At 37.1% G+C, this 127,149-nt stretch overlaps 8 protein-coding genes and 1 long non-coding RNA gene across 12 annotated transcripts; 4 read left to right on the top strand and 5 right to left on the bottom strand.

Annotated features, from left to right (window-relative positions):
- Positions 1 to 7,137: 7,137 nt before the first annotated feature.
- On the bottom strand, positions 7,138 to 12,017 carry LOC139145349 (derlin-2-like). The gene is made up of 6 exons (XM_070716456.1): positions 11,869 to 12,017; positions 11,120 to 11,185; positions 10,238 to 10,405; positions 9,177 to 9,372; positions 8,793 to 8,883; positions 7,138 to 8,211 (listed from the first exon to the last, which is right to left on the bottom strand). Exons 1-6 carry the CDS (start codon positions 11,959 to 11,961, stop codon positions 8,070 to 8,072), a joined length of 756 nt encoding a protein of 251 aa, XP_070572557.1. The 5' UTR covers positions 11,962 to 12,017; the 3' UTR covers positions 7,138 to 8,069.
- Positions 12,018 to 12,232: 215 nt separating this feature from the next.
- Positions 12,233 to 27,983, top strand: LOC139145348 (sin3 histone deacetylase corepressor complex component SDS3-like). Of its 2 annotated transcripts, none has more exons than XM_070716454.1 (11): positions 12,233 to 12,470; positions 13,288 to 13,354; positions 13,785 to 13,932; positions 14,463 to 14,522; positions 15,706 to 15,802; positions 21,361 to 21,456; positions 21,883 to 21,944; positions 22,551 to 22,598; positions 23,562 to 23,589; positions 24,204 to 24,400; positions 25,537 to 27,983. In XM_070716454.1, exons 1-11 carry the CDS (start codon positions 12,359 to 12,361, stop codon positions 25,630 to 25,632), a joined length of 1,011 nt encoding a protein of 336 aa, XP_070572555.1. In that variant the 5' UTR covers positions 12,233 to 12,358; the 3' UTR covers positions 25,633 to 27,983. The 2 variants fall into 2 exon arrangements, with proteins under 2 accessions (XP_070572555.1, XP_070572556.1); XM_070716455.1 differs by having other exon boundaries at positions 12,302 to 12,470; positions 22,551 to 22,589.
- Positions 27,984 to 30,351: 2,368 nt separating this feature from the next.
- LOC139145347 (THO complex subunit 5 homolog) lies at positions 30,352 to 48,444 on the bottom strand. 2 transcript variants are annotated; one of them, XM_070716452.1, is made up of 16 exons: positions 48,235 to 48,444; positions 46,715 to 46,855; positions 42,744 to 42,955; positions 41,943 to 42,089; positions 38,865 to 38,979; positions 38,337 to 38,466; positions 37,615 to 37,730; positions 36,777 to 36,876; positions 35,867 to 35,978; positions 34,942 to 35,043; positions 34,074 to 34,288; positions 32,876 to 32,979; positions 32,582 to 32,669; positions 31,872 to 31,987; positions 31,217 to 31,407; positions 30,352 to 30,809 (listed from the first exon to the last, which is right to left on the bottom strand). In XM_070716452.1, exons 1-16 carry the CDS (start codon positions 48,349 to 48,351, stop codon positions 30,746 to 30,748), a joined length of 2,070 nt encoding a protein of 689 aa, XP_070572553.1. In that variant the 5' UTR covers positions 48,352 to 48,444; the 3' UTR covers positions 30,352 to 30,745. The 2 variants fall into 2 exon arrangements, with proteins under 2 accessions (XP_070572553.1, XP_070572552.1); XM_070716451.1 differs by having other exon boundaries at positions 42,744 to 42,958; positions 48,235 to 48,428.
- Positions 48,445 to 48,591: 147 nt separating this feature from the next.
- LOC139145343 (ankyrin repeat domain-containing protein 27-like) lies at positions 48,592 to 65,822 on the top strand. Its single transcript, XM_070716449.1, has 16 exons — positions 48,592 to 48,702; positions 50,037 to 50,142; positions 50,680 to 50,716; positions 50,926 to 51,055; positions 51,420 to 51,476; positions 51,992 to 52,053; positions 52,902 to 53,058; positions 54,439 to 54,518; positions 55,189 to 55,348; positions 55,962 to 56,033; positions 56,502 to 56,600; positions 57,043 to 57,140; positions 57,825 to 57,918; positions 60,854 to 61,061; positions 61,513 to 61,612; positions 63,256 to 65,822. Exons 1-16 carry the CDS (start codon positions 48,652 to 48,654, stop codon positions 63,314 to 63,316), a joined length of 1,572 nt encoding a protein of 523 aa, XP_070572550.1. The 5' UTR covers positions 48,592 to 48,651; the 3' UTR covers positions 63,317 to 65,822.
- Positions 65,823 to 66,709: 887 nt separating this feature from the next.
- LOC139145344 (nuclear speckle splicing regulatory protein 1-like) lies at positions 66,710 to 78,509 on the bottom strand. Its single transcript, XM_070716450.1, has 7 exons — positions 78,356 to 78,509; positions 76,999 to 77,074; positions 76,145 to 76,213; positions 69,699 to 69,827; positions 69,212 to 69,419; positions 68,570 to 68,690; positions 66,710 to 68,048 (listed from the first exon to the last, which is right to left on the bottom strand). Exons 1-7 carry the CDS (start codon positions 78,391 to 78,393, stop codon positions 67,229 to 67,231), a joined length of 1,461 nt encoding a protein of 486 aa, XP_070572551.1. The 5' UTR covers positions 78,394 to 78,509; the 3' UTR covers positions 66,710 to 67,228.
- Positions 78,510 to 78,631: 122 nt separating this feature from the next.
- LOC139145346 (uncharacterized) lies at positions 78,632 to 85,310 on the top strand. The gene is made up of 4 exons (XR_011554908.1): positions 78,632 to 78,784; positions 80,108 to 80,259; positions 80,913 to 81,706; positions 81,752 to 85,310. It is a non-coding gene; the product is annotated as an uncharacterized lncRNA (long non-coding RNA).
- Positions 85,311 to 85,678: 368 nt separating this feature from the next.
- Positions 85,679 to 90,519, bottom strand: LOC139145342 (squidulin-like). Of its 2 annotated transcripts, none has more exons than XM_070716448.1 (3): positions 90,144 to 90,519; positions 87,525 to 87,761; positions 85,679 to 86,512 (listed from the first exon to the last, which is right to left on the bottom strand). In XM_070716448.1, exons 1-3 carry the CDS (start codon positions 90,172 to 90,174, stop codon positions 86,295 to 86,297), a joined length of 486 nt encoding a protein of 161 aa, XP_070572549.1. In that variant the 5' UTR covers positions 90,175 to 90,519; the 3' UTR covers positions 85,679 to 86,294. The 2 variants fall into 2 exon arrangements, with proteins under 2 accessions (XP_070572549.1, XP_070572548.1); XM_070716447.1 differs by having other exon boundaries at positions 85,684 to 86,512; positions 87,525 to 87,764; positions 90,144 to 90,515.
- Positions 90,520 to 92,712: 2,193 nt separating this feature from the next.
- LOC139145338 (telomerase-binding protein EST1A-like) lies at positions 92,713 to 116,042 on the bottom strand. The gene is made up of 20 exons (XM_070716443.1): positions 115,891 to 116,042; positions 112,563 to 114,795; positions 109,986 to 110,175; positions 109,255 to 109,368; positions 105,993 to 106,099; positions 105,009 to 105,087; positions 104,107 to 104,217; positions 103,458 to 103,661; positions 102,996 to 103,057; positions 102,283 to 102,428; positions 101,623 to 101,727; positions 100,877 to 101,024; positions 100,329 to 100,426; positions 99,595 to 99,698; positions 98,615 to 98,797; positions 98,139 to 98,288; positions 97,233 to 97,386; positions 96,270 to 96,484; positions 95,659 to 95,740; positions 92,713 to 94,285 (listed from the first exon to the last, which is right to left on the bottom strand). Exons 1-20 carry the CDS (start codon positions 115,985 to 115,987, stop codon positions 94,149 to 94,151), a joined length of 4,719 nt encoding a protein of 1,572 aa, XP_070572544.1. The 5' UTR covers positions 115,988 to 116,042; the 3' UTR covers positions 92,713 to 94,148.
- Positions 116,043 to 116,058: 16 nt separating this feature from the next.
- Positions 116,059 to 123,580, top strand: LOC139145339 (serine racemase-like). Its single transcript, XM_070716444.1, is given in 9 exon segments — positions 116,059 to 116,156; positions 116,410 to 116,528; positions 117,221 to 117,590; positions 118,723 to 118,953; positions 119,384 to 119,503; positions 119,965 to 120,039; positions 121,010 to 121,108; positions 121,110 to 121,220; positions 122,219 to 123,580. Coding segments are annotated over 9 exon segments (1,308 nt in total). The 5' UTR covers positions 116,059 to 116,150; the 3' UTR covers positions 122,396 to 123,580.
- Positions 123,581 to 127,149: the final 3,569 nt, after the last annotated feature.

Below are 127,149 nucleotides of genomic sequence, written 5' to 3'. Positions count from 1 at the left end.
CCATAATGTCTATTTGTCTTCGGACTTTGTTTCTGGACCTGTGACTTTAGGTATTAGGCCTTTTTTGCCTTTTGAAGGGATTCACCTTCTTCTTGGAAACGACCTTGCTGGGGACAAGGTCATTACTAATCCACTTGTGACTGATAATCCTAGTTTAGATCAGGATCCAGAGCCAATTGAACAAGAGATACCCGATTTATTTCCTTCATGTGCCATTACTCGAGCCATGTCAAAGAAAACTTCCGAGAATCAAAATACTCTCAAAAATAATGTCACAGATGTTGACTTAAATGACACCTTTCTCAGTCAGGTGTTTGACACGGATCATTCCGTTATCCCTCGTGGATGTGAAACTTCCAGTAAAACTTCTGCTGACCAAAGTCAGACATTTTCTAGATCAAATCTCATTGCAGAACAACACAAAGACCCAGATATTTGTCTTTGTTTGACAGGGTAGATGATGAAGGTAAAACTTCAGATAGCTCTGTTTCCTATTATACAAAATCTGGTATTCTCATGCGTAAATGGAGACCTCCAGATGTTTTGGTTGATGACGATTGGGCTATAAAACATCAAATTGTGGTTCCAAAGCCCTACCATGCTGAAATATTGCGCCTGGCCCATGAAACCCCCTGGGCTGGTCACTTAGGAGTCAGGAAAACTTATCATAAAATTCTCAGTCACTTTTATTGGCCTAATCTCAGGCAGGATGTAGCACATTTCTGTAAAACTTGTCACACATGTCAAATGGTAGGAAAGCCAAATCAGACCATTCCAAAGGCCCCTTTACAGCCAATTCCTGCATTTCAAGAACCATTTAGTAGGATACTAATAGACTGTGTTGGGCCCCTACCAAAAACAAGATCAGGAAATGAGTACATGCTGACAATAATGTGTACATCAACTCGGTTCCCAGAAGCCATACCACTGAGAAATATAAAGACAAAGACTATAGTGAAAGCTTTAGTCAAATTTTTCACTTTATTTGGCCTCCCTAAATGTGTCCAGTCCGATCAAGGCTCCAACTTTATGTCTGGTATTTTTCAACAAGTAATGGATCAGCTAGGCATTAAACAGTACAGGTCATCCGCCTATCATCCAGAAAGCCAGGGTGCTCTTGAGCGATTTCATCAAACTTTGAAAAACATGATTAGGACCTACTGTTTTGACACAGAGAAGCAGTGGGATGAAGGAATTCATTATCTGCTCTTTGCTGTTAGAGAGTCAATTCAGGAGTCTCTTGGTTTTAGCCCATTTGAGCTTGTATTTGGACATACAGTCCGTGGCCCACTTAAGCTCGTTAAAGAGAAATTCCTATCAGACGATGATGATTGTCTGAATATTTTGCAATATGTGTCAGATTTTCGTACAAAACTCTCTAAAGCATGTGAATTAGCCAGAGAAAATCTTGAGTCATCTCAGCAGTCAATGAAAACCAAATATGATAAAAACACCTCAAAACGGAAGTTTGAACCAGGTCAAAAAGTTCTTGTTCTACTTCCGGTTCCTGGCAAACCACTCCATGCTCGTTACTTTGGGCCATACCTAATTGATAAGAAATTGAGTGATTTAAATTACATCATAATAACACCTGACAGGCGAAAACAAAAACAGCTATGTCACATAAATATGCTTAAGCCATATTTGGATAGGGATAATCCTACTATAACTCAGCCTGTCAGTGCAGTCAGTTCAAACCATTATGAAGATAGTGATACTGAAACTGACTTGAGTGAAAATACTCTAAACTCAAAGCTGGGCTCGGTCAAGCTTCAGAACTCAGAAATCCTGGAGAAGCTGGAGTCTACAAAGTTGGCACACCTCCAGCCAGAACAACAACAACAGGTGAAAGAACTGCTCCATGAATATAAACACCTGTTTCAAGATGTTCCAACGAGGACAAACGTCATCTATCACGACGTTGATGTTGGGGACAGTAAGCCTGTAAAACAACATCCATACAGACTGAATCCAACAAAAGCGAAATATCTCCAGGAAGAAGTCAAATACCTGCTGGACAATGACTTTATTGAATCCAGTAAAAGTAACTGGAGTTCGCCGTGCATACTTGTTCCCAAATCAGATCACAGTTATCGTATGTGCACGGACTTTAGGAAGGTCAACACTTAACAAAGACAGACACTTTCCCAATCCCGAGGATTGATGACTGCATCGACCGAGTGGGAAAAGCCAAGTATGTGACAAAATTTGACCTACTGAAGGGATTTTGGCAAGTCCCTCTGACGGATCGTGCTCGTGAAATATCCGCCTTTGTTACACCAGACGGATTGTTCCAGTACAAGGTGATGCCATTCGGAATGAAGAACTCTCCGGCAACGTTCCAACGGATGATCAACGACGTCATATCCGGGCTAGACGGGTGTGCAGCCTACGTTGACGACGTCGTCCTGTATAGTGACACCTGGGAGGAACACATCAAGCTCATGCGGAAGTTCTTTGAGAGACTGAGCAAAGCAATGTTGACTGTCAACCTTGCCAAATCTGAGTTTGGTTGGGCGAGGGTAACTTACCTCGGACATACTGTAGGACAGGGTGAAGTAAAACCTGTTGATGCCAAAATCAGTGCCATTTCAAGTTTTCCCACACCAAACTGCAAACGACAACTGATGCGCTTTCTCGGTATGGCTGGTTACTACAGAAAATTCTGTCCAAATTTCTCCACAATTACTGAGCCTTTGACTAACTTACTTAAAAAGAAAGTAAAGTTTGTTTGGTCAGAGCAATGCCAACAGGCATTTGATACACTTAAAGCCATACTGCAAAGTGCTCCAGTGTTGTCTGCACCAGATTTCACTTTGCCATTCAAATTAGCTGTGGATGCTAGTGATACGGCTGCTGGTGCTGTTTTATTGCAAGAGGATAGTCATGGGGTAGATCATCCTGTTTGCTATTTTTCACGCAAATTTAACAAATCCCAGAGAAACTACTCTACAATTGAAAAAGAGTGTTTATCTTTGATATTAGCTTTACAGCATTTTGAAGTTTATGTTACTTCTTCAAATCAGCCAATAGTGGTTTATATTGATCACAACCCTCTTGTTTTTCTGCAGAAATTTAAAGGCAAAAATCAGAGATTGCTAAGATGGAGTTTAATGTTACAGGAGTTTAATCTTGACATTAGACATATCAAAGGCAGAGACAATTTAATTGCAGACTGTCTCTCTCGTATTTAGAGTTTATTGTTGTTCACTTTCAAGAAATTTTACTTTAGAGTAAACAAAATTTGAGTACTTAAATCCTTTTCAAGATTACATTTCTAAAAGAAAGATTTTTCTTTGAAAAATTTTCTTTTTTTGAAGAGGGGGTGTGTTATGTAGGTCATTTACCCCACACTCATCATGACCTGAGTTCAATTAGTCTAGAACATTCTCAAGGTCACTGCCCTTAATGACCTCACAACCTTGAATTCAATTAGTCATGTTTGGAATGTTCTGGAAAGTTGATTAGTTGTGTAAGAGAGATAATTTTAGAACAGTAATTAGCATGTCAATAAAAGTTCTAGATTGTTCTTATATGCCTTTATAAAAGGGACGTGCACAGCTTCCAGTCAGACTTTTGGGATCGTGTCTCTTGTGTGTTACTAAACTCCAGCAGTAGTCATTCTCAAGACTTTTCAAGACCTTCACTGTCAACGCTGGATTTATACTGTGGACTTTGTGCAAATTCAAGCCTGCAAGCCAAAGGACTGTTCATTCATCCGACTGACTGTTACAACTCTGAGACTGGAGCTTTGCCGTCCCAGCTGAGATAAGTAGTCTGTACACTTTAAAGCTTGTATCCTATCCTTAACTTAGCAATTAGTTTTATTTTCGTAATAAATTTTGTTTAAACGTTAACTGCTGAGTTCACCCTTTTGTTCGTATCCTCTGCACGTAACACCATTCATAGGCATATACGGAAGAGGACGTCGGAACGTAGCATAAACTACACTTATAGAAACCATAGACCTTAAAAACGGACGCCTGTGGATCTGAGTGCGGTCGGAGGCACGGAGGCCGTAAGTGAAGTATAGGGTCTAGGCACGTAGGATGGAAAATGAGCTAAGGATTCCTCCTAAGGTCAGAGTATTAGCAAAATCGTTGGTGATCGACATTGATCTGATTGATGATTCTCTTGGCCCACGCAAATCCCCTTCACGAGATGAAAGGGTGTGAAAGAAGAGACATTTAAATTTTCGCACTTTAGGCCTACATGTAATAAAGTCGAGCGAGAATATTTAACATCAGTTGCAGTTTTCTGTTTTTCGCTCGCTTCAAATTGATTTGGTTTATTTTCGCAAGAACATGCTAGGTAGCTTGGTCACAGGTAAGAAATCCTATTATTTTGCCTTAGTGACAAATACAAGCAGTTTTCGACATTTCATAAGATACAAGCATTATGGTAGGTCGACAAATTTAAAGAGGCGATACCTGTAACTGTTGATGATATTTTACTGGTTTTGTTCTACAAACCAAATATAGTCCTGATGTTATACGTTCCCGATGTCTTCTCATTCTCCCGATAATGCCCATACGCGTAGTGCAAGCCTCGCCAACACAGCCCGTTGTATACAACGTGCGATGTTATGCCTGAGTGAATTCTTGTCCGGACTAACAGTCAGTTTAGTTGCCAAAGTTACGCTGGAAACAAACGGTTTCTTGAACTATCTTTTTTTATCACTCAAATCAAGTAGCTGTGGGTCCATAGCTGTGGTGTTTTCAGACGGGATTCATGCCTTTTACGGGCTGGTTTTGACTTTTACGATTTTAACCCCGCCACCACAGCTATGGGATATTCCATAGACTAGCGTCCAAATCCGCCGCAAGCACCCTTTGCGCAAGTTTGCTCGACGATATTTCGAAAAATTTTCCATCCAAATTACAAATTGCCAACACTCATCGACAGCTTGGTTATTAGGGACTCACCAGACCAGGGATCCTCGACCAACAGTTTTACGCTAGCAAAATGGCGGTCTACGTGTAGTCATGTCGCGCAAACTTAGAAAAAAGGCGATATTTCAGTGAATTTTGAGCGGATTTCTGGTCTGGTGAGTCCCTAATAACCAAGCTGTCGATGAGTGTTGGCAATTTGTAATTTGGATGGAAAATTTTTCGAAATATCGTCGAGCAAACTTGCGCAAAGGGTGCTTGCGGCGGATTTGGACGCTAGTCTATGGAATATCCCATAGCTGTGGTGGCGGGGTTAAAAATCGGAAAAGTCAAAACCGGCCCGTAAAAGGCATGAATCCCGTCTGAAAACACCACAGCTATGGACCCACAGCTAAAATCAAGTAGGCTTATTATACACTGAAGGTCGCGAGCTATACGAAGCAGTTCAATATAATTACCATTTTTAAACTCAATTTTGGACCTAGTCAAACACGAGTTTTATGCCTTGCGATTTAAACTCGTGTTTGAGTCGCCAACTAACATGTATTAATTTGGTGGTGAGTAACTGGACGTTTTTCTTTTTTATTAAACCTGTATTTGAAATGTGAGGATCGACAAAAGTTATAGTACAGTTGGCTCGGAAATACAACTTGATCGACATTTGGTTTCAAGGTTCATATCTTTCATTTCAGTTCACCGTTCCTTTCAAATGTCTGTTGTTCACTCTACTCTTGCAAGTCTTCTCAGTATAAAAACATCGTCTGAGAAACTAGGATAACGTTTCATACCTTCTAATCTTAGGTGCCGCAGATTGCAGCGATGGAATCGGTAGGCAAGGAAGAACACATTCCTACTGAGAAACCCTTGAAGCACGCTCTCTAATACTCGTCCTTGTCTTTCTGTCGTCATGGTTACCACTATGTATCCTCTATGACGCGCAAGGTCTTACCAATTTTACGTCTCATAACCTTGACATATTCATATGCGTATAATATGCGTCCATTCACCAGCTCCTTTTTGTATCTTCCTTCTGCGTGATTTCCGAAGAATCTCGTTGAGGTTTTTGGGCAAATTGTGCACTAAAGTTTAACCGGAAGAAGGCTATGGACTAGACGAAGTTGATGTCTGAGTGTAGCACACCAGTAAATAGGCTTTTCGACGGTTTTAAATTCTCACCAATTTTTCTGTTTCTGTCATTTTGTTACATCAGCATGGTGCACGGTATACTTATAGCAGCTTTGCAGGATAGGCTAACTGGGGATGCGTTTCGGGCGACTCGGTATACCACTTGAGTTTTACGGTAGTAAATTGCACTCTCTTTGTTTATATACTACAAGAACCCTTCCCTTACAAATCAGCCAAGGGTGGAAAGATAAGCTGCTTGAGACCACAGTTGTAGATTAACATGGTTGATTAAACTTCAGTCTTTTTCGTCATTTTGTCTTCAACTCCACTGTACATGACCATCGTTTTTCTTTGAACCTCTCATTTATTTAAACATTCTTTGATATGCACTTCTGCTAAAAAAAAACTCAGAAAAATTCTTTTACATTTGAATAAAGGTACATCAATTGTCCAATTTGCCACCAGATTATTTCACATTTTGTTTTGCTTTCTGTAGTGTTGGTGGAGGGGCTTACAGCTCCATTAGCTGTCATTTTGATTTTTTTTATCTGTCGATTTTAAATTAAATGAACTTATGTTATATTGCTTACCAAAACGTGACCACAGAACATGTTTCAAAAATTGATGATGAATGCACAACTTAGATTTTATCAACTGAATAATTCTAGAGTTGCAACTGAAATATGACTACTGCAAATATATGTGTACATACTCCAAATCAATCGCATAGGATTGAAATAGTGCAGACAGTTTCAAAGACAATATGATTAATAAACAGGAATCCAAAACATCTCTTTGAAGATTGGATGGTATTTTTGTGGCAAATGTAAAAAGATACAGCTAATGGGGATTTAAATAGTCACATGTTTACACAATCAATGGACTTACAGGGTTAATGAATAATCTTTTCTGTATTAGTAAATAATTATACATGCTCAAAATTATTTAAACATGACTCTGATTTTAGTGTTATATTGATTTTCACAGTTACCAGCAATTATTATATCATTTGCTATTTTATGATGGCTGCAGTCTTTTCCTCAAAATGTGGAGAATGTGTGACATTGCCATCCTATGAAATGACATCATACACTCGGACTCCCACAACAGAAAACTTATAATATCAAGGACATATTTTTTTATCTTTATTGAAAAGCAAGGCATTCACAGGTTACAAAGTCTGGTACGGTGAGAACTTACAAAAAGATACCATTCAAGTCTGGTATTGCTACAGGATAAGCACAGTCACTAGATATTTTATATTGCAATGAAAAAAGCTGCAGTTTTGTAGACATATTATCAGGATAACACTGAGTTATGAAAATTCTGATTTGCTCATGATTGTGACAATGTAAGATATCAAAGTAACATTATCAGATGGGCATATGAATGCTAAATACACAAGCTAATATCATCCAGATGTGGCAAGCTTTTGATATTTACAAATCTGGCATTAGCATTGCAGCTGATTGCTTGCCAAGGTCTATAAACCTATAGATACTTGGCCCTTGCACTATAGAACACAGTGTTGATATAATCATAGGTAACGATGCTCTCATGTTATGTTATGCCTGGTATTCAATATGTCCAGTGAACTAAAGCACGGGAACGGGGATACGTTATTATAGCAGGAATCAGTTCACAGCGACAGATGTGAGTATGTGACTACACACAGGTGACTTTATTATTTGGTGACACTGATTGAAACTATCTGGTCAACAAAGCGCACATACCTGTAACACTTTATGGTTAACTATCTGAAAAGCAATTTCTGCTCTATAAAGGTGTGATTGAACTTACTAGCAAATCAAATATTTCTGAAAGTCAGATATATGGCAAGTTACAGTGACAGCGACAGAGAAAGCGTTTCACCAGCAAGAATTGTCAGTTACAGAATAGATTGAAGGAGTCATTTGCACACTGGAGAGAGTTTCAATATCCGAGGTGAAATCGAGGAGAAACGCTGAACTGCCTTGACGACTTGACGAAGGGGAACTGGACAATAATTTCATAAATATATGTACTTCTCTTTATATATTTCTGAGAAACCCTGAGTCACTGCTCATCCCCCTGACCATCTTCTCTGTTCTGAGCCCCTAACATTTGACCCTGACCCCATTGGAATCCCCCCGGCCTGTCGTCTTCTGGAAGTGGTTGATAATCTGGGTCTTCGAGTGGAGAGTCAAATATGTATTTCCTGAAAGGTGAGCAACAGATAATGGATCATTAGTGACTCGACAGGGAATATACCATGCTACTGCAACAGCCCACGACAAGCTTACCACCAAATTACCAGTAAAGCTATCAGCTGATGCATAGATAATCTTGAACACCACAACAATAAAATAGTAATTATTGCTTATACGGTTACAAAACACAATTTTCTTTGCTAAATGCTGCCACATTGTACACACGCTCATCACAGAAATTATTAATACATGAAAAGGACTGCCGCACAAATAATTTTGAGTTTGATGGCGCAAAATCAACATTCTCATCACTTCAATGGTTATACAATTTTAGTAACGTAGATCTGTCCTACCGATGCTGCAGCTTTGGAGATTTAAAAATTCTGAGAAACCAGTCAACACTGTCTTCTACACTAACGAGAAACTCTGACAGTACTCAACACTTTTCAAAACACACTGCCAGAGAGTAAGTTGAAAAAGCTAACAACCTGTACAACCATGCTGTTCATAAATGCAAATTAATTATTTCTCATTGTCAATATTCAGTTCAAATACGCATTTACAGTGTAGACGGATCACGAAAACTTACAGAAATCCTGGTGTTTTGAGGAGTTTGAAACCACCAGGCTGCTGAGGAAACACATCTTCAAGGAAGTAATACACATGACCAACTGCTATACCTGACGAAAAACAAAACATGCAAATATGAGTATGATAGCACATTCAAAGCAGCAGAGTAGTATTGGAATTTTTTTCTTTTCATAGTGAAGCAGAGCTAGGTGAGTATGGCACGCCATTACTCATGTATATTCTCTGTGGCTCAAGGAAATTCTCAGTTGAATAGGAAATTATACATTGTGACTCAAAAAAATTTCACAAATTTTTCAGTTGATTCAAAAGTTTCCTGAAATCCTGTTTGTTAGAGGGCACACTGGTGAGTATGAAGCCAAGGAATATCGTGTTCAAAACTTACCTATAACATCAACGATGATGGAGTTTCCAAGTAACAGTGAGAATGCTAGAAGAACCCAAGGTAGGTAGGGAGCCTGAAAATTCATCAGGCCAAAGAAATTTAACCTGACGTAAGGATTGCGCCGACTCCAGATGTACACCAACATCAACGTGAAGGCCTGGCCCAGGAACACAAGGTTGACAAAAAATGCAATAAGCTGAATTTATGTCAAGGATATCATTGTAAGAATGAAACCACCGCTGATAATACTTTCACACTTCTATCACAAAAGTAAATATTTGTCTGAAATTTTTGACGACTTTCGAAAGTTACACTTACGAGATTGAATGAAATGTTACACAATCTGACCATTAACTGAAAACAGGCACAAAAAAGACATTTCTCCAAATTTCTATCAGAGGCAGCTAATGTCCATCATTCAAATACGATATTTTGAAACAAATCAAAAATTGCTAGATTTCTGCATTCCAAGCTGGGAAAAGTTCTAACGTACTTTAATTCCAATTCAAGATTTACCTTTAAAGAAATCAATCCCTTACCCCATCCCCAAAAAGTAATAAAAAGTTATTCCCAGATGCATGTTTTCTAGAATATATGTATATATATCAACCTTTTCTCCCCCATTTACCTCTGCAGAGGTCCAACTTTACCATAGAAAACAGCAGAAGTTGGATCAAACCATGGCAGTGAAAGGGTTAGATGGTCAACAGCTGTATCAATTTTTAACATTTTCATTACTTTTGTTCTGGACAACAAGTATATTTAACTATTCTTCTGACTAAAGTAAATTGAAATATGTGTTAGACCTGCAAACACAATGGATTGCGTTCATGATATAATGTAATTGTTGACAAATGAATTCTATTCATGACTAGGGTTAAGTTGTAAAAATAACACTGGAGACTCGATGCACACATAAAGTTGCATTGTTCAGCTGAACAATGAGCACTGTAACAGGATTTTAGAAGTTGACTACATAAACATTTCAATAATTAGAACAGAGGAAAATACATCAAAAGCTACAGCTAATGTAGCTTTTACTTCATTCTGATAAAGGATACAGTCATGATGGTTCCACCGAAGAGAAACATAAAGAAAAAGTCTGCTGTGCGGCCGCGAAATGATCCTTCCTCCAACATTCGGCAATATCTATACGTAAATATCATGTTGAATAAAAAGTTGAAGCCTATCGTTCCAAAAAATAGGAAATTTGTCACCAGCCTCCATAACTGCAAGACAGAAGAAAAAAGTATTAAAGTGAAACAAATGTAAACATTTTGGAACTTTTATATCACAGCAATACAAATATTCATCATTAAATGATTACAATTGTGAGGTTTATTTATCATATTATTGTAACTTAGGTCTGATTTCAAGTCTTTCTAATCTAATTATTTTCCATATCAATATCCAGGTCCTGTTTGTTGGCACTGTCCTTTTAAAAAACTCATAAAATAAATACACATACAATATATGTGTGAGTAAACATCCTTCTGATATGATTCATATACATTGTATACTGACAAAATATCAATAGATTATCAGTCGATATAAACACATGCATCTTTTATTGTGAAAGACCTTATTTGCTCAAATTGCTTTTCTGAAGGTATAACACGCCTCAGGGACAGATAGTTGGACTCTCAAATTTCTACAATACTTTTTTGATCTACCACTTGTGGGAGCTCATTTTAAAGCTCTCGAAGAAAAAAAACTTCCACAGTCTTAGTTTTTTCGAAAATCAAAAATTTAATTTTTCCCCTATAGATTTAACAAAGGAATGTGTTGCATTTTGAATTTCAAATACTGCAAAATGTTCGGTAATTTATTTCGGTAGTTCCAAACTTTGCATGGTGACTCCAATCTTTATTGTTGATTTGGTAAGAGAATGGTTGAAAGTTTCATTCAGGAAAGTTTGTGCGTATGAAACCAAAAATCTATACCTGGTACTTGCTGAATATAAGATCTGGATTGAAGTACAGTTGAAATGGGGTAATGATGTCCAATTGCTAAAAGAAAAGAGAAGAATAACATGATGAGAATCATATATGATAGTGCTTGCAACTTAATTTTCAATCTATTCACATACATGTGCAATATAGAACTAGATAAATCAGTAAAGGATTGCAGTTTCAAATTGGCAGGACTCAAAAACCCCACTATTCAATTTTACTAAGAAGTTTTGGCAAAAAATTCAGTATGTACGAATTGTTTAATGTGCAACGGTGTATGTCTGAACTGTATGGTAGAACGATATGAATGCTTATATCACAATATTCCCATGCACTGCAGTGTCTGTGAGATCCTATGTGTTATTCTAGTACAGAGCACTGGGCCCAAACTGCAATAATTATGACAACACTGGGGCTTCTCTTTGGCTTAGGGGCCTTGAGCTTGCAAGACTCCTAGGATAATGTTGATTAGAAACATTGAGCACTTTGGGTCCAGCCTTCTGCTGTCGGCGCCAGCATGCTGCTGTGATGTTGAACACACATGCAATATATACCAGGCCACGGTCCCGTGATAGAGGGACCGTGACCAGGCCTTCCAGCATAAACAAACACATATGTCATTTTGGGCATGCATGGCTTCCGGGTTCTGGAATCACAAAAATAAACGCGGCACTGTAAATGGAAAATGCCAAACGGAAAAGTAAAATTCCACAAAATACATTGTCATTGCTTATACTTACCACTGCAAGTGTAGTTAAAACACATGCTGTTGTATATGCCCTCGTTATCGGAGGGGTTTGCATGTACTCCTGCTGGAACGATTGGAAAGCCATTTTGCCACGTCAGTGTTATACGCATGCGCCAAAAAATATTCGAAAGGAATCCTGGGAAAGATCTTCTTGCATCCGTTTACTTCGCGGAGTACCTAGTATTTCCGGTATTGTGGCCCAGCTAACTTAATTCCAAAATACGCTCCGTAACTTTTTGTTGATACATGTCCCGAGAGATTTTTTTCAATAACAGTGATTTATTTGACAAGAATATAAGATATCGTTCAGGACAAGATCATTTCTCATTTTTAGCATCATTGCAAGCATTTACTTTCTTTGAATATCGAATACAAGAATAACAACAACCTGTCATTTAACAACAAATAAATGAGTTAGGCAGTCCGTCGGGCCAGCTTTGTTGTCATTGAAAATCAGTTTTTCTACAGAGGTAGATTCAGCTATGGCGGCGTCGCCGTATTACTCACCTGGCGCGAGCAGCAGCAATTTCAACGAAGAGGTTTCCGAAGATGAAGGCAGTAGGAGCTACGGTAGTCCTAGGCAGTCTGACGAAGGTAATCTTAACTGTTGTTGTTCACTGCACAGGATTGGAATTGTCTGTCCGAAGTCAGCAACCCCATGAAGCCCACGAGCGCTGCATTCACTATTCGGGGTATTCCATGGTCGATAGTATGAAGTGTGCACAAATCAAGTTTACGATATTTGCTGTGTGAATTTGTCGACATTTTATCTACTGTCATGCGAAATGGCCGTTCCTGTAAACAAGGAATGCTCCGTGGTCTTTTGAAAGTTTGCAGGTCAGGTTTGATTTTAGTGGCCACAGATTGCAGTGTACCGCGTTGTCTTTTCGTGCGAACATGTTCAACACGTTCATGTAGCAGTATTGTACACATTGTACGTGCAGTGTACGGGGTATGCATGATTTCAAGTTAATAATACTGTTTTAACATTTTAAAGCAGTCCTACAGCCATATCAGCTCAAAGCAGATCGAACTCCTCGGAAAACTACAAGAGTGTGTGGATTTTCATTTTGAATGACACAATTGCCATTGGGGCAATTTGAAATCTTGCAAATTTTAAAATTTTCGTCAATTTGGGAAAAAAGCCCTCAACGTTTCTGAAATTTCGAAAGGTTTGATTTCAAACATATATTCCCTATTAGAAAAAATAATCACACAGAAATGAAATACAGTGAAAATATTGAGCAATATCAATGTGTTACAATGCAACACCAGATTGTTGCTGTAATTTTGTAATTTAAAATCAAAAGCTTCCCCTTCTGTGTTCCATATCCATGTATAACCAAGAATTAGATTCATAACAATTCTAACATGTAATTATTTTGACAATTACATTCTAATTATTCAACAGATACAGAAGATGCAAGTGAAACTGATGTGGCAAAATTAGAGGAAGAGTTTACCGTCATGAAAGAGCAGTAAGTATTTGGATGTTCTGTTTACCAACCATCATCATCGCTTTTGTTAAGGGTGATATGTTGGTAAATGTTTTGGGGCTCCCCTGTCAATTTTACCAGGTTCCCCCATTGTATGTCAATGCAATCAGATTAGGGGACATCAGAGATGTTACCGGGGTATCCAAGTCATTTACTAATGTTCCCCAACCTTAGCAAAAACATTAATCATTACTATCCTGAGATGGCAGGTAACTACAAAAAAGGTGTGATACACAGTGGTACAGGTCAAAGTTCCCAGGACTATAGTAGAGCCAAGATTGACTAGCATACATAGACAGCCAATCACCTTTAGGCCATGTATTCCAAGTTTAGTTTTCATCAGTAAATTTTGAAGGATCACTGAGGAATGTACTATGATCACCATCAACTCCTGAATAATTTATCTTTTAAGAGCCTACCAAGAAAAGTTGGGACAGCTGAAGAGGCAGCTGCAACAGCTACAGGACGGTTCTCATGTAGAACTCAACAAAAAACTGAAGAAATTAGAACAGCAGTACAAGGACAGGATACGCATATGTGAGGCAGCTAGAATGTTTGAGGTAAGATCAATTTTATTTACAAGTTCCTCTTTCTGAGGACTTTACAGTCTTTTTTAAATGTGGTAAAATATCAGACTCCATTAACTAGTAGTACTAGTTTAATAAAATCTTTGTGAATTGTGTTTGATCTATTCTCCAGCTTTGACATTGATATTGTATGTACTGTAATAAAATGAAAACATCATTGAGATTGACTTCAATAGTCACTGCATTACCAGTCACTGTAGATTATTGATTCAAAATGACAGACAGGGTTGACTCTACCCACCTGTTGTCAATTACATAACATGTCAATTAAAAGATGTTGCCTGCCTTGTACAGTATTAAAATTACAGCATCTGAAATTCAGTGACTGTTTCAAGATATTTCACCTTCCACTATGTTATGTTCTAATTGTAGGGCCAACCTTTATCCCATATTAGGTATAGTAGTGAGTGCACAATATAGAATGGAGTCTGGCCGGTAGATAGAACCATTTATGGTAAAATGTTTTTGAAAGCTTTTTCACTTTGTCTGATTTTTATTTTCAGTTGGAATTTGTTGAACGGGAGTACATCAAAGAAAAAAAGATGTCTGTCAAAGATTTTGAGGTATGATAGAAGCTGTGTCACTTGTTGTTTTTGATCGAAAAACAAGAATTTTCAATTCAATGATGATTTGCTCAGTGTTACATGTTTCATCATCAAATTTGGATTTAAGCATATTGAAGTATATTTCATGTATCTATAATGGTAATGATTTGAATTATGAAGGGATGAATTCTGAAAGGTAGATAGACTTCAGGATTTAAGGCCACATTGTTGTTTGTGGTGATGTTTTACCTTTTGAACTCTGATCACCAGGTGACCTATGACATCATGCAGGGATTATTAGCCATCTTTACCCCTTGAATGTTTAAAGACTTAAACAGATATAGTTAGCTCATTCTCTCTTCTGTACATAGCTCTACAGACTTTGTAATGGCCCGGAAAAATGTGACTCAATTGTTAGAATTGTTAATATGATTGTCCCAGCATATTCCAAATTTCTAATTTAAGGTAGTATGCACCTCGAAAGTGAAAGACTTAAACTTTTGCTCTAACTTTCCTCAACTGATCTTTCAATTCATTCTCTTTCAAAATCAAGAATAAAAATAAGGGGTCACCGTGCAAATTTTGGTACCAGAGAAACAAATTACCCAAGATTTACCGATATTAGGAATTCAAAATGGCCACCATCCTTATGGAGAAAAATAAAAAAATTCGAATTTCGAAAAGCTAAGCAGTTGAAAAGTTTTCTTTCACCAAGAGCTCTAAAATGAACCCCCACATGTGGTATATCAGAAGAGAATTGTAAAAGTTTGAGAGTCCGAATGTCTGTCCCCAAGGTGCATTCTACCTTAAGTGAAATTCAAGGTAGAATGTGCCTTACAGACACATTCTCTGCCTCTCAAACTTTTACATTACTGTTTGGGTCCAACATTTGTAGGGCTCTTGTAGAAGCTCATGAAGTAACTAAAATTTTCACCCTCTTATTTCGTGAAATTCAAAAATTTAATTTTCCCCATAGAGTTAACACTGGGATGTCGGCCATCTTGAATTTCAAGAGTCAATAAATATTTGGTTATATGTTTCACTAATACCAAATTTTTGCATGGTGATTCGTGATTTTATTCTTGATTCTATTCTTGATTCCAAAGGGAATTGTTTCTATACAGAAAGTTTGAGCAAAAGTTAAAGTATTTCAATTTCAAGGCACGTACTACCTTAAACTGATTGCTCTTCCTGATTTCAGGATAAGAAAGTTGAATTGAAGGAAAACCTGATTGCTGAATTGGAAGAAAAGAAACGAGCCATCGAGAGTGAAAGGCACACAATGGAACTCACTGGAGGTATAGTACTTACTGCATTCAAATCAATTTTCTTTTAGATATCTTACTTCATTCCTGATAGCTTTGTAATTCATTTATTATCACAACTGGAAGTTGTGATATAGTGGTAGTTTCAACCGGTGAAAGATGTCGTCCATTTCCGTAAACGACAAAAAGTCAAAAACCGCTGAACAGACTGCGTTGATATTTGGTACAGATATTCAGACTGGTTTCAAGGTTCCAATTCGGAAAAATGGAGCCAAACGGAGTGGCGGTTAGATAGTTTTGCGAAATTTCTAACCCCCCTTTTTAACTAATTGATTTTAGGGGTCTTTCATATATGTAGTTTTGGAATGTACAACCAATCCTGCATTGTGGACTGTTTTATGAGTTGTGGAACAGAAATGAGGGTTTGATGAATGTTAGAAATATGCAGGATGGCTGATTCAGAGTATCAGAGATTTTCATGAACTTTTGGTGATAAAATTGATAAAAAACAACATATTTAATGTTTTAGATTTCTCACTTTTGTTAAGACCCTTAACATTTATTACCCGACTTGATGACATAACTAGCTGCTGGACCTGTTTACTGGCGCATTGATTTAAAGACAAAGATAGTTTTATTTTGTGATAAGAACGTGTGATTTCGTAAAACATAGTCTATTAGCCTGGAAATGTGATTGTTGCGAATATTGTTTACCCCACTGACAACAGTGTGGTTTGAAAATGGCCGGAATGGGCTATTACGGAACTTCTTTTTGTGTGTGCATGTGGATCAAAACGTGTATGGTGTGATCAACCCGTTCAGTGAGAGAACAAAGGACTCTTGGCTTTGATATCGAAATCAAGAACAAAGACACTACCGTAGGTCAAGACAAAGGTATGGTATAAATTATCATTATTTATATTGGAAAGAAGCTTGGTGACATTTTGTTCGTGTATTGTGCGATAGAGAAGACTGTGGGGCATGATTGTTGTTATATATATGACGTCACGATAGGATGAGAGCGATAGGTGAGGTTGTGGTCGTGAATAGTTTTAAGTTTATTTGCATAAATCACTGAGGGACCGTGCGTAAATGTTGCGTTGAGTGTAACCATTCTCTCAAAGGGCTGTTTTCAGTGAAATGCTGCATGCTGAAGTCTCCTTCTGCAGGCCGCCTCATCAAAATGATATTGATACTATGCAAGAGAAACTTATCACTTTGAGTTGCGGCTTGATAGGGACCGTGGGTGACGTGTAGACAACGTATACACTTTAATTACAAATGGCAAAATATTGACGTCTTTGCATACTATATGTTTTTTCTTCTCATGAAATCATGTCACGATGCCTCCCCAACAGAAAACTATAGCTATAATAAAATGTTGTAAGGTGTTGAAACAATTTACCCTCCTTCCTACAAAGTTGCTATGTATTGAAACACTTTACTCTCCTTTCTACAAAGTTACAAATTCCCTGGTACGTGAAGCAAACATTGTTGCTGTTCGATACTGTGCTACAATAAATCATGGACGTACTAGTAACGACCATGGAATACACTGACTGAGCTGGGCTTGGCTTTGCCTCTAGTCCCGCGTACCGGTCGTCCTTTTAGTCCAAGTTTTACCTACCTTGCTTTTATCAAAATTTGGCCTGCAATTAGTCAGTTTGATAGTAAAAACCATTATTTCAAAGGAAACTTTCACAAACAGAGTCATAATACAAGGAAAAAGGAGAAAAACTTGAGGTTTTCTGAAAGGTCAAATCTGGGTCATCTTATGTGACCCTTAAGTACCAATTATGGTTCAAAAGAAACCACCTAGGGAGGTCCAATAGGTACAATCTTATGGTAATAGGTATAATTTCTTGGTGCTTTCCAACTAAATGGCATTTAGCTTGACTGACAGTTTTAAATTAAATTTTATTAACAGTTATGGCAAAGGGAAATTGTCAACAGTAGTTGCAGTAAGCATATCCATTTCAAATCTTTTTTTAGAGCTGCAATTTTTGCATGGTTACTTAACATCAAAGCAACAATTCAAAAGTAAAACAATTAAAATTATCCATTTGGACTATTTCAAACTGCTTTAACTTTTGCAAGAAATGATGTGATTCTGAATGATTTTAATATTTCAGCAGATTCCTCCATTTTAATGATGTAATAGTGAACATCACCAGACATTTCTTGATCATATCAAAATATCAAATGAAAATGTTCCTGGGCTACAATGTTATCATTATCATTAAAACTATTATTACTCTTAAAACATTTGAATTGAACAATATCATTGTGTCTTGTTTTAAAGGATTTTGGCCTAACCCTTTTTGTCTCAAGAAAAATACTTATGCTGAAGATGTTATTGAGCCTGCTTGATCACAACTATGACACAACACCACAATACTTGTATCTACCGGTACACTGCCACTATGCTACCGAATGCTTTCTTCTGCAAGGAAAATTTGTATTTGTGTGGCTAACAAAATTTGACTTCATGACTTAAAGACTGCATAAATGTGGCACATAATTTGAGGAGCTTGTAGTGTATATGTATGATAAGTTGTCATACTGTGAACACTGACTGAATGCTGCAGAAGTATTCTGTATCTGTGGTAATATATTCATATTGCTACCAGTAATAATTCATATTGCTACCAGATTTTTAGAATTGCCACCTAATTATTTCTTGTGGCAAAAGTTTACCACCAGAAATGAAAATATTTCTATCCCTTTAATGTCATAAAAATACAGATAATTAATGTAATAAAAACTAAACAATATTTCTAAAAACTATGTAAAACTATCATGAACAACATACAAAACATTGTGATCCGTAAAATTAGGAACTCCTGAATGCCGAGAAAGCTCTTGCTACACTTGAGATCATAAGTGTTTGAAAAATTTTTGAATTTGAAAGGATATTCATCATTGTGGTTTAACTTTTCATTTGATAAGTGTAAATGTCAAGCACTTTAATGGTCATGTTTTGCTGATATATATTTCTTTAGATGTTTTTTCCATAATTTTTCACTTTTGTACATTTATAGATGTAATGTCTATTTAATGATTACAAGTATAATTGTAAACTTTCATTGTTGAATGCTTATTGATTATTATAAACTGAATAATTTTTTTCTTGTCTCTCTACAGGATAGTGCTCAAGCTACAAAGTTTGCTACATCAAAAGACCATGAATGGACCTTGTGCAATGAAACCAATGAAAATACAAGTAACATTGTGGCTCAACATACTACTCATGATATGACAAATAAAAGTACAGTCAAGAAAGCAAACATAGTAACCTGTATCATGTAAATCAAAGTAACCTATGTCATAATTTAAATGTAACCAAAGAAAGTACACTTGAAAGTGACACCTGTAACAACCAACAAAGTAATAGTACCAACAAACATGTAACTGATGTAACCAACAAGGGTGAACAAAGTAACTTGTACCATGTTAACCAACAAAGTAATTTGTGTCCAGATAAAAATGGAGACAATAGAAGTACATATGTTAGCAGTATTAAATAATAATAACAGCAAAGTGTAGTTGATAGCAGCAACAAACATTTTAAACTATATTAAATTCTGGTACGTGGTAGTACACATCAAGGAAGTACACAATTTAGTATTGGATCCAGAGGCAAACAGTGCACATGCAATGCATTAATTTCCCTTTGTATGTCATTACAGAGGCACCTTATGACAAGAGCAGATTTAGATAAATTCTGCACCCGGGAGATGAACTATATATTTCCATCATTACAGATTTAAAACTGAATGATAAATTTGTTAATGACCTGCTCATGTTCGATGACCTACCACACACTGTCTTCATAAATCCATGGCATTATGGCATCAAAAGGGTCAAATATATACCTTTGTGATCAGTCACCTCGCAAAAGCTATTTTTGCCATTTATAACTCACACAAGTTTTTACAAAACCAATAAATAATACAGTAACTTCGGTTTTAGGGCTTCATCAACTCCATGTAATTTGAATCATGGCAAAAAGCTCCAGGCTTGGAGCTTCCATCACATAATATGGAAGAGCCATCTTCCGATTGGTATGGCATTGTCCACTCACCTATGATCAACCAGGCTGTGGATATTTACATAACTATTGTTGAGACTGAGTATCCTTTGCAAACAATGAATCACTTATGATGAACTGTCCACTGTCAGATTCTGTGCTGCTGTTTACTACTAACAAGTGAGAAATTTGACAGTGGACAATTTATTATATGGGATTCATCGTTTATGCAAGGATACTCAGTATCAACAATAGTTATGTAAATACGCACAGCCTGGTTTGAGCCTGGGTGACTGGACAATGCCATACACACCAGAAGATGTCCTTTCCATATCATATGTTGCAAGCTCCCAAGCTTGAAGCTTTTTTTCCATGCTTCAAATTACATGGACTTGATGAAGCCCTAAAATGAAACTTCCTGAACATATGTAAAATCATCCTTGGTGAACTTCCCCTTTCAATGTATCTACAGTTTGTAACTTTATCATCATTTGCATATCCTTACATTTGCCGCAAGTTTGCTTAGCGTGATGACTTTAGCCGCTTAGATTACTTAACCCTTGGATTACTCTACAATTTTTATAATCATTTTCCATTACAATCAGAGTACATTTGCATTTTTGTTAGTATTTTATTTAGCTTCGATATTTACTTTACACTTACTACCATTACAGTATATTTTATTTACTCATTACATTTCTACCATCAACAACCATTTACAATATATTGCCTGCTTGATTGTTCAGTGTTTATATATTGAATAAAATTTGTTTACAGTTAAAATCATACTTGTCCATGTCACTTTTCCCCAGCTGTCAGCTACAAATACCAGGTGGCTATTCTTTAACATTTGAAGTGCAGGCACAATCAACAACCTCTCCTCTATGTCAGTATGTAGAGCTAACCCATTCAAACTCCCATATGGCCAAGAGTATATGCGCCTGTGAAAACTCTTCTTATAGGTTTGAGATTGCCTGTCTTTGAGTTTGTCTGTATGTATATGATATGATTGTGCGGGTGTGTGTGCTGCAAAAACTCCACAGCCGCAGCACCTACCCATTTAGTATTTAATGTACAGGTGCACCCAGAGATAGAGTAGTTTTACAATGTGCCAGTTGTGATCAAGTGCCATTGGCGCTATTTTTATGAAATCAACATGACGATGGTGAAATAAGGAAAATTACTCAATGGAATGTTTTCATAGTTGAAAATGTTGATTCTATTGGAGGCTGAGGAGACAATTTCAACATTAATTTCTGATAATTTGTACAATTTCATCCTAGGTATTTGATACATGAAAAATTGATTTGACTAATTTCTTTCATATACTTTATCTTTGAAGATCAAATGTTTCAGCAAAGAGGAAATTTTTAGTTTCCACCGGTTCTTTACTATTACATATCATCAGATTATTCATGAAATTTTCCATATATTTCCCATTCATTCAGACATGGAAAGTTGCACACTTTCATCAGTACTTTTCTGGAAGGTTGCACATTTTCACTAGTGCTTTTCTTTCAAGCAATTATAAGTACAAATGTATTGTACATGTGTTTTTCAGATTCCATGGAAGTAAAGCCAGTAGCAACTCGGAAACTTAGGCGGAGACCAAATGAGCCGATACCCTTGCCGGAGAAGAGGCGGAAACCCTCTCCAGATATCCTTTTAAACCTGGAATTTGAAAAAAAAATGTTTACTTTGCACAATTTTATAGTGAAATCAGTTTGTCTTTTTTCCATCTAAATAATAAAGACTGTGGCTAGAGTTTGTATTTTCATCTGGCTATATAGTGAAATCAGTTTGTCTTTTTTCCATCTAAATAAAAAAGACTGTGGCTAGAGTTTGTATTTTCATCTGGCTATTGATATGTATATGGTGACCGTTGTGAAACGTTTACTGGTTGTAGAATCTTTGGAATATTTTGTTCTACATTTATGCCATTTTCTTCTCACAGAAGCCATGGAACTCAATAATTTATTGAATATTTCTGAACCTGTATAAGTTGATCATACATGTCACAGTTTCACTGCATTACTTTGAAATTTTTTTAATTGCGCTGGCAGTATTTCCTTAAAAGTCTCACCTCATCTAAACTTCCTCCTAACTGAAGATGAAATCATGGATGATTTGAAAGTGTTGAACAAGGTTAGTTGATTTTCGTATACTTAACACAATGCTCATGAAACCCATACATTGCTTCTTATTATTGAGATGTGAGTTAAACAAAGGTTCATGACTCTTATCCAAACTGCATCTCAGCAAGAAAGGTTTCAAACATTTCTGATGCTCTAGTATTATTTTTAGGAAATTTGTGTGATTTCAGTAGGATGTTTGTAGAAATCTCTTCTGTGATGTCTTTGGCCGCTTACCAATCACAGATACACACTAAGTGTTGGTCAAGCAGTGCTGGATATCTAGAAAAGCTAAAAAAAAAGAATCTGTGAAATTGCTTTGAACTTTCCAAAAGGAATACAAAAATGGTCACATCAGTGCTACAGCTCAGTATTTTTGAAGACCAATATAATACCATAGAACTGGCAGATTTTTAATGCCTAGTTTTTGCCCTGCATTTAGAGAATTTTTACGAGTTACGAAATCTGGTATATGCGAATCAACAGAACTGGTTATCTCATTTGTCAGTCAGCCTATCAGTTCAAAACAGATGCAGTGTCCAGTTGCTTCTCATTGCTGTATAGTTAGGAAATCATCCAATGTTGCAAGTTTTTCACAAACTCCCTCATTTCATTCTAGAAAATTTTGAAGAGCCTGAAGAACATGAAGGACGCACAGGTGAGAATTGTAAGTTTTGGTCCAGAGGAAAAGGACCGCCAAACTGCAGGGTGATTTTTAACCATTTTTAAAAACCATGTGCATGTATGGAGGTTTGTCAGACATCTACAGTTTTCACTCATGTGTCTTCATTGCTGTTAGTTTACTGTAGGACTTGATTCATATGTCTGCAAAAATAATTGAGTGTGGTGCTGACAGATCATTTGAGATTAAACATTTGCATCATCATGATTTTCAGATGAAGACAGCCAACATATGAACAGGGTATTTTTTTTACACTTTATTCAAAGTTGAAATATTTATTTGTGAGAAATACTTTGTAAAGTGGACATACAAAGGAGTATTGATGTCATTTGGTACTGTGGTCTCTCTTTTCCTTGTCTTGCATGCAAACAAGAGTCCTTGTACAAATGTTTGATTTTATGTTGTTGCGTTGTACCTGTTGACGGAAGGCTCGGTTTAATGTGTATACTTTACACCAACATATGTATGTAAAGTTCCAACCATAAGTTGCTGTAACTGTAAAAATATTTTGCAGAACATATGGGTAGCCAATAGTTTGTGCCATGAACATCTTGGCAACCTGTCTTTGTCAAGAACATTGTTTGGTGTAATATTCTATGTTTGTATCTTTCCCTGTAAGCTTTGAGTTCAAGTTTATGCTCAAAAATAAATATTCCACAAGTTAAAATGGATATGGAAATGCTTGCTTACCCCTCCCTCCAACTTACGGGATAGTAGAGTACGTGTAAAATTAAACTGTTGAATCTGAAACATAGGCTGTTTGTACTTAGTCGCGTCGTTTGTTTGAGTGCCGAGAAATTCCTTGACATAGCAGTGAGTTGTGGCCATGTTTAACCCTTTCCTCACTATTTGGTTTGACCCAACCCAATTGGTATCAATGGTGTGTGTGGACCTGTTTACAGGGAATTTGGGTGGACAAGTTAAATAGTGCTCTTTTCTATCTTACAGGGAAAACATGTCTCTACCAGAAGAGCAAGTAAGATTTTATAACCTTGTTTGTCATTTTTCGTTCAATATTGGATTTCATTCAAAATTATGTAAAATAATGTTGAATTGACTTGAAATATGCATTTTTATTCATAGATTAAAATATCTCTATATAGACATGGTATCGATAGATTATGATGGTTACTGAAGTGAATTTCAATAGCAGGAAAATGTGGAGAAAATTGAGTCGAGCAATTCAAATATTTGTGTTTTGACCCCAGGCTTTTTACTGCTATGAGTAATTAGAGCAAGGCTTTAGCAGTTTTCATGCAGTATAGTCAAAGAACGTCAATGAAATTGCAGTTTTACAGACAGTTGTTAGAATGTTTCAGTAATGCCTCAGTGTGAATATTTCACTTCAGACAAAAGCTATTAGACTCGCACCAATAGCACTTTTTAAAATGGTTTATGTGAACTTTTGTTGCCATGCTGAAAAAAATTTATCCCCATGCTACCAGGCACTTTATCTTGAAAAAATGGAATTTTAGCGATTGTACAAATTATAAAGATTATGCAACAGTTTATTTGATAAGACTTGCATAGATGCTATGTACAATGCTGTATAGTATTTGAAAAGTGTCCATTCTGGATTCTATCTTTCAGACCATTCTGCAAATGACCAGAATTTGCAACCTGGCAACAGCACAAACCATAATTCTAATCATTCCTACGAATGCCGAATAGAGGATGGCAAGTTGTTCTTTGATAAGCGATGGTATCACAGGGGACAGCCAATCTATTACGAGAATAAAGATGGCCACAAAGTCAGCGGTACTATTGCGTCTGTCGGACAATCAGAGGTGAGTGACTTTTAATATGTTTACCTAGGGCTGCTGTCTGTCTGTCTCTGTGTCAGGCTGAATATGATGTTTTGGCTTCCAAATCATATCATTTTGTACACTGTGTGTATGCTTTGTGTAAACAGAGAAGATATTCTGTGTACATGCATTTATATCATTACAATAATCTCAATCACAGTACAGTGTTGGCTACAGAGTTGCCTCACTCTTCTTAGCCCACTTGAATTGTAAATGCCTTTGGAGATGTCCCAGCTCTGTCAGTATTGGTTTGTTTTACCCAATCGTTGAGGGCGCACTGGTGTATAACAGAGAACCTGAGGGTTGTAAAGAAAGGGCTCTAAAAGTCTGTTTTGTACCTTGCTTTGTGGAAATATCAGAAGTTTATGTAAGATATAGCAGATATCAAAACTAGACAAAACTTTACAAGAATGGTCATGTAATCTAAAGCTGAATGGGTGCAGCAAGGCCACTGTATTAGAATTAAAATTTAACTCTGAATCTGATCATGATAGTGGTGATAGTAGTCAACATCTTGTCTGGCACTGTCCCATTCAAACTGATATACACAGGACACTATAGATATAGTCTCATGTAAAAATTCTTGTCCTGCCACATTTCATATGTCAATCCTTATCCTGCAAAGTTCATGTATCAAGTTGGTTAAAACTGGGGAAGCATAACATGTCCCATATGGTGCATTTTAACAAAAAATTGAACATTTGAAGGCTCCTAACAATATAGAGATTGTAAACATGATTTTTACGGATTAAAGTTGCTATAACACACCAGGCCAAGTGGGTGAAAATATATATGTTTTTTTGCTCAATATGGCTTTTTACTGTCATGGCTGATGGGGAAGTGATACTGTATGGCAGAATTAGGGTTAAAGTACAGAGATGGACTACTTTGCTCATGTATAAATTGACATTATCTGAACAATTTATTGACTTTCAATTTCACTCCCTTTGGCCATAATTTTTACCCATCCAGCATGGAATACTGGTACATTAAATGTCTGTCAATTGCAATTTTTATCCCTAATTTCAATAAATCAGACCATAAAACTGTGCAAAGGGATACCCTTCAGAAGAAGTGTTGCCATACTTTTACATCAAATGTGCTTCTTCTCATTGTAGGTATCAATAAGAAAAACCTGTGACAATTCAAAGATAAGAATATACGTCTCACAGTTACAGAAGGGAAAATATGTGATAAAACGAAGAACCACGTGACCATTTCAAGTACTCCCAGTGTATGTCATTTTTACTGCCAATTTCAACTGTACAAAAGTATTTCTGTAAGATTTTGTTTTTGCCAAGAACGTTTTTTTTTTTATGAAGGATTTTTTTTTATTTTCAGTAGTTTATGTCTAAAGTGTTGACTGGATGTTGTATACAAGCTTTTTTCCGACTTCAAATTGTATATGAAAACAGATCTCTTTATCACAAACTCGCATGTAACTTATCAAAAGGTATTATGTCTTCAGATTTCTTTTTTTAATGAGTTCACATCAGTTGTTGCCTTTTTTGCCTGGAGAAAATTTCAAAATCAAAAGATGATGATGAGGAGACCGCAGTGTCGGATGTAAAATTTAGACATTTAATATCCATTGTAACTTTTACACAGTGTTTTAAATACTGTAGCAACAAAACAGCTGATTCTAATAACTGCATGTTCAAACATTGTCTTTTAGTGAAATACACCAATTGTATCCCGGTTTGTTTGTAAGATGTGTTCAGATCACTGTCATCCTTGGTCAATCTCATCCAAAAATTCATTGTAGTTACAGAGGAAAAGAGAAAGGGGAATGCAATGGTGTGCTATTCATATCAATCAGAGATTGTTATTGAATTCACTTCAAGCTGGATGTTTTTCATGAAAATACATGACCAATATGGCCTTGCAATGTCAGAGAAAATTTCAAGGCAGAAATGTTGCAGGAAGAAATGCAAATCAAATGCAAGCAAAGGAAAAGGAATAGTCGAGTTGGGAATTATAATGTGAACATGTTCTGTGCAGCAGCTTACCCAAAGAAATAGCATACATGTTAAAATTGTCAGTTATTTTTTGTGAAAAGAAACCGGACAGACTGGGGCATAGAAGTATTCAACTGAAATAATTTGAATCTCTCTACATACCTTTGGCATAAGACAAAATTTGGTTTATATTGTTTCAAATATTAAAGGATAGTAGCTGTAGTTCCAGTATTTTTGTGTTTAGTGTTTTTGGAATCACATGAATCTCCATATGCAAAAGCACAATTGTTCAAATTTGCCTGAATGTTCTCTACAACTGGTAAATTCATTATCTGTTTGTTATGGTATTAGGACAACAGGCCACTTGTGATCCCCCATATGACCTCACATCCTGATGTTTTTGGTGCTGAGTGGTTTTCAAGGTGCTACATCTTGTTGAAGAAAAATGTAAAATTTTGCTCCTAAAATTTGTCCCTTTGGCAATTCGATCCAAAATTTATCAAATATGATAAGTTGCCACAGCAAACGTTTAATTCAACTGGCAGGTCCGTACTGATGAAAATCTGAGGATGAAAGGTCATGCAGAGGTTGTGAAGATGGCCAATTGAATTGTACCATAGACCCTAAAATAAGATGTAATGCAATGGTTCAGTGAAATTTACCAGTCAGCATACACATTGTATACAATAGACATGCTGTGTTTTCACAAGCTGAATACATAACATTTCAATAGTTTTAAGGAGCAGAACAAGGTATTGTTATTAGTACACAGAACAGAAATACTGAAAAAGATATTAAAATCAGATGACAATAGCCATCCATTTCTGAAAAAGATAAATCAGATGACAAAATCCATCCATTCCATAAGTTGACAAGTTTCACCATATGGTAATTCTGCAGGTCTGCAAAAGGTCAAAAAGTCAAAGAAGAACCGTAACTCTTCTGCTTTACTGGTTGTAGAATGTGCTTTTGGGACAGTTTTTTAGACACTCAAATTTTGTACAATATTTTTTTAGTCTGCTGTTTTTTGTGGACTCATTTGGAAGTGTGTCAATTGTATGTTGATGTTAAAATCAAAAAAAAATTTTGGGTTTTCCCTCATAGTAGTACTCCAGGTATAGCGGCCATTTTGAATTTCAATATTCCAAAAAGTAAATTTTAGGCAATCCTCTCCAGTCCCAAATCTTTGCATGGTGACCCATGATAACAGGTCTTGATTATGAAAGAGAATTGGTTAAAGTTTCCACGGGCAAAAAAATTGAAAACTCAGTATCGTGGTACCCCTTTGCCTCAGATACTGTCACTACTTGTACAATCATGTCAAGTGTAAATTCTATTGAAAAACACAATTGTGCTAAAAAGTAACACAGGAGATCTTGCCGTTCTGACCAGGGAAGAGACTTGAACTAATTTAATTTGCTCCCAGTATGTATACTTTCATTGCAATTCAATCTCAGTATTGTTGTTATCCATCATCTGATGATTGTTTTTTGTTTTTTTTCTGTAAATGGAGTCAAAGTACTAGACTGCTAGTGTTGGATGCACATTTCTATGTTGTACACCTAGTTTAAACATATTAAAGTGTAAATTAGTAAAGAAGCCAAGAATCTGCCTTTGTTCTTGTGTGTTGTGTTCCTACACTTCCTACTTTTCTTCAAGTTGAAGGCCAATCTTACAATACCAAGTATACAGAAGTGACAACTCTGCCCTTCCATCTCACTGACTTCAGTTCAACTACATATACTACCCCACAGGTGAAGCCATAATATCATTAACCAGTGTCAGGTCATTGTATTACACAGATCATAGTATTTTCGCCAGCTTCTCCCAAAGTCATTCATAATGACTGCAACAGTGTTCAGGAAAATGTGTTAGTTTTCTGTGTTGTTAAAAGAGACCAAGAACTGACACTGTTCTGCAAGTGATGTAAGTACTGGTAGTACATTATCCATACATGTCTATTCATGGACACTCTTCAAGCAAAAGGAATGAATTAGCTGTTACCCTTGCACACTGCTTCCCTGAAAACAAATCTCTGGAGACTGCAATCCTTGAAAGTGAAGAAAAGTTCATCAACTCAAGGTGGTTTAAAAGTCAATGGGATCAATGCAAATGTCATCATGTTCTAGGTACATTAAGATTCAGGTACAGAATGAGGTGTTCTTCCATCTTCCTCTGAAGAGTTATAGACTGATAGTTGAAGTTGGACTGACTCTCCTCTTCGAACCACACATTGATTAAGTTTGATAGAGTGTGTAACCTACAAAACGGATTATGTTAAACTATTTTTGGACCAGCAAGTCTCAGTCATCCCTGCTCCACCACTTGTCACCAACAAATTACATTCTGACATATAGGGTTGCATTTCAAAAAATCTGTAAGGGCTTGAGAGAGCGCAAAATAAGTGTTTAAAACAATATCCATCACCACTTTACAGACACTCTGAAGAACTCATTTTGGTCAGCTGTAGACAATACAAATCCTTTTGTGTTTTATTCTAGAATGCACTTCAGATGTACCTGAGCACTGGGCTCAATATTGCATTGTGTAAGCAATGAGTTCTCTTGGGGCGGCATCCATAGCTTTGTGAAACAACTGGACAACCTAGGATTATGGTGATTCGTAAATTGCTCGGCATGACAGTCATGCTGCACTCCCTTTTAGAGCATTCTCCATTTAAATAATACCTGTTAGAGGCAGCAGATTTGGTGTTTCTTTAGAATATTTTCTTATAGCAGCAAAACAGTGATGAAACCCCACATACCAGAAATAGGGGCCTTTCAAACTCTGCATAATTTGGAGGCAAACAACATCAAAGCACATCTTGTCAATTAGAATGCCCTGTATGTTAGTTTGGTTCATCACTGATTCAAGTGTTGTCCTTCACAACTTTTTGAGTTTCAGCTGTAAAATTCAATGCATTTGTGTAGAGCTTCATAACAGGAATTTCAAAGAATTACAGGAAAGACTCAAAAACTGAAATTTTTAGAAGTTTGAAAATATACTGGTGTCAATGAAATGACTTTACAATAGTTTTGAGGTTTAAATATCGTTGAACATGTACATGCTTTCCATCATTAAACTAAACTGATTGAAAACCGAGAACTAGAAAATATTTTAAAATCTAATGACAATCATCTGACATATTTTTGTCATATGTCTCTGCCTGTTTGACTGATTCCTATTGATGATACTGGCTTGGATATGAACAGTAGGACATAACTTCACTACTTTGCGTGGCAGCTTTGGCAGAAACCCCTTGCATCAATGACATCATTGTAGTTTTCTGCAGTTATATGACTAAAACAGTGTTGTCCTGGTATTTCAAAGTATGTTAATTAGCAGATTATGATCTCATGCAGTAACACACTCTGCTATCATATTCCAACTGCCATAGAGTTACATGCAGCTAGAAAAGCCTTGAAAATATTGTGCACCAGTGAAAGGAAGTCTTCATTTCACAGCATATGATTCCATTGATAATTAAACTGGTAATAATTCTGACAGATTAAAGCAGAGTTCAATGTACTTTCTACCCTGTGGACGCAAAGGGATTGGCCAGCACAGAAAAAACCAAAGACGTGCCCAGTAATTAGCAGGTGTCTGTTCATCAGAATATGTAGATCATGTAGTCTGCAGATTCCTAGCTCATAGGGGCACTATGGAATTCTCCACTTGTGTATGGGATGGGATGTTGACAAGATTTTGGAATATTCAACCGGGTGTCCGATACCCCTTTTGAGGTAAATTAAACATTGCTCATGTTTATAATCATTTCTTGATTTGAATTTTGCTTCAGATACAGATAAGATATATTGCCAAAGACACTGGTCGAAGGAGGCTCTGTTCACTTGAAGCAAACACGAAGAATGGTGACAAATTCTATAATTCTTCACTTTGCTACGGATATGCTAGATGTGCAGGGTTGTATAGTTCCAATTGTCTGAAATAAATATGACACATACACATATGAACTGATTTACGATAGAAATACTTTTATTATCAAAAGCTTCTTAAGGATGTTGAATTTGGTACGTACGTTCTCTCTGCCGGCTGTTGGGCAGCACTGACAAATCATAAGCATTGATATTTTACACATATCAAAATATTTGATACTTAGCTGTGTGAAATGTCATAAAAAAGTTGCTGGAAAAGCTGTGAGAAGTTGCATGTGTTTTCTCAAAATGGCAGGTACAAAATAACAATAACACAATTTGTATAAAAGAAGAAACATCACTGACATTTCAAATTATTTTCACGATTGATCTCATTATACGTCAATATGAGGGAAAGTAGATGACAATATCAAGTGTTTGAGTGCAGTAACACACAATCTACACTGTTGCTTCAAGTTTAACATCCAACATTTTTATCTGTGACTGAAGAAACCATGGTTTGGATTGTACTTATATGGCTTGGCTCGGTGTGGTCCCCTGAAAGATGACAAAATGATTGAATTTGTTAGACGGATGATAGTCAATAACACAAGGTCCATACATTTAAAGTTAATTAAAATAAATATGGTATTTTAGAAGAGAAAGAAACAAATTCTGAGTCCTTTTTGATGGTACAAAAATAGTACTTATGGCACATTTGCTGCTACCAAGAGAAATTTGAGAAAGTTTGTCTTTTTTTGTTCTGTTATTGTTTACTACTGCAAGATGTGGTCAGATCCTGTGACATTCAATCGTTTACTTCATGACAATTGTTAATCTAGTTTGTGTACACAAGTTCTAAGTGTTTTGTCCAAAATGTCAGACAAATATTAATTTTTGCATATTAATGACAGAACTCTGACATCATTTAGAATCTGTCCAATCAGAAACTCAGGAATACTGACCTTGCCATTCTGGGCATCACCTTCTCCTTGGCAAACTCTAGAGGTGCAGCAAGACTGGCTGTGGCAGACTGAGCCTCTAGGTAAACGTCAAAACACATCAACAACCTCTGCAGCTGATTGGTCAGGAGGAAGTCAGGTGATCCAGTCTCCATAAGTTCTTGGTAATGGACATTGACTTCACTTTCCATCATCTGCATGGTAAATCAAAAGGTCAGAAACAGTCACTCATCATTAATATGCAGCTTTTCATTCTGCAAGTGTGTACTCTAACATCCAAGGAGCTTGTCTTTTTGAAGCACCTATTCAGGGAATATGTGTTCATAAGGCTGATGCTATCAGCACTATACTTGGGTAAATACAGCTTTTGGCAGATTGATATTCCAAGTGCAAAAACAGATAGGAAAGGGTTGAGGAAAGTCATAGCATTTAATTACAGCACTAAGGGTGATATTTTATCCAATGAGATGGTAACACTGAAAAGTCAAAAACTCATATGAATGTGTCTCCTACCACCAAACACATGTGAAAGAAAATCTCAGCAATGTTTTTGCCTTCTTTCATGAACAGACATTTTATTTCTTATTAAATCATATGATTAGTACTTGACGAAATTTGTCCAATCATGTTCAGTGACTCATTAATACATTACACTAACCCTGATGGCTTCATTGTTTCTTGCATGGTGTTCCCCTCGCCATGACAGAAGCAGACTGAATAATGGTGATGAAGCTGGGTAGTCTGGATGAACCACTATGGCTGCATTTAGTTTGGCTGAAATCAAAAGATGAAATTTTTATTTTCATTACTATTCATCCAGTATTTTCATGCATTCCTGCAAATATTTCATCCCAGTTGTCTGATTTTGAAAAAGAAATTCAAGGTCATATGCATCATCATGGGCAATTGTGTCATTCTTTTCAAACTTGATGCAGAGGGTGAGCTCACACATTTGACATACCCACATACGTATACAATGACAAGATCAAATGACACAGCTTAGTAACATTAAAGATAGAATACTGTAATATTTTCAGAGAAGAACCTAAATTTCACTTTTCTAATTTTCAAAAGTCTGGGAAAGCTCAGAATTGAAAATTTCAACATCTGACTATTCAGGTCAAAGTGAAGAATGAAAAAACATCATGGCTTTCCACATGTAAGTCCTACGGCATGGGCATTCTTTTAGAAAAAGTTGCAGTCAATACATGGATTAAGCTGCAGGTTGAAGGCTTAGTGTACAGGGCGTCTTTTGTTGTGATTATAATAGAAACATTCAAGGACTTGGACACTCTAGCACTTTTGTAATTTCTCAAAACAAACATCTAGTATCACGTTCATCAACACAAAGAAAAGCATTCAACTTGCCTGATTTTCTTTCAAATGTGGAAAGGAAAAACATGTCTGCCTCACTGATTAGTTCTGCTTCCTGGATGTCTTCTGTGTATGGCAGTGCCTACATGAAAATTGTAAATCGGAAAAAAATCTTAGTGTTAGACCTTTTCACATTGATTTTCATGTCAACATCTTTGTAAAGGTATGTACTTCTGATAAACATTGATACAGAAAAATATGGGTGCTTTTATTCAACGACTAGTGTACTGACTATTCAAGCAATTATGAGATACAAAGTTGTATAAAGTTGTTGCATGGAGTACTTACAGTATAATCATCAAAAGGCAATGATGTCCAGCTTGTAAATCTTGCATCCAGCTTAGCTGGAAACAGACGCTGACTATCACTGGGTACTGGTATTGTATTCCTCTCTGAAATCAATACAAAGCCAATAAACAAATTTATCAGCTTGGGTGTAAGGGACAGTTTTTGATTCAAGATTGTACTCAAGAGGACAGTGATAAAGTTGTATTAAAATTAGCTTCCCTCTTGTCAACCTTTGTGAAGACCTTGCTGTAACCTGAGACATCACTGAAATTGTTTACAAAAAATCAGGTTAAAAACAGATGAACTGTTTTGATTGAAATATATACGATGGGAAAGAACCAAATACGACTCAAAAAGAGTGGAACTTGAACTCAGAATCAAGTATGCTGAGAAATTGAACAGAAATTCACACAGAACCGGTTCCTATCCCAAACTATGGTCTTATACTGCATCTCACTTGCTTCTTTGATATTGTGGATACCAAGACTTCTGCATTAACCCCGTGAAAGTGTTTTCACAAGGGTTCAATCCTTATTTGGGACAGGGGGTGATGAGAAGACGCACATCATATTTTCAACTGACATAACATAATTCAAACTGCTTGACACCATTTAAGCCATTTACCATATACACATAAGTTTAATCATACCATCTTCATAGTCTGGCTCTAGTCCATTGTTTCTAATGGAAAGGACTGGGTATGCCGAGAGAATAGTGATGGAAAGGTTAAAGTGTCCTAACCAAGACTATTACTGTTATTTGGCATATTAAAGCTCCATAAGCTGTATCTTTTGGCTACTTTTTCAGAACTTTTGTTTAATTTGTGGTTTCCCTACACTTTCTGCATTGAACCCTAAACTGTAATCTAATGCCAAGTATTTAGCATATCAACACAACCTACATGAGTATAATCTACATTGTTATTGTTGAAAATTGTATTCAAGTCCGGACTAGAATTCATTTGTAAACTTTAAACAATGATCACTACACACATACAAGCTGTGTTGACAAAAAGAATGCTCAAAATTTAAGCATGACAAACTGTTTAGGGTCAGACACAGTAGTTGATATACAGAAACAGAATACTGAAAAAGTTGCCACAAGTTACAGCTTATGTCCCTTTAAAATGAAGTGTTATGACACAAAAGGTTCATTTTGATATCTCATTACTGATTCATTATCTCAGACAATTAATTACCTAATGATGCTAACTGTTTCTGAAGTGCCAGCCTTGACACCACTCTCCTACGCAGTGCTGTGGTGGTAGCCTCCATGTGTGTGGCACTGGTGGCTGACTTGGCTTTGGGAGTCTCTTGCTCCTCGTCATGCTCCAGAAATTCCAGCCCTGCTAACCTTTGAACCCAGATGTACGGATGGCCTACTTTGGAGATGTAAGCACTGAAAGTGTCCATGCTGCAAGTAATGATGGTGTAAAAATCAAACGCCTTATTATGATAGAATTTATAATGCAAATACACATGTACGGTTTGTATTGTTCTGTAACATGGTTGTTCTTGAAGTCACATCAAAGTCTCTGAGGATTTACTTAACATTTGGACTTTAATTCAGACAGTGATATGAATTGCAGTCCGAGACTTTTAATGGAAAGACCAATGTAGAGGTAGTCTTTTGCTAACTATGAGGATATCCACCAATATAAATGGCTGTATACTCTAGCTGTAGTCATGGTGTGTGGAGAGACCATTTCTTGTGACAATGAGTAGAGCCCCTGGACTTCCAAAGCTTACAGTGTTGTCTGACAAAAGCTCAATCATCGTATACCTAGATTCATGTGCCAGTGTAAAGCTGTGGGAGAAAGTGCCCTCGCACCTGTGCATTTTTTTATGTATCACGCCCCAGCCTGGTGCCCGTATTTGGATGAATGCATCAAATTCCAAATCTACTTTTAGGGATCATTGGAACACACTTAGGTAAACAGTGTGTGAACTCTGACAACATTTCTGATGCCATGTAATATAGCATTGTCTTACCGCCTTTCACAAAACACTTGATGTGCTGGCATTATTTACCATCATGCCTACACAGATTCGTGCATGAAAACTCACCCAAGCTTATTAAGTTGATATTGGTTGGCTGGGTTTGGCGTGTCGTTACCATAGTCACCAGGAAACAGACATGATAGCAGACTGTTGTGTGAAAGCAACTCTCTGAAATACAGAAACATAAATATGAAAAGTGACATATTATTATTCTGATTCAACACTCAACAATAATGCTGAAGTATATATTAGCTGCATTTGATTCAGAAGAGTTTGGTTAATTTTGTAGTATGAACTCAGTAGTGTTATAAGGACAGTGTCTTTTATTTTAAATATTTCAAAGTCATGGCCTGGAAAGCTCAGAATTGAATATTTCAACATCTGACAATTCAGGTCAAAGTGAAGAATGAAAAACATCATGGCTTTCCAAGTTCATGCTTAATACTCACAGTGAGTCACACAGAAGTATGTTGATGTTTGCAGTTGTTATCTCTACATGAAAGTGCAGAGGTCTGTGTAACACAACTGGGGTAGACTAAACTGCAGTAACAGATTTAGGCACAAAAACCATTGATTGTTTCACAACATCTGATGCTGCTCTGAAAGCTTTCCTGTTTAAACCCTTTGTACCAATTCCCTTGACTGTAGAATCAAGCACACCATTAACCCTTTGAGTGCTGTAATTTATTCCCCCTTTGAGGGCTGTAATTTGTTCCCCACCAAAATTTTAATGCAATATTTTACCATTTTTTATGATTTTTTTCTGTAATTTTTTTGATAATTTTGGACCAAATTGACATTTCATTTCATTGGCTACAGTTTTTAATCAACAATTTGGGAAAAATCTAAAAAAGTAATTGACTGGATTATATTTTATAAGGTGACAAAAATTGACTTTGGCACTCAAAGGGTTAAACAATAAACTGGTATTGCTGATGAAATGGGTACTGTGTGGAAGTCTAACAGGGAACTGCCACAGAACATGACCTACCCTCCTGTAACTGTGGTGACCGTGGAGTCTGAAGAAGGTGACAGTTTCAGACTGACAGTGACAATCTGCAGAACCATCAAGTAGCCAAATGTCAGAACCAATACTGAGCCATCTGGAAAGAATAAGATTTCAGTCAGTGATTTTACGATGTCTTTAATCTATGGTAGGTGATACTACAGTTTCGTAAGTTGTTTGACCAGGGTTCTCCTCAGTACAAAAGATGTCAGGAAACAACAGAAATGTCACCATGATGTCAAAATTATTTTTCATTTCTGATACTTCAAAAGCTGTGTCTCTGAAAATGCATAGATGGTGGAATATTTTTGATTCTACATAACTGGAGTACAATTCAACTGAAGGGAAATAACACATTTATGTTTGGTACAATAACTAAGTTTTTTGATCTGTTGACATTTTCATATGTACCGATTGATATTGAAACAGAAATGGAGTCAAGTTTTTCAGTAGTTTATTTTAAATTCAAACGATTGTCCCAGATATGGTAACTTGTATCAAGTCTAAAGATTATTTTGCTGTAATTTATGTATCGCAAATACCAAAGATAACGCTACAGGAAACTTTGAAAATGAAATATGATTGACTAATGGTTGTTTGACATCAGTGGGGCTAAAATCTCATTTGGGCTGTAAAGTAGTCTGTTTCACTATTTTTTGTGAAAGTCAATTGTAACTAAATTATGTACCCTATCATTTTGCACATGACCTGTGAGATCTAAAATGAAGAAATAATTAGTGCTTTTGTTCGCATAGTTTTTCTACTCCTATGTATTATATGTGTATATTTCTATAGTTAAAGTTCATTTGTCCGTTTCCTACTCTAATTAAACATTTGTGTTTTGTAAATGATAATCTGACATGAAACTTTCAGCACCACATGGTCCAACTCGTACCTGTACATTTTATTGTCATAACCACTGTCAATGGATGTTTGTTCAGAATTCGTTTTCTCTTCACTGTCAGCACATCAACTGTTGATCGTCTTCTTCTTTTCTGTTGAGTAAAGCAGTAACAAACCCTATCTTGTCAGTTCATAGAGACATAATTATCAGTGGACAGAGAACACTGACAAGACCAGGCAGACATGATTGTGATCTTCTCATTGAGTTGAATGCCTGTTCTGAGCTGCAGACACCTCAAAAACATTACAAATTCATTACACTCTGCTCAAAACAGCTTATCATATTTGGTGTGATTTTGACATTTCAAAAATAAACAATCATGTTCAAATTGTGAATTTGTATTTAACGGATTGTACACAGAATCAAATGAAACAGTGTGAATGTAACTTAAACTGCATGTTATTAGGATACTTGCTGAACTGATAAAAACAACTCAGGATTTGTAGTTGTGGTATTCACATTTTGAAAATTATAAAGTCAAAATTCAGAGTGTGGATGGGCACTGAACAGATGGTATATCACATCAAATAGAATTTAGGGGGCAGTTTGACTGACAGATTCATTGAAATGGGTCACTGTCACCTATGCTCATGAAAGCACTCGAAATAAAATACTTCCCTTGTCAGTAAGACTATTACATTATATTATATTACACCCCGAAAAAATGAAGCAGCATCAGTTTTTAAAAGCCGCAAGGATTCAACATCCTTGACCATGGAAAGGCTAAATCCGGACAAAATTTGCGAGATCAGGTTTTTCTAAAGATAATATGGGGAAGGTAAAGAAGCTACAGAGAAGGAGACTGTCAAATGCCAAGGTACACACTTACTGAATCAGTAGCTGCCTCTTCATCAGAGTCACTGTCATATTCAACAGCACTACTGTTGCTCTCTTCTGCAATGGCTGATTCTATGTCCCCATCAATGTTGATTGAAATGTCTGTATCTGTTATTTTGGAAAGAAAGTGGTGAAAATTTCTTTTTGTTGTCAGGCAAAAACCCCAACAAAGAATGCATCTGCTTTGCTCCCCACCTGGTAATTTTGGCTCTGTTCCCAAGAGGGTGGTAGCTATCTGTATTCTCTGGGATTTTCATTATGGAAAAAAATCAATGTGCACCAATGTAGCAGGGAAAAGTGAACCTTTTTGTGTAAAAGTGAAAACTGTGAGCCCATGAGTAAGATGATTCTCCTTCCATTCCAAACTATGTATCCACCGTACCATTGTTGCTTGTCTGGTCTGATAACATTGCTTTGATCTTTTACATAATGACAACATCAATATTGCAGAGCTTTTTGCAATGAACTTTGAAATAAAGTCCTAAACAAACTGTAGAAGTTCAATGACAGTTACAAAACATTTTCATTCCTTCTGGTGTTAAGACAATTGACATTCTCATGATTTTCCATGATTTTTTCCGCTTGATGATTTAAGGTGTTTATATATTTTATCAATTAATTATACAGTATCTGATGATTTTGAACCAGGTGTCATACTTGAATATAAGTTTGTCTTAAATGTTGATAGTGAAAAATTTCACCAGTGTTACTCACCACATGCTTCATGATATGCATTAGCCTGTACATAGAGTACGTACAGTGGTCTGGGTAAATGTTTGGCTTTCTTGTGTTGCATTCTGGTTTGCTCAAAGGGCATCGACAACATTTTCAATGGTTGAGTAGCCTGCAAAAGAGCATCACAATTTAGATATGACACATTGAAATGACTTTTATATCACCATGCAGATGACTAGTTAGAGTATTCTTCTCATTGAAAATGTGTTCTTTTGTATGGCTATTAATATACAGAAAGAATGCTAGAAAAAAAACACAGGGGTGACCCACCCCTAAAAATCCCTGTGTAGAGAACTCTGAAGATGCTACATCCAATACAGGTGGCAACAAAGTAGCAGGCAATTTTTAAACTTTTTACAGTTACTTCAGGAAACAGGCCTTCAAAAAAATTTTGTTGCAGGGCATGCATGTTTATATTTGGCAAGAAAACTTCAACAAACAATACTCCTTTTATTGAATGCACAGCAATTTTCCAAGAACTCTTCCTGAACCATTATTCATAATTACCTGTAAAACATCTTGAAGTTTTGGTTGCAAGCTGTCCAAGTATTCTCTCTTGGTTCGGATCTTCTTAGATATCTGGTCTTTTTTATTCTGAGATTCTTTGCATTTCTCAGCCAGTCTAGAAAGTTGTGGAAAGTCTCAGGTCACACAGAATGATGATATGAATGATGAAAAGTCAGGCTCCAGATATGTGATATTAACGAGGCTGCGGATATATACTATGTGTATTTATACGACCGCTTCATGAAAACTGGATATTCTGGTATTCAGTTTTGTCACACAACGTGTTCTCTGATAAGGGGAGAACCATTTGATTTTTTTTGGGGGGGGGGGGGGTATGGAGGAAATGGGTATGGGAGCAAATTTTTTTTTCCTGTCACAGTGACAGCAATTTTTTTTTTCTACTGTCAGAGCTGCATCAATTTTTTTTTTTAAATGGAGTAGCAATGCAATTTTTTTTTTCTTTGTCATCAAGTTTGTGATGCGTTGTATATAAGGGAGCCGTCATTATTTACGCCTGAAACTCAGAAATTTCAGTGACACCCCCCCCCCCCCCCCGTCAACCATGATGAATTTGAGTAACTCCCCTCTCTAACTCTGAAATTTTGACTGATCCCCCCCCCCCCCCCACTTAGAAAAGTTAAATACAATACATGTATTTGTAAAATTTACGAAATACAGCAATTTAACAGTAAAGGACCTTTCAATCTTCTGAGATTCTTGCATTTCTCAGCCAGTCTAGAAAGTGTGGAAAGTCTCAGGTCACACAGAATGATGATTATGAATGAAAAAGTCAGGCTCCAGATATGTGATATTAACGAGGCTGCGGATATATACTATGTGTATTTATACGACCGCTTCATGAAACTGGATATTCTGGTATTCAGTTTTGTCACACAACGTGTTCTCTGATAAGGGGAGAACCATTTGATTTTTTTTTTGGGGGGGGGGGTATGGAGGAAATGGGTAGGGAGCAAATTTTTTTTTTCTGTCACAGTGACAGCAATTTTTTTTTTCTACTGTCAGAGCTGCATCAATTTTTTTTTTTCAAATGGAGTAGCAATGCAATTTTTTTTTTCTTTGTCATCAAGTTTGTGATGCGTTGTATATAAGGGAGCCGTCATTATTTACGCCTGAAACTCAGAAATTTCAGTGACACCCCCCCCCCCCCGTCAACCATGATGAATTTGAGTAACTCCCCTCTCTAACTCTGAAATTTTGACTGATCCCCCCCCCCCACTTAGAAAAGTTAAATACAAATACATGTATTTGTAAAATTTACGAAATACAGCAATTTAACAGTAAAGACCTTTCAAATCCTGATGTACTCTGCTAGACTATCATCAGTTATCTCATGATGGTTCAAAAAAGGTGAACCCATCAAAATGAAATTGCAAGTCACAATAAAATAAAGATATAGAAGCTCACGCAGTATCTAACCATATAGTATATTGTTTAATTTGGATGGGTATTATGACAAGGTTTTCACTAGGATATCTGACCGGGCAGAATTTTAAAGTATAGGGAGAGAACACGTGAGAAGCTTAGGGGAAAGTGTCACAGGGCTTTCCCCTATCTTGCATGCAAAGTTTAAGATATTGATGTGTGCAATGGTGCAGTCTGGTGCGATCTGAGAGGTGTTTTTTAATTTTTTTACTAAGTGAAACTGTTAGAACACCCCAAGGGGGAGAGCACGAGAGGGGGTTTCCCCCTCTCGTATTGGAAATTTTGGGAAATTGATGTGTTTAATGGTGCAATCTGAGAGGAGTTTCAGGTTATTTTGCATTTGGTAAAACTGTTTGAAAATGACATTGAACACTGCAATATTTTTTTACATTTTATGCATGATCAGTGTTTGTGTCACAATATTCAACAACCAAACAATGACAATACAATTTGTGAAAAACAGTTCTGTTTGCCAGAGACTGAAGATAAATAAATATACAGGAACGGAAAATTTGTGACCTTCTTGTGTCATTTCTCCAGCTGCCAGCTTCTAATGAAAAGCATGAATATGGTATGTTTAACTGTCAAAATGGTCATTGAACTGAGGTAAATGAAAACATGTTTCTGTGATAATAAAGGATGAATTCACAACAGTTCAGTTTTGTCCTAGATCCTGTGAAAATTTTGAGAAATTGATGTGCGCCACGGTGCAGTGTAGTGCAATCCGATAGGTATTTTAAATTTGTCTTTTACCAGTAACACTGTTAGAAGAGCCAAGGGGGGGGAGAGCATGAGAGGGGGTGCCCCCCTGTCGCATTGAAAATTTTGAGAAATGGATGTGTGCAATGGTGCAATCTGAGATGTGTTTCAATTTATTTCGCCAAAATAAATTGAGTAACCCGTCCCCCTTCTTCCTCTCCACATTTTGAGTAACGCCCCCTGAAGTTTTCAATTTTTTTTAGTGACCCTCTCCCTTGTATTTCATTACATTTGTTGTTCCTCAATTTTTCATTGTCAACTTGTACATCTTCCTAATATATTTATATTGAGAGAATACTATATTGATTTTAACACTAGTTTATTGACTCCTGTCTTGTGTTTTAAAATTTTCACAATTTACAGAAGTCAAAAAGTCCCCTTTAGATAGTGCCTATGCCATCGAGATATTGCAACAGAAATCCTGAAATATGATTTCTTGGGTCAGAAAGGGAAGGAAAACATTGAGTGCACTGAGGTGTAAGTAGACCTATGTAGTGCATGCTTATATCATAAGTGCTGGGAAAAAACATAAGAATTGCTTGTGGTAAAAACATTTGCGCCGCCTATGGCGGCGCGCCGGCAAAGAATACATGAGAATAGGGTTTCCAAATTTTGCTAATTTCTGGTGCATTGTGACAATTTTTTTTTTCACTTCTGTCTGTTATGACAATTTTTTTTTCTCAGGCCATGGCAGGATCAATTTTTTTTTTCTTCTATCTCACCTGGCGACAATTTTTTTTTCTCAAAATCCTCCATACCCCCCCCCCCCAGAAATCAAATGGTGTTCCCCTAATGGGTACTTTTGATTTCACATTATTACTCAAATCAGAAAGACAATCTAGGGGAAAAATTTGATCAAAATGATGATATTCTTACTGTTTTCTCTGCTCTAACTCCCAGTCCAATCTTGCTAGCCTTTGTTGATGGGGATCCGTTTTAGTCACATCTGGCTTGGATATTTCAGGCGGTGCTTCCTGATAGAATTCTTCCTCATCTACAAGGTCAATGTCTTCATCTTTTGAACTGAAAATCATGTAGCAAATTAGTTATAAAGTACATCTAATTATGTTAAGGGCTGTAACCCATGAAATGTTATTACAGTTCCTGGGTCACACATAACCAGGGTTCACCTTGAAATGACTACCATGCAATCATATAATAATACTGGACGACAAAAATAATATCAGTTGTTTCCAAAATGTTACTTATCACTCTATTAGATCTTTGCAAAACACTGTAACTTCTTGCCTACATGTAGCATTAGTATATGTACAAAACTCCCTAAGTCTCAGTTATTTCTGTAACATACAATCTGCAAGCCTTTATTTACATCAAGAGACTGACTGACTTGGTAGTGGCTTGCCGATGTACAACTTGCTGTCTGGAAACTGAAGTGATATCTGTATAACATGGAGTTGACATATGTGCTATTCTCTCACTGACCAACTGTACATCGTATCACCATGGTCATCTCTTTAATAATACAGATTTGAATTTTTGAATTTTACAACATAGGCAAGATACAATTATGAAGACGTTGGAGAGGAAAGACATCAACAATATCCTGCATTGTTAGAATATTCAAATGCAGTTTCTGTTCTTTTTTTAAAGAAAATGTACATGCTCCAAGAGATCAAGCCTTTGTGCACTTTGTGATTCTTCAAGACAACAACTTACTCAAACTCCAGGCATTTTCTAATTTCTTTCTGTAAATGCATGACCTCATACAGCAGATTCTGTAACTGTAGATGGAAGCTATCCACTTTCATTTTGGCATCGTGGGTTGCATCTTTGGCCTTCTTACATCTGATATGTGACAGTCGGTTCAACTTCTTCAAATTCACGAAATTCAGTGATGCCTGTATTCGCTTTTCCATGACCTCTGTATTCTGCTGATCAAAAGACATTATTTCATTGTCATAAATATAGACAAATTGTAATTATGACTAATATTTGATCACACCATAGGTCAGCTTCAGGAATCACCAAAGATACTTTTGTTAAACAGAAAGCAGTGTTCTGAAACAGACATATATGACATGAATGTACTTTGAATTTTAGTCAATTTTCATTCACAGGAAAATTGCAATTAAAAATAGTGTCAATGACACTGTCCTCCCATTTTACAGAGATACTAACTACTAGTACACACATGACATTGCATTCTTACAGGTTGACTAAGAAATTCCATTGCAAGTCCAAATTAATCTTACACCCCAGCAATATGAAATACTCCATCTCATAATGACTTTTACACGTCTGACAGAAAACAACCCTAGGATCAAGACTATCATGTTTTACAGCAATCCAACAAATACTTTGGGAGAAAATAATTTTTTGACAAAAAATGGGAAAAATTGCCCCAAAAATACAAATATTAAAATTTCACCACAATTTGAACAAATCTGACAAAGGTCAACCCTAGGATCATACATACAAGTTTTCAAGGCAATGGGATGAGTGCTTTCAGAAAAGATTTTTTGACAAAAAACGGGAAAATCGCCCAAAAAATACAACTTTCAAAATTTCACCACAATTTGAAGAAATGTAACTTAAGTCACTATAAAGAGCCTGCATACCAAGTTTCAACCAAATCTGGCCAGTGGTTACAAAGTTTTAGCAATTTGCAGGATTTTTCCTTTTTTCCCCTTCATTTGCATATTTTTGACTTTGACATGTTTATTTCAACAAATTCACATCTCCACCCCTCGATGCACCTGTCCACCAAATACTAAGATGGTAGGTGCTGCGATTTAGGAGTTTTTAATGTTGACAGACATACATCCGCACATAATAACTAACATACATACATACATACATACATACATACATACATACATACATACAGACAGATCATAGACCCTCCAAAAAACGCGGGTCTACAGACAGACAGACAAACAAACAGATAGACATGCATACATTTATTTTTACAGCTTTTAACCTCCAACAGCCTACCAACTTGTCAATATTAGCTTGATCAACTTGATACTACTGCTTATATTACATTCTAATTAAAGTAAACAAGACTTGCTTATCAACATTTACGTCATAAAAAAACAGCATATCTGTCAGGTTATAAAGAATCTTCAGCTGGTTATCTTTATCAGTATTTCATCCTATTAACCAAGCACATTTTAACTTTCAAATTAACATTGCAAGTAAGTTCTGTTGAATAAGTTGAGACTGTAGTACTCAGAGAAAGCACACTGAATAGACAAATGTTTGCAACTTAAGAAGTTCAAGGTCATCAAAAGCATGATAAGGAATCATGTTACACTTTCATTGCACTGTTTACACAGATTGCATAATTGCTATAAATAGTACATGAGGAATCTTACAGTCCAGCTTTACCATAAAAACCCTATTACTTTGACCACTCTTTTAATTGATCACTCTATTTTTTTCCTCAAAAAGTAATCTTATTTTATCCTTACCAAGTCAACCTTAAATGGAAATTGGAACTTTCTCTATCTCTATTTATTTGACCACCTATCATGACAAACTATTATGAGCAATTTCTTTTAGATAACATACAGAGCACAATATATGACGGTTCAGAATATGTCAAAGTTGGGATTCAGGAAAGTTGCCTTTACATGTTTTAATCCTCCAAGATGGTCAGCATTTTACCATGAACTGTCAAATAGTTGAACATTCTACAGTTGAATAGTTGAATAATTCTACACTAAAATTATTTTGGCTTTGTTGATATCCTCATTAATTCAATTATTTAAAATCATTAATTATTTTTTTTTCTGGGTGAATTGATAGGGTTTATACAGTACAAGAGTTACATACAATGTAAGTCAAATTCAGTTAAAACATCAATTACCGTCTAACATTGCATCATTCCTATAAATAGCACCTCAGCCTGGAACAGCACAATCATAATCTGCTCATTCACACACAGGCAGTACTTGACTTTGAATGAATGACCTACTACATTTCACCTATGTACCAAATTTGAAAGTATGACAAAAAGTACCACACAATTTGCAAATTTCAGCTTGAGTTCATAGAGTCATCTTCAGGTCACTCCTAGGAACCTGCACACCCAATTAGAAAGTAATGGCATACACAGTTTTCAAAGAAGATTTTTTTAACCAATATGGCAAATATTGCCCAAAAATACAATGCAATTGTGCCATAATTTTGATGAATTCTATTTTGAGTTTTCACAAGGTACCAGCACGCCAAATTTTAAAGCGATCCACCATTGTTTAAGAGGAAAAGATTTTTTACTAAAATGCCAAAAAAAGAAAAAAAAATCATTAAAAATAGAAAGCATCAAATATTGACATCAAATCTATATGTTTCAATGAGTTGGGCCCAAGGTACCTAAAACCTAAATATAACAATGATAAGGGACCGTCTCAATTGTCGCAGAAGTTCAAGAAACAAATTTCTTCGTTTAGATCAAAACCCCTCCCCCCTCCCCCTAAACGAAACTTCAAAAGTGCGAAATGTTCATGTCTGCCTGAGAGTACAATGTTGCATTTTGCTATAGCTACTAAAGACGTATTCCCCTTGCCACATTACAATTAAAGTAAACGATCAGATTTGAGTACTAACAGGGCATTTTTACCGCATAAAAGTTTCATTTTATTTTACTTTCCCTTTTTGCATCTCTTGTGCTGTTCTTTGTCTTTGTGAACACGCAATTTGTACTTGGTAGGGGCGGTAAATAAGCGAAAAAAATTTGACAAGGGGCCCAGGCATGTTCAATCATATTAAAACGACTATGACCAGGTGCAAGTGAGAATAAAGACATCTAGTGGTTAGAGCAGACGCTTATAAATAGCACATTTTAAAAAATGATACTTTTTGTCTTTGTATAATTTGATGAATGAAATGTGTAGGATACAATGTTTCTATCGGTAAATTGTGTTTGGGGCACAAGCGAGATGGAAACAGTTACAAATTTGTTGGCACGAGTGTGCAGTTTTCTTTAATTTAAAATAAACACACGAAAACTTGTGATCACAAAACAAAAGTGCGAAAGTGAAGTTCACTAATGGAATGGAGGTCAAACCCCCTCCCCCCCTAAACGAATAAATTTTCGCTTTTTGAACTTCTGCGACAATCTGAGACTGTCCCTAAGATGAGTAGTTTCCTGAGTTATTGATTTTTGACCATTTTCGCTTTTTTTTGTACCTCATTAGCATATCTATGGCCTAAAAAGTTCATTTTAACAACGGCACATCTACATCATATATGGCATCACTACACCAAAAATCAGCTCAATATGTGCAGCGGTTTTTGAGTTTTTGCGTTGGACGGACAGACATCCATACATCCATACAATACATACATACATACATACATACAGACAGACATCTCACATACAGACTTTTTCAACCATATAACCTACCATTGCCATATATGTATGGCAAATGGGAGGTAAAAATAGCTTGCTTTAAAAGTATGGGTAATTGATTTCAGAAGGTTGCTAACACCAACAGTAAGCATATACTTATACTTATGAACTTTATACATTATCAGTTCAACATCATAATTCACTTTATGGTTCAATCCTATTCTTTTCAATGGGATGGGCCAGTCCTTCTACAGGGTATTTGGGCAATTATGGTTACAACCATACATGGGATTTGATACACTATTCTTTATGTTGGTGGTGCATTTCTTACCCTATCTTGTGAACCTGACATTTTCATGTCATAGATATCTTTCATGAGTCTCTTGATTTCGCCACATGCCCTTGAGAATAGCTCTTGGTCTTTCTGTGGATCCCGTTGATCAACTTCCTTTTCTTCACTGTAAGCTGGTTCCTATAACAGAGCAACATTATTTTTCATTGTTTTATTCATTGATATATTTATTTATTTCACTTAAAAGAGTTTTGCAGAAAATGGCAAAAATTGTTCTGTTATCAAAGTTAGTTGCTCATGTTTCACTTGTTAGCACTAGCTGCAGTATAGTACAGTAGCTCAAGGTAGCCTGGGTGTGGGTCAGGTGGCAAAAAAATGCTTCTGTTTTCCAACCCACAACACCAGGAAAAAACCTCAAGCTAGTGTACTGCAGCTAGGTCGTTTTTGGACAGCATGACCCCAAACTGACTGGACTAGAGTCAACTAGACCCTATGTCAACTATACCTGCACCAACTTGACCTCACACCCTGAAAAACTCTACTCCTACACAGATCTACCTCAGTGTTCTTATTTGTGATTACTTCCACCTGTGTTGGGAGTTACTGAGTTTTTCCTATGGACCAACATTCATTGAAATATGTACCTTGTTGTACCTTGTACCGTTGTGCCGATCGAACGCGAGTCCTTATTAGCATATCATAGAAGTCAAAGTTCGCTGCTAGAGTGAAAATCTTGAGTACTCCTCTGAAAGTCAGCCGAATTACGTAAACGAACCAGAAATTTTGTTGACACAAAAGGAGTTAGGGAATGAGCAATAATCAGAGTTCAGGCAGGTATAGGTCATTTTATTGAATTACACTCATTTTTATTTTGCCGTTTAAAGTTCCGATACAAGTGGTGTCGTCGTAATGGACCCACTTCCCTTTTGCCGGTAGTTGGCCCCGCAGCTATCGTGCGGGATTGACCTTTGACCCGCATAGCGACGCACGCTACCCCGCCAACAGATAGCTGCGTTTCCACAGCTATTTCTATGATAACATCTACTTGCTTCCAAACAATTTGGCCATTTTGATACGCAAAATGCAGGTACTACAGTGCAGCGCCATTGCATAATAAATGTGCCAACGATTGGCCTTGTACAAGAATACAATGAACCTGCCTTTTTTGCCATTGAGGGTTTGGGCACTTTGTGCGTCCCAGGCGTTACGGGAACTGGTCAATTTCACAAAATGTGAAATTATTACATGTAAATAATCTGTATCTCTATCATTGGGTCCAATTGACTCGGGTCCAATTGGCGTGGGGTCCAATTGACCAGTCCCCATTCATTATAACCTTTGGGTTAGGGGTTTCAACGAGATTGTTTGTGATGAATAGCCCATATATAATCCTGTTTGCACTTTGCCGCCGGTGAGCTACAACATGCCGGAGATACCGACAATTACTTGAAACGGAAGTTGCTTAATATTTTCCGCATATTTGTGAACTCAAAGTCTGCTCCTACTATAGTACCACAGCTAGGCTACGACTGCGCGCGAATGAACCCCTTCATATTTACCTGAGGTTCATGACTTAACTTTCCTTTCTTGATATCCTTCGATGACGACGATACGTCTGACAGTGGACGGGCTGTTCGTCGTCGTTTTTTCATCGCAGGACCCGCAGTTGAAGACATTTTCACGCACTTCTTTGATCCGCACTTCTTTCTTTAGCGGTAATCGAGTAATCTGCACGTTGAAACGCTGGACTTGGTGACCTCTGAACTCTTGGCCTCTTTTAGTAGATATTTTTGTAATGGTCTTTTAGCAATTTTTTGATATTGAGTATTATATTAAACTACTGTTTTTATCAAGAAATTATCATAAAAATTAAATTAAATAATCTACAATCTACTATTTTACAGCCTAATTTTTAGGCATGCTCGTAGCTAATTCAATATATTGTTTGAACGAGGCTGTAATAGAAGCCCTTCACAATGGCGGACGGAGAGGACTTGGATCTCAATCCGTTTTACAAAAGTTTACAGGTAAGGCGTATCACAAATATGCAGGAGGCAACGATTTATTTGTCGAGAGGTCACAGACCATAGAAAAGCTTTTATTTAAAATGAAAGTGATTAGATGGATGAAATTCGACACATTAATGTGCACAAGACTTGTCGTCTGTCAACGAAGGTTGAACATGTATGTAGTCTGTGCTGTATGGACAAGAATACTCGGCCATTGACTGGTCATGACTTCTCGCGGTCATACGGTCACATGGGCTGTCAACTTCGTAAACGTACGCAAAGTAGCTGCTCCATTGTTTATCGTCGGCCTGCTAACTTAACCATATTTTTTTGTTTTCCGGTTCAATGAATTGTTGAAATGTCGTTATCTCTTCCTCGTAATCTTGACATGTTTTAATACATTAATTAATGATTATTAGTGATTATAATTGAAACATAAGAAATGTTTCACAAAAAAATCAATCAAGTAATGTATTGAGTGATTGATAACTAATAAACAGGTAATATACTAGTCAAATGGCTTTGCCAAGTAAACAATCTCTGCAGGGGAAAATAATGCAACACTGTTTGATCGGCCTTTCCTTCAAGGCCGCGATTTATATATCCTTGACATTTGTGATGCTCTACGTTCTGAAATTGCAGACTTATTGATGGCCTTCTTATGCAGGAAGTATAATCTGTCAAAATATTTGAGCGAGTGCCCCTCCCCCAAAAGTGAATATATCATGGAGATACCAATGCTATTAACTTTTTAATGATTTTCTTCATTATTTTTAAAATTTTTATTTTGTATGCAAATTTTAAGCTCTTATTCTACCCCCAAAGAAGTTGAAACACTCACTGTTTAGCTTGTCAACATTTCGTCTATATGTGTAAAATGCACTGTTATTTTTAACATTTGAATTCTAGTCCAGACCAGAATTCAATTGTCAACAGTAACATCGCAGTTTATGTACAGGCCGAGTTGACAAGCTTAATACTGTGTATAGCGATATGCTTTAGGGAAGTAGATCAAGAAATTAGGGTTGACATTTTAAACAAAATGATGAAAAATCATCAAAAGTGAGCATTACTGACCCTTAACAGGCATTGTGACAGTATCCGTTAAAATGGGTCATATATATCCTTCTTCATGGATTCTACCAAACCATACGCTAAGTGTTATCTTTCTGGGAAAACAACTTTTTATAGAGGTGTTAATTCATAGACAGTCGAGAAACTACTCTACTGTCTATGGTTAATTATATTACATCACACAGCTAATGGTTAGCCATTCCAGCAGGAAAAAAAAAATTGCAGCTGTCAGGTTTAGGATCATTTTTGTAAAACTGACCAGTCTATTTTTGTTTCAGACTAAATTCAGCAGCAAGTTTGAAACTGCACAAGACAGGTGTTATCTGTTATGTATACCTGTGGCAGCATCACTAAAGGGGATTTATATTAACCAACAGTTTGTAGGTGAGCAAAGGGCTTTATGTTGATCATTAAATGGAAAAGGAAGTAAATCGTATCATTTGTTCATCTCACCAGCCAATGTGCAAAGTGCATCTTACCAGATATGTTATTATTCTTGTTTATTTCTTGTGATTCAAAAAGTAAATTTAGAATTTAGGAAGTTTAGAGTTGACACTACAAAGTTTACATTAATTCATGATTGATGGGAATGATACTTATGACGGTGGACGTACTTCATTTTTATACACATATGCGTTGTAGACTGTATGTGTATCCCAGAGTAATATCCGTACTATTCTTATTGAAAACTTGCCATGGTGAAATGGAAGATATGTGTTTACATGTTGTGAAAGTTGTGCAAGTGTCTTCACCATAGACTGAAATATGATTTTAATATAAAGTCATGGGAATTACAGCACAAAGCTCATCAATTATTTCATTGATATATGTACTGGTGACTCGTACTTAATTTACTGAATCACAGAATGTAGTCTTCTGTATAAGTTGTTACTTGATCAAATAGTTCTTTTTTTCCCCCAGAAACCCATGTACTGAGACCATCACCTTATTTTCAAAGGTAAGGAATAATTTATGTTATTAATATTTTATTTACATGTGTTTTGGAATGTTCAGGTGTATCCCCACTGCCAAAGTAAAATGCAAGTTTACAACCGCATGTCACTGAATAATGAAGCCTGTTTAATATAATGTTGATTGCAATGTTTAAAGTGTTGGCACGCTTATAACTTGGAAGAATAATATGCAATTATTTTCTCTCATTTGCAGCCATTTTGTTAGCAGTGATAAACATGGTAGTAGAAGCATTGTATTGGAAAATGGTCATATACATACTAAAGATGGCTTTCCTACCAACACAGCAATAAAAATTTTATCTGAAGAGTTAGGCTACAATAAGGTTGGTAAACAAAATAAGATCTTTCATATTAGTGCCAGGTTATCTGAAAATTTTAATTCTTGAACTTCTGGTCAAAACACAGTTTGGTTTTGAAAGAGTGTAGTTCAGTTTACCATGTGACATTAGATTCCTTCACTGTTTCTGTCACTTTGAGAATTCTGTTCATCAACCCGATTACAAAAAATGTACCAATAAATTGGCTCTTATATCATCGAGAACATTAGTTTATTCGCAATGTATCACATTGGTTTTAAAAGGAATATCATGTCGTGACTGTCAGGGAAAATATTTAATGTTTAATTTTAGCTGACGATGAGTTTGTGTTTCCTATGGTTTGAAAATGTCATTGGTTTTATTTTTATAGGATTATAAACCATTTAAAATGTTAATTATTGAGAAGCCATTAGATTCCACCCTGAAGGTAAGTAGTCAAAATTTTCGGTATCAATTGTATGCACTTTTTGCTCAGACGTTTTGATCAAGCACTTTCTAATATGAAGGAAACAACAAACAAGGAAATATGGTTTATCACTTTGGCATGAAAGTACCACCAGAGATCAGAATATTTTAAAGTTTAAAGTTCTAATTACTTTTTTTTTTCATGTTTCGTTGTTTTTACTATTTCTGTACTGCATATCAACACCAATTTAATAAGGATGATACTTTCTTAGCCATGTGAGTAAAAGAATTGGCAAAAAAACCCCACTTTCATGGGATTGCATATTTGAGTGTCCATGCTTGATTTAACATTGTCTATACATGAATGCAGACATAAACTCAATATTAAATTTAGCATTTCATAGATTTCAGTGCATTCCTTTAGTTTTTCAGAAAAAGATATTTCCCATAAAAAATAAATTTGTTGTAACCTTTGCAGGGTAAAATTTATAGTACAAAATAATCAATGGTACAAATTTTCCTTTCTTTGTTTATCAGTCACGAGAAGATCCCTCATCACCTACTTTAGATTTACAGGAAACTAGGATATCATTTCAAGAGTAAGTCATTCTTACATTATTTATCAAGAAATAGATATGCTGCATGCAGTGAAAGTATAATGTATGCCACAAATCTATGAGCAAACACTTCTACAATTACAAGGGACAAACAGTGTGCATTGTAACGTGAAGGTCATACTGACAAATCCCTTCAAATTATATTTTATTGATGAATGCAGATTAGATAAATGATGCAAATGTATTCAGGCGCTTTGTTTAAATATATCAATCATATCAATTTTGTCATGCACCAAAAAAATACATGACATAAATATTACATAATTATTCTCTTGTCATACAAGGATGTGAGGAATTCTGAACTTACAATGGATAGGTTGAGATCATTTATTACAGTGAACCTAAGAAGAAGGGCTTAGTCTCTTCAAAGTGTTTTGGATATTATAAGCTCAGAGCGGAAGATTGATTTATACTAGTACGTTATTGACAATTGACATGATATCAATCATAATAAAAAGCACTGTAAAAAATTTCTGTAGATGTTTGGACTTGGGTCACATTTTTGAGTAACCATTCATGAATGCCTTGAAATGGACATGCAGCTATGACATAGGGCAAGACTGTGTAGCATGTATAAGAGAGTTGTTAGAGGATTTTGAAAGTTGCCAAAAGTGATCTCAATGAGGGGTTTCACAGCCAGTTGAAGTTGTACGCAATGTGAATTAGAGGCATTACGTGCACACTACAAACATGCAAACATCTTCTTCTCACACTAGTCAACTCAAACTGTCAGGAAGAAATGTAAAAGTGCATTTGGCAATTTATATACTTCACAGGAGTTACTTCTTCTTACTCTTATTCAAGTCATTATCCTGTGTTTCACTTGGCAGCAATAAGAGACTTTTATTTCAATTTCCGGAACACAAGACGGCACTGGCTGTTCTTGATCAGAATATCAGACAGTTCAACAGCAATTACATGATTCTACAGGGCTATTTAGACCATGCTGCCCAGAAATTAAAAGATATATGTTTTCACACCACAGAGGTAAGTATTTGTGCAGTACATTACTAGTTTGCATGCAGCATGACATTCTGAACTCTGTAAGTCAATATGGGGATTTTTTGAAATATCCATGAGTCAGGTCAGTACCCAGTACATGTAATTTTTTTGAGCCAAAAAGCAATTTTCATGAGATTCAGATGTGCCTCAACTATGCTGTTTAAACCATAGTCTTCTGTTGATGGGTGTCTTTTGAAACCTGGCAAAAGGATAGTATGACGTACAATTTACTGTAAACAGATTGAAAGTTACAGTACTATGCAAAGTATGGAACACATCATTTAGTGTTGTATTTACCCCTATTACCCCCCCCCCCCCCCCCCAACATGGTCCTATTGGATTGGTCAATCCACGGGGTATATTGAGAATGATGTGATAGAGTCAGGACAATGCTGGATTTTTCAACCAATTTATAAATATGGGAGGTTCTATATATGTTGTACCTCCATAATGTATTACTTTTGAAATATAGATATCATGTTTTTGTGTTGTTTGTTCACTAGCTCTGCAAAATGTAGGGAAAATATCTACAGTTACACCTTTCTTTTGATAGAGATATTCAAAAAAATAACCCTAAAAGTAACCACTTCATGTACCATTATTACCAAAGCTTTCTCACATATAAGGGAAACACTCATTTTTTAGCTCACATTTGGTGTACCAATGTGAGGTTATCGTATTAGCTGAATCAGTTCATTTGCATCTGATTTGCATGTCTGTATGTCTGTATATTTGTGGGTATGTGCGGATGTATGTCCGTCACACACAAAGGCTCCCATACCGCCAAAGCTACCATCTCAGTATTTGGTGTACAGGTAGATGCAGGGGTTGAGATGTGAATTTGTTCAAATGAACACATCAGTGTCAAAAATGTGCAAATGAGGTAAGAAAAAGTGAAATCCTGCAAATGTGCAGGAGGCATGCCAGTGAGAAACAGGCAAACTCCACTGATCTTGACTCATTTCCTGTCATTGTTTATGAACTGTTACATATTAACAGACCAGCTGAAACCATAGACAGTAGATGGGGGAAGACCGTTTATACTAAACTAAGAGGGGCTTGTTTCTGCTATGCATGTTGCTAAAGTTGACCTCCAGTACCTAAAGTTAGACCTTAATTACTTTTGTCATTCTTGTTTTTCTGGTTTAAATATTTCTTGTTGTTTTTCTGGTTGTACTGTGCAGAAATCATTGCCATAACATCAACGTAGAATTTTCCTCCACTGAACAGATAGAAACAACATTTATTGTTGATCATTGGTAACCCATACTGGTATATACCAATTCTGATCAAATTTGAGCGACACCGTATAATTGCGGTATTTTTTAACAATTTCACTGTATCAGATATTTTATTTCACTACAGAATTTGTTAAAGGTAAACAGACATAGAAGAATGAATTCAGATAGACGAATCGTTGATCTCATAACCAATGGTGTTGAAAGGTAAGTGATGATCTTAGTTATGTTTGCTATACAATGCAAGATCCCGAGGTACATGAATATTCCACATTGATTAAGGGTCATTAGCATAGAATTTTAATACCGAAACAATGGCCATTTATGTAATATGCATATTTGAATATCATTATACCTCGCATCTTGCACTAATAGATGTTTGCTTGTTGAGAACAGGCAATATATTAATGATGTATAGACCGTTGACAAAGCTTTTGTACAATGTCAGAATGTTGCTTGAGGAAAGCAAAAACAAATGGCATTTATGCCTATCATTGTAAAGTCTACAGATGAAGATTTCTTTTCAAAATAATTTTTGTTCAACAAAGTGGCTTGACCCATTTTGTCCCATTCAATGCACAGTGTACTTGTACATTTGAAGTCATGAGGTACAAAGATAGTGTAGCGACTGCACACTTAGCTTGTACTGCAAAGGGACAGTGGGAATTGCATCTACTGGGAATGGTATTAGGGGCTGCTCAGTGATAGCTTGGATCATATACCAATAGCGGAGACTGCATAGGGGTACTCATTGTTTGGGTAGATTGCATACTGGTTGGTAGTGGGGAAAGCTCCGTCCGAACTTATTAGTAGCTTTGAGCATTGGTTCAAGACAAGGTACGAGGGTAACATAAAACATGTGCATAATTTTTTACAGTTATGTTATGGGAAGTGTTCATGGCAAAGTATTCCAAGCAGTGTGTCAGAAGTGTGCCAAAGACGATGAGATTATTTGTCAAAAAGTGAAGGAATTCCATGGAATCAGGGGAGAAGAGTTTGGTGTCAAACCAGAATTCTGCTGTCCTCTCCCAGCATCTGTAAGTGTTGGTCAACTGTTACAATTACACTGAGGTTGTTTTACATGTATGTGTCTTTTTGCTCAGACTAGGGGATTTGTCAATAATTCCATGAAAGACTGGAATATTCAGCTGAGTTGTAAGATAGCATGATAGCAAAAACAGCAATTACAGATACATAGCCACAGCTTAAGGGGAGGAGGTTGTCGGAAGTGCCTTTGTGCAACTTTCTTGTAAATGTATTTCATGCACAAGATTTAGATATATCACATCAACATAGCTACATTTAAAGTTTAAATTTTTAGTATGTTGTGACAAACATTTTTTACTTTCATCAATCCTGAACATACCTTGGATACAGTGTTTACACTGGTCCTATGGTAAGCGCAGTTCCAATGAACCTTTCCCTTTAATGAAATTTTGGTAGTGATTGTCCTTGGACTTCATTGGACTTACCAACCCCGAGCAGATGTAGTTCTTCAAACTTGATTAGGAGGTGTTGTCATGTAAAGCATTGAATTCATAAGATGGTAATCAATCAAATTATCAAAACATGAGGTTGAAATAGAGAATGATTTTAACACCTACCAAATTAGTTACAAAAAATGATTAGTAGTGATGACTCTTTTAACAGATTGTGGAACTTGCAAACCTTGATGGACTGACAACGCCTTTAGAGAAAGTTTCCTGTTTAAAGGCGACATTGGTAAGCAAACGCTGATAAAAGTGTCTAAGAGATTTCTTTTCACAGAAAGTTTCTTAAGCTAGACTAAACATGGCATTGTAAATACATGTAAGACCCTTTTACACAACCGTAAACATGTCTGTCTATCTGTGTGTGTATGGATGTATGTGTGTGTGTGTGTGTGTGTGTGTGGCTGTATTATTTGTATATCTGTCATTGTGCTAATTCATGATACATGTATGATGATGAGTAAAACGATTTTCAACTTTCTTTTGCTTGAACTCACTTTGCTTGAATCATATTGGGGCTACTGTAGCAGACACCAACCAACCAAACAAAATCACTCTTTACTACAAATCTACATGCTGTTTGAGGATGCTAACACACAGTGCTAGAATCTCTTCATAGTACTCAGAATGTGTCAGTAACCTTTGTTAGAGTAACACTGACCTAATTTAGGTTTGCAATCTTGATGTTTCTGACTTGCAGGACAATATCTCAGAAGAAGTGAATGATTCTTTACGTTCCAACTCAATGCCAGGAGATGAACTTCCTTGTCTTACATCAGATGATCTGATTTCAATATTGGTAAGAACAACAGCTATATCAAGGAAATTATGTCTAGATTTCATGATTGTATGCCACATTAGAATTACGTCTTAGGATTGTACATAAAGTTATAAAAAGAGCTGTATAATTATGCTGTTTGTGTACAAAGAGTGCAAGATAGTGTGAAAAACTGTGATTTAATATGACATGTATTCAACATGACAGTATGAGAACTCAGACATGATGCTGACAGATGTTTCATGAAATATCCATGTTGCATTTGCATTACATTGTCAAATTTTCAGTCTGTAAGAGATGTGCTTCAGCTTGTGAAATCGTAAATAGGGCAAAAACACAAGTGCAAAACCAAATTTTTGAAATAATCCAATATCAATCATTCTGTTCATTGACATCACAATACATTTTCTGTAGACAGATTTATGGTCACTCATGAAATGTTTGATAATGTTTTGTGTTACAGATAACTTTACTAATTCAAGCTAAAAGTAGGCATCTAGCAAGTAATTTGTATTACATGGAGCATTTTCATTGGTCAACATCATCAAAGGATGACCTCAGGTAAAATTACAGCCGAATATGTCTTAGATGCTAAGGATGTGTTGTGAAGTGTATTCATACGTTGGCCCCATTTTGATCATATGAACAGTTTTTAAATTTCACGTCAACTTTGATGAGATACTGAGTTTCATTTGACTTTTGAAGAAATTTGCAGATGATAAATACGAATTTATAGTTGTTGCAAACTCAATAAGTCTAGAGTCATGGATAACATTTTAAGAAATGTGCGGATTTGATACATGTATTTTTAACCTTTCACTCCAGTGTTTCTTCACCCTTATACCACCATGGTTTCTTCCAAACCCATTGTTATTAATGGTGAGTGTGGGTGTGTTTACAGTAAATTGGGATGAAAAGGTTACCAGAAGGTCAGCTTTGCCATAGAAAAGAATAGGATTGTACCAAAATTTGGCAGGGGAAAGGATAATGCCAATATTTCAGGACATTGATCAGCCCAAGAGTTTGTTGACATGTTTTGAAAGCACCAATATATAGGAAATGTTCTCTGTTATTTAAGCTACGTATATTGACCCTAGTTCATCACGTTCAGACAGATTTCATACATTACATGTATCTACATGTCTACACATTTCAATCTGTTTCTCATACAATGTACCGACCTTTGTTTCTAATGACTCCTATTGTGATCACTAATAATTCATCTTTTCATGATTTCCTCCACAGTTTTAGTCTGGTGACTTTTAAGGCGGCAGCTGAATATTTCATCAATACAGATTTTTCATATCTCAAGCCACTGACACCAAAGGTGAAAAATGAGGTCAGTGAATTGTATCAATTTGATTATTACGCTCCCATATATGCATATGTATATATGCCAATGGGAGGTATTCGTATAAGGTGCAAAATGGCGTCTGTGTGTATGTAAGATGTATGTATGTCTGTTAGTCCGTCCACATCAAAAACTCCTAAACCGTAGCACCTACTGTCTTAGTATTTGGTGTACAGGTGCACCTAGGGGTGGAGATGTGAATTTGTTCAAATGAACATGTCAGTGCCAAAAATATGCAAATGAGGGGAAAAAAGGAAAAATCCTGCAAATGGCTAAAACTCAGTAAGCATTGGTCAGATTTGGTTGAAACTTGATATGCAGATTTCTTTAGGTATTCTAAATTATGTGTGCAAAAATTGGGATGAAATTTGCATGTTTGTATTTTTAGGGTATTTTTTCCGTTTTTAGTCAAAAAATCTTGTTCTCTGAAATCGCTCGTCTGATTGCTATGAAACTTAATATTCATGTTCCTCAGAATGACCTCAGTCATGCTTGTACAAATTGTATTGATATTGTCATATTTGTAATTTTGGGGCAATTTTCCCAATTTTTGATAAAAATTTTGTAATCCAAAAACTACTGATTTGATAGCTTGGAAACATGTATTTGGTATACAGGTATCTAAGATTAATCTCAATATAATGTATTGAAGGTATGTTGAAACTGGCAATTTTTTTTTTATTTTGGGGCAATTTTTGCCTTTTTTGGTCAAAAATTTTTCTCCTAAACTTCTGATCTGGTAGCTTTGATATCTAGTGTACAGGTTCCTAGGGTTTATGTTAATTAGATATATTTAAAATTAGGATGAAATCTGCAATTTTGTATTTTGGGGGGGCAATTTTTCTCATTTTTGGTCAAAAAATTTGTTTCTCAAAATTTACCAGTCTGATTGCTTTGATATTTAGTAAACCGGTCCTTAGGGTTTTTGTTAATAAGATATATTGAAATTAAGTTGAAATCCGGAATTTTGAATTTTTGGGGCAACTTTGCGAAACTTTCAGTTTTACTGGGATATCTTTCATTTTGTATTTTTAAGATTTTTTTTTGTAATTTTATACCTACTGGAACTAAGAGTATATAATGTGGTGATTTAGTAAGCATTTGATATGGTAACTGTATTTGGTGTTGAAATGCAGTAAAAAAATCCTGGCAGATTTTGAAAAAATTCCAAACAAATGCCAATAAAAATTCAGCCAGAGAAGGTTTGACAAAAGAAAAGGTGGGAGAGTGGGGAAAAAGAATGTACAATGGATCGGATAAAAAGATAATGTACCTCATCGATCTTCCAGACACCATCCCTTATCAAATGGTCCACCCCGATGTATTTTTGTGCACAATTAACCATGCAGTGTATTTTAGTTTAAGATGTCAAGTTAGGTAAGGATTTGAAAGGAATAGTCAAGTTCACCACAGTTTAACTTTATCTCTTGTGTCATCATCCTTGTGTAATTGGTTAAGTTTGTAAGTTGTTCCAGATGTGGATGCACCAGCTGTTCTGGAAGAATAGAAAACAATGTTTACTTTTCCCTGTAGGGTTTCTGAGTTGATGATTGTATGTTGAAATTTCTCCATGTATCTGGTGTATGGGCAAAGTGTAAACATTGGTTGCATGTTATGTATTTCAGTCTATGTCAAATATTGTAAATGAAAAATCAAGAACAGTTTACTGTGTGCTTGTAAAAGATAGATATTTGTCAATACATAATTTGCCTTGCGGATTGATTTTCTTAAAGATTATCACAGAAGCAGAAAAGGAAAAGAAACTAATCAAATTGCTGTAACATATTCACTCTCAGTGCCTGTATAGGCCTATACTTAACTATTTTATCATTACATTCAGCTGTTTGTTATATCTTTATCACTCTCGGACACTCCATGGGCCAAGGCACACTTGGGGTCAATGTCATCACTCTGTGCCAGTCTGTGTATGTCAGTCTGTCTGTATATGTATGTCCATGTTTCATACAATTGTTGACTTGTTTTGATAACTATATGGGAGCGAACAGTGATGCTGTCACTATTTTTTTTTAAGTCCCCAGGTATAAACTTTGTGAAAACAAAATTTCCATGTCATCTTCCAACGTTCAGCGAAACTGTACAATATTTACGTGTTTTTTCAAGTCCTATAAGTAATAAATTGAATAATGTATGCATTTCCAAAAAATCACCAAAGAAAAGAGATTTCTTCTTTCAAAAATACATCAAAATTATCATTTTTCCAAATACAGTGTCTCATACACATGTATATAGCTCGCCAATAATACTACAGCCCTACATTCAGCCAAGGCTTGTCTGCCAACCAAGTTTCAGAACAAGACAGTTTCAAACATCCACAATGAATAAAGCTAATCATTCCGTAACACTTTTCTATTTCATGAGATCACATATACTTTAGCCTGGTTACTTTTGTGTTAACACTCTCTATTCAACTTTTATTTTTCTTTTTCGTTCTTTTTGTTTTGTTTTTATTTTTATTTTTATTTATTTTTTTTGGGGGGGGAGGTAATTACTGACAGTGTCATGATATACTAGTAACCTTTGACCCAGACAGTGCAATACTGTAATGGGGTAACATTGCAGCATCCATCCATGCAGTAGATACCTACGATAAAAGTTTAATGTTTGGGCATTGCTGGTGGAAGGAAACAGACAAATTGAATTTGCACATTATTTCACACAGATTGTTGCGTATTGACTTATCGTAACAGCCCACAGGTTTGATATACTATTTCCTTAATGTATAGGGCCATGAGAAATACTTCATAAAATTTGTGCATGCTGTTCTATGAAAAATTCCATCTCTCTGAATCTCAATTTCAAACTGGAACTCAATTTCAAGCACAGCTCAAGCACATTCACACTTTATCTGGTATACATATTCTAAATTGAAAAGCAGACTACACTCACCCAATTATCTTTACAGATGACATTTGAAGAAATCATCGCAGTCAAACAAGAGCAGGAAGGTGATGACAATAAAGACAAAACAAACAAAACAAGGCCATCAACAACAGCATCACCAAGACCTAGGCTCAGTTCATTCAATAGAGAGTTAGACAACATAACAAGAATGATTGAGAAAACCTCAACAAGTTCAACAGATAATGGTCCTATCAAGTCACTCTTTCCAGGTAAATTGTATGAAATATTTTGATTCTGATTACCAACGTAATTACCACGTGTGTGTACGATTGTTAAATTCCAACAAAAAACCACTAAGCTAATATTAGGAAATTAGGTATCCCACTGTCTATACAAATCCTGGAATTTCACCAGCAACTCTACTTGTTGACATATAAGAATATATAACATTCATACAATGGAATTTTTTGGAATTCCAAAGATCCAGATCATGTAAGATTTTATACAATGTCTCAAAGTCATATTATAGCCTATTTATTTGTTTGCAGCTTCATTGAAGAATTGTATGATACACACAGATGGGTAATTACCAAAATTTAAAATCTAACACAAAAGTTTTATAGATTGCTAGCTACTGTACCTATCATTCTTATAAGACCTATAACATATTTCGTCTTCAAACATGAATTTCAATATTTTGTTGTAATTTTATAATTTTAGAGTATGACCAGGTGCAGGCTAGTGGATTTGGTAAGAGGACGCCAACATCTCCACCAGATGTGATACCAATATCAAAATCAGCAGGGGCTGCACCCCTAGGGTAAGAATTCATTGCTGTCTGACTTTTGTAAAAATAGGCAGAGAGGGCTAGTTCTCGCATAACATATCCATGGAAGCAAACTGTTTTTCAGCATGGAAATTGCAGTGGAAATCATGGCTCATCTTTCATACGTCAAAGAGTACATAGTTACCTTTCTGTATTGACCTTGAAGCATACCTCTACAAAATATTTCCACGGTCTTATTCACTTGCACTTTTTTGTCCCCACGGACACCGTCCGGGGGGGACTTATAGGTTTGGTCATGTCCGTGCGTGCGTCCGTGCGTGCGTCCGTCCGTCCGTTCACGCAGATATCTCTGAGATGCCTTGAGCGATTTCATTCAAACTTGGTACAAGGATTACTTCATATGTCATACAGATGCACGTGAATTTGTTTTGTGATACGATCCAATATGGCCGCCAGGCGGCCATTTTATTACGATTTTTTCATGTACAGAGCCATAACTCAGGCATGTTCCAACCGATTTTATTCAAAGTTGGTACAAGGACATTGACCAATGTCATAGATATGCACGTCAATTTGTTTTGTGATACGATCCAATATGGCCGCCAGGCGGCCATTTTATTACGATTTTTTTCATGTACAGAGCCATAACTCAGGCATGTTCCAACCGATTTTATTCAAAGTTGGTACAAGGACATTGACCAATGTCATAGATATGCACGTCAATTTGTTTTGTGATACGATCCAATATGGCCGCCAGGCGGCCATTTTATTACGATTTTTTCATGTACAGAGCCATTACTCAGGCACGTTTCAACCGATTTTATTCAAAGTTGGTACAAGCTTATTGACAAATGTCATAGCTGTGCACGGCAATTTGTTTTGTGATACGATCCAAAATGGCCGCTGTGCGGCCATTTTATTACGATTTTTTCATGTACAGAGCCATAACTCAGGCATATCTCAACCGATTTTATTCAAAGTTGGTACAAGGACATTGACCTATGTCATACATATGCACGTCAATCTGTTTTGTGATACGATCCAATATGGCCGCCAGGCGGCCATTTTATTACGATTTTTTCATGTACAGAGCCATTTCTCAGGCATATCCGCATGTTTCGACCAATTTTATTCAAAGTTGGTACAAGGACATCGACCAATGTCATAGCTATGGACATCAATTTGTTTTGTGATGCGATCCAATATGGCCACTGTGCGACCATTTTGTTACGATTTTTTCATGTCCTGAACCATAACTCAGACATGTATCAAGCCAATTCATTCAAAAGTATTTTTATCACAGACCTAATGAAGAGGACTATATCCTCTCTGAGGACCTGTAATCAAAATACCATTAACAAGTGGGGACTGTGTCATCAACGATGACTTGTTTCTTGTGAACCTTTGATGACATGCAGTCATGGAGACCTGCAGAAACACTATGATATAGGATTTCCAGAATTTAAACCAACTCCAAAATATAGTGTGGCCATAGATTAAACACTGAGATACTCTATTGTCTTCTTACTCAACAATGACTTCAGAATGGTTGATACAACATGGAATAAAAATGCAAATACTTTTGCAAGATTTGTTCCATTTTCTTTCATGAAAACAAATAAAGACGGATATCTTGCCTAGAATTAAATCTTGATCTCTTTTCTTTTTTCTCAAAGGGACTTCCTGTCATCACTTCAAAATGACCTGTTGGATGGCACATATGGAAAACAAGATTAGCCCTCTCACCACCAGATTTGCTGTATCCCTAATGATTGTCTTAAGGGTGGTCAGACTTCCATGAAAGCAAATGGGCTTTAACAGTCAAGGGATATTAAAGTATGGAATACATGCAGGAATACACAACTCAAGCCTAGTTGGGTAAACTGCACACAATGCTCTTGGCATTGGAATTTTTACTCTGTACGGCTGTCTATAGGGTACACTTCACCTTAAAACTCTAGAAATGAGGCATTTCACAGCCTTTGCAATGATGCAATAATAGTATTCAAAACAAACATAACTCAATGCAATGAATTGGAATATTGTGATAGTTATTTATTGTTATTATTTTGGACTGTTTCAAAATAGGATTAAAAATTGATGAAACATATCAATGCGTCTTAATAACAAAAGTGTTTAAATTCATTTGGAATGTTATTAAAAATGTGTCACATTTTATTTGGGAATGGTTATATATTATTAAAGAGGTCACATTAAAAAGCATGAGGTCAATACATCTGATGTAATAATATTTCTGCAGAAGGAGGTCGGTATAGTAAATTATAAATGACGTCATCTAGGTGCATTTACGTTTTTTACTGCTTTATAGGGGAGCAGAATTTAGAGGCTAATGCAAATAATTTATGTCCATAGGAACTTTTATTTTTGTTTGGTGTTTACAATTATTGTATATCCTGGTGAAGTGATATGGCTTTATACACAATCACTCAACGTGCCGGTTAGTAAGGCCACATTTTTTTCAAAACTAATTTGTTTTGACTTGCGGAAATCGGTCAACATGTCCAAGCCACTATATAAAGACTAGGTTATCTTAGTCTGGAAAAATTCAGGTTATGAGTTTGTTGTTTTGTCACCATCGTGGAATATTTATTTGTGGATTTGTATTGGCACACGCATATTACTTAAAATATGCTGCTCTTCATATGTTTTAACTGTTCAACTCTGACCCGATGGTGACCTATGACATGCAGAGATTTACAGCTAAACAGGGTTATAAGGGTTAATGTACTGTAACATTTTTAGCAAACGCTCAGAGGCAGGTAGAATGTAGTGGTGTGGTTTACATGACACGGACCATACAAGGATGTGTAGGGACTTTTCAATGGACTTTGCCATTGTACATGGCAAACGTGAGCGATGTGACTATTTCTGCTCCTTGTTGATTGAAACATATCTATGAGTTAACCCATTGTGTATATTTTGCTGCTATGTGCCAAAATATTTTTCACATGAAATAGGTTTCGCACAGTGCAATAGGTGTAGATAATTTACAAGTGTGCGAAGGCCAATTTCCAAGCAACAGCAGCTATGATAACTTTGTTGACGGCATAATAAGTCACACTCATGAAAAAAACACTTTTTTATGATGGGTGACTGTCAAATATCATATCCATTTGTGAGAACCACCTTCAGTTAATGCATAGAGGAAAAAATTATCACAGCAAATGAAATTAGCGGCATCAGAGATGAGCCTGCATGCTTACTTTGACTTGGCTTTCACATTTGGGTGACACGTTGAATTCTCCTTTTTTGTAGTAGATAAGACAGAGACAATGCTACTGCTGGTTTGGAAAATGTTGCCCCAAAATAAAAGTAATATTAGTATTTCTCCAAGATGAACACCTGGTATCGGCAGCTAAGTGTCTGAATAATGACATTGGGATGCTAATTTCAATTTTGATATTGATGTTCTTTGTTGAGTACAGTAATTTTTTTCTTCATAAATAAATCTCAGAGTTGGATGACCAAAGACAACAGCACTGGTAATTACTTGTCAATTTTATCGCTTGGGGATAGTGCTGAAAATTCCCTAGCCAAACTTCGATTTGCAAAAAAATCATTTTTTACATTCATTTCACTTCAGCAATGTATGTGATACTCAAGTCAGCTTTTGCAAGAATGAGTAAAATGCAAAGCAGTAACCGTAAAGGATAGGGGACACAGAAGCTCAGGTGTGCCTGATAATTGTGTAAGTCACCCTTGGAACAATCAATGATCATTTGGATAAGCTTTTGATTTGATTCCCGGAAGTGCATATCATCCTAGAAGAGATTCATAGAGGTTTCACAGAACAGTCAGGCACAGTATGTTAACGACTGTGACAGCTTTTCAACAATTCAAACACACAAAATTACAGCAAATAATGTTGAAACTCTGTACGCAAGGAGATCATCAAAACATCCAATGTTATGGAAAGGTGTGTAGAAGCAAATGTTGAGCCTAAATTAAATGTGACATTCATGTGTTTTATGGGTCAAAAAGGCTAAAAATTGTACACAGAAGAGCTTTTTTCCAAAGGACAGAACATAGATTTATAAGTGCAATATTACACAGCTTGTTTGAGATTTTTGTGATGTAGACAATAGTGTACATTTTATAAAGCCTGCAAACTATAATTAATTCTATTTATATAATTTTGCAATGGTATGTTGTCTTGTATATAGTGATGTCATCGCTTGAAGCCAAATGAAATAAATAAATGGAGTCTGTCATTTTGCATGAACACGTGTTGGTGTGGTGCTTTGTATTATTCTTATTGCTCTGAACCTTTGCCACTTTCAATTGTACTCCTTTTCCAGCCAGGTTCATGTCACGTCATTATTGTTATTATCTTAGAGTTTTAGCAATGCCAGTGAATTTGTAGATGTAGAAAACATCTTGGGCCACAATACTGGATAATCAGATACATTATCCGTAATAATCTGTTGGGATGATGTCGCAAATTCACTGGCACTGACAAAGCTATAATATAATACGTTTTAAAGCTCCACAGCATTATTTTAGAGGTTACACCTGTTAAAACACAGTTGGTGACATGACAAACCAACCCTTGATCATACTTTAGTCCGCAGGATAGTAAAAGGACTTTTGACTTAAAAAATAATGACCAAATGTGAATTCAAACAAATACCTTGCCTCATAGCTGATATTACAACAGTCATTTTATTGCTTACAATGAAGCTCGTAAAGATCCATCACTCCTCGCCACTCATCCATGAAATGAAGTGAAGAGAACAGCGCCCTCGGGGACAGATTTTCCAGACTACATTGAAACCTACCACACATAGGTACAGATGGTCTCAGAGGTTTTAGTATTAAAAAATGTAAATTGAGTTTGAACAAATTTGGGTTTATATAGTGACACCCCAGTGCTTGTACAAACCTGTGTGTGGAGAGACTGAGCTTGGTGGCTTTCAATTTGCTCGGTACTTTCTGTTGATCTCAGGTTTTGAGTACAGCAAACATGACCAGCAAAACGGGCCAAAAGGTCAAGTTTGCACACACCTCTACATCATTATGATTTTAATAAGATTGGCAAGTGACTCTAAATTCTAAGTTCCACAAAATGGTGGTGAATATTATTGTCAATAACCAGACTACACACACCACTTCTTGGATACATTTTGTCATTTTATTCATGGAATAGGCCATCTTTAAGTATGACTTTTTTGAATCATTGTGCTGTGCAAAGATAATATCATGTAATTTATTTCTGGTAAAAGTGTCATATTAACCATGGACCCTTTCTCGAGGGTCTATGTATTAACATAGTTAATGGAAACTGTATGCTTGAAAAGGGCAAAAGTCCTTAATATTTATCAGGCTTGGGTACTTTCCCATGAAATACTCTGCTTCTCAAGGTTGGCTGTTGTTTGTCACTCTTGTAATGACTCTTAAGTTTCATATGATAAACAGAACACAAAATGACAGTGAAGTTTGCAGGTCCTTGGCTGAATAATCTAAAACCATGACATATAAACTAGCATTCAGGTCATGTTGTCAGTAACTCCCAAGACTAGAATTACTTCAATGAAGTCCAAAGGCCCGCATCAAAGTTTACCACAGATGTTCTCAAAGAAAGTCAAACATACTGTAAAATTTTAAAAAGTAGTAAAAAAATTCAAAATCTCAGTCTTCTTCTGGTTCTATGGCATTAACATTAGCTGCAGTTCTAGCAGCTTTCCTTGCCAGATATCTTTCCCTGGCTGATGATATCGATTCTTCAGCATTTCGTCTTGCAAATTTACTGGTGGGCTGTACAGACTGCATTGTCTTTTTGCTTTCGCTCTCTGCTTCTTCCTGTCTTAGCTTTTGTACAGTTTCTTCTTGAGATTTGTCTTTCTTGTCTCTTTCTGATTCTCTTTCATGTGATTTTGTTTCATCTCTGTGTTTTTCTTTTTCATCTCTGTGCCTGTCCCTCTTTCTTTCTCTGTCTCTTTCACGGTGTCTGTCCCTGTGTCTGTCGCTGTCTGCATGCCTGTCTGTGTTTCCAGCTTTGTACCTCTCACTGTCCCTATGATGGTGTTCATCTCTGTCTCTATGACTGCGATTGTCTCGGTCTCTGTGATGGTCATCTCTGTCCCTATGATGATGATCATCTCTGTCTCTATGGCGATGATCATCTCTGTCTCTATGGCGATGACCATCTCTGTCTCTGTGTTGTCTTTTTTCATCATTTCTCTCTAGCTTTCGTTGATCATCTCTCTCCCTGTCCCCTCTCCTCTCATCATCTCTGTCTCTACGGCGCCTCCTGTCACTGTCATCATCATCATCATCATCATCATCATCATCATTTCTCTCATATTTTTTCCTTTCATTTCTTTGCTCATCATGCTTGTTCCTGCGATGTGCATCCTCTTCATCGCTGTCTTGAACTTTCCTGTTGCCGTGGCTGTTGTCACTGTCTTCATCACTGTCACTCTTTTTGTCAAGGTTGTCTCTCGCTTTCCTGAAGCAGAATGGTGTACATGGAACCATTAGACTTTTCTCATTGATATAACAGAGAAACCTTGGGAAGATTATGTCAGGTTTATTTCCCATTCCTTGAATGAAATGTGCATTTCTTCTCATAATTTCAAGAGAAAAGCCACCTCATATATCATGCGGGACGACTGAAGATTACTGGACATACCTTTGGTTGCAAACTAAAAGGGATTTTCTTTGGGGGCCCTAAATAATAAGAGATGATATGAGTGGATTCCCTAAGTTAATAACAATTCAAACAAAGTTTATTGTGCCCATTAATCTTCAGTCTTTCCCATCATTTTCCTTGATCACATTTGGAGAAAAGTCAATAAATGAGGCAATCATGATTTTTCTGATCTACGGAAGCAAAACTGTCAACTTTAAATGAAATTTGCAGTACAGTTGACATCTGAGTTAGATATGCAAAATGCTGGAACTCTAAATTTTATGAGAATTATGGCTTTATAGTTATTCCTTTATCACTGTTCAACAATTTTTCCTCACCTCTTGTCTTTCTCCTCATCTTCATTATCACTGTCTCCTACTTTCTCCTCCCCGACTGTCTGATTCAGTAGGTGTCTGTAGAAACCACTGAGATCCTTTTGCTTTGTAACATCCAGTTTTGCTGTGAAAAGTCAGACAAGACATGGTATGTCAATGTCAGTATAAGTTAAATAACATCCAGTTTGACTGCAAAAAGTCAGGCTGGACACACGTATATCAAAGCGAGTATAAGTAACATCCAGTCTGGTTGCAAAAAAATCAGAGAGGATACATGTAAGTCAAAGTCAGTGTAAATGAATGACAAAGTGGACATGGTACTCTACTTTTCAAAGAAATTGTTGTTATTGTTGTGTAGTATGTATAGCAGTTTGGATTATACTGCCCATCTTCTCATGAAAGGGAGACCTCTTAATTCATCACATGTACCATACAATTACAATGTACTAGTATTTTACTAAGCCAGAATATCATGTCCATAGCAACAAAGTCCATGGCAACTAGTCTATTGCAACACGTCTACAGCCACAAGTCTACTGCAACAAGTTCATAGCAACAACCCTGCAACAAGAGTCCATGGCAGCATTTCTATAGCAACAAGTCCATAGCAACAAGTCCATGGTAACAAATCCATGGCAACCATACCTTCTAACTCTGCTTGTCGTCTTTCTTGTTCTTCCTCTGCTGCCTGTTCTTCCAATTTCTTCCTGTAAGCTGATGTCACGAATTCTTCCTTGTCTGCGAATTTATCCCCTTCCTCTTCTCTTTCCTTCTGTATTTTTCTTTCCATCACTCTGTCTTGTTCCTTCTTTCTCTGCTCAGCTGCTTTGAGCAGGCTCTTGATATACTTGGGCTGTTGGTGTAATGAAAATCCCCATGGTTTCATCAAACTCTGTGCTCCTGATTTTCCTTTGCAGATGATGAAAATGTGGTGTGATGATTCAAACACAAAGTTGTTACCAAAACTGAGTAGCCCTGCTGACACAGATCATCGTTTCCGCTTTGCTAACATTTCTACGTTTTTACCTGTTCACTAACTTGGTAGAGAATTTATCCCATGGTTTCATTACAATATCACAACTGCTTTTTGATAATCAATTCTACAAGTCAGGGTGGTGCAATCAATACCAACCTTTTTGTTATCTTTATCCTTGGCCTTGTTAGTTGCCTCTTGTTTGGTCTTTGTCATATCATCATAGATGCTGTCATATTCATACACTGTCGGATCCTCCTCAAGGGCCTTCTGCATTTGCAGTTGAGTCTGTGGGAAAGATTTGCAGCATGGTAGCTTGGAATGAAGTAATGACAACACTCGCCCCCCAAAAAACTGCATCAAGTTTTTCTCCGCACATGTAATAGCCTACTACTCCATAAAGGGGCTAAGTGGACAGTATAGGATCGCTGTGGCCGGAGAAATTTAGGGCGAGTGGAGTACGAGAAAAAGGGGATTATTTCCTATATGAAACTTCAGTCGAAAAGACTTATGGAGCATCTTGTTTACATTTGCATAGAAGTGGTTTGTTTTGAACAACAAGAATTAACGCTGCAGTCAGGGTAAAATACATTTTAACCTTTTCACCCCAATTCCCTGTAAACAGGTCCACAATTACCATAGATAACAATGGGTTAGGGCAAAACCATGGTGGTGAAAGAGTTAAACTTCTCTATATCTTTCTAAGAACCCCAAATTGTTGCCAATTGAAGTTTCCAACAACATACAAGAATATATTTGAAACATGAAAATTACATTGTGTAATTTTGATGTTTCAAATTTAAATATCTATTCAGATGGCTTAAAGGCATTGGCAGATAACATTAAAACATTTCTGGTTGGTATGATGTTATTTGAGCTTTTAGTAGGGGCATCCTTTCAACTGAATGTGACCTGGCCGATGTGAACTCTGACGCTTTAACCCTTTTCCTGCCAAGTCGGTGAAAATCCGCTTGAAATTCGGTGTAGCTAGAAGCTGAGCAGCCACGGCTGTTATTCTCCTAAGGCGGTGGAAATCGGGCTACTTTTTGGTACCCCCTTTCCTGCCTAGTTGACGGAACTACGTGTAGCAAACCTTGCTCACGCTAGGGGTCGTTCGAGGACAGGTTTTGGGCGAGGAACGGCGTTTGCTCTCGAAATGGGTTCACAGGGAGTCCAAGGACAGGAAAGGTGCAGAAGCTACCCAGCCAGTCCCCTACCCCGTTGGGGGACTGGTTTTTTTTGGGGGGACGAGTAGCGTACTTGGCAGGTTAGCACGGTGACGTAAAACATCCTAGCGGAGTTTGGTCTAACTTGGCTCTGAGCCACTACATAGATTGCGGCCGAAATTGACCGTCTCGGCAATGCTAATCTATAAGGCAACCGCCTAAGACCGCCTCAGCTGGCGGTGCAATTTTTGCCAATGGTGCGAGACGAAAATCACGGACTTAGTCCTGATTGACGGGAAGTGCGGACGGATTTGACGGACTGACATGGAACTGATCCGAACGGACTTGAGCGACATTTGTGAAGGGTAACCACCGCTTTTAACCGACTTGTTACCTTCTCGAAAAGACTACCCATCAGATGTCGGACGTTGTCGGCTGCACTTGGCTCTAGACGTTCAAGCCGTGCAACGAAACACACCGCCTCAGCCTTGCCATTCACGAACAAGGCCTCGAAATTCGATCCCATTGTTCACTGACTTGGCGGCTGCGGTTAGGTGCGTGAACCGTTGTTCACCGACTTGTTACGCCTATGTTGTCCCTGTGAAGTTCGGCTAACGGCCGAGTCTAACGGGAGTTGGCAGACCTGTGTTTGGTTTATACCGTGGTATAACCGACTCAGGTAGAGGTACCTGTCGGTATATTCCGAGTTTTACGCACTCGGGCGTCAATGACGGGTCGTCATCACCGCTGATGACGTAGACGTGCTGGCCACGTTATTTGAAGGAGCCATGTTTGCCCAACGGATGAGGCTGAGACAGCTGTTGACAATTTTGGTATCCTTCATCTTTGACCGCCTTAGTTGGGTAAGCCGCTCGGAAGGCAACGGTTATGACCTAAACAAGCCGCTGAAGCACTGTTCGTTGCCGTACAAGAACGAGACGGCCAGTCCATTACTGCTTAATGGGCGATCAGTCGGTTGGCTTGTCACCGACTTGGATGACAATACGCCCTGCTCGGGCGTACTTAGAAGGGACATGAGGTTAAAGATACGGGTTTCCCACCCGTACTGAGCATGGGCTTGGGCCAACGTCCTTGGGTGGCAGGTGCGCATGCCACGTACCCAGCTGGACGGAATGTCAAGTTGAGATGCTAATGACATTGACTATGGTATGCTAAGTGCTCGAGGGATTTGCATTGCAAACGAGTATTATTAGCATATCAAATGGTACGGACAGGCAATTTACATGACGGGTAGGAATGTCAGCGCCGGTTGGTGGCCTGATTGCCGTAGGTTCATTATAATAACAGGTGGCTGCATATATAAACACCCCTGCGTCCAATCATGTCCAGGGCTTTGTTTCCCTGTGGCTTTAAAAGGTGGGACCTGCTAGTCTGTCGACACTGTTCCAGACATGAGCTTGACGGACCGCAAAAGTTTTCTGAAGGCGAGCAGACGACTGAAGCTCAAAGATGCAGAGTCTCCGGGCGGTAGTGGTAGCGATCGTTGTGATGTCCCTAGTAAACGTTCTAAGAAGTCAGGCAAGAAACGCGCCCGTAAGGCGAAGCTATCTCCGGCTGGAAAACCCAGTGGTAAGCGTAAACGTAAGATTGATCGTTCTACCGATGATGATGGTGGGTCACCGGTTGCCAGTGGTTCTCACCCGGCTGCTCCGGGAGAGACTACTTCACCTGCAGAGACATCTGCTGCTCTTTTGGGAGATACTTCACCTGCACAGACTACGTCTGCTGCTGCTAGTGAGACAGTGAGTAACGAGACGGCTGATGCCATTGGTTCTCCCCCGGCTGCTCCGGGAGAGACACCACCTGTTGTGTGCACCATGAGCCCTCATCCTGCGTCAGGAGAGGTTCCTGTGCCCAGTGCGAAAGAGCTTGAGTCCTCGTCATCAGCAGAGGCTGCCCAGCCCGCTCCTGCCATAGTTTCGTGTGCTGCGATGTCCCCGCCGAAAAAGATAGTGCGGAGGGTTCGTTATCAGGATAGCCCACCTGATTTTGAGCCAGATATGATCCTTGATGCCGCTACTGGCGAGTTCAGGCCCAGACGCCCAGACGACGGTGATATCACCGCTGAGTCCGACTCGGAGGTTGACGAGGATGCGGCAGAGGACGATGACTTTTATGACAGGCAGTATGTAGGTGAGGCAAGCTCTGACGACGATGATGACGTTGCTGCTGTGTTGGCGGAGGACGACACCCCTCCTGTCTGGCGTATGTCGGAAACTACCGATGCTAATATATTTGAGGAGACCGATTTTGACCATGAGAGAGGACCGACTTTCACCTTGCCCAGCCACTCCCGTGAGATCGATTACTTTTTTAAGTTTATTCCAGCTACACTGATCAGATTGGCAAAGGACGAGACTAATAAATACGCCAAGTTCCACCAGCGATATATCGCTAGAAGATCGATAAATACTGGCGTAACGCTGACTACCGAGAGGTGCAGGAGTTCATTGGCGTCTTAGTCTGTATGGGTATCGACCGTAAATCATCAGTGGAGGATTATTGGTCTAGCGATCCATTTCTGAGAAACCAGGGTATTTCTACTGTGATTACCCGCAGTCGCTTTCAGCAGCTTATGCGATATTTTCATCTGGCAGACCCAGAGAACGATCCACGTCGTGATCCTGATGAGGCACGCCGCCGACGTCGGTGTCAGGAGGATCCCCTTTATAAAATCAATCCATGGATGGAGCCCATAGTTGACAGGTGCGTAAATAATTATAAGATGGGTAGAGAGATCTCCATCAATGAGGGCATGGTGCGATTCAAGGGCCGTTCTAAATTTAAGCAGAGATTACCGCATAAGCCTGATCGAGACGGTTTTAAGATATGGCAGCTGTGCGACTCCACCACTGCATACATCGCTAACTTTGCACCGTACCTAGGTGTGAAATTTCGGGATCGGACTGATGGGAGACGGCAGGAGCGAGGTGTGGTGAAAAGAATTACGATGGAGCTGGTCCAGCCATTTTGTGGATATAATCACAGCCTATTTTGTGATAGCCTGTTTAGCACGGTCGTTACTGCTAGAGAGCTGATGGAGACCGGGATCTACATGGTCGGGAGTTTTAACCGCCGTAATCGTCGCACCATGCCCCCTCAATTAATTCCGCCGGGTAAGAGGAAGCGCCTTCCTCTGTCTGTTGGGGATATGAAAGCCACGACCAGAACGGACTCTCGTCTTAACATCACTGCTTATCAGGATAGTAACGCTCAGGTGCTGATCTTGAATACGGTCTATCCACCCTTGGAGTGCGTGCCAGTGGGGAGGGAGACGAGCAGCGACAATTGCCTCTGTCGCTGTATAATTATCGCCGTACATGGGAGGTGTCGACCGAGCCAACCAGAAGCGCAAGTACTTTCACACTGGGCGCAAGAATCACAGATGGTGGACATATCTGGCATGTTACCTGATTGATGTTGCCCTGGTAAATGCATATATATGCTTCAAGCATGTACACCCTGATAGTAAGCTGACACATAAGATGTTTCATCTGCGTGTCGGGAAACAACTCATTGGCGGTTATTGTGGGCGATCGCAGCCCAGTGTGAGAGAGGTCGAGGCCACCGTTTCTCTTTCCTCGTACATAAATCCACAAAATCAGCCGATGCACGTTGTCAGCCGTTTGGAGGGGCGGCAGAAATGCTGTAAAGTATGCAGCAGAGAGGGTAAGACCACTGCGAGCGGACGACTGTCTGAGACGTCCAAAGGATGTAGTCTGTGCGGGGTTCATCTTCACGAGGGCGAGTGTTTTGCGGCTTTTCATCATCGCATGATGCTACGAGGTAAGAGGAGCGTTGGCGTGCAGACCTCTACTCACACAGCCCCGACGACACCCATCAGCAAGAGAACCCGACGTAAATAACGGACAGGGGATAGCTTCGCCTTACAGTGGCTTGACTGTATTCTTACACGGACCATGATCACATTTTGAGCACGGTTGTGCCGTTTGTTTGTGCTTTACGATCCCGCTGATTGTAAATTGAAACACGGATTATTTTGTACAATCCCCCGATTGTAATCTTTGTAACACGGACCATGCACTCAGACGTCGAGACAGACTCTGAGATTTATTATTCGGCATAATGTAAATTATTCCCGAATAAAATTATATCTATGGATCGCATATTTTCGTTTGTTTTGTTTTGTTTAGACGGATTATTTGTACAATTCCCCCGATTATAATTTTTGAAACACGGATCTGCCACCCCCTTTTTAATTTTTGAAACACGGACCATGCACTCGGACGTCGAGACAGACTCCGAGATTTATTGTTCGGCATAATGTAAATTATTCCCGAATAAAATACATCTATGGATCGCATATTTTCGTTTCTTTTGTTTTTACCCCCACTTTCATTTTTGGCAGATCCGTAAGGACGCTATAGTAATGGATGAACGTGCGTTGTATCACGTGGGAGGGGCACAGCCCAACGGAGGCTGTGCTCGTGCGACGTAGACGTTGTACCGACCATCTGTCGTTTGGGTTAGTGCATGGAGCAGTTGCACTGTCCAGAGCTAAGGTGGTACAAAACTGCACCTTAGTAACAACTGCAAAACTAACCTGTTAGGAAACGGTAACACTAACGAGCTAAGTGTGCACTGAACTGGCCAAACTACGTACACGCCTTCCTTCAATGGCGGAACTATGTCGTTGACACTACGTCAAAGTGGACTGCACTGTGCGACTCTTCCAAGTCGTTCAAAGTACGTGGCCAAGTGACACAACCCAGGGAAACAGGACAGGTTTGAGGGTGCTGCCGCACCCATAGCACTAACCCCTGGGTCTTCTACTAACCCACGAGCGAGGTGATTTTCCCCGGTGTGGCCGTGCGTGCCGGCGAACGAGCTTTACTTCCGCGAAAGTAAGCTAGAAAAGGGCATAAAAGTGCACGTCCCCCGGGGCAAACAACGCCCGTGACCTCGTCATTTTCTGGACACAACCTCATCAGCGGTTGCCCCTCTATACGGGCATGCAAAAATTTTTGAAGTCTAACACGTATATGGTCGGTAATCGTACCCCGAAAATGCGGTATTTTCCCGCCAAATGCCTGGCAGGAAAGCGTGCAGGAGAGCCTATCTTCTGTAGACACGGAAAAGGGGGCCGTTTTTGACCGACTTGGCAGGATAACGGACAGGGGCGCTCGGCAGGAAAAGGGTTAAGAGAGAGGAAATTAATTTTAGTCCAAGTAACTGAAAGAGGCAATTTCAAAACGAAAATCATATACGTTTCATTGATTTATTGATTGAATGATTAACATACTTGCATGAAACATTCAATACAAACAAGCCATTGTTTCAGTAAAAATGGTGTAAACAAAACAGGCAAGTCCCTTCCACAATTGTAACATTTAGCCTACATACGTAGTAAAATTATACTTTTAGTACAAATACACAACATATATGCTGATAACTGACCTGTTTTTTGAGCTGATTCTTCCTGGCTACTTGCTGTAGAGATGCATTTATCTGGGCGCTGACTGGTTCCTGTGGTGGAAACATACGGCCACATCAACATACACTTCATTCGACAAAATATGGCATGCACTGCCAGCCACATGCATTTACATCAGTATTTTCCTCCATTGATGACCACACGCCTCCAATGGTATCTCAGTGCTCATTTGTAAAAGCTGAGAATAAGCCTGATAGTGCATTTAATCTTCATGTAGACTTACATTATTATTCACGTTCAAGTAACGTTATTCTTGATGTGTTTCAAGCAGTGGTACTCTTTACACACGATTTGATTATAAATTCAATGTAGAGATGGGTCAGTCTTCTACACTACACTTCTTCTTGCCAAAATTTTGATATAAAAGTGTAGCAAATGAAATATGATATCCATTTGGTCCAAAATTATCAGAAAACTTACAGAAAAATTTGTAAAAATTTGTAAAATTTTGCACTGAAATTTCGGTGGGAAAAATTACTGCACTCAAAGGGTTAAGGCTTATCTGAGAAAGATTCTCACGGCATAAAAAAAGGAGATACTGAATAACAGAAAGCTAGGTGACACATTGAAATTATTTCAAAATTTTATCAACTGTCATTTGTCATAATTGTAACTCATAGCATCCTGACATGCTTCATGGGGTCAATTTGAACACTTTTAACATACAGTATAAACATACCAGACAGTCAAACTATGAAACACATTAAAACAATACTAAAACGTCTTTATATAAATGATAGCCATAATTTTGCCCTTTCTAAAGTTATCGTTTGAGATGCTGAATCTTACAGAATGGTGTCGCAATATTGTATCTTACCTCATCACTTGAGTCATCACCAAATATGGCATGTTTCTTAACCAAAGGCGTCTTCTTGGTGGTGATCAGTCCATACCTGATTTTTGTGATTAATAATTAAAATTGAAAATGTCAAACAATAACAATGAAAAGCTATTGTAAATCTGCTATATGAAAACCCATTACAATCATCTCCAACATTTGACAGATTATGAACTTTCACCAACAAATCGCAACATTATCCTCATCAATATTGGATAAGAAATAAATAAATAAATAAATAAATATAGGATTCAGATATCTTCCAGTACTAATTCTCAAAACCTTGACCTACAATATAGAGCACACCACAGAGGCAGGAAGGGACCCCTTTCTATCTCCTTGAGCACACGGCACATAGTTATTAATCCTATGTTTATGCTTTTATTTGTTAATAAATTTACAGAACTGAAACACTGTTTCAATCATACTTTTGTTGTTGCAAATGCACAAAAAAGGAACACTATAACTAATAATTGGGCTTCCATTGCTGTAATGTGTCGCGTACTGACAACTGAACGAAAATTAACGTTTCTCTCCTGTACGTGTACCATGTCAGAAAGAGTAATCTAGCTGCAAATTGTAGCTCTACGGTGAGGCGGTCTGTGAGTTTTGGTTTTTGCGACATCGCTCACCAGTAGAGCTACAATGCCGAAGGCCCTGTAGCATACAAAATAGCGCGCCACACATGGCGCGGCATTTTCATGTAAAATCCCACATATTTACTGCATTTGGTCGTACCGATTTATCACTACTGAAGACTAAACACTATACTACACTAACCTTGTCGTTTATGGGGTTTGGTATTAGCACAGACATGTCGATCGCGTTCCATAAACATTGAGCGTGTTTCTGGGAGCCGCCATTACCGGAAGTTGGTAATGGCCGCTCCAAGAAATGTTTTTGGAACGCGATCGACGTATTTGAACAAATACCAAACCCCATACACGACAAGGTTAGTGTAGTATAGTGTTTAATCTTCAGTAGTGATAAATCAGTATGACCAAATGCAGTAAATATGTGGGATTTTACATCAAAATGCCGTGCCATGTGCAGCGTGCTCATTTTGTATGCTTCAGGGCCTTCGGCATTGTAGCTCTACTGGTGAGCGATGTCGCAAAAACCAAAACTCACCGACCGCCTCACCGTAGAGCTACAATTTTGCAGCTAATAGTAATCATGTACAAGTAGCGTACTGCAGCCTGTACCGTCTCAGGTGAGCGCTGTGCTAGCACTTCTGTAACGCAAGTTTTTTTCTTAAATGGCATTCAAGTCGTTTGTTACTTGCATGAATATGTGTGTCGTATCATTATGATGTCTAAACACCCGGAACACTCACTTTTTACCAGACGATCCAATTCCTGTGAACGTCGCCATACTTGCGATTCCGGAAGTAAATTAGAGGTCACACAGAGGTCAACCAACATCAACCTAACTCTACTCCGGGACTCTACTTTACTTTTTATCTCGTCCTGGACTGCAAGGACGTTGCTTCTCCAGTGCTAAATGATCTCTATGGAGTATTTTTGAACGTCTGGATGCGAAAGAGTTGGTTATCATGCGTTATCAGATAGTACAGAAATAAAATTTCTCAACTTCTGCAGCTACTTCCTGTCAGATTACGGCAGCACATGCGCAAAGCATTTGGCTGCAGTGTTTAGGTCGTGAATCTTGTGACCTGGAACCTGCTGGGCGGGTACCCTTACCGGCCGAATAATAGAGCGATGAAAACATGAATATTGTGCGGAAAAAGATAATTTGACACGAGGTGAGACTAGAAATCTAATTGCTGTGTTAATATGTATGTTGGTCAAATTTTAAAACTCAAACCCGTCCATAATCATACCTTCCCATCTTAATCAACGGAATACATGTTTTGTGTTCAAATTCGCACTGTGACTTTGAACATGGAGGTAGGAAGATGGAGGTAGGAAGAGTTCTCTTCCTACCTCCATGCTTTGAACAAGGAGAATACTCACAGCAAGTGGTCTCTAGTCATGGTCTAATGTAATGTTTATTTGGCAAACTAGGGTATGGAGACACTATGCGTATCTATTATGAAGACAAGAATTATTTCCCTCTTGGCCACCACTAGCTGCAATAAGTAGCCAATCCTATGGGCTATGCGCTAGCTTTTTCTGTCGTGTTGACCGTGTACTCACATACCCAAGTAAAACCTCGAGCTACAGCTCTGCAGCTAATCACAGAGCTAAAAAGGAGCTAATATAGCTAGATATGTACAGTTAATCATAGACAGTCGAGAAACGTTTCTCTACTGTCTATGAATTAATAAACCCCATACTGCATCCTGAAGTTGCTGTGAACGCATGTAAAATTATTATTAATAATAATTATACGCAATTCTTGACATCATCGCATTAACTTAGATTTCTAGTCTCACAGTATCAATGCGAAAAAATGAAGTGTAAATTCCCCTGAATCTCTGTTTCAACAAAGGCTGACTCATAAAACTAAGTCAGACATTAGATAAAAATTGCCCATGAGATGGTGCGAATCATAAAATGGCACTTCAGTATCGCAAGAAAGAAAAAATGCGCGAGAACATTAAAAGGACAGGCTAGTAGTACGGACCAGAAACTGCCAGAGGTGGTGTACTCTTATTGTATTGTAAGGAATATATCTTGCTTCTGTCAATTTTTAACAGCCAATTTTAAAAAGGTACTTTCACTGTTTATTACCAAGCAGATAATTGTCAAATGACAACAAAAAAGATGAAATAGAGATAGTTGTTTTCAATGTATGACAATAATGCTATACTCCTAGGCCCTCCAGATGGCTAAATTTCAAACGTTAAATAGCCGAACAGAAGGGAGACGGTGAGAATAAGAGTTCAATCAAGAGCATGGACATAGTAGATAAGAATAAAATTGTAGTTATCCTTCCAGTTGTATTGGGTATGGTCTGAGTTTATGCAAATTTAATGACAATGGTGCATTATCCATTATGAATATTCATTAACCTTGGATGGCGCACTGTATCGGATTATTTGCTGAATTGCTGGCAAGCTATCCTGACAAACATATTACTTTACTATAATTCTTAACACCTATATTTTTCTTTTCTTGACAAGGATTTGAAGTTGGAACTGGCCAAAGAGTATGGATATCTTTAGAATAGAGTTGTTTTTATTATCAATATTTATCAATGCTGTGATGGTCCTCAGCAAAGACACTGAAAATCCTGGAAGGGGTACGCTGGATGTGTTAAAGAACCAAAGATTAGGTCAGTAGCTGTGCTTCCAGGAATGCATTGCATAATCATAGTTCTGTATTCATAAGCACTGAGAACAATCACCAAGGCACTGTCTTTGCTCTCAAATGCTAAACCCATTCACCAAGGAGGGAAGTGGACGTCAATCAGAAATTGAATATTTCACATTGTAAGCATGATTTTAAAGTGGGTAATAGAATATTTTTCTCCATACTACCCAGTCACTGTGAGCATGATGTAAAATTGTATCACAAAATCAGAATCAGATTGTTGCTTCAGCAGTGTTGCTGATGGAAGACAAACATGTAAAGAGGAAACAGGAATCAAAATCAGAATCTAAAGCACTTTTTAATGATTCTGTAGAAAGTACTCTGGATCCCATATCCATTTTTGTTATCCATAAAGAAAGTTACTCAGGAAAATATTGTCATCGTAACTGATGGTTTGAAGACCTGCAGTGCTGTTTCAATGGCTTTAACTTGGATGTTTTTTTGGGTTTTTTGAAAGATCATATTCTACCTCTGCCAAATGATGTGACTTTTGCATTTTATGGTAATCAGTTGAGTTACAAGGTCCATTCAATCAAACAATGTATATGAATTACTGTCAAGAAACCATTGTGCCATGATTAACCACTAATCACACTCATTTTTTTGCCATTACAGATCTGACCGTCAGTGTATTTTCAGTGCTTCTGCTGATCTACGTAGGCCTTGCAATCTACATTTACAAACCCAGACATCATGTACAGTACCAGACAAGACACCGGCAGCTGATCAATGAAGACCTAGTCTTGGACTGATTACCCTGGTCTTCTATCTCATATCTTGTACAAATAGATACCACTCTGTGTAATGTTTAAACGAGTATGCGACTCAAGGAAAAGTAGGGAGTTACTTGAATGTGTACATAACCAAGAAGACTTGCTCCACATACTTAAGTGCAGTGTTTTTACTAAAGTTTGGGAATATAGGTATGTGGGTTTAGGAACCCCGATACCATTTCTAATGTCCCTCTAATATTTGTTGCATTGATGCACCAAGGGGACGCCAGTAACAAGTCTTGGGAACTCCAGTAAAATTTACCGAGGTAACCCACCTTAATTAAAGGGGCAAGTTTTTTATCAGCTTTATGTCTGAAAAAATTGTCTCACTGTGCACAACTTTCAAATTAGAACAAAGGACTAAAATCACACAAACAGTCAGTGTCAACAACCACTAATGCAAGAACCAGGGATTGAGAACTGCCTCAATGCAGAAATTCATACATAACTACACAGACTTGATAAAAGTTTGTTGACTTATCACCGTCTCCAGGAAACTGTCATGTTGATATTGTGTAATGTTGCAACCTACAATGAGACAGGAACACCACGTGTGCACAAGAATGCAGGAAAATGAAAGCTGACATAACAGTGCATGCAGAGTAGAGGTTAGCCTGAAAGATCTGTCACTTGAGGGTGTAGGGATCTGTCACTTGAGGGTGCAGGGATCTGTCACTTGAGGGTGCAGGGAAGCTTAGAACAAAGAGAGCATCCTCGAGCGATGGATCTTTCAATATAAGTAGAGGTTTGAAGAACTGATTCAGTTCCTGACCTTTATTTGAAACACAGAAAGACACTAAGTGACCAGTGAGCTAGTCAATTAACTAATAAGCCATTTGCACAAAGTTACATTTCTATAATATAAGACACTATTCCAGATGGTTTAATTTTTTTCTGATCTTTTTAGTTTCTGAAAGGAATTTTTCACTTTTGAATCAGCATTGCAGATAAACTTTTCAACCAAAGTTCAGATCCCAGCACACTTTTTATCTAGCTATGGTTGACATTTTAATTTGTGTGATTGCAAATATGTAAAACTCAATTGAATAATATAACCATATCATGCCGGATCAAGAGATGAAATGACCGTTTTTCAAAGTACAGACAGACCACCTTGATCAATAACATAGTAATTTGTGGTACAGTACCAATCCTAAATGCCCTATCCATCTCGATGGGTCTAAACTGTCAAATGTAGCTTTAGTTCAGTGAAATCACAAAATCATTATTTGGAGTTTTTAAGTCAGGAATGCTGTTAGGCTTTTTAGTAAAGGTGTATCTCACATTTCTCCATATTTGCTGAGGAACTTTTGAATACTGGTATTTCAAACTGCCTTTTTAGAACCTATTTCCTATCTGCTTCACAGTCACTGCCAATTACCATACCTGTAAATCACAAACTTTGGATTTTGGAATAAATTTACAACTGATGATTGTTCAGAAAAGTAATGCCATGTATATGACATTTGACATTTAGAGAGTTATAAGCCGTTCAATCATTTGGTGTGCATACAGATATTATGTTTATTGTAAATTTTGTACATTTTTGTACGTGTACTATCAAAGTAAGACTACTTTTTGAATTGATTTATTTAACCAATTATAGTCGTAATGACATCAGATTATACACTGAAGTTCAAGTGCATGTTTCTTAGCCTTGGTTTGTTTTTATGCTTGTACACTACGGGTTTTGAGAAGTTCAGAGTACAAAGATACAAAGTAAGTACTGATGCAAACCAAAGACACCCATATGACCACAGCCACTCACAGTGCATAGATTTACCAGTCCAGAAACTTACTACGCTGGTCAAGACTTACAGCTAATCACCCTAGAAGCCATCAATACACCCAACAACTTTCCTACTTGTACATAGAACTTTGATGAACGACTGCTTGTAATATCACATATGTTGTAAGAAGATGATGCCAATTTTACTGGTATCGTTATTATTTTGGAGAGGTTTCATCAGAAGCACTGCGTCTCCTTTATTCGCTTTATAGCAAAAAAAATCCTGCACATGCAACTCACCCACTGTATGCTAAACAGATGGTCATTCATTTCAAGTTGAGTGTATAATTGTTTCTGAAAGTCATGTATTACGCCACACAGGAAGGGGCTTTGATTACCCTTACAGTTCCATTCTTGGTTTTCCGGCCTTCCCATCTTATTCTTTCATTGCTCAAAGAAGATTCTGAAAAGAAAGGATGTGTGTACAGGAGGTTATGTTCGGATGCAATTGTAGACCAGCATTATTGCATGATTTGGTGCTGTTAAATCTATTGAGTGAATGTAACTAATGTGTGTGTTTACTGGTTGTGTCCCCAAAGTTTGATCAGACAGTTGGTGTTCTGTATCTTGAAATGATAGTCTTATATAATATCACACAACACAAATTTCTTTACGCTCAACACACAAAAGAGATCTGGTAGTCGAGTGTTGGCAGCCTCTCTTGAAATATAATGTGATGTGTGCAATTGACTGTACAAGGCATATTGTCAGTCGGAGTGCTTGAACTTGAACCTCCCACTTGAATATTACAAGTGTGGCCGATTTGATTTGGTTCTATCCTTTAGAATGCAGCTGCCTATTCTAACAGAAACCATACTAACATGGCCTGTAGGCTCTCTCTTCCAAGCCACAGAGCACTTGATGAACAGACTAGTTGTGATATAATTTGGTTCCATCTCTTGCCCCACTGACACCAACCAAGGCGACTAGTCAACTCATAGTTGCCTGATGCAAAGTGCTTCTTAGCCCTCTCACCACCCATGGTTTAGCCTAAACCCATTGTCATCAATGATGAGTGTCGACCTTTTTTTCAAAAGGAATCCGTGGGGGTGGGGTATAGGTTGAGAAACGATTCATGATTACTTTTGATTGATCCCACAAAACCAGGAAACATACTGCAACCTGAGCTGGTCACGTCAGCCAGTGCATTGAAAAATACAACATAATCCATGAAGTGAAATATTAGTCAACATAATCCATGAAGTGAAATATTAGTTGTTACATATTGTAACATTACATCACTGTAATATTTGCGACTTCAACTGTCACCAAGTAGCTGACTGACTTAAATGTTGCTTTTCAAATCTGAACACTCTTTTGACATTTTGAAGCCCAAGAGAAACTAATAAAAACTTGACAGATTCAGTTATGTAAGGTTTGTAATCGATAAAGTTACACAGAAGAGAAACAGGGAAGTACAGCGAAGTAGGAAAAAAAAAAAAAATGGTGTAAATTGCCAAACTATTGAAAGGACCAAAAACATACAGGTCAACAAGCATATAAGAATTCTCCGAACTGACTGCATTTGTTTGTCATTCTTATCTATTTTGCATAATATTTGCCTGTCACCATGGAGATTGTCTGTTATGTAGCAACTGTGAAGGCATGCACTTCAATGTTGATGAACTTTGTGCAGCATTGATCAAAACACTCGCTGGTAACGGGCTCTTTGAATGTGCCAATCACAGGGCTGTACATACCGGTGGAGTGAGCCGAGAACCGGTGGTAAAACTGCAGTGTGGCATATGATGACGCCTAACACTGCCTTTCTTTTTAGCACTTGTTTGATGTCAGAGAGTATATGTACATGTAACCGAGAGATAAATGTGCCCATTATCTTTCATTTTGCATCCAGAATTTGTAAACACTCTACATCAACTCGATTTGGTTAAGATACTGCAAATCAAGACTGAGCATGAAAATTATTGACACAAATGATAAAATGTGCCATTCTTCATGATGTGAGCATAGTCATAAGGAGTTGTCCGTCTAGTCACAAGCTGTGCAAGAAAAAAGATTGGCGCCCAATATGTAGATCTGTCTTTCAGCTATAGACAACCTTGTGCAAGATGGTATGCGATGAAAAGTCAAAATAAAATTCAGAATCTAGATTCTGAACTATTTTAGAAGTTCTTAGTATCAACAAAGTAATTTTTATTTTAGACTGACTTTTCTGGATCACATTTACATCATTACATTGAAATAATTATCCTTGTTTTGTTCTTGACGACTGTGTGTGTCCTTTGCAATTATATTAGTGAGACACACTAAACAAAACTGTATCTCAGAGTTTATCAGTTCTGGAGATTGGATTTATTATATATTACTTTGTGTAACTTACCTATACAACTTGCTAAAGGGGTTTTATTTATGTGTTTGATGTTGGCTTATCAACCAGGGTGGTGCTGACATTTGAAATGATGAAATAAATCAAGTTGACAATCACACCAATGTTTCTCACTATGTGTGTCTGTGTTCTTCAAAGTGTTGTTTTCTTATGTTTGATAGATATTGCCAATATGGTGTATGTCAAAAATCTGAGCAGACAATATCTGGTATACACTGTACATCAGACATTTATATATATCTTTTTTGTCTTAGCTAGGTTCATAAAGCAAATTCATCATCAAAAAGTTCATTTAGTTTCCGTTTGCCTCGTTTTTTAGATTATTTTTCAGTGCCCTGAGCCTGACCACAAATGGAAAAATTTTATACTAGTACAAACTTCATATACTATATGGAGCAGGTGAAAAAACCCACACAGCTATTTGGTGTATAATGGTTGTAGTTTGGTCTTATTTACAGCAGTGGAAAAGCCATGACACTTAAAATTGTGGGAATTGTCAGTTCAGTGATATATACACCAATTCTAAAAAAACACAGCTTTTTAGATTCATCCGTAATTCTAAAATATCCTTGAATCACATGGACCAAATTCAAATTCAACTTCAGAGTTGCCGAATGGAAATTTTACATTTATACAGAGATTGGAAAGTAAGAATATTTGTCACCCCCAAAATTCAGGGGTAAGTATTCTGTGAGCAGTATTGGTATATGCAAATTAAAATCTACAGAGAAGATCTACACCTCCAAATGTTGTAAATTTCATGTATGATTCCAGTGAGTATCAGATTCAATACAGGGGCATCAGTCAGCAGTAATTACCTGTAAGCCATTACATTATCAACATTTCTGAATATTCAACTAATAGGGCTGCAGTATGATTCAATACATTAGAAAAAATATCTTAAATTTATGGTACTCCATACTGTTGCTTGTACTTTACTGAGTACATAATTTGTTATATTTTATATGTATTTCATTCATACAACCAAAACAATAGGTAAATGTTTATCAATTCATCTTTCAGTAAATTGAAGTCACAAACCACTTTGTTACAAATGACAATTGCATATCTATGTCCTTTTGTCTACTTTATCTCCCTATCAACAACATCAGTCTGACAAATTCCCCAAAGTCAATTTTGCCATCACCATTGACGTCTGCTGCCTCCATGACGGTAGCTATTTCTCGATCTGTGTAGGAGCCACTGGATTTCAAAAAGAAAACTTTCAGATCAGCTGGGGTGATGTATCCCTTCCCATCCTCATCAATTGCTCGAAATATGGCAATCATTCGTTCCCCAGGTGACGCTGTGTGAAAAAAAGTGAAGTGACATTCTTTTAGATATTCATTTGTTCACTAATTATTTTGTATCAAGCCATAACTAATATATCAACTACATATCTGTAAACAGTTTTTCTCTGTCTCCCTTTAACAAGCGCGCATGCGTGCACACGTGTGTGTGTGTGTATAAATATAAATATATATATATATATATATATATATATATATATATATATATATATAATATATATATATATATATATATATATATATACATATATACACACAGACACACAGACACACACACACACACATATATATATGTGTGTGTCTGTGTGTGTCTGTGTCTGTGTCTGTGTGTGCACATATATATATATATATATATATATATATATATATATATATATATATATATATATATATATATATATATATATATATATATATATATATATATATCTATATATATATATATATATATTAGTGTAAAAAGTTTAACCAATGGTTTACCAGAAGATTTCCTGAAAATTCTCAGTTTTATGCTTGGAAATTAAATTTCTAGAATTCAAGGTGGTGAAAGCGTTAATGTAACTATAAATTTATCCTATTGTCTTAAATAACTATATCAGTGTGAAACCTTATAGTGTCAACTATGTATGTAAAGTATTTTTTCTATTTTTCTCCTGCTGTGCTGTTCACTTAAACAATTGTATTTTGGTGTAATACCCTACCATACATAGTACAGTATGTATCGAGTGCAAAGATTGATTTATTATAATGGCAGGTCTGGCACAATTATCAGCACGAGTAGCATGAAAACACAATCTTTAAGAACAGTGTGACATGTCACAAGAAGGAGCTGTTGTTAATTTGTTATATTAAACTTCAAGGAATTTTCATTGCATGATTACTGATTCATTGATGCATATTTTCGTTGTGTGCATTTATCCTGTGGCTTGCACTTCACCTGGATGAACAGCCACAGGAAATAAACATTTACCAAATCAGTTAAAACGATCAATATTGGTGAATTCTTACGTTGAGGACGCTGGTGTTGCTTCAGCCACCAGTGCGCAAATTCTCTGATGTTAATCACACCATCTCCATCTGTGTCAATTTCACGCATAAATTGGTAAATTGTGACATCATTGTATTCAATCTTCATCTTTGTGAACGCTTGTTTTAATTCTTCCAACGTAATGAAACCATCTCCGTCTTTGTCAAACTGGCTGAAGGCAGCAATAATGAACTCCGGTGAAGTCTTGTCTACCACCACTACTGTAAAGACAGAACAGAGATTTGAGTAAAGATATGAAAAAACACTTTGTATGGGACTTACTTGTATAGAACCTATATACCTCTTTCTATTGATCTTGAATGCTTTATACAATGTACTTGAATATTCACATCGAAGTTACCCTTTTCAGCCTGATTCCCTGTAAACAGGTCAACAATCACATTCGATAACAATCAATCAGTCGACCACTGTATTACACAGCAATTAACACGTACACTCCTGGAGTGCAGTAAAGCAAAAATTACAAATCTCACAAATACATTAACAAAGTTGTCTGAGTTGCTTCTGGGAAGGAAGCAAATGAATTTCCCATGAGGTAGTTTGTATTTCAGATGTGAATAATCTTCTCTTTTTCATTCAAATCACCAAAACTTATAAGATTTAAATAAAAACTAATGAAAGAACAAGAACTTTTATTGCTTTTAATTTAAAGATTACGAAAACTGCTTTCAAATTGACCATGTAGAGTAAGTTGGTTACATTTACTGAACAATCTCTAAGTTAAGGTGGTTGGAAAGGCTAGAGCTTCAGTTATAAACTGCAATAATAATATTAAAATATGAAAGTAGTCAACATTCGCTGTGGAATAACAGAAACTGGACATTTGGGCTCAAAGGCATTGCAGAGTTATAGCCTGTTGAAACTTCTGAAAAACTGACCAAATAAGAAGAAGTTGGGGAGTCCTTAGTGTATTAACTATGGTAGAGGTCCCCTAGTTTTAAATAAATGCTTGAAAAGGGAAAGTCATTATTTGCTTTGTTTTTAGGAAAGTTTGACAAGGCAGTGTTTGCATTCAGAGTGAGTGACTGCTATTGAAAATGCATTTTTAGATTCTTTGAGTGTCAAAAGAGGTGTCAAAAGTGAGATTAACCTAAAAAACTGCTATGTACTTCAAAAGAGGGGTGCAAATATGGCTTGTTTTCAACATTTCTGACAGAATAACAGTTTTCCTACATAATTTTATGCCAATTGAATCCAACCTATGAAATGAGATATGGACATGGAATTTTCACAGCCTATTATCAAGGTTACACACAAGACAACCATGGCACAATTTTCCTGTATTTGAAGTACTTTTTGAAAATCACATTTTGAAATTTGAAAGAATTGTATATAATTTTTTGATATGTAAACCCAGTAAAATCATAAAAACAAATTTTATTTACAAATCCTGCCGTACACATCTTACAATTAATAGTGTCAACATATAACTAATTTGGTAATGTTAAGTACTATTGAATTATTACTAAATTCAAATATGTAAAAAAATATGAAAAATTAAATTTTAAAATTTGCTGGCGTCATATTTCAAAATCATGGCTGCAAATATACAATTTTTATATTCTTTGGAGAAAGTAATAAGTAAGGGAGTTATCCTGAAAATTTGAACTAAATATCTTGATTCTAACACTTAAAACTCTGAGAAAAGAATTGGTGCAAAAATACCTTTCCAGCCATCTTAATAGATATTTTCCAGTTATATACTTTTTTCATTGCCTTAGATTCTGAAATCAATAGCAGTATATCAGCAGACGTCAGCCATTTTTAGAAGTGATCCCAGCTTGATGTGACAGCCGTCACCTGAACTGAAAATGCATTGGGAAGAACGTTTAAGAAAATAATTTAGTTTCCGGACCAAACCAAGGTGAACAAAAAGATTTAACACTATTACTAGTACGGATCTCAACATAATGGTGATATTTTGTTTCTTTTAAACATAAGTTTGGTCTTTTTGTTACAATGATAGAAACATTCCACAGTTGTAATATCAACCTGGGCTATATGCTGTTTTAAGGACGATGAAACGACAAAAAAAGAGCATAAAGTTTGGTGAGGTACGCATGACAATGCAAAAAGAAACAGCAAATATATATCCAGTTTGTGTCAGTATTATTTCTTTGGTGTAGCTAGAATATCATAGTCAAGTCATACAGTTTCTAACAATATGTCATACCAGAATACAGCACGTCATTGTAAATTCATTGATGGTTCATTCAAGTCTAGATTTAATCCATTATACTATTTGGACAACTTTTGTCTTAACAATTTACTTTACTTGTTACCAGAAAGACAAAGATTGGAACATGTATGCCTGCAACGTCCCCTCTGCCTTCTCAAATTCGATGTAAAAAGTCTAAAACCAATATCAAGTAAAGCAATTACACATTCGAGTGAAAATAAGCAGTAGCTCCAAAACATGGTACTCATAATCATGTTATAATTTTCAATTTTCTCAATGAGAAAATCAGCAAAATTTCTTTCTTAAAATCATTTTGGATACATTATGTGAATTTATGATCACCTGTTGTTTTAGTAATAATAAATCAAACAACAACAGGTGATCATAAATTCACAGTTACCTTTTGATTTGCTGCTTGATCCACAACCCATTCTTCCTGTTTTCACATTGGGTTTACTCGATGAATTGAATGACCCAGAAATCTGAAACTTCACAGCTTAAACACAAAGTGCAGTACAGGATCTGTGTACGTGTGAATTCACCAAGAAAGTTGCATGGACATAAGTTAAGCAGTCGATAGCTCTACACTTCTATTGCTTTGCAGTGTTGCCACACTGAAGTGAAAATAATGAAGACTTGTTTCTTCTGGGACCTGTAGGTTTGAAGTAACAGCATAGCACGATAGCCTAGCAACGCCAGTCTGATCAAATGGTCATACAGGGGATATACAGGGGAATTTCTTTAGGTACGAAATCTGTTTATTTAGGGGGGGGGGACATATCATATGTCCTTGGGCACTGATAAGGGTGTCTTGATAACTGCTTCGCCCTCAGCAAGAAGGAAATGTTTTGTTTGAGTGTTGCCATGACAATATGCTGTAAGCGAGACCCAACCGTTGGTACATATTATATTGACCATTTGAGATCTTAAACAAAAAGGGTTATTAGCAGACTTTGATGTGCGGGCAGTGCAAGTACATGTACCCCTGGGCTTGGAACACAAAGATTGATCCTAGATGGAATCCATACATGGTATAGGTCATATAGTATTGCCTCAAGCAGTTCAGGGAGTTCATAAAATTTACAGCTGAGACGACTGCAGGTCACAGGGTGCAGATCGCTGAAGTGCAATACACTGATAGCAGGTAAAACATGAAAAAATTCAGATTATGAAACTTTTTTCTGAATTCTTCCATCAACAAAAAAGCCACTGAATTTTTCACTTTGTGGGTATGAGTCCTACCATTTCTCAATGATGTCTCAATGATGAACGTTCAAACTTTTATAAAATTGTACAAAACCAATAAAATAACCTTGTATTTATTCTACTATTTATGCGCTATAGCATGGTATAGTTTTATGACTGGCGTTTATAGGCCTGAAAATTTTGAATAAAAAAATATCACTGCAGAGTTTACTTAATATATATATATATCAATCACTTGATACGACAAAAAACATCAGTACCAGAAGAGACAAAGATGACAACATCAAACTGCTGCTTTGTTCACAACACTGGACACACATGACTAGATTTTCTTAGTAAACCAGTCAACCATTTGTCATCAGCACTGGACAAAACACATCGGGAAGTAGGATAATCCGTCAGTATCCGTTCATTGAAAATCGAAAGGCTGTTAATTACCCAAGGCTATTTTTTAAGTATTCTGATTTTTGGGATTTGAAATGTGTACGGTGGTAATTGTGTTTTTGCGTGTTAGCAGTAGGCAACAGATAAAGTTCACTGTGTGGTTTTGTGTGGTAGAGTCCTGACTCCCCTGGAAGGATGCATATACAATACATAGCTGATCTGTTGTGAAATAAACTATCAGTACCTTTCGATAAAATTTTCACGTAGTACATGCAGTTTCAGCGACCTGCAGCTTTTAACTCTCTGCGGGACGTTCCCTCAGAGTCCCATATTTACACAGTGCGCAGCGGGACGTCCCTCAGAGTGCCATAAATTACAGTTTGCGTGTCCCGCACTATGTCCCTCACTCTCCGTTTTTGATACCTCGAAATACCTCCACTGGCTTAAGAGTCCTTGGGTAGACACACGACACAGAAATAACCGCAAGAATGATTTGATGCTCCAAACATTTCTGTATGACAACTTATGTGTTGTTTATTGTGCAAATTGCAACTTGTAACTTTAAAAGCTCAATAAGCTGTAACTTTTGATGTGTGTCAAGTACCGTTTATAAGATACAGTTTCTTGTTCTGCTTGAAAGTTCATGTCAAAATACCCAGTATTCAAGCTGACAATACAGTCTCTATGTGTGCAACATCAATTGTTATTATTGACGACTGGATTTTAGTCCGGACTAGAATTTGTTTGCAAATAATAATGCTGCATCTATAGACAATTGCAGGGTGTTGAGAAAGCTCGTATTTTGTATTTCAACATAAATTTGACAGAAGAGTAAGAAAACGTATGTTTTATTAAGGTAGAAAGCGCCTCGGAGACAAATATTCAGACTCTCAAATTTCTGCAATTCTTTTCTGATCTACCACATGTGGGGGCTCATTTTAAAGCTCCTGGAGAAAAAGACCTTTCACTGTCTTAGCTTTTTGAAAATCCAAAATTTAATTTGCCCCATGGAATTAACACAGGAATGGCAGCCATTTTGAATTTCAAATATTGTTGGGTAATTTGCTTCACTAGTTATATACTTTGCACGGTGACCCCAATTTTAATCATTGATTGGGTAAGAGAATGGTTGAAAGTTTCATTCAGGAAAGTTTGAGCAAAAGTGTAAGTCTTTCACTTTCGAGGTGCATACTACCTTAAAAGTAAAACGAAAATATGCTAATCAAAGGTTACAGCTATCTTCCCTGTCAATGAATCTTTTGCGGTGTAAAAATTCAAAACAAGGCCCTATATTGTTGAGTTTTTGTTTATCTTGCGAAATTTTGTAAATATCAGCAGTCCGTTTCTTGGTGAACAAAAAGAAACAAACGACGCAGACATAAAGCATGGAAATAACAAAATGTATTTTCCTCAGTTCATCTTGCTCACTCTTGTATCACATTCCAGGACCAATATATCTGGTCAATTTCACAACTAAGAACACAAACGAACAAACGTCAAATATACTTTAAGTGTACACCTTCATCATCACTGCAACAACTAAAGTGATACTCTCAAAAAATAAGTCACTGTTAAAACTACCCTCTCAAGGTTCTTCAACTCATTTCTAGGATGTATGTAACTAACTAGATTTTCTGTATGCTTCACCTGATAATTCAACGCAACCACACGTCCATTGGAAATCCAACTGTACCAAACTGTTTAATAAATGCATTGATACCACAATACTTTGCTGTAAACTTGAAGTTACTCAAAAAAAAACTGAATAAATTAAAATGATCAAAAGCTAATAGATCACGAGATGACATAAATGTAATTTTTCAGTTGATTGCAAATTTCAGTTTTGATTAAATGTCTTGTTGTGCACAAGAATTTAAGCTGCGAATTGAGCTTGCCTCTTTGAGAGGGCTCTTTTGATCTCTTGGAGACCACAATGTCAGTATCTGACAAGACAGTAATAGAATTTTACTTTAATGCAACAATGGTAGATCAAGTTCAATGTTGACAGATTTCATCTTGCCTGCTGTTTAACTCCGAGCCAGTTGTAGCTAGTATGCTGACTGCCAGCACCAACTTTATAATAAAAACACCTTGCGCATTGCATAAAATTGGCTCAATGACCATTCTTTCCTTTTCGTGTATTCTTCATTTAGTTTCTCAGGAATTCCCTTTTGATTAGAATCGATTTGGCAAGCCATGGAAAAAGTAGAAAAAACAATAACACTTTGATGCGTGACATCATTCTTGATAACGGACGCTTCAGCGGATCATGTAGAACTATAGCCCAACAGTCTAATTCTCATTAAAACCTATCTTTTAAATACAATCGGTTCATTAATTATTGTTCCATACATGCACAGGAAAAAAAAAAATTGAGAAAAGTTAAACTTTTGCTTTTCAGCAGGGTGATGCTAGGGTATTTGAATATTGACCTAAACTCAAACTCTGGTTTACATGTATGTGTCGTCTTGGTAATTGCTCAACAAGCCCTGGAATGCCTTGAAAATCTAAGCCCCACAGTTTCAGTGTTATCCTATGTAGATTTCATTTCTTGATTTAGAAATTGGACTGCGCCTAGGCAATGTAGTCTTATTTCTTCCTTCAACTCTTCAATTTAAAAGTTGGGAATGAGCTCCCTCTGTCTCCATATTGTTTTTTTTTTGCAGCGATGAATGCAAATTTTAATAGGAAACAAGACCCTTGGGAGCCGAGCCAAGCTGAGCTGAGCTGAGCCGAGCTGAGCTGAGCACTTGGCTATCATTTCCGGCAGTTTGCCTGTTGATTGGTTTGCCATCACGAGTATTCCGGAGGGCCTTCAACGCTTGACCACTCTGGCTTTCTTGATAAAGTCTGGTATGCTTCTTGTCGGGACAGTGCGAGTGTACGCTTTCACTCGCAGGTTTCGGTCGTCTGTGAGAAGGACGACTTCTCTCTGCAACATGATGGGGTCATCTGGGAAGGAGAGAAAAATACAAACAACATGATGGTCAAGGACACTTGCAGCTCCCATGGGTAGTTATGACACTTGCATCATACAGTTGAAGAGACAACGATGAGATGAAATGTGAATCAACTGTTACTATGAACAATGATGTGCTACCAGGTCAGTGTGTTTTAATGTGGACAATACCATGACATTGGCACTGTAGGATTATTGGATATTATATTACAGCTTTGTCAAGACCAGTGAATTTTTGTGACGTCATCCCCGATATTGATAATGTATCCAATTATCCAGTATTGTGGACCCCAGATGCTTTCTATGTCTACAAATTGCCTGGAATATCCATAATGTATCCCCCTCCTGGTCCATAATGGACTCAAGCAAAATTTACACTCCATAATGTACTTGGTTTAGCCTTGTGCACTGTGTTGTACAAAGTTTCCTTTCATCCATTATGGTCTGGGAGAGGGTATATTATTGTGCAACTAATAAATACTAGTTTTAGAAAGGTATTGGTGGTTGGTGCAAAAATTTTCTAAAAATAAAAATTCACAGATCACGCCATGTAAAACAAACCAATCCACAATAGTGCTACCTACAGACAAAATATCACAGCAATCTGACTAGCGACTGGCACTTCCTTAGTATTTTCGACTTTTACCCATTTTGCATTGTTCTAAGCTCATTCACATATTTTTGATACTCATTTGAACAATTCATATCTTATGATACACCTACGTGCCAAATTCTATGGCTGTAGGTACTGAATCGACCGACACATATACAGACTGACATACAGACACTGCTTGAACCATAGACTATATGAGTAGTTCCTACTGCCATGATAGTCAAATGCTATGAGAGCTAGAAAGCTGATAACATACTTGCACTATAGTCTTGCCCAACATGAACCAATACAGTGATGTGAAAACTCAGATTCACACCTAGGCTGTAACTTATTCGTGATTTTTTTGAAATGTTTTGTATGTCAGTTGCAAGTTCTTGTTCTACTCCCAAAAGCATGTTGAAACACCTACTATTTAGTTTGTCAACGCAGTGTATATACAAGTAAAATTCACTATTATTTTCTACATTTGAATTGTAGTCCAGATCAGTATCCACTGTCAACTATAACAATGTGGTTTATACATGTACAGACTTTGCTGACAAACTGAATACTGTGTGTCTCAACATGCTTTGGGGAGTAGAACAAGAAACTGTACTTGACAATAAAAACACAGCTTGGTGAGAAAATCATCAAAAGATAGTAACTGGCCCCTCAGCCAATTCCATCACAAATCTAGTTTCATAGTAATTTGAACAAAAACATATAAATACGTCCTTGGAAATCTGCAAACACGGCAGAGTATTGAGTTCTCACCTTTCCTCTGAGGCATGAAAGACTGTGCTTTGTCTTCACAGTAAAACATACAACATGACAGGATCACATCGTCATTGTTACCCTGCAGGAAAAAACAAGCATAGATTTACTTCAGCTTATGTTCTCAATACAGCATAGTCATTCACACACTGGGTCAGCCATATAAATACTCATAGTGGAGGCTATTCTGCAATAGATTTTCTATCTGAATGCCAGTGAACTCTTCATGCCATAAAAAAATTGAAAATTTAAGTTAACAAGCAGATTGATGGGGTTTTTTGATAGAATGTTGATATGTATAGATATTTTTTGTCAGAATGCTAAATTGACCATCACCTTAAACTTTTGCACAAATATTCCAAAGGCTATCAGTTCTGAACCATCTGTTGAGAGATTTTGTAATGATTGGAAATCATTATGGAAAAATTCAAATGTTGTCTTCTCTTTTGAGACAATCAGTAATTTGCGTTTCTGATATTGACGTAAACAGAAGGAGAAATTTTGTGTCAACCAACAACATATTCCTAATCAATAAACACGCCACAGCTCTTTTTCCACTGACAACCCAGAAAGCTACCAAAACATTGTGGTCAATATTACACAAAACTCACCGTTTTGCCTTGAGGATCTTCACTTCTGAATGCAATCGTATCCAGGACAGAGCCTCTACTGGTCACGGCCCGTATTCTGTTGTTGTAGAGCTCAAATTCATCCTCCAGGTAACTGATAGCGGCTCTAGCTCCTTGCTGGACTCTGTTGGCATGTGCAGCATTGATATACTGGCCCTCTCTGCTACCTTTGGCCAGACCGTCAAGTTCATTTATGACTGTGAAGTAGAAGAGATGTATGGTGTGCCAGGATCCAATGTCAGTGTCAATGTGAAAGACTGTGATGTTTTGATATGGACTTGGGGTACGTAGCTCAAATGTACATGGAAACATATTTCAAATTTAAATTTAAAAAAATTTTGCTATGTGAATATTGTAAATTTTGCTTTAAAAGTAGAGTCAAAGGCAATTAAATACAGAGTTCGGTGATTACACTCGATTGTAAAAAAGAGTGAATCTTAAAAAATGTGTGATTCATTCCAACAAAAATGCCAGGATGTAGGTCATGAAGAGGTCGGGAAAATGACCAATTCTATGGTACATTGCACAGTCGCCATGGCATAAAATTGTGTCAGAAATGCCTATTTTGAAAATGGTTGTTGATTGTTAGTCTATTTCAATAGATTTCACTTATGGTACTTTCTTTGTCAGTCTACACATGTACAGGCTGAGTTGACCAGCTGGATACTGTGTATCTAAACATGCTTTGGGGAGTAGAACAACAATCTGAAGTTGATATTAAAAACAAGCATGGTAAAATAATCATCAAAAGATAACCCTTTCACCATTATGGTTTGGCCCAAACCCATTGTTATTAATGGTGAGTGTGGATCAGTTCACAAGGAATTGGGGGTGCACAGGGTAATCATAGAATTTTGGTACAACACTATTTTTATCTTAAACCATGTTGAAAGAATACAAAAGAAAGCATTTAGGGAAATATCTGACAAATGAAGTTGAACTTACCAACTAAAGGCACTATCAGGGTATATCTTTTACTATCAACAATCATCTGTACACCTTTGAGGTGATCAATAAAACAATTGGTATCGGGGACTATGTACACAGGCCGGACTTCAAGTCGGAATGGGCGGGCCTTGCTGTGGCTCTCAACAACAGCCTGAAGAGAGAGCAAAAAATATAATCAAGTCATCTAAATTATAATGATATCACATTATATTGTCCTGGAGCAAATGTCACTGCAGTGAGGACATATATGTACGAGAGTGCTGATAAAATAATTGACATAAATTCCTTTTAAGGTAAAACACACCTTGAAACTAAAAGATTCAACTTTAAACCATTGTCTCTAAAAATCAAGAACTCAGGCGTAACCACGGGGAAAAAATCAAATTTTCAATTTTCACAAATTCAACATAGTGAAAACTTTTGGTAGAATGCACCTTGGGGACAGATATTCAGACTCAAATTCTTACAACACTCTTCTGGTCTACCACTTGTTGGGCTCATTTTAAAGCTCTTAGAGCAAGAAAAATTTTCAACATCCTAGTTTTTCGAAATATCAAAAAGTTTTTTTCCCCATAGAGTTAAAACACAGGAATGATTGGCCATTTTGAATTAAAATATCAGTAAAATGTTAGGTAATTTGTTTCTCTAGTATCAAACTTTGCACGGTGACCCTGATTTTGTATTTTTAATTTGGTAAAGAGAATGGTTAAAGGTTTCACAGCGGAAAGTTTGAGAAAAAGTTTTCATCCTTTATTTTCAAGGTGCATAATACCTTAATTTATTTCACAAGCTTTACAAAAGCCATTACAAGCAGTATACCAACAAACTACTGTAATAATAAGAACATCCAAATATCTGTCCCAGGGGAGCATTCTGAGACACAAACAGAATCTTCTAAATCACCTGGATGTGTTCTTGTCTCCTCTTTTCTTCCTTGACACGTTTCTTAAGAGCGTCTTTCTGTGCCTTGAGTCTTTTGATGTCATGGGTGTCTGTGTCATCTTCAAAGTCTTCCTCATCAGCGCTGCTCTCAATGATAACATCATCTTCTTCCTGAACACACGCAAGAACATTACTTTGTGTTATCACTCCGTCAAATCATCTTAATAAACAGCAAAGATTCAAAAATGTTTTGTCTCTACTGCAAGCTGTGTTCTCTAGTATGATTTCTCATGATGTCTGATTCATACAAAAATAAATATCTGTCCAAATATTCATTTCTCACTGTACAATATTTGTCTACATTTGTTTTAAAAATCATGAACATAATAGCTAACAAAACCTTTGTTTTAGTTGTTTTTATTTTTTGGCTCAGTTTCTCTGAAAAAATAATCACAAAGTTCAGTGTTATACCACATGACAGACAACTGTAACTGTACCTGAGATAAACTGCTGCTGTGGTCTTTCTCACTGTCTACTTTCTCACTCTGAGCTCTGGTTGGAGCTATGGAGATGTAGCAACGTTTTTCCACACTGTAGGCCAATAGAGGGCTCTCTTGTCCACACAGGTATTCCCCAAACATCAGTAATTGAGATATGCGCACACAATCTTCGGCTAAAACCTGAGAGGAAAGAGACAAACAAAACGTAAGTGTCTGGGCATTACATAACTAAAAACAGGTTTGCTTTTTCTTAATATTTTTGTGACCACTAAATGACCAACAATACATTTCAGGGTTTCTCTATACAGTTAGCAGGGTTCTCCACAAGGGGATTTTTAGGGGTGGACCACCCTCTGTTTTTTGGAGCAATCTATTCATATCTTAATAACTATACAATTGAATATATTTTCATAACAATATAATATGCAAATCATGCATTGTTATGTGAATTTACCATCCTACCAAGCTGTGGAGAACACTGCCGTTAGCATAAAACAACATAGTATGAATCATCTTCGTTTCATACATTGTGGTCACAAGTTTTTATGCAGATTAAACAATCTCCAACAAAGGACATAACCTTCCAATCTATATTTTTATTGACAGGACAATTTCAGAAATTCTGTTAAAAAAGGCGATGCCAGCATTGAGGCACTTCTGTCATAATTGATAAGCACAAATATGCAACTAAGGCATTCTCAGATGGCAAGCTTTCTGATCCTTCCAAAGCTTGCATTAAGCACTGAATCTCATCAACTCACCTGCACTCTGCTTATTCATGTAACACAATCTTCTACCAGAACTAAACCTTTTACTTCAGTTATTTTAATCTCAATTTTTCAAGCCATGTTCACACCAAAACTGACACAGAGACAGCGATTGCACATCACGACAAAACTAACTCCAAAGCAGATTCACACACATACAATGCACATAGTCTCAAAGCATACCACGATATCTTTGGTAAGACCACTTACCTTGTCTATCTGTTTATCAACATGACATAAATCCAGAGGCAGAGTCAGTAATGGAACAAAGCCAGACAACATGGTATCTTCAGGTAGCAGAACAAGGTCATAACCTGTGTGTACAAGAAACAGACATCTTGTAAATATTATACAAGGCATTGTTACTATCTTTTAAAGACATTTTATTGGGTCAGTTTCATTGCTTGACAAACGGTCATTCTATTTTTATGTCGGGGGGGGGGGGGGGCGTGTTGAAGGTGCTATTCTATTAGCCCTATCACTTCCAAATGTTGGTACGACCCTATTGTTTTCTGTGGTGAATTTGGACCTCTGTACTGGGCAGGAAGGGAGAAAAGGCTAATGCAACTGGTAAATGTGACAAGATCTTGTAATGATTATCAGATCATCTCTGGTTCTGCAGTCACTGTGAGGTAAGTCATACCAGGGCTATATACAGAACATGGCATACTAGAACAGAATGTAATATAAAACTCCTATGTCAGAATCCAAATATTGAAACAATGTCAAAATGTACATATGTTGTCTTTCTAGAATAGAACAGTGCAGGACATTGATTTGAAAAATTAAAGTCATACTGCTGCACGTATGTACTTTGGCCAATCATCTCTGCTGTAGTAGATATATAAACTGAACACACGTCGTTATATATGGTCTGTTGTAATCTCAGTAGTAATGAGTCTGTTTCAAGAACTATGAATATGGATGTCAACTGATTTGATTACCTTCTTTGGGTTCAGATATCATGGTTACTTTGGATGTGTCAACAACTTTAAGAGAGTTGAAGAGTTCTGCCAGGGAGTACCACACATCCACGGATACACTGCAAAACAACAAAATATACAAGACCATTAGAAAACATTCCAATAATATCATAAAAATATAACAGAAAACATCCAAAGAATATCTGTTTATCAATATTAATATACATGACTTCTTTTTTGATTTAAAATTATTCCCATGAATTAAAATTTTCATATTTCTATACTATAGCTCATGTATGATGACTGGTAACATCTGAAACCCTTGACTATGACAATTATGGCTATATATCTTACTTATGTTGGGTTTTTCTCCCTGGATATTTAGCATGACTGTTGCTGCAATGTTTTGAGCTATATGTACTCAAAGCAGTGTAGTCTCTATCATTCACAGTACCAATGATTGATACAGACATGTTTTCTGGAGGCTTCTTGAAGGCAAACTCAGTAAAGCATTCTAATATCAATCCTGTTGGAAGAATGGCTGATTGGGTGGGGAGGGGGGTTCTCACCTGTGTTCGGGGGCACAACAGTCTGGAGGTGGGTTCCAAAGCTGTGGATGGCACACCATCCAGTCTGTCCACACCTTGATACAGGGTAGGTACTCATGGAGGTCTTCACCAAGAAGGCCAGTTTTGTTGTCAACGTTGTTGTCATTTTCTGTGAACAGAATGTGGACACATTAAACCCTGCACATTAATAATGCTACAAGTGTGAAAATCTCTGAACGCATTGCAGAGCACCGTCTTTGAGTGCCAAAGTAAAATTTTGTTGTTTTCATAACATATTATGCAAACAATTTATTTCAGATCAAGACAATTTTTTTTCAGATTTTTCCAAAAATGTTGATCAAAAACTGTTGCAAATGAAAAGTTCTGACCATTTCATCCAAAATTATCAAAAGAATTTGGTGGGAAATATTATAGCACTCAAAGGGTTAATCTAATTTGACATGGCACTGACCTAGATGTGTTCTCATTGGCTAAAGAAAGTCTTACAATCAATAAACGTGTACAGCATGGGTATAGAGAAAACAAATGGTGATTTCAAGAAATCCTGAAGTACTTTGTTCAAAGTTGCTAGCTGACGTTATCATAAGGGTAGTCCAGTCATTCTAATGAAATCTTTTCTGTTAGATAGCCGGTAACTGAATCATAATTTGAGACAGGAAAAATTCTACTTTAAAACTCAAAATATTCACAAATTATCATAAAAGCTTGGAAAATACAGTGATTCTAGTATGATACACCAGTCTTACCCTTCAGCAATTGGACACATCTGGACACAATCAAACCAAACATATCAAGTCCAAGTTGAATGGCTTGTTCTTGTATAAATGATCTCACACTTTCAGACACTGGATCTAATGAGGAGGACAAAAAGGAAGAAAAAATTTCATGATCCAAAAAAAAGATATTCAATTGCAAAGGGTGAAAATTGTAATTATAAACTTTTTGGCTTTTAACTACAAGAAGAAGATTGGTGATACTGACACTCAATAGGTCAGTCAGGTCATCATACTGATATACGGAAATAGTTCCTGATTCCCGTTCCTGTCTTTGGACATTATTTTTGGTATTGTTGCATTGTCTGCGTAGACAGCAACATTGATTGACATCTTGAAGCAAGCTGAAAGGGAAGTTGTCAAGCATCTTCTGCTGTATTGACACAGTGTGAACCAAATTAATAGTCATTGTCATCATTCGAGTTCATGGTTATTTTAACCCTTTCACCACCATGGTTGGGCCCAAAACCCATAGTTATCAATGGTCGGTGTGGACCTGCTCACAGGGAATTGGGGGTGAACAGGTCAAAAAGTTATTTCACGTTTGCTAGAAATAAACAAAACACTAAGAAGGAGAGAGAAACTTTTGTTGCTTCAAGTGTTCTGATGGCATATAATTGTTGTAATACTTACCTCTAAGTGCAGTGTTATGTACAGCAAACATGTTTATTGCCATTAACTGTAGTAACCTAGTGTTGCCTAGTGGAGATGGGGAATGTTCCAGCAGAGCCTGGAATTCCTGCAGCATGCTGAGAGCAACCTCTGGAAATCTTTCCATCCTGTGATGATATCAGAGACACACTATCAAAGCTTTTTTCTGTTTTTTTGTTTCTTTAAATTTGGAACCTTCACGAACATAAAAATACTTGATTTGCATTAGTAACAAACATTTATATTTTTTTCCTATGTGCTTTGATATTTTCAACTAGAAACATGTGCATGAAAGTGTTATCCACTTAATGTACACACTGGATATGTTAATGTTTGTATATGTCATGGGAGTGATTGGGTATGTGACTAAACTACTGATTATAGATGCGCTATGTCCTAAAGGAATTGAAATATGTCAGCCATTCATATTTCAGCATTTTTAGTGAGTGTTCATAATTGCATCTCAATTTTGCCTGAATTCTGTTGGTAAAATTGCAGTTGTTGAGACTGTAATTCCATCATAAAATCCTGCATGCGTTGTCGTAAACTTTTCAACCTTACCTAAAGCTCTGACTACACTATTCATTTTATTGATGCAATAAGGCTGATAAAATCCATACTCATGCTGCTCATACAACATATCCTAACCATCATAATGTTAACTTTGCATCAGTTTGCTGGACAGTGACACTTACCCAATCTTTGTGAAGAGTTTGCCATGGATGTGAAGAAAACTAAGTACAAATCTCTTGTTCAGCTGTCAAAAAACAAAAACATAAAAAAATGACGTTATAATATAATGTTAAACACCACAACACAACATGGACATTTGATATGCTGTACACAGATGTCATAATATAGTAATATAATAATACAGTATTAAATTGAATGAATCATTAGTCTTCTTTTGACTCAGAAAACAAAGAACACACATTTTGTTATATAACAATGGGCATACTTGAAAACAGCAACTGTCAAGTATCAACATTGAAATCATGCGATTAAAATACCACTTCATACTGAACAACTGGGTTTGTAGCCTAGTTTTATTTTCACTCCTTGCAAAAGGCCTATTCCATTCAAGAGTAGGGTTGGTGTGGAGTGACAGACGGAGGCGTTACCATGTCCTCCTTCCCAGCAACCGATGGTAGACTCACCTCTACTGGAGACAGTTTACTGAGATCTGATTCGTCCCTTGGGTCACCACCAGTGTTGGATTCCTCCGACTCCACCTGTCCATCGTGAGTGTACCATACTTCAAGACGCAACGGCATGTCATCTTGCATATTCTTGTTGTGTCTCTGGGCTGGAGCATTGCGCTGTGACGACTCCTCTTTCCGTTTCTTCTCTGTGTGCTCTGCCTGGTAAAATATTGTTTTTAAAAGAAAACACATGATCACAACAATGGCGGTGATAATTACCATGATATAAATATCCCGTTCTGGATCACATAGTGAGTGACGTTTGCAAGGGACTTGACTTGTACATTGGCAATTTTAAATTGCAGAGTCATAATAAACATATACTTTGTGATCTGAACAAGTAAAAATACACGGCTATCTGTTTCTATTTTACAGAACTACAGCACGACTACGTTAAAATCTTTTAGAATTCACAGGATTGAAACATCACATATTGTGTTGTCACTTTCTTCTACCATTACTTTGGCTATTACTAGCATTTTTAACACATTAAAAAAGATAAAATAAATTAAATAAATCAAAATTGCACATTTTGTTGATTTTTACTGTAATTTGAACACACATTAAATACCGACTGAACATAAAGGTATGATATGTTTCTTACTTTTCGCCTTGCCTCTTCAAACAGTGTCATTAGACTTTCCCTGGCTGAACCAAATGGATTGCTTGATGCAAGACTCCTCATGTAATAGTATACTGCATCCAGTTTCCTCCTCTGTGATAAACACACCACAAAAATCATCATATTACTTATCTTAAAATGCATTGCAAGGTTTTCAGTAAAATATACATTTGGAAAGTGGAATAAACCCTTCATGCTACGCAATACATGGCATCACATTTCAATTTTTATCCCTCACTACAACATTAATAAATGAAACAAGCACATCCAGTCGACTTTATTTCAAAAGAGGCAGAAAGTAGTCTGCCGCAATATACATTAACGGGAATAGTAATGTAATTTTCTATCATTTACCAAATCTCTTTGTGATCAAGAGATTTTCATAAATAATGCTAGGGAAACAGATTTTATCACAACAGTGAATTCCATTGATTTTGGTGTAATAAACAAGTACAGTATATTTCCTACAATATTCACTTAAAAGATAATTGACAATTTTTTCACAGAATACATTGCAACATTCTGTGACCTTACAGCAAGTTGGAAACTATTTGGATGAGAATTATGTGCAACTACAAGTGATGAAAAATTTGGTAAAGTATTTTGAAGAATGGAAAACACACAAATCAAGTGGGGAGTAATACTATCATGCTACACTTACACTGCTGTCTGACGTAACAGCTTGTGGCTTGTGGTTACGACAACTCATGCAGAGACACTAAACCCTTTTCTAAATGTATCAGATGAAATCCAATATTTTAACATTCTATATTGATGTGTACAGAGAAGCTTTATCAGGGATAAATTTATGTCTTCCCCTTGGAGCTAAATCGGCCAAAAATTTTCTGCAAGTATCAACTTTCATATAATTTGTTCTGACTTACGGTGTAGACAGCCAGTATTGCGAGTTGATTGTATGGTTTGCCATTCTTGGGAGCAATCTGCTGGGCTTTCAGATACCAACTGAAAATAGGATATATGGTTCTTACTTAGACATTTCAAGCAGACTGATATCAAATCGCAGATAATGCATTAGCTGTGGCTAAAAAACTATGTACTGAAACAAATACATGTAACTAGCTAGCGAAGCCTGCCAATGATTTGGAACACATCATCTATATTTTCAAGTATCATTTCCCAATGGCTCTAAATAGAGTTTGTAAATTGACGAAACTTCATGAAAGACAGCAACCGAAAATGAAAGATTTTTACTGAAACGAGAAAAAACATTGCATGTACACAAAAACTGGATGTTAAATGACATGAAAATACTTACAGAAATTGGAATGTAAGAAAAAGCAAAGTGTTGGCAGGGTTCTTTTTGATGGCATTTCTGAATGCCAGTTTTAGCAAGGTAAATACAAACATATACACATCAAGCAGAAAGATGCATGTAGAATCAAATATTCAATATTATATGATACCAGTATATTGATGGCGCAAATACTGCAATCTGATTGGTCAAGACATTAAAATAACCATGCTATATTTGCAATATAGGAAGGTTGGAACAGGCACAAACTGTCTGCTACAGAAAAATTCCCTTTTCGACATTGCAGGCCAGAATTTTGATTGAATTTTATGATATAGTAGCAATACACCATCTAAGCAACGGATAGACCACTCAATTTTGATCAGTCCATATGTGCATGCGCTATTGCTTGTGCACATATGTTGTGAACTGGTCAAAATCTCGTGGTATACCATCGCTGGGTGTGGCTAATGTTTTAAATATAAACTTTACTATAAAAGAGACCAAATTATGGCACTAAACCACCTTTACAAAAGATATAAGGACTTTATAAGTAGGTTTATATATCGTTGCACAAAGTAATGATTTATGGCCAGGTGTTTGTTCGTGTTCTTACCTTCTGGCTTTGCCATAGTTGCTGGTTTCATTGGCCTGTTCTTTGTATCTAGCCAAGTCACCCAGGTATATCATGCACTTCTGGGCATGAATTATGCCAAGTTTACGCTGTGAAGAAATGAAAAAATTCAAAAATCTGTGTGCCTTTCCTTTGAATGATGTACACCTTTCACAGATACCATAATACAATGCATACTGTAAATCATATAATGAATATGCAAAAGGTGAGACGTGGATATGAGGTCACTTTTAACTCTTTGAACGCAAAAGTCAGTTTTTGTCACCTTTATATAACATACAGTAGTCAATTTTTCTTCAGATTTTTGCCATAATTTTGAAAAAAATTGTAGTCAATGAAATGTGATGTCAATTTGGTGCTAAATTATCAAAAAAAATTACAGAATAATTCATTAAAATCGGTAAAATGTTGCTGCACTATATCAAAAATTTTGGCGGGAAAAGGTATACAGTCACCTGTAATCTAAATATGCCCATATATGGCCAAAGGGGCGTTCCTTGGTATTCAAATGCCCATGTGAGGGCGCTATTTTTAAAAAGCGGCCACCCGCTTAAAATCTCTAATTGGTTAGATTTTTCCTCTCCATGGTAACTGTGGCAAAATTGGAACAGGTGACAGTATCAGTCTACGATAACGCCATAAAAGGAAAGCTACTTAAATATTCATGAGTTAACTTATTAGCCAATCAGTGAACTGCTTTTGGAAGCTCTATAACAATTTTACACATATCTCCAGAAAGGTCTTTCTGTCAATCATGTTGACTGGTGGAAAATAACACAATCTATTTCTATGCATGCTTTGACCTTCGATCTTGAAGCTCACCGCTGATTTTGATAATCAACCTCTGCATTCAGGCTCTATGCGGTCTTAAAGACGTGCTACCGCCCGTTTTAGCGCAAACAACCATGGTAACGATCAACTATAGGGTTAAAAGTCACCAAGACGATGCCTTTAAAACAGTCTAATAATTATGGTGGCGCGCTGTAGCTGTCTGTCTTAATATTACTCGCTCGCCTTTGGCGCTACGCTTGCAATCCCCCCTGGTAACCAGAGAGTCCGGCCAGTTGCGAGCTCGGCCAGCAGTGCCGACCAACTCAGCCAGTGGGAGAGGTTGGCTTGGAGAGGTCAGCCACTTACATTTGATTTTGTATATATTCTCTTCACAGTCAGCAAATTCTTTTATACGCATGCCAATTGTAGTTTTTTGATGTTATTTTGTTGAATATTCAGAAAACATCACGAAGAGGAAGACGTTCCACTATGAAAAAATCATAGGTCGGCCTCAGCGTTTCTGCAGAACGCGAGTAGGGCGTACGATCGAGAGGCACAACGTCAGTGTAGGCAGTGACAATAATCGTTGATCGTTGGATGAATAACGTTTTATTTCATGGTTTGATGGTATTAAATTGTAGGTTTAAAGGAATTTTTAATGGAAAGCAAAACACGATGTACCACACTGTGCACATGTGCGGCCGATGTCATCGTGTAGTTAGCATTGAAGCAAGGAGGTAGCTCCATGGTCACGATGGTAGAAGGGAGTTTGCAAGCATCACGCTCATGAATGACATAGACATCGCTTTCACATAATAACTTTGGCGCGACCTAGAAAATATGAGAACACTGTCGTCTTATCACATAACCATACTCCTACTGGCCGAGTTCGCCTATTGGCGGACTTCTCCAGCTGGCCGCGCTCGCAACTGGCCGACCTCTCTTGTACATGTTGTATTCGATCCCCCCAGTCGTATGTGCGAGAGACCACATCATCACTCCAGTTTTCATGAGTTTCTGGGATGTGTTTGTGTGTTCCTGTCATCCAATGTCCAGTCATCATAGCTCAAGAGTAGTTACTCTACCAGTGGCCAGCCATGCCACGGCCACTCCACAAAACCATGAACATGCTGGTAGTATATTGCCTACAGCACTACGCTGCTGCTGTCCTAGCTCTGCATGGCAGGGCTGTGTGTTACCGGCGTTATACGGCCTCGTATAACCCCGGTAACACAGCCCTGCCATGCAGAGCCTACTGCTGTCCCACGGTGAACAAGCATGACGATGCATGATTTGCCCACAGGCGCTGTGCTACACATTTGTCATTTACTGGGCGATATATTATCATAAGTTGAAAATATCAAAAAAGACTTAATATCACATTATATATGAGAAACTTGATTGAAATTTTACATAGTAATGACTTCTTAGTAAGGATTTATCGACGTTCGCAACCCGGAAGTAACTACTATGAATTTACTGCGCGTGGTATATACGATCTCTGATTGGTCAGAACGACATAAATATTAATGTTTTATTCAAATTTGCCAGCTCCTTGTATGGTGTTATCGTAGACTGAGTATACCAGTACATAATGATGTATGATAACGTATGATAATATGGACTGCTCACTGATGCAATGACAGGCATTGAAAACAGGGGTTACTATAGATGGTTGTTATATGTCATTATAACTGAAGGTTCATTTCATAATAGGTTAATTGTTTCATAGTGCATGTGTCAGGTATAACAATGCTTCCATTTGTGTTAGCTCTAGTTGCGTGTTCTGACTTCAAAGGTGTTACCTTACGATTAAGTTATATTGTTCAGTGATCAGCCGATTAAAATACCAAAATATTTAGTACTGGTGTATATAGTATGTCACCATATAAAACCTGCGAATGTTTGTTTTATCTGTCTATATTTACACTAACATTTGTTTTATGAAAATGTTTGGGTCATTCTAGAAGAGAGGTACATGTAGCTTGGGTTGAATGTTTATGCATAGAGAATAAGTCTGTAATTGTACTCTAGGATTGTAAAACATGCCTTTAAGGTTAGGCCCGCTTGATTATAGGTTACTTTTGTATTGATAATCACTTAATGTAAACCCTCAGTCAATAACAATAACCAGTTAACCAAAAATACTCCCTTTAAATTGATCTACAATTGCTATTGATAACAATGGTATTTGGCAAAGCCATGATGGAGAAAGGCCAGTGTTCTCCACAGGTTGGAAAAACAGAGGGACAGCCAATTTACATAACAATGCATTATTTGCATAATCTTTTGTTATGAAAACATATCCTATTGTATAGTTATCAACATATGAAAAGATTGCTCCAAAAAACAGAGGGGTGGCCCACCCTTGTGGATAACCCTGAAGGCTAAACATGTGTAATACTGCTCTTCATATATATAAAAATGAAATCGGAGTATATTACCCCGTGGTTGACAATTAATGCAAACTTACAGGTATACTTCTTGATGTGACATTCTGGAGGGGATGTCCTCCGGTCAACTCGGCCAGCTTGAAGTGATAGGTTTCCTGAAGTTTGTTCAGTAGGCTCTCATAGAATGTTGTTCCCTGTGAGGAGGGGCACACAAATCAAAATGATACACCTGTGATAGATGTCATTAACCCAAGGCTTCCATTCTGACAACATGAATTACCGGTATGTCAAATTTATGCATTTGCCTCTACTATGTGAAATGTTACCAATACTAGTGCTGAAAAAAATGTAAGATACATGACAATAATGGCATGGTCAATTGAAATTCGTCGACCGGGCAGAAATTTGTAGAAAGTAAGCAGGATTATTTTGTAATATGGAGCCTTCAGATTATCATATATTTACTTCTTTGCTATCCTATTGGAAAGTAGCAATGCAGCGAGTGAACATACAGAATGATGGATCCTTGAAAACAGTTATGAGCAGAGTTTTTTGTTGTAGAATGTATGAATCCAATTTAGTAGATGAAAGGGGACAGAAAAATGTACACATAATAGAGTGATGTTTTCACAGAGAACTGTTTACTAGTATTGGCCTGTTTTACCGCCTAACATTGCTAACTTTTATATACCAGTGGAATCAGCTTCACATTATAAACTCAACAGTACTTCAACAGCTATGGTTCCTTTTTTTATCTTTGCACACAGTTTCACCAAAACTTGTTGTAACAACATTTCCCAGGTATCTTTACCTGATCTAAGAGTTTCAGCAGCCGTTCTTTCATTCCCAAGTTTTCGCCTTCTTCATCCTGTAATTGCTTCCTGAAAGACTCAATGACTTGGTGATAGGCATTCTTCCAAAGTTGCAGTTCTACTCTCTTCTGATCAGCTATTTGCACATCCAGCAATATTATCCCCTCATAGACTTGCTCTAACTCCATTCTGTCAATGCAACAACAAGACAAGAACAAGATGATCAGGGTATTTCATCCAGTTTTCTCACACGGAGTTACAATCTGCAACTAAATTTACTTGAAAGTGCTTGACGGGGATAAATGCATATCTTCCACAAGTTCCTTTTGGTTCAATAATTTTCCTTTTGATGGCTATCCATACTCTGACTATGGCTGTTATCACCCTATTTTTTAAATACTACAATCATAGTTAAAATTGATTGCTGTTTTGAACCTAACAGTTTGTCTTCTTTTACCTTCTCACAGAATATTTATGAATACCATTATCATATCAATATGCAAACACCAACTTTACAGACACAATTGTTATAAAATGTTGAGGTTATTTTTGCAATTAATTTATGTGACACATAACTGTTTAACTTAGAAAGTCCTTGACCAAAGGTCACACATTTAACTGGCAAACTTCTTGTATTCAAACTCAATGGATATTTAAAACCTACAGCACATAAAGAGAAAATTTGGGTGAAATAATTTCAAAGTCAGGGGTAGTATTCACAGTATGACTCAGCCTGATCATGAATCATCATTGGAAATATATACCACTCACTATGGCTGTGATATTTTGAAAAGCAACTATGCCAAATGTCATCCGACTGGACACATGCAGATTTCTATGTGATTGATCATGAGAAATATATCCGATGAGCAATTCACATAAAGGGTTATACCTACATTAAAAGGGGAAATTACAATAGATTGCAGATCTGCTTGGATATTTTTAATACATCAAGCCTAATACATAATTATTTGCTTCTATAAACTGTACCTGATGATAAATTCGCATTCAAATATAATTTCAACAAGTATACCTCATTTAACGTTAGTCATACAATACTAATATTTAGGCACACACCATTACCAAGGCAGGATTACAAGTTCAAAACAGCACTACGGTTTTATAAGATGTTTTTGCAGACTTGTAATATACCATTATATGTCCATTTGACTGAGGTTCAAACCGAGTTTCTTACGTTCATTTGTCATAAACGTCAATTGTATTGCTGCATGCTATGTGTCCTACAGCATATACAGTAATAACTGAACATTCCATTGCTGTCTCATAGAAGATCTATTTTAGATAGTTATGCAATAATATTTAAAAGTTGAATTTGTTTTTGTGCTATAATTTGACACTTGCACAAAGAAACTACCTTTTTAAACTTTTTTCCACCTCATTTTGCTTGTTTAGGTGTCCAACTTTGTTATAAAATGACAAGGTGATTGGGTATAACCATACTGGTGTAAAAGGGTTCAACAAGACTCCTGTTCTTATAAAAAACATTTTAAGGTGCAATTAGACTTTTAATAGATACTTTCAAAATGTGATATTGATGTTTTCTATACACAACACTACTTTGATGCTTTTTTAGGTTTCCCTGTTTTTATTTGTAACACTTTATACATTTCTTATGGATTTGTAAAAATGTTGATCTGTGAAACAAATTCATTTAAACACAAATTAAAAATGTCTTGTTATTACATCACCATACATGTACATGTACATTTAGTTCACTTAAGGTGCAGGCTGGATAGCCTACAGACATGTGCATACACGTCACAACATGATATAATATATTGAGAATTTTTCCGCTAAATTACACACACCTAATACTTCACCAATACATTAATCGTAATAAAGTCATCAGTCTGTGGCTAGTAAAGGGTATGGCTTCAATGATCTACATGTATGTAAACACTGCACCACTTTAGGATTATGTGTGTATTAGGACCTGATGTACAAAGTATCTGGCAAATATTCAACCCTCACTGTAACAGAGCGCTACAGCAGCTCTCTTAATACGAGAAAGAAACACACAACTCCTTATTCTGTCAAGAACACATTTCATCAGCAGGTCAAGTTAGTTAAAAAAGTGAAGCACAACATGTCCCATATGGTGCATTGTAACAAATAATTGACATTTGAAGGACCGGAAAACACAGATATGTAAGTATGATTGTTACGGACAATTAAAGCTGCTGTAAAGAACCGAGCGACATGGGTGAAAATACATATAGTTTTGGCTCAATACTGCTTTTTACTGACTTGGCAGATGGTACTAATAAGTGATACTGTCTGGCAGGAAAAAGGATTTAACACAGTATCTCTCCAACACCATAGCTATCCAGGAGAACATCAAGAAGCATTGCAGTTCACATCTAGCCAGCCTATGTTCTGCCATGCTAGACCAGTGACTGCAGACAACCGATTCTGAATTTTATCCTCTTTGTCCTCTTTACTTCCGCAGATTTCAGATTATCTCACAAGAGAAAAATCTATGCAATCAATAGTGTCAAGAAGAAATTGAAACGCAAACATAAACATGAAGAGATTACAAAACAAACAAGACCTACCTTAACCTGAAGACAGCATCAATGCTCTCTGTACCATGAAATCTCCTGGATAAGATGTTACTTAGTTGGATTTCCAGTGGCTTTGCCTGATTGAGAAGTCTGAGTGCAGAGTCTTGATTCCTGGCTTTGACAGTCTGGAGAACCACATCATCATCCCTGTGATGCTCACCGTAGTGGGCTTTTCCGTGATCATGGAATGATGGGCTCCCTGCAGGAGGTGGATAGTAGGGCATTGACCTATCTGCTTGTTCGCCCCAGCTCCTATCCCTGTCGCCTTCACCTGTAGGATTCCCATACCCTGAGTCATAATATGGATATGAAGGTTGGCCCCGATCTGGATAGGTTGGTGCACTGCGGTAGTGTCTATCTGGGTAGCCAGGTTCCTGATATGGCTGTTCTCGACTCAGTGGTGGAAAGTCTGGATAGTATTCGCTACGCTGATATGGTCCGGGAGAATGCTGGAATTCAGATTCCCTGGAATAATTCCTGTCAAACTCTGGATCGTGGAAGTGGAGCTGAGGGGGGCTTGGCCTGTTCACTGCCGGCTTCTGCTGCGGTTTGCTCGGATCCCACAGCCTGCTGTGGTCTGGTGCTCTACCTCGACCTCTGTGACCTCTGTTGGGTTCATGATGTGACACAGGAATATGTCTATGACTATCACCTGTGGGAGAGCTGCCAAGCTGAACACTCTGAGGCAAATGAATGATACCCCCTCCTTTAGCAGTAGGGCTTGTTCCTTTGAAGGATTCCTCATAATCATTTGAGCTCCTCTGTTGACTTTCTCTCGCATGACTCTTTGGTTCTCTTCTATCTCTGGCCTTTATTGGTCTGCCAGTCCTGTTTCTTTCGTTATCTGCAGGCACTTTCACTTCCCTGACATGGTCATTGAAAGTCACATTCAGTCTACCTTTCCTGTGATCATCTTGTGAAACTTCCCTCTCAAAGCTTGGTTTCCCATCTGTCTGATCCTTCCTATTAGGCCTGTCTCTGGCTGGTCTGTCCTCTCGTCTTTCATCCCTGGCTCTCTCTGATTGAGTCCCATGCTTCATGCTAGCCGACCTAGAGCCTTTTGATCTTGGGGAATGCGCTTGTGACTTCTCAACCACTTCTTCTTTACCTTTACGATGCGAACCTTGATTCCTTTCAGATGAATATTGTTTTGTTTCCCTGCATTGTTCCAATTCATTCCCAGTCTCTTCTTCCCAGTTTTCTGTTCTTTGAATGATGTAAGTTTGTCCATCATACTCGAAATCATTTGCGTCCTCTTTTGGGTGGCTCTTGGCACCTTTCTTGCCTCTCTTTGGTCCTGCACGTTCTCTTGTTTGATTTTCCCAAGTCCCCATCAGGGGAGGACCTACATCCATCATCTCAGCTTCCCAGTCTTCATGGTGAGGGATAAAGATGTCCTCATTGCTGTTCAAGCTCATATCACTGCCAGTGCTTTCTGTTCGATATCTTTCATGTTTGTTCCTCGAGTAGCGTTTTGCAGACTTCTTTCCAGACCAATCATTAGGTTTGCCGGGATCGCTGATATCAAGGGCACTGGATAATGTGACGGTGATCTCTCCCACTGGATCCATTGCAACTTTCCTGCTTTCCACGTCACCCGATGGAATGGATGAGTCAGACTTCCGGGGCTGGGCTTTATCCTGATCTTGTTTTGTCTTTTTTGGAAAGTCCTGGTGTGATCTATTGACCTTGGCAGTAGCTCCCTTCTTAGAGTGATCTTGCTCTTGTCTATCTCCAGACTCGTCACTGTTATCATTCTGCTGTTTGCCAGCTCTGTGTGGTGCTGTGTACAAAACTCTGTCGGGTTTCTTAGATTTCTTGCTGTCTTTTCTCTCTGTACGGTCTACTGTAGGGCTGACCGGACTCTGAAACCCACCACCATTGCCATCTTTGTCTTGAGAAATTTTACTTGGGTCACCTCTTCCTTTCTTCCTAGATTGAGAGTTTGTCCCACTTACATCGTGAGTATTTTTCTTGGAACTGCTCTCAGGACTTGTGATATCTTCTCTGCTATCTCTAGCCTCATCAACCAAAGCTTCTGTTTTGGCCTGTGTTGTTTCATTTTTCTCCCTGTCATCATGTTGAGAAGCAACATTTGATTCACTCTTTCTATTACTCAGTCTGGTTACTCCTGGTTGATAGAAGACAATGGCCGGTCTTTTGGCCTCTCTCTTCTTCCTTGCATCTTTCACCGACTTGTCATCAGTCTTTTGCATTGTGTCTTCTGCAAAGAAAAAATATGTACATGTGAGGATCTTTGTTTCCCTGTAGACTTATAGCTTTAATGAAATAAAAGAAAGGAGGATGGTTCCTTGAAAAAGTCACATTAGCCGGGAATCTAAAAAAGAGTTGCACCACAGTCCCTCCGGTTGTACGTACCCTTCAGGAAACTAACATTTGTGATTCTGAAAAACTACAGAACTTCATGTGAAGACAGACAAACTTGAATATAGTATTGCAATGTGGAACAGAATATCACGCTCGTTGTATCTGCATAATATTGCATGGCAGAGGATCTGATATGTGCCATTTCACGGCAGAGGATTGTAACTATAAAGTGAGCATTTTAATGTAACACATTACCGATACCTATTAATGTGGACAACATATATATAAGTAAAGGATATTACCAGTCAATAACAATCAGCCTGTGTAACAACAAATCTGCAGTTTTCGCACTGCAGCAGTCTTTTGTCACCTTCATCACCATGTCTCCTTATTCCAATAACATTTAGCTTTTTTAAGAGTGACAGGTCTATCATGCAAAGGTAAAACGGCTGTTAGCCTTTTGAATGGGCCCTATTGCACAGGACTTCCTTATAATAACTGAAAGCAATGTATTTCGCAAATACATGAACCGTTCTCGACGGACTTGTCGAGTTCTAAGTTTTAAGATGTTAGGATGGAGAAGAACGTCTGATTGTTGACGGACTTCTTGCAAAATCGCGTAAACAAAATAGATTTGTGCACCTTTATCAGACCATGTTTCGTTTCCCCTTGGCGTTTGAGTTGACACCGCGCTCATTTTGAGTGTCCTATACAAGTAAGATCACTGGAAGTACATTTAGCAGCTGACAAAAATATATCGTTAGATTCGCTTACCAAGAAATGTACGAAATACTATTTCGTATGGTTATAAACGTCGGAGAGAATGTGCAGGCAACATACGTACGTACGTGTACGAATGGTTATTATGACACTGGCAAAAATAGTGATATATAGCCTTATTTACGTCGACGAAATCGTCGTCGTCTACTCTTTATGCAACCTTCAGGCTGAGTGTGGAATTATCTAGCTTGCTACAAGCATCAATACCAACCTTTTGGTGATACCTTTGACTTGTGCTCATGCCGTTTATCTGCTATTTTTCGTAGTTGCGATTCGGTTACCCGTACAACATCAACATCGGACGCCATTATGAATTTCAAAATTGCGCAGGTGCGAGAATCGTCTATTTTCCCCAAAGGGGTGGCAGCTCTTGACCCATCTGGGTTCCATGCACGTGCACTACGTGTGTAAATTCTAACAATTTCTTCTCCGTTAAATGTTGCAAATATTTACATTATCCTATATATTTTAATGCGGGTACGTTACATCTAAAATTGATAGAACTCATAGTATGGTCGATCATAAAAAAACATAGTGTAGAAACCTGAATGTACAAAGTACAGAATCCTATCAAAATGTCCAAATAATATGCTCGCGTATACTATTGTGTTGTGTCGAATTAGGTCAGATCAGATTGTGTGTAAATGTCAGAGAAACAAGTTGACCTTTTACGATTGGGCCGTTTCTTCGCCAGCACTGACCTTTTTGGATATCCTTTTCATTCGTTCAGGCATGGATGTGCGAGAGAGATCAACTTCAAGAGAAATTTAAGACGCACCAACTTGTTGAAGTTGTTGAGCTTTTTCATAGCTGCTATAGCTGGGTGTGGAGTGTAGTGGTATTAGGAAGGTGAGAAATCGTATTCGTAGATCGTTACGCAGACACGTCGACAGTATTTCGAATCCATTTTATTGTACATTGATACTTATCTGTACACCTGTATCTGGTCGCCAGATACATAAATTTAATCAAGAATTTGAAGAAATGCCATTGGATTCGGATCAATTATTTTGCTCCCATGCTATACTACCTACGGACCTACTCTTGTTTGCAATCAGTTATACTTTTGTAAAACTAAAAATTTGGTGGTGAAAATTTGTTTCTCTGACTGCCCATCTGACCTTTTTTCAAGAGTTGAACTCTACGTACGTCATGTAAGTGTAGGGATGCAGTGCTGCTACTCGGAAAACACTCGATTCACTGACAAATGTATCATTTACACAGAAATAGCAATAGCTAGTTTCATTCTAGCCCTGCGTGGAGGGGCTGTGTGTTACCGGCGTTATACGGCCTCACCACATAACGCCGGTAACACAGCCCTGCCACGCAGAGCTAGGCAGGGCAAGTTTCATTCAAATGTTTTGACTCTTCTCAACTCAGTCATGTTTGTGATGCAGAGTTACTTACAGTATTTCATTCTGAAACAAACATTTTATTATTTCTTGATATGAATTCTTCACATTAATTATTAAACGCTAACTTTTTCTGGAACAACTTCCATCATTACTGAGATTGTAGGGCTTCCACACACTTTCCCCTAGGTCATTTGAGGTTACACAGTGTTTGTCATGTGACAAACAGCTCCACATGACATCGATGTCACGGTTCATTATTTGCATATCGAAGACGCGTACGTGTGGGGAAATAGGTCGTCTGACACATGTGACAGCAAGCACCAGCAACCGGCAGGTTCGAGCGGCTTTACAAGCATATTTTCACTGCAGCAGACAAATATCTTCCGATACGATGGGGGAATACTGCTTAACGTACAAAGATGTTGAGGAAGCCGTCGAAAGAATCAAACCCGCTGCCCACGTTACACCCGTCATGACGAGTAAAACCATGGATGGTTTGGCTGGCAGAGAGCTGTTCTTCAAATGTGAACTATTTCAAAAGGTCGGGGCTTTCAAGGTAAGTTCTCACGCACGTAGTTCCTCCGTCTGTCACGTCCAACATTACTTCGTGGATTTTTGTTTGTGTTTACTGTATCGATTTTGCGCCATCAAACTGAACGTCTTCTCGATGACTGATTTGCAAATTGCACATTCCATATGAATACACAATGTTGACAGTGTCACGCCGACCCGACCTTGACCAGAACACATATCGAGGTCCTTGGATCAAAATCGCTGTATCTGTCTTGATAAGTGATGTCTGCTTGATAAGCTAATCATAGGTTCTAGCCTGAGTCAGTGCATGCTCGTTGTTATATTTTATCATTTAATAATGTCACAGGGTTGTAAGTTGTCATGAACTTGTAGGGTCATATTTTATTTTATCATTTATTTATTTATTTATTGTTTATTTATTTACTCATGTTTACAAAGTACATTGTAAAACTGATTCAAAAGGTATTCTATCAAATTGCCGTATTCAGTGACTTTGACTGACTAGAAAACTGGTTACACATTCTCTTTGATAAATCTGAAAAGCTCAGAAATTAATATAGTAACACCAAGCTTATAAATTGTGCAAGATCATCATACATACAGTCTGAGACCTTGAGAAATATCTCTTCAACAGTCAACTTACAATGAACAAGTATGATCTGCAAATCTTGTTCTGGTTAAAAATGAGTATGTCAAGTGGGTTTATAATCGAGTGATTGATATTTGTTCGACATGCTCTTGATATTACTGTAGACACTCATCTTGTTATTAATTAAGACACACACACTGATTCAGCTATTGAAGAAAGTTAATTTCCATGTATTCCTCAAGTGGGAATACTACAAAATCAGAGAAACAGATGAACAGACAAATTCTGACAAAATGAAGGGTCGGTACACAAGAAGTATGGGTATGTACAGATGGGCAAATATTTGAAGTTTATAGGTTACAATTAATGTGTAATCTAAAATTAATTACGTGCTGAGACAATGTACCTTCTTCAAAACTTTGACGGCCATTGTGCAGGGTGCAGAACATAAATTACAGTATAAGCTTATAGATCAAATGACAAGAGATAAAATGTCTTACAACAAGCCAAATACATATTACAATATGCAATCCCAACAACCATATTGCTGTCTGCCTCTGTGTAGTTCCGTGGTGCTTACAATGCAATCAGTAAGTTACTGGAAAAGGCAGAAGACAAGTCCAGCATTAAAGTTGTGACACACAGCAGTGGAAACCATGGCCAGGCTTTGGCATTGGCTGCTAAAATGAAGAACGTGCCAGCATTTATCGTCATGCAGAACATCTCACCAAAAATTAAAGTTACAGCTGTGAAAGGCTATGGAGCGACAGTTGTTGAATGTGAACCTGGTGAAAAGGTAACTTCAAATAATTTCTTTATCTGAAGGAGAACGATGAAAACAAAGGATATAAGCCATTACTATTTACAAAGCAAGGAACAATTTTTCACTTGGCTGCTTCTGAGCTTCATGAAATTTGTTAGATCAGTATAGATTTCAGTTGATCTTTGTAAAACTTGAAATCCATGGTCACTGGCATTATCGACTGAGAAATGCATTTGAATGTCAAGTTGAAATTACATGGCTGCACCTGGCCTATGCATTCTGACTAATTCTGTTAACTTTTTATCCACAAAAAGAAAAAATCGGGAAATGTGTAAATTGATAGGTGTAACATCTTTTCATGGAGGGTCTGCTGCATAGTTGGGCAAATTTTAGAATTTGCTTCCATAAGAAGATTGGAGAGCTTACTTCCTGTGAATAATGCCTTCATTCATTTCACTCTCAGTCAAGAGAAGAGACCAAAGACAAGGTCGCTAAGGAACAAGGTGCTATATTTATTTCCTCATCCCAACATCCAGATGTCATCGCTGGTCAAGGAACCATGGGAGTTGAACTTCTAAATCAGGTGCAAATTCAAAATGTTTCAACTGATATAAATTTATCATAAATGTTCACTTAAACCCAGAAAAAGTTGTCAGGATACTTCATTTTTCATATGGTCCCTTATGGCCTATTGTGAACATTTTTTGATTTCAAAATCGTAGGAAAATGGCAATTTGTTGAGATCAAAAAGCTGATTGAATCACTTTTTAGTGAAGGAAAAAAATAAGCATGATGTCAGCTCCATGCTACAACCTGAGAGTATCATCTCATCAAAGAAAGTGTGTTTCACATTGATGGCATAAAAAATGCTGAAGAATCCAAGTCTATGTCAAGTGCTAATCTTACACCTTTAAACATTCCATTCTGGTCATAGCATTTGACACAGACAGTAAATTTAACAGCTTCATAGCTTTTGGCTGGAAGTGTCCTCGAGTTTGTCAAGCTGTACTGTAGGTTGGCAATGTTTTCATCTTTGTGTTCCAGGTTCCGGATCTTGATGCCATTGTGGCTCCAGTCTCAGGCGGTGGCATGGTGGCTGGAATCTGCATCGCTGCAAAGGTAAGGATGACTATTAGTGCAAGATACAGGGCAGATTAGTATTCATTTATGCAAATTACATTAACCCTTCGAGTGCTGTATATTTTCCCACCAAAATTTTTGTGCAACATTTTACCAATTGTTATGAACTTTTCTGTAATTTTTTTGATAATTTTGGACCAAATAGACACAACATTTCATTGGCCACAGTTTTCTATCAAAATTTTGGCAAAAATCTGACAAAAATTGACTGAGGTATATTTTATAAGGGCAAGAAAAATTGACTTAGGCGCTCAAAGGGTTAATGAGCATTGTTTCGGTATTGTAATTTTATGCCAATGATTCTTTATCAATATGGAATATTCATGTACCCCAAATTGTGCATTATGTAAAGGATGAAAGTGAGATTTTATCGTTATACTATGAAGGTGAAGACTAGCCAAAAATTGAACCATTCCCAAGATGACTCATAACACACGAAAGATTGTAATGTTCAATTGTTGTGTACTACTAGTGTATTACAGAGAACAAAGGAATCACTGCTCTAACCAAGAGCAATATTCATGTCTCAGTGTAATTTTATTCAGTGATGTAGATGCACTTTAAGTATAATAGTGAGGACCTATGTGGAGCAAAATAATTGTCACCATCTTATTTTTGCGAAAATCAAACTTTTTAATTTCCTAGTTAACCCTGGGTGTGCAGCCATTTTGAATTTCAAATGTTGATAAATATTATTGAAAGTAATAAGTCCCTAATATCAAAAAATTTGCATCACAATCCCTGATTTATATTCTTGATTATGAAAAAGAATAATATAAATTTCTTAAGAAATGTTTGAGCAAAAATATTAAAACATTCAACTTTGAGGCACTTTTCTACCTTAGTCACCGGGACATTCAAGCACCGTACAATTTGAAATTGAATACAGTTATACAGTTATCTCAAGTACTGTACTATGTGCTCAAGTGTTACATCAACATTCTTTCAGCATATCAAACCAGACATAAAGATCTTTGCAGCGGAACCCTTGAATGCTGATGACTGTGCCAAATCATTTGCTGCAAAAGAAAGAATTCCGCTTCCCTGGTCCCCCTGATACTGTCGCTGATGGACTGAAGACATCAGTGGGCCCAAACACCTGGCCTATCATCAAGGATAATGTAGAAGATGTTATAACAGTAACTGAAGAAGAAATCATTGTAAGTTTGTATAGTTTTAGCAGTAGGAAATAAGAAATAATCCCTCTCAAAGATTTTAAGTGTTCAACATTTCTGTAACATGTGAAAACTTACTTATTCTGCACTATTTGGTACACTTTACACTTGAATTTTTTTCCAGATGAGAAAAATTTGACTGTGTACACTTAGACACGTAAATTTTTTTCATATTGTAAAAAATTGAGTAGCCAAAATCAAATGTATAATGGTACATTGAGCAACAAATCTGAATTTACAAACACTTTTGAACAAGTATAGCATAATGCATTATGCTAAAATGCTTGATTTGAACTATGCTATGGAAGAGGAAAGCATCAAGGATGTTTCATCAGTGGTAAAAAACCTGGAGAAACTCTGAAGGCAATAAAAACATAAATATTATTGTGTTTTCTTGGATTCTTAGCTGAGAGATTTGTTAAAAGAAACTGACAGTAGTGTTCCTAGAAACAATTGTTTTCTTCCTGTGATGCAGATATTCAGACTCTCAAATTTTTTTACAATATACTTTTCTGGTCTACTGCTTGTTTTGCAGCTGGTAGAGCAAATGAAATTTTCTCCTTTCTGTCCTTGTGGAAATCGAAAAATAATTTTACTCAATGGGATTAACACAATGATGGTAGCCATTTTGAATTTAAAAATTTGCGGGGTGAATTTCATTCTTGATTTTTAATTCTTAAATTTCTCTTGAGGAAAGTTTTGGTGAAAGTTTAAGTCTTTCAGATTTGAGGTACTTGTGACTTTAACCTGTTCACCCCCAATTCCCTGTAAACAGGTCCTCACTCACCATTGATAACAATGGGTTTGGGCTAAACCATGGTGGTGAAAGGGTTAAATCTTAACATTGCAACCATGTCTCATCTGATTTGGAAGTGGTCTTATGGCAGAAGTGCATATTTCACTGGCTGTAAAACCAGTACAACGGTTACACCACCTTTCACATCTCACATTCTTTTCATGTATCTTTGAATTTCGCATTCCAGAAAGCAACCAAGCTGATGTGGGAGAGGGTAAAGCTGTGTGTGGAGCCTTCAGCAGGTACTGCAGTGGCAGCCGTCCTATCCGACAAATTCAGAGCACTTCCGCCCAGCATCAAGAAAGTTGGCATCATACTCTCTGGTGGGAATCTGGACCTTTCCAAACTCTCCACTTGGTTTTAATGAAGGCATCTCCCACAGCAGCCATAAAGCTTCCACTGACATTTGCGTAGCAAATTGTAAAAATTTTAAAAACTTTTTCCCGAGAAAGGATTCTGTTTTGTGCACAAGCGATCAACTTAACAGCAGTCACAGTGCTATGATTTGAAAGGAATCATGACTTTCTCATCACTCCAGAGGACTTTCCTGCATGTGACATTGCTAGTTCTACATTTTTATCTTTGTTAATTCTTATTTTGTGCTTTTATAAAATAAACACATCATACCAAAGTTTCAGCTTGAAAAAGTAGACGACTTTGAACATGGCACTGTTGATCTCAATGGGCATCAGTTTCTGTAAGCATAATTTGAACTGATACATGTATTTTACATCATGTATAGACAGAGAATTTTTAGTTGTCGTCATAGACAATCTTGTGATAAATCAGTGTGGGAAAGCCATTAGGAGTTATCTATAAATGATGCATTAATTAAGTGAATAAAGAGACTTATTTCATAAAGACCTTTTCTGATTTGAAGATGTTTGCATAAATGTAACAAAACTATTGTCCAAGATTGTTTTTCATACAAGAGTTCTAAATAGGAGAATGGCTTGTTTCAAAGCATCAACTATCACCAAAGCTTTGCATGCTTAGATTCAGGTACAGACTTGTTCAATCATTTCATCAAAATATTTGATATTCACGCTAAACTATGCCTTTGAATGAAATCAGATTAACATGTTAGTGCTCAAGGAACTAGACAAAATAGGTGACTACACAAAAGTAGAATATTGTCACTTTATTATCGCACATGTTGTAGGGTACAGTGAGAAGACAAGGTGTTTTTTTACTAAAGGAAATAATCTTGCCATTTTGTCCAGTAATCTAGCATGGATCTCTTTTTGAATATTATCAGAATGGCTTCTAATTCCAAGTGTTGTGAAATGACAATACAAGGATGTGTTCATAATATGTGGCCTCATGCAAACCAATTTTATTGGCTCATACCACACCACCCATGGGTAGTCCCAACCTTAAAATTGTATTAATTTTTTTTTTATGTACAGTATATTATGTACAGTATATTATATACAGTATAAGCAAATGCTTGTGTGCTAAGAACAGAGCATCTTTTAACTAGTAATTCTGAAGGCTTTAAATAAAAGACATGCCCTTAGGGAAAGTTCAGCATGTTATACAAACTGAACTTACAATTCTCAAAGCTTTTTAGTAGGAACCATGTTTTCAAGAAAGTTCAGAATGTGTAGCAAATGGACAAGAATTGTCCAGATGTATTTCAATGATATGGCAGAATAGCAGTGTAATTTAATTCTGATGACCAGAAAAATTTGAGATATTTTCACGATTGTTTTTTCTGCCTGGGGAGAACCATTATGTTCATATTCTATATTTTCATAACATGGCGTTTGATAATTTACAACAGCTCAACAAATTATGTAAATGTTGTAGTATACATTAAATTTCTAGCAACACCAATGAGTGAATAGTTAGAACACTAATATACCAGTTGTCTTTGCTCGTTTAAACCCCACTCTATTTTGACCTTTCAGCTATGGCAAGAACCCTCTTGAAAATGCTATTTTGGTAGATGGTCCTTTTACCAAATCACAGTGTTGAGGGTGCTGATAACTTAATGTTTCTGAAACAGTTCAGTACTTAACAAATGTGAGATTTCCAACTTTAACCTTTAACTTGTGTCTTAAACTTTTCAGAGTCAAACTGCTTTCAAATTTTGGTTAGGGGTCAGATGATCTCATTCAGACTTGCTCAAGTTTATTGTAACTTGACATATTACAGCAGTTAATTTTGTCATTTGTGTTGAAATAGTTTTCACAAAAAAACTACATCTGATAAGGTGTTAAAATTGATTCAACGGTTCCAGGGATGATCTCATCGGCATTTGTTCAAATTTGGAGTTTGATGAACTTTATGTGATAATTTTGAGGACTAGTCCCGTCATTTTGGTCAATTCTCACAAACCATTTTAAATTTCTATTAGTTCTAAAATTTTCATAGTACTGAAAAAACGACCTTGTTGAGATCTTTACAAATTGTGATGTGATTGCATATATATACTTAAAACTGAGTTATTACCCTTGCTTTAAATGAAAATTCTTTTCCTCAGAAACATCTCGAATGATATGCAAACTTCAGATTTTTGTTACCTATCACGTGGAGCTTTATCAGTCATCGTGTCTTTTATTTTTTTAGTACAGTCTAACAGTAGGATCAGTCAGATCATGGCATCCATGGTCAGATCATGAGAAACAAAAGCATACAGAAACAACAAAACTAAAACCTTGAGTACAATATCTTAAATCCTCTTATATATGCTAATCCTAATCCTAAAAAATTTCTGACTTTGTAAGCCTGAAAATAAATATGCGTAACTTTTATCCTGACCCACCCTTCAAAGTTCTAATGGTTCATCCCTAAATATGAGTCAAGTACATACGAGATCCTTTTGCTACTACATTTAATGTAACAGAGCTAAAATCATTTCGCATTAGCATAGTAATTAGCATATATCAGGGGATTTAAGATGCTGTACTCAAGGTTTTAGTTTTGTTGTTTCTGTATGCTTTTGTTGCTCATGATCTGACTAATCCTACTTTTAGACTCCACTAAAAAACATAAAAAAAGACACAATGACTGATAAAGGTCCACTATGATATTCCACATGGAAGGATATTAGGTAACAACAATCCGAAGTTTGCATATCATTCAAGACGTTTCTGAGGAAAAGATTTTTCATCTACAGCAAGGGTAATAACTCATTTGGACTGGAAATGTAAAGAATAAGATTTGTAAACTTCCTGACAGGATCAAAATAAACAATATATACAACTGTATTTAGATAAATTCTTTGTAAAAAAGTAACAAAGAATAAATGAACAATTAACTGTGTTATACTCAAACAATTTAACAAATACTTTAAAAATGTTTAACTTTTTTTGAATAAGGAAAAATGAACAAAGCATGTAAATCTCTGTGAAACACTTTTCTAACAGTCCACTGATGTCTACCTGTTAGACATTAACTTTAAACTTGTTTTCCAATTAAAATGGTGGTGTCTAACGATAAAATATTGACTAAAAAGAATAAAAATTGCCAAAAATGTATGATACTGATAATTTTACCATAATTTTTAAACTTCATAGTAAGAATACCCCAATAAACAAGATTTCAAAGAGAGAGTATGAGCACATTCTGAGAATTCTTTTATTTTGACCAAAATGATAAATTTTGCCATGATTTAAACAAAACTTAAAGAGAACATCCCTGTCTACTTCTAAACCAATTTTCAAAGCAACCAGGCAAGTGGCTGCAGAGAAGATTGTTTTATAACAAACCTTAAGAAAATAACAAAAAAATTAACAAAAAATAGGCATTGCAAGATATCAGCTCAAAAATAGGCAACACATATCTAATATGTCATTCACATTGCTAAAAAATACTAGGCCCTCAACCTAACCTGGTACGTGGTCGACCTAAAAAACAGGTGTGATAAGATAAAACATATGATAACACGCCACATGCTCATTCCATGTCGCGATTTGCCAGAATACATCACATGACGAGAAAATAGATACGACAAGTCCCCACCGGATTGACAAAAGTGATATCAGAGGGTACTTTTTGAAAAGCTATTTCCCTAGGGAAATAGTTAAGACCAAATTTGGAAAAGTGCCCGGTCACGTGACCGTAGTGTCGTCTGCAGCTTTGCAACAATGGCGGGTGACTAGAACGTGATGTGTGTCCGGTATAGGTGATGACACATTTTCTAAAATAGATTTTCCTACATTTTCCAACATTCCAACAGTGTAGGAACTTGAATAGCTCATTGACAGAAAAGATTAAAGTGCAACTAAGGATGTTGCTAGGTATGCTTAAAATGTTTTTCGAAAGAAAGTGGTACCCTGTATAACTGAAACCACTATGGAAACATCGCCCAGTAAACTTGTCATAATGGAATGTTATGGTGCAAAATATCAAAACACATTAAACACCTATCGCCTGGTCATGATGTTTATAGCGCCCGTCTGTTACCCTGAGGGGCCATGTGTTAGCAGAAACACATCGCTATTCCCCGAGGCCGTAGGCCGAGGGGTATAGTGATGTGTTTTTGGTGACACACGGCTACGAGGGGTAATAGACGAGCGCTATAGCCCGAATAAAGACCAGGCTATAGGTGTTTTATAACACACCACATGCTCATGTTGTAATGTTATATAGTTTTTAATGTGTTTTGATATTTTGCACCGCAACAATCCATTGTGACAAGTTTACTGGGCGATGTTTCCACAGCGGTTTCAGTTGTACTTGGTACCACTTTCTTTCAAAAAATATAGCCCTCATGACCAGGCAATAGGTGTTTACTATTCAACTCAAGTGATACACACAAAAATCATCTTTACTACATGAACTGTCACTGGAAATGTATGAAAATAAAACAAATAATTGCAAGAACATGCAGGAAACAACAAACAAACTGACCTTCACAAAAACAAATTACTAGCATTCCAAAAAATCAAACTATCCTATTCACAAACAATTATCTCCATATAGGATCAAAAACAGGTATACCTGCTTCAATGTTCTCCCCAGGATTTTCTGGTAGAGTGGCGGCTAATTTGCATAATAATACACGCTATTGTTAAACAATACACGCTATTGTTATGGTAATGATTTCTCTTGTTTACCAAAAAATTAAAGAGTGATTTTGTATTTCGAAAAAAAAAAATATACTTTGTC

The sequence above is a fragment of the Ptychodera flava genome, chromosome 12, assembly GCF_041260155.1.
Source record: "Ptychodera flava strain L36383 chromosome 12, AS_Pfla_20210202, whole genome shotgun sequence".
In the NCBI taxonomy this organism is placed as follows: domain Eukaryota; kingdom Metazoa; phylum Hemichordata; class Enteropneusta; family Ptychoderidae; genus Ptychodera; species Ptychodera flava.
The sequence above is the reverse complement of the archived record's forward strand: the minus strand, read 5'-3'. Positions and strand labels throughout refer to the sequence as shown.

Excerpts from the sequence above, each read along its gene's own strand:
- LOC139145338 (XM_070716443.1), bottom strand. The coding sequence starts at position 115,987 with ATGGCGTCCGATGTTGATGTTGTACGGGTAACCGAATCGCAACTACGA. Across the intron at positions 106,100-109,254 it reads TCACATCAAGAAGTATACCT|CGTAAACTTGGCATAATTCA; the intron begins GTAAGTTTGCAT and ends ATTTCTTCACAG. Across the intron at positions 103,058-103,457 it reads GTAAACTGTCTCCAGTAGAG|CTGAACAAGAGATTTGTACT; the intron begins GTGAGTCTACCA and ends GTTTTTTGACAG.
- LOC139145348 (XM_070716454.1), top strand. The coding sequence starts at position 12,359 with ATGGCGGCGTCGCCGTATTACTCACCTGGCGCGAGCAGCAGCAATTTC. Across the intron at positions 22,599-23,561 it reads AGGACGCACAGGTGAGAATT|GGAAAACATGTCTCTACCAG; the intron begins GTAAGTTTTGGT and ends TCTATCTTACAG. Across the intron at positions 24,401-25,536 it reads CGTCTGTCGGACAATCAGAG|GTATCAATAAGAAAAACCTG; the intron begins GTGAGTGACTTT and ends TTCTCATTGTAG.
- LOC139145344 (XM_070716450.1), bottom strand. The coding sequence starts at position 78,393 with ATGGCGACGTTCACAGGAATTGGATCGTCTGGTAAAAA. Across the intron at positions 77,075-78,355 it reads ATTGGATCGTCTGGTAAAAA|GTATGGACTGATCACCACCA; the intron begins GTGAGTGTTCCG and ends CACAAAAATCAG. Across the intron at positions 69,828-76,144 it reads AGAATCAGCTCAAAAAACAG|ACTCAACTGCAAATGCAGAA; the intron begins GTCAGTTATCAG and ends TCTTTCCCACAG.
- LOC139145342 (XM_070716447.1), bottom strand. The coding sequence starts at position 90,174 with ATGGGTTGTGGATCAAGCAGCAAATCAAAAG. Across the intron at positions 87,765-90,143 it reads ATCAAGCAGCAAATCAAAAG|TAGTGGTGGTAGACAAGACT; the intron begins GTAACTGTGAAT and ends CTGTCTTTACAG. Across the intron at positions 86,513-87,524 it reads GCAACACCAGCGTCCTCAAC|CGTCACCTGGGGAACGAATG; the intron begins GTAAGAATTCAC and ends TTTTTCACACAG.
- LOC139145349 (XM_070716456.1), bottom strand. The coding sequence starts at position 11,961 with ATGGCTTTCCAATCGTTCCAGCAGGAGTACATGCAAACCCCTCCGATA. Across the intron at positions 10,406-11,119 it reads TTATATTCAGCAAGTACCAG|TTATGGAGGCTGGTGACAAA; the intron begins GTATAGATTTTT and ends TCTGTCTTGCAG. Across the intron at positions 9,373-10,237 it reads TCGGTGGAACCATCATGACT|CTTATTGCATTTTTTGTCAA; the intron begins GTATCCTTTATC and ends ACATAAATTCAG.
- LOC139145347 (XM_070716451.1), bottom strand. The coding sequence starts at position 48,351 with ATGTCTTCAACTGCGGGTCCTGCGATGAAAAAACGACGACGAACAGCC. Across the intron at positions 38,467-38,864 it reads AACTTCAAGATGTTTTACAG|GCTACTCAACCATTGAAAAT; the intron begins GTAATTATGAAT and ends GCTCTTTTGCAG. Across the intron at positions 32,980-34,073 it reads GAAACAGTTAGCATCATTAG|AGAGGAATACAATACCAGTA; the intron begins GTAATTAATTGT and ends TATTGATTTCAG.
- LOC139145343 (XM_070716449.1), top strand. The coding sequence starts at position 48,652 with ATGGCGGACGGAGAGGACTTGGATCTCAATCCGTTTTACAAAAGTTTA. Across the intron at positions 53,059-54,438 it reads TATGTTTTCACACCACAGAG|AATTTGTTAAAGGTAAACAG; the intron begins GTAAGTATTTGT and ends ATTTCACTACAG. Across the intron at positions 55,349-55,961 it reads GCTGTCCTCTCCCAGCATCT|ATTGTGGAACTTGCAAACCT; the intron begins GTAAGTGTTGGT and ends CTCTTTTAACAG.